Source organism: Lytechinus pictus, chromosome 4, assembly GCF_037042905.1.
Source record: "Lytechinus pictus isolate F3 Inbred chromosome 4, Lp3.0, whole genome shotgun sequence".
NCBI classification, from domain to species: Eukaryota; Metazoa; Echinodermata; class Echinoidea; order Temnopleuroida; family Toxopneustidae; genus Lytechinus; species Lytechinus pictus.
The window spans coordinates 25,920,080-26,064,258 of record NC_087248.1 but is presented as its reverse complement, the minus strand read 5'-3'; the positions used below and the strand labels follow the sequence as shown (position 1 = coordinate 26,064,258).

The following is a 144,179-nucleotide window of genomic DNA, read 5'->3' as shown; positions in this document are numbered from 1 at the left end:
TACAGGTTTGTTGAATTTCTCAAAATCCAATAGCTTGAAATTTTTAACAAATCTACATGCATGAATAGTAGTGTACCTATAAGAAATACATTTTTGTCTCGCCTGCATAGGACAGCGAGACTACAGGCGGCGCTTATCCGACGGCGGCGACGGCGGCGTCGTCAACATTGAAATCTTAACCAAGGTTAAGTTTTTGAAATGTAATCATAACTTAGAAAATACATGGCCATGTTGGGGTTATTTGAGAAATTGTCATCATAACCTTAAAAGTTCATGGATCTAGTTCATGAAACTTGAACATAAGAGCAATCAAGTATCCTTGAATATCATGTGCTAGTTTCAGGTCACATTACCAAGGTCAAAGGATATTTAGGTTCAACAAATGTTTGGGATATTTGTGGAATTACCATAACTTTAAAAGTCTATGGATTTAGTTCATGAAACTTGGACGTAAGAGCAGCAATTTATCCCTGAATACCCTGTGTGTGTTTCAGGAACATGGCCAAGATTAAAGGTCACTTAGAAGTCAACGAACTCTGGCCGTGTTGGGAGTACATGTATGTGTTGAACTTGGGAAGTTTATGGTACTTGCTCATGAAACATCGACCTAAGGGTCATCAAGTATGAATGATTATTTTGCACATGCCTTAGGTCATATGATCATGGTCAAAGGTCAATTTGGGTCAATTGACATAATCATCGTTATAATATTTGTGTTTTTTCTGTGAATAGTTATTCATTAGCTTTTTTTTCAAAGGAAGCACTGCTGCTATATCGAATTCCGTAATGTAGGCGAGACTGTCAGAGGCGTTCCACTTGTTCTGTTTGGTATACTTGTTTTAATTTGGTGATAAACAAGCCAAAACATGGGAGGATATATATATACATATATATATATATATATTGATTTATATAGCGCAGAAACTATATGCATATATTCTATTGCGCTGCAATTAAGAGGTGGTGAAATGCTTGAGAACATAATTAGAAAAGGGGGTAAAAAGATGTATGGGAATTATTTAACCAGATAGGTTTTTAGTTTAAGTTTGAACATTTCTACTGATGGACATGATCTTATTACATACGGCAAACCATTCCATAATTTTAGGGCTGCACAGGCAAAAGCACGAGATTGATATGCCTATACATAGATTACACCAGGCCTTAAATGATTGCATTTCAAGATTTCCTTCAGATAAATTGAGGATAATGCTTGGAATTGAACTGAACCCTGCCAAAATATAATATTTGATACGGAGTAGATGGAATCAAGTTTTATTAGATTCTATCGGCTAATAATTATGACAGATTGAACACCAATTTACGTTCTATGACGATTTTTTAGTTGAAAAAGCTAATCAAAAATGGCGGGTTTAGTAGTACATTTCTTAACATAAATTTATATATCGTTCTTTATCCCTGAACATGCTGAATATGCTGCTCATCTTTGTCTTAATTCAACATGTTTTATACATGCGCTTTGAATCGTTTTGATGCTGTTACCAATCCATTGATTTTGAAGTTAACAGCACAAGTCAGTGCGAATGTCCACTCTTTTAAAGACACTTAGAATTTATTTTAAGTCCCCGGTTTTTACAAAAAAAAGTTACAAGACTGCAATACAAAATAATTGTTTATCCTCATTTCGATTATTTCACTACAAATCGGATGAAACACAATGAATTGTACAAATAACACAATTTCATAATTATACATCCTCTACAAAATAACATACCTCAAAATACAGTGTTAAAGTAGGATTAAAAAATAGATATTCCAGGCATTTTATTTCGAAATTAAAGAGGGAATTATTCACCCTTGGTTGTACTGGCAAATTTACTTTTTTACCGTTGTGACGGCTGGGGCGGGTGTGGCGGCTGACGAGGGGTTCATCTTTTTTTCTTTACAACACTGTTCATCCCCGATGGAGGGCTATTTTATTATTGATCCATTTTCGTTCTCTTTGGGGTGGAACGGTGGTGTAAAAAAGGTGAATCCCTCGTAATCCGCCACACCTACCCAAGCCGCCACATCGTTTTGAAGGAAAAGGGAGAGAACCAAAATGTAGCAATAATAAATATCGGAGTGGAACAGAGATTTATCCCGTGTCATCCGTCACACCCGTCCCAGCCGCCACAGCGTTTTGAAGAAAAAGGGAGCAATTAGATATAGAACAGGCATGGATTAATGACCTAATATGTATTAACATGATTAACAATGATACAACATACATTTGACATGCTTGATCTATATTTAGATTTTTGCTGACCTCCTGAATATGATTTTCTTTTGTTTTACCATTTGATTTCATTTAGCATTCTTTTGTCTTTTCATGCAATATTTGATTGAAAGCGATTTATCTTTCCACTTATACTTAGAACTACTTAATTAGATCCATAATAATGACAATCTTTGTGTAATTTAATCTACTATGTATTGAATGATTGTTTTTCTTTTTAATTATGTACTCTTTGTAAAATATCTTTGTATGTTCTCATTTTGTAAACATGTATATTTCAGCCACCGGCTGCCAAGCATGTATATATATTGTCAATAAACCATTACTATACTATACTATACTATATTGTGATAAACAAAATACATATCTCGCTCAACAATATATGTATTCTGTATATTATACCAATCATTAATTTCAATATAGTTCCAGTGTAGTAATAAGGTGGTGCAATAAATGAAGGCTATTAGGTTTATAATTCGAACGAAACAAGCATTGTGATCCAAGGACCAGACTAAAATAATGTAAATTATTACTACTTATAATCAAACAATGATTCGTTCTCCTATCCAATTCCTTTTAATGTATTATGAAAACCGTATTATGAAAACCGTTAAGATAAAGTCATATTGGATACATGTTGTTCGATAAACCGCTTCTAATTCGTTATTATTTGAAAGCTAAAAACCTCGCAATAAACATTTTGAATATTAGTTACTCTTTTAACTTTTAGGACTGTGTGCTTTCTGCTACATACCGGTGGAACGATGCTATGTTGCGAAATGAACCTTATGTAAAAAAAAAAATTGTATTAAACTTGTATTATTATATCTGTTTTCAGTTAATAATTGGGATGACAATTTCCAAAATGAGGGGTAAAGTGTTATAGGAGACACGCAAAAGGAAATGTAAAACTCATTTCAGTTGTTGTTGATTTTTGTTTTATTACATTGATCTTTTATCATGAATACTGTCATACAACATTAGCGGCTTATTATGTTGTTGAAATTAAGTATTGATATGGTATATATGATTTCAATACTCACTGGAATGTAAGGAATGTAAAATAATTTTTAATTCATTTTGACGTAACTATTATATCAGACTGAGACACTTCGGCACGATGGGAATCTCAGTGAACGCCCGTCTGCATCACGTGATCTCGCTCAGTTCATCTGTAAGATGAATCATCTGAAGAACCTCACACTCGATGGTAGCTATCATGATGACTTCTACTCAACACTGGCATCGATGGCATCAATTGCAAAGGTAATATTTATTTGGAGATTTTTTATATGTAAAGAAAAAGTACTTAATGAAATTATAATGATCTTAAAATTGTCTCATGAGGCTATAATACCTTATATAAACTAAATTTGTAAATTCCACTTTGCAATGAATCTTTTCTTGAATTGTTATTAAAATCAATTGTAATTTAATAGTCAATAGTAAACAGGTCCAGACCATTGAAAATTCAGGAATCATTGTTTCTCTTTTCATTCTTATTTTTAGAATCTGCAAAAAATGAATTTATCAATAATAACCCCTTGAGCTATTTGTATGTAGCCCGACTAGCTCAATTATTTAACGTAGCTTCTAAATATGCTTTGTACTTGATATTTGATTCTTCAACAACCGAATAATATCCCATGAAAAAAACATTTACAATCACAAACACATTTTTTTCTCTCTTTTATTTATCAAATTGTAAAGTTTGATTCTCCACTGGCGTAAATGAGGTCCAAGTAGTGGGGGATGATAGCAATGTATTGATAAAAATATATAAATTTTAGTGACATTCCACACCAAGGGCTATGTATAACGATACATATGTACATAATACTACCATCTTTCATATAACGATGTCTTCATGGCTATAAAGTAATGATTTACAATTGATATCAATATGCGAGCAAGCGAAGCGATCGATCAAATTTTCAGTAGTTGTTAAATGATTCCCAAAAACCTTTTTCAATTAGTACGTAATTTATCACATCACGGCAATGTATGCGTGCGTTTATACTTTGTGTAGATTACATTATACCATCTATGAGTAATTCAGTTACAAGCCTATCGTGATTTTGTTCAATGGCTATATTGTAGTGAATGTGTTAGGATATAAAGATATGAATATAAAAATGCAAGCGAGCCAATTTTCAATAGTTGTAAAATGATTTCCGAAAACCTCTTCCAAGTGGTGTGTACTTTATCACAGCACGGGCTATGTAGACGCGTGTATATACTTTGTGTACTGCCCGGGGGGGGGGGGGGCACTTACATTGACGAGTGGATACCATGCGCGACCAAAAAAACACGTAAAAAGGATGTCTTTTTTCACGATAGGGCATTTTACGTACGTAACGTGATAAGGGTGTCAAAAACACAAAAATAATGAAAAAAGGGTATCTATTTCGCTAGGAAAATTACGTGTTTAGGGTCGAATTTTCGGGGATGATAAAACAAAATTAAAATGTTTTATAAAGGACGTCCTTTTTGCCCCAACACTTCGTGTTTAGAGTCCGATTTGCGCGAGGTGTAGAAGGTGGGGTCGTACTAAACCAAATAAAGTAAAGCCGACAACCGAAGGACCCTAACAATAAAACATTCCTGTACTGGTTTAGGGGTTCATTTCAGGGAACATTTGCCAAGAGTATCGTTTTGTTTCCAATACTTGTTATAAAGGGTAGGGGTTTCACGCGCCATTATTTGTTAAGGGGTGCATTTTCAGAATATGGAAATTACGTGTTTAGGGTGCTTTTCGAGACCCCATGGTCGCGCATGGTATCCACTCGTGAATGGAAGTGCCCCCCCCCCCCGGGGGTGTACTGTTACATGCCTATCATGACTTTGTTCAATGGCTATATTGTAGTGAATGTGTTAGGATATAAAGACATGAATATCAAATGCAAGCAGATTTTCAATAATTGATGCACAAAACGATGACCAAAGACCGCCTTTCAAGTGGTGTGTAATTATGGGAGAAATTCAGCGAGTGAACGTAGTAGGTGAGCCTTGGAAAGTTGCCTCAGTGGTTTAGAATGATGTGAATATTACAGAGGATGATAAAGGTAAATTATCAATAAATTAAACTACAGAAGAAAGGGGGAAACATATAAAGAGTAAATAAGTATGAAACGGTCAATATTTTGTTCAATGAAAACTCATTTGCTGACTGGTCAAAGGAGACATTAGAATGAAAAGGGGAATCATTATTATGGAATTAAGGGTGATAATGTGTGAAATGATTATTGGTCATTACAGCCACAATATAAACTTCCCAGAACGAAGAAATATCACAATGGGGCAAATTAAAAGAAGAATATTGCAGAAAGGAAAGATTTTGAATTATTTTAAAGATTGTATTGGGAGGAGATGAAACATTCAAAATTTGGAACAAATTTCGTATTTGAAATATTTATTAGATTGCTATGGAATTAAATGTAATTAAGGATGCGTTTATCCGCCACTTTTTTACCCTAGAATCATGATCTGAATCATGATTCAAATCATGATTCGGCTCCTACAAACGGGTGAAATTGTAAGGTGTGAGGTAAGTATTCTTGTCCTAACTTGCCTAGTTGTGTTTCTTTAATGGCAATGATTTGGTCAGTAACTCATTGTTAGACTTATATTATAATTTTTGAAACAACCGGGCCTGGAAAAAAGACTTTGCATTTTTGTGCTATATGAGTATATGAACGTATTACTATAGGAACGGATTCGCCAAAAATCCCTTAAAATTTATTACATTTGTGGGTAAAGTCATTGTTACATTTGTGGGCGATCAAAAATTATTACATTTGTGGGTAAAGTGCATTATTACATTTGTGGGTGAAATTATTACATTTGTGGGGAAAGTGTTATTACATTTGTGGGCGTTATTACATTTGTGGGTAAAGTGTTATTACATTTGTGGGCATTATTACATTTGTGGGTAAAGTGTTATTACATTTGTGGGCGATTATAACATTTGTGGGTGTAACAACCCCCCCCCCCCCTTCACGTCAGTTTATTCAAAGAATGTTTTGATTGGTTTATGCTCAAAGTTAGAACCATATTTAAAAGACATTTGTAGCCAATTCTCCTTTGGTATAATGACCACTTGGTCTAATAGCCAATTAGTCTAATGACCACTTGGTCTAATAGCCAATTGGTCTAATGACCACTTGGTCTTATAGCCAACTGGTCTAATGCCCAGTTCGGCTAATCCTCACTTGGTCCATTACTCAGTTTGTCTAGTGTGTAGTTGGTCTAATGTGCAGTTGGTCTAATTTACATTTCGGATAATTTCCACTTGGTCTAATTTCCAGATAATCTAACATTTATTTCGTCTACATGCCACTTGGTCTAATTTGTAAAGTTTGGTGACTTGTTTTCGAATTTCTGTAAAAAAGTGTTAAGTTTCAAGCCGCGGCTTCAAATCTTCACACACGCGCCCCTCGATATTTGAGTACAGTTAAAGTGACGTACGGCATATTTCCATCCTCAAATTTTGAAAATCTTGGGATTTTGAAAGGCCTTTGTGGAAGAAGAAAACATATTTAGGGATTAAACAAATTTTGGGAAAATTTTGTCTATTTAAGGGGACGTTTGAAGGTTTGATGAAAAACAATGAACTTTGCTATTTTCTGTAAAATAACGCTGATAAACAATCATAGAGGTGAAAAAAGTAAAATTAGTATTCATCCAAATCTATGTAAGCCTATACGATCTACTGTAGATAGTTAATGGCTTGCTTAACACAGTCAGGGTTCAGTTTTTTCAAGAAAACAAAAATCCCTGATTTTTCTCTGATGAAGTTTAAAAATTCCATGATTATTATTCAAACCCATTCCCAGTATTTCATATTTCCTAAGTTGTTGCAGTGAATTACTTGTATTATTATTTTGTTTACATATATACATGTAGGCCTATTATTATTTCTAATTATGTACCCGTAGGCCTACTTGTACTGTAGTAAAGGAAGCTACACTAAAAATGCCTGACTGACTATTGTGCTTTCAACTTTTGAGCCGATCACAATTCCCTGATTTTGCCCTCATTTAAGGCATTTTCCCCTGATTTGAGGTTATCCCCTGATTTATCCCTATCCAGGGTGACCAAATTTCACAAAATGAAATACGGGACAATTGACGAAGAAGGCTACACAGTGTTACACCAGTGAAAAATTATAAAGAATTGGAAGGGAGGGTGAACAAAAGAATGAAGCAGAGAAAGAAAAGACATGAATTGAGAAGACATAAAAAATTAAGGGGAAAATGAAGGAAAAAATAAAAAATAAAAAAATAAAAGAAAAATAGAATAAAAGGATGAAAGAGAGAATAAAAGAGAGAAAAAAGTTTCCGTAATTTTTTTAATTGAATACAGAAAGAAAGACAAAGAAAGGAATGGAAGAAGAATACATGTGTGAAATACAAAATAAAGGAGAGAAAGGGAAAAAGAAAGTAAGAAAAAGGAGGAGGAAAGAAAAAATGAAGGAAAGAAAAATGTTTCCTTCATTCTTTGAAAGAAAGAAAGAAACAAATATTCTGAAAAACAAAACAATATTCTGAAATACGGGACAAATAGGCGTCCCGGGGAGGGTTTGTCGGGACGCCGGGACAAAGAAGCAAAATACGGGACAATCCCGGGAAATACGGGACGTTTGGTCACCCTGTCCCTATCCCTTATTTCCTTGATTTCCCTGATGGGCTGGGAACCCTGCCAATTCATTTTAAGGAGGAGGCGAAGAAGTAGAACAAAAACAGAATGAGAAGATATTAAGATTAATGACTACTGTGATGTTTACTGATAAAGGTCTGCAAGCGTAGACTATACTATGTTATTACAAGTCAGAATGAGTCATGGCTGCTACCAAGATGGTCGCCGTGATGTTGTCGCAGCTAACCCAATAAATGTGTATAGTGTTATCAAACTCTATAAAAGTGGTCTGTTATTTGTCTCCAAACTTACCATTGAAATAACTAAACGAAATATTCAAAACAAAATGACACGATCTAATGGCTTTGCGACTTTTGGAATCCCAAAAACTGCATAACTATTGCTTACTTTTTTCCATCAAGTTCAGGTATTGTCCGTAATGGTGCATAACAATGATTTAAAAGAGGCGTACAAATGTTTACCAGATACGTATCCACACAACTATACTTTCGTTCCTTTCTTCATAATGTTATTCTGATGAAACCCTGCCAGTCGACCATTATAAAGCTACAAGGTCCCAAACTTATTGTTCTGTAATTTTAATGTGCATGCAATTATGTAATAATTATGAGTATGATATAGTTTTCGTCATCATCTATATTATCGATATATAGTCCTAATTATAAGAATTATAGTTGAATTGAATAATTCATTTGATGAGCAACTATCTCGTCATCGATAATCCTTCACGGTGAGGTTTTGCGCCCAGCAGCCCTACCGAAGCTCTACCCCTCCGGATCCTGGCGATATGTATTAACTGATGCATGATATTATCCATTACGTACCATATTTGTTAATTCTAGATCAAATGATAATAAATTATGTTATATTTAAATAAATGGACATTAGCCAAGTGTAAATTAGACAAACTGAAAATTTGACCAAGTGATAACTAGCCCAACTGGGCATTAGACCATTTGGTGATTAGACCAAGTGGTCATTAGGCCATTTGGCTATTAGACCAAGTGGTCATTAGACCAAATGGATATTAGACCAAGTGGTCATTAGACCAAGTGGTCATTAGACCATTTGGCTATTATGCGTATTGGATATTAGACCAAGTGGGAATTAGACGAAGTGGATATTAGCCGAACTTGCTGTAGACGAAATGAGTTTAGACTATGTGAAGTTGGACGAACTTATAAGACTTGGTGGTATTAGACCATTCGATAATTCACCGCTTGAACTTGAAAGTGATAACCGTTTTTTTTTTTTTTTTTTTTTTTTTTTTTTTTGGGGGGGGGGTTGTCAAATTTATGTTGGACGAAATGACCTTACATTTTGGGTGATGACCTTTTTTTTTTTGGGGGGGGGTTAAATTTTCCGGGGGAAATGTGCCCCCCCCCCCCCCCCTTGGAAAGTCCTGGATCCGCCTCTGGTCCCCCTTTCTTTGGGGAGAGATTTCCACCTATGGCTGGAGTTGTTCTTTCCTATTTTCATAGGCGGATCCAGGGGGCCGAGGCCTCCCCCACCCCCCACCCCTATTGGTGGAGGAAAAAAAATATTTAAAAAAGGAAAGAAAGAAAAAGAAGGGGACAGAAAGAAGGAAAACGAAGAGGAAAAAACAAGAGGAGGGAGGCAAGTAAATAAGATAAAGTCAGGGGAAGTCTTGGAAAATGATTTTTTTAAATAGTTCATATCAGTGTATTAAATGTTCGCTCGCGCTTCGTGCTCGCATTGCCTGTTCGATGAGATGCACATATTGATCATTAGGCTAATATGTAGCTTAAAATATCAAGTTTTTAAGTCAATATACAAATCATAGTTCAGCTCGGACATCGAGCTTTCATTATTTTGTATGATTTATAAATTTATTTTTTAAGTGCTCTGTAAAATGTCCGTTTCATGTTGTGAATATCCTCTGCAGCTCTTTGCACTGTGCTCTCGCATTGTTTGATTTGCCAAGTATTCCTACAGATTGTCTATGTTTATTCCATAAGATACTTTATATATTAATTCTATAACAAACTAGTTAAGGACGTTCCACAGTTAAAATGAAGTCCATGTCATTTTCACCAAATTTTGCAGCGAGTTACTTTGGTATCCATGCATTATGAAAATGCAAAAAATAATATAGGTTCATGTGCTTATTTTTTTTCTACGGGTCTTCAAAGTCGCCGTATTTGAATGATATGCAATCTTGCGCAATCAAGAGAATTATGCCTCTCTTAGACCTCACGAATTCACCAAATGAGTTTAAATCATCTTTACTCAGTGGATACCGCATCAAACGTCATCAAATTTTCAAGAAATATAACAAGGTGTATACCAAAGTAAGAGAAAGTCTTTTAATTGATAAAAATATATCTATTTGGAGTCAGCAGCGCCCTCATTTGGCAAGAATGGTGCAAAATCTCTGAAAAGCAAATCTTCAAAGTCGTGAATCTACTCAAAAATTAAAAAAGTACTTTGTAAGCTGCACTTTTTTCAAAATCCATGTCATTGTCATCAAATTCGGCTCAATTGTAGAGGAATGCACATCGAAGGTGTAGGGAAGTTAAAAATATGGGGTCCATGTGCTCGTTTTTTAACTATGAGTGTCCAAAGTGATGCGAGTTGGCATGAAAATCGCCCAAAATGCGCCCAAAACGTGCACAATTCTAATAATGCCGTCTAAAATACGAATGGTTCCGTAGTTCTGCTCCCAAACATTTAAAATCCATGTCATGTTCATCATACTCTCTACATTTTTAGAAGAATATATTTCAAAGACGTTAACATATCAAAAATGTGGGGTCCATGTGCTCGTGTTTAAACTATCAGTGTCCAAAGTGTTGCGAGTTGGCTTGAAACAATCTATAATATACGCCCAAAACGGGCAAAAGTCTAATACCGTCCAATATGTCTAAAATACGAATGGTTCCTTAGTCCTGCTCCCAAACATTCAAAATCCATGTCATTTTCATCATACTCTCTAGATTTGTAGAGGAATATATTTTGAAGAATTTAAGATATTTGAACTGTGGTGTCCATGTGCTCGTTTCAAATTATCAGTGTCCAAATTATTGCGAGTTGGCTTGAAACAGCCCAAAATGCGCCGAAAACAAGCGAAAGTCTGTTAACCGTCTAAAAATGCGAATGGTTCCGTAGTCTTGCTCCAAAACATTTAAAATCCATGTCATTTTCATCATACTTTGCACATAGATACTTTAGCACCTGAATATTCCAAATATGCAAAGATTAACATGGGTCCATGTGCTTGATTTTTTGCTATATAACTTCAAAGTTAACCCAAAATTGATGATGTTTTTTATTGCGCATAACAAAATAATTTGACATATTTAGACCTCACGAGATCACAACAATGAGTTTAAAGCCCTATTACTCAGTCAAAATCCATGAAAATTCCATCAACTTTTGCAATATGATTAGTAATTGTATCGGTAAGATGGGTAATCTATCTATATTGCTGTCAATTGTTTGCTAATTTAAGTCTAGCAACACTCTAAGTTCTTAGAAATTGCGGGAAAGATACTCAACCTCAAAAATTTCTAATTTCAATAACAAACTTGAGAAGTAAAAGAAATGCTGCACTTTGTTCAAAACCCATGTCATTTTCACCAAATTTTGCAAAGTTGTAGAGGAAGGTATACCTAAGAGGTGCAAATATTAAAAATATGGGTTCATGTGCTTGTTTTCAAACTATCAGCACTCTTATTAGAGCAAATTTGATTCTTAAAACACCCGAAAATGCGCCAAAAGCAGTAAATATGTGAGGAAAAATTCCGAACCACTTTTCCATTTATTCAAACTCGGGGTCATATTCATCATACTTTGCAGCATTACAAAGAAACTATTTTGAAATTGTAGAGGAATAAAAAAAATGGTCCATGGAATAATTCCAGTTAATCAGCTTCATAAAATAACACATCAGATATGCAGTTAGTGCATGCAGATAAGGAGAAAAATCAGCTCACATTACCTACAACTGATTGAATCACCAGTTCGTCCATTGTGACGTCAGCGCGCAGAGTGTAAAATATGCGCAGATCATGATGCGCACAAACATAACTGTGGAACGTCCTTAAAACCCCCCTTTTATGACAGTTTATCAAAAATTTCGTCTCGTGATTTGTGCTCGCATTAATCATTATAAATATATCAACGCATGAATCCAAGCCTCAATGTCAACAAATTTCACTCACTCATTAGGCTTATTACATGAATAAATATGATAATAAAATTTTCATTAATTCCTAATGACTAAATTGTCCTTTTTCAGAAAGGAATATCGACAAGTGTCATATCGCGCTTAGGAAGAGGAATAGGAAGATCATTTTCATTTGATTACAAATTTTCCTTAGGCCTAGAATGTCCAGGTTCTAGGTCAAAAAAAAAAAAAAACAGCTCGCACTTTGGACTCTCATCATTTATTAAGTGCTATCCACATCCACTTCACAATTCCCCTTCACAGTGCTTCATATCGGATCCAATATTTTCCGCTCTCACTTCGCACTCTCGTTATTGATTTTTATGATAAAAAATGAAATGTATTCAGAATGTCCAGATTCTGTCTAACTCTAAAACACACGCATACATTCAATTGAAATACCCAGCTTGATCTATATTCAGAACGTGCTAAAATTATCCAGTTTCAGATCAGAACATTAAAAAAAATCTGCTCGCGCTTTGCGCTCGCATTAATAATGTAGGAAAATACCAAATTACCAATCCTTTTTCATGATTTATAAAACATAGGGTGTCCCATTTTTAGTTCTGAAATATCTTTTTTCCGCTCGCGCTCCGCGCTCGCATCAATTATTTGGTTATTTACCTATACCGTTAATGATTACAAAAATTGCTGAGAATGTCAATTTCTTCGGTCGGAATGACAAAAATTTCCAATTCAATAGTTAAAATATGGATCGTCTTAACCCTAACTAGGCCGGGCTTTTTTTGGCTGTTCTGTTCTGTTCCTCTGAGATCTCGGCCGCCGATCGCGCGAGCGCCGCAAAAATTTGCACGTTGGTAGTGTGCGATATAATCTACAAGGCTGTATGGTAAAATTTTCCAAAATAATGAGATTTTTACTTTTTATGAATTAATTATGATAAATTATGCGTAAATCATACTTTTTGCTCTAATTCACTAAATAAAGCTTCTAGAATGCTAATTTTTGGCAAAAATATTCTTTGTAGCATTCTTAACAATGGCAATTGAAACAAACTTCGGTTTGGAAATCAATTTCTTATGTATTTTATTGTTTTATGAATTTCTTATGTATTTCTTTGTTTTTCAACCTTTTGTTTTTCTTTATTTTTTCACAAGATTTATTGCACTACTTTTTGAAGCATAATTATGCTAAAATCAATTGCTTTCAGCTATTTAAAGTAAAAATAATCATATCTTTATGAATAAGATGAGAAAACTCAATTTGCACTGACTTTGTACAAAAAATCACGTTTTGGAACAATTTTTGGTCTGACATGCACTTACAAAATATTGCGTAATTTCAGAACCGCGTAACCGGGCGTCGTAAATTTGGTCTCAAAAGATGCGCGAGACTTAAAAGTATAAACTCTGCGGGTGGCGCGGTCAGAACAATTCTCGCAGCGGAATTATCGCAGAAAAAAATGAGGGGGGGTTGATTCAACCCCACCCCCCCGGCCATTTTAGGGTTAATGGCTACCTGCAAACGTCGTAACAGGTCCCTTTTCGATCAAGCCAGAACCCATATAAAAAGTTTCTGCTCGCGCTTCGCGCTCGCAGTAATTGTCTAATTACATACGCATCTTCTTCAGGTTTACTAACATTGCCCAGAATGCTCATTTTTCAGGACAAAATGCATGAAACTCCCAAAATCCTTCCCTAAATAAGGCTTGTGAGATTATTATACTTTTATGGTGTTTCATATGAATAAAGCTTAGATAAAGCCTAGAAATTATTGTTAGGACTTGTACGTTTTGCCCCCCCCCCCCATTTTTCATGACCAAGAGAAAAAGAAAGGGATACGAAAGAAATCAAGAAATCTTGACTTTTGCAATAAAAATTTGCTCGCTCAGAACTTCATAATAATGCTGCGTAATACGCCGTGTCAAGCCCCCCTCAAGATTTTTGGCTCATTACACCACTGGGACAACCCCCTCAAGGAAACAAACAAAAATCAACTTTGAGCGTCCGATCGGGGAAAATATGGGTTTAAAAAAAAGTCCTCCCCCCTATTGTTGGAAGCTGGATCCGTCCCTGCACTTTTGTATTTCTATTCATTCTGATATTCTACTTTATTGTATGATGATTATTTTCAGTGTACATATATTAAATATTGTTACGAGTGTCATGTTCCTGAAAATGAAACGAAAAAAAAACATGGAATTTTTTTGTCGGTATCCTAAAAATGCAATGTTAAATATATACCCTTAACAATTATCTATATAATAATAATTCTTATACCATGATTACTAAAATATCAGATCTGTGTATTCTTTCGTGAACAAAATCAACGATATGTAATTACAATGCTCATAGTTACGACAAGTGATTTTAACTTTCATTTGATGTTACTATTATAGCAAATAGACACTCTTGATCTCTATGCTGATCCCAGTGAACGTCCGTCTGCATTACGTCACCTCGCTCAGTTCCTTTGTACATATTGTAAGATGAATCAGCATCATGATGACTTCCGCTCTTCATCATCATCGATGGCCTTGACTGCAAAGGTAATATCAAAAAGGAGGTACTTACATGTAGATGTAGCAGTACTTGAAATCAAATCATAGATGTATTTTCCTCTTTTTTTCTGTGCTAACACCAACTTTAAAAGGTGTGGTAATGTTGTGGTCCTATTGAAAATCATTTTTTGTATACATATATTAGGATTTGAGGTTTTTTCAATTCTTTGTTTAAATCCTGATTTTGGGTGACTGTGTAGTTGATCGTTTAAGAATATCATTATTTCACCTTTTGATAGTCAAACTACAGTTTTGGCACAGGGGCATGTCCGTCTGAAAATAGAGCAAAGATATACGTCGAAATCGACTTGAAGTGCGGTAAAGTAGAAAGTGAACATCAGAGTAGGCCTACAGATAAAATAATACAGCCAAATCATTTTTTTATTTAAAAAATAATATAAAGGCAAAAAAAGAAAGAAATTGTTGTCTTCTTTCTCGCATTTTTTTTTTTGGGGGGGCGGGGGGGGGGGGGTAAACTTTTGCCTCTCGTGCCATGCCCGCTCCCTTAAAGTATTTGGTTCATTCCTCCACTGAATTTGATTGCACTGATTTAAGTACTAGGGAGTGAAATAGAAATGTCTTTATCTTCTTCAGCCATGAATGTCTAGCCCGTTTTGCACATAATGATGATTATTATAATGATAATAATTATAATAAAAATAATAATATAGATATATTTACCCAAGGACGCCACTTCATTTTACTGTTCTTCGAATAGTTGCAATGCATAACAAATGAAAACAAAACAAGCTCCTTTCCTGACCGTTTCCCCCCAAATCGGACGTCAAATAATACTCTATTCAATTTTACAAAAATATTTATGTACACATCGTGATTGGCATGTAAATGAGGAAACTGATGAAGCAATCCCCCGGGGGGGGGGGGGGGCACTCGACCAAAAAAGTAGTGGGTATGTGCCGCGGCCGGTGTACCGGCGGATCCTGCGCCTGGCAGATACTGTTCTAGGCACCAAATCCGCCGGCGGATCGTGTTCTACTCCGGCGGATTCAGTACCAAAAAAGGCCACTCTCTTCGGAAGATATCGTTCTTGCGCTATCGCGATATCCTTCACTCACATACGTGGAGGTGCCGTGGCCGAGTGGTCTAGGCGGCCTGGCTATACATAGAAAGTCCGGGGTTCGATCGATCCCCGGCCGCGGCACCTATGCCCGTGAGCCTGGAGGCATTTAATCTGCAACGCTCTTTTATCTTGCTTTCAAATAAATGGAAATGCTATATGCATTAGTGGTAACTATATAGGTGTGCACTGTTTTAAAAAAAATACGTCTTGTAATAAAAAACATGCATTTTTAATTTATTTTATACCTATTAAATCCTTCTTATCACAATTTTAGGGATAGATTGGATACAATATGCATCAATTATGATTGATACAGAGTATTAAATAAAGGCAAACAATGGCAGGATTTTGTAATAAGTTTTCTAAAGGGAAGTGTAGATAATGATCACTGCAAATGAAATTCTTGATTTGCGAAATGCCTATGTATTATTATTATTTCCTCCACATTTTCTCGTTTATTTTTTTTCTCCCTTCCCTCCTCTTTCTATTTCTCCATTTTTGGTGCTATATCACCCACGCGTATACGCCCCAGATATATTCATAATGTGCCAGAAATGTTAGGAAACTGGAGAAGAGGCAAAAGGGGCGAAATGAGCAGGGACAGAAAGAAAGGCAAAAAATAAAGAGATGAAAAACCAGAAGGGGGTATAGTAAGAGAAACAAAAGATATAAAGGAGAAATTATATTTCACTAAAGATCCCATATTGATCTTAAAATTAGATGACTGAGAGGTAAATTAAGGAGCATACGATACGTGGCGTATCTAACTTTTGTCAGGGTGAACTTCCGGTCCCCAAGTTCAGATTCCTTAACAAAAATATTGAAGAAAAAAGAATTTAAAAAAAATACATGATAAATTAAAAATTGGCCTACAATAAACTACATAAGAAATAAATCATGTTTTGACATTCTTTTTTTTTTTTTATGTTTTCACCCAAAATTAGCATTCTACAAGCAATAATATGAGTTAACAGCAAAACATATTTTCATACACTTATTTGCATCATTTATTTGGAAATATGAAGTTTTAATTTGTTGAAATTTTTCTAAACATTTGTAGTTTCAAAAACCAATAGTGCGTATCGAAAAAAACGGGACAGATTTGAAAAGTCTATAAAATTTTTGTTTCAAATCATGACATCTATATATTGGTGTTAATAGGTGCTCTGAGGTCTTATCTTCCAAATGCCATTAAAAAAAATAGTTTTGTTCATGCTTGAGCGAACACGGAATGTTTTTGTTTGGGGTTAAAAAGGAATCTTGCGCCAAAATGTCATAACATGATAAATATGATAATCGGACTTCTTGCTATTTAGCAGACTTCCTTTTAACCTTTCAATTATCTTTGACATAATTTTAGAATTATGCTGTTAAAATTCATTTTCGAATCTGTTTATTTGCCTGAATTGTTCTGTTGTTTCTTTTCAATATGTTCTCTTTTAGCTTTCAATATTCATTCTATAAGCAAAAACAAAATTTTTAAACCGAAGCATGGGAAAGCGTGTATTTTTTTAATCCTTCCATTGTGTGCTACAAAGGTTATGGTGCTTTTGAACAGTGGCATACAGATGGGTGGGGGCTCGGGGTGTTACCCCCCCCCCCCAATAAAAAAGTGGAAAGGGAATACAAGGAAAGATAGAAAGTGAAATATGATTTATTTTCTAAATATTTTGTCAAAATCTATCACAGAATTGGATATTAAAAAAAGTGTAAATTTTTGCATGCTCGCTCACAACTATTTAAATACATTTTATCCGATCTGCCATATCTAGCTCCTTCAAAATTGTCATATTGCCATTGAAAGACATTAATCCTTTCCTGTTTGCCCTGTCAAGCACTTAATTAAACTTGGTCAAGGAATCAATGACCCCTTGAAAATAGGATTCATGTTTTTCTATTATAAAGGTACCATAACGTAATTTTTTTTCACCTAATAAAATACGATTTGAATAACTACAAGTTCTCCCAATTAACATGATTAATAACGCAAATCTTCTTCCTTGGGTTGACAAAAGTCTTCTTTTTTTACTTATGAAGGAAAATTCAAAGGTTAAAGAAGTTTTAATGAAAAAACAAAATAATTCAAGTATATAAATACATTTGTAAATAAAATTTGACAGCATAATTCGAAAATCATGGCGAAGATAATGAAAAGGTAAAAAGGAAGCCTGCTGATTAGCAAAAAGTCTGATCATCAAATTTATAATTTCTGTCATTTTGGCGCAAGCCTCTCTTTGAACCCCCAACAAAAACGTCACGTGTTCGCTCAAGCATAAACAATTTTTTTTTAATGGCATTTCAAAGATAAGATTTCAGAGCATCTATTAACATCAAAATATAGATATCATAATTTGAAACAATTTTTTATAGACTTTTCAAAACTGTCCCGTTTTTTTTTATACGCACTGTATGGGGGTGCACATTTTCGCCAAACAGTCTGGCAAACTGACACTAACATTGGTGTGAAAAAGCACAGTTAACATGTTTAAAGAGATCGATGCATACTGCGGACTGAAAATAGTATACAAATTCACAAAAACAAAATGATAAAAATTTCATCAAAATCTGATAATAATAAATAGCAAAGTTTTGGCGTATGTGCCAGGTCTATGAAATACAAGAAATATCGATACATTATTTCTCCTATTAATCCTCACCCCCATCGAGCCCTATGTCGAACACTGTATGGATCCGCCCCTGAATAAAAATTCACTAAAGGCGGACGAAAATCACCCCCCCCCCATTGCGATTGACATTGCCAGAGCCGCGCATGCGCGCGCTGCCGAGGTTGTCTGAATTACACGTATAGTCAATAGAACCAAATCCGCCGAGGAACCAAATCTGCAAACTTCAAGCCGCGCAAACCCGGCGGATATGGTTCCGATTAAAAACGATATCGGCCATTTAGAACGATATCTGCCGGCGGATACGGTATCCGCCGGTGGAACCGAATCCGCCGCTACACCGGCAAGACAAAAAACGGGGGCCTTGGAGCGGGCTTATTGTAAAAAGGAGGGTCCTCGGAACGGGCTTTGGAACGACAAATGTGTGTCATTTGAACGGGTCGCCTGCGTATTCATCCCTATGGAACGGGCATACGTGCATGCAGCTAGCCCGGCGGCACGGGCGCCGGGTGCGCTAGCGCAGAGGCGATGGTCGGACAGCGCTTTGCGGCCGCTTTTCACCAAAATTGCGGCTCATTGTAGCAGATCAATACGGCAGGAACGGCGTAACGGAAAATATGCGAAGCTTTGGAGCGGATGTCTTTCTTCTTTCTTCCCGATAAGAAGAAAATGCTATGCCTTGGAGCGGCTTTTTTTGTTCTTTTTCTCAATTAGACAAAAATGCTATGCCTTGGAACGGAAATTTCAGTGTAAAAATGGGAGGCCCCTCCAAGGCACTTACCCACTATGCATTATATACTGAGTGCCCCCCCCCCCCCCGGGAGCAATCCCTTACATTATTTGATTTTGCATGATATATATATATTTTCTCTCTCATTACAATGTTGAATAATGTTTGATTTCTTCCTGATCAAGGTAAATTTCCATTGTTGTGAACTATTTTGATTTAATGAAGTGTTACTGTACTGTGAAAATAAAATATTGCATAATTCGAACAAAATATCGAACTTTTTGTACATAGCTTTCTAATTTTACATCCAGTTTTGATTAAATTACAGATTCTACTCTAATTTTTTTTTCATTTCATTTTGTTGTGCAATTACCGATCTTCTGTTTGTATTCATAAAATGAAGTATGTTTTTGCAAGAACATGTTGGTTAATGTGAATTTATCATAGAAAATACATGGTGGGGTGCAGAAAAGTGAATACAGAGTCAACCTTGGTGTTTCTTAAAAATTATGATTAACATGATAAAAAATACAATCATAGTAAAGAAGATGGATTATTGATGAATTGCATTGTGATGTGGTTTGGGTGTTTGTTTTTTTTCTTTAGCTTGTTATATTGTTTCTCTCCTATTCTATTTTGTTAATTGTCAGCCGATGGCATATGGTAATCATTATACACCATGTTTCCACTAGCATGATCTCTTGTCATCTCTTAGGTTCGTTTCATTTATTTTGCATCTATTTTAGGATGAATGTTACACGAGCTCAAATGTGACTGATCTGAGCGTTAGTGATGAGACACTAGAAGGATTGCAGGATTGTGGATCGATGTTTCACAATGTGAAGAGGATCACCATACAGGTACGGTACACGATCAGATGTGACGTCATCCAGAGGATCCATCTACCAGCAGTGACAGAACTAACCATTCAAACAGATGAGCGTTTAAATCGCCCGGCTTCTCTTCATGATAATCACACCTCACTACCCAATGATCTCCACAAGGTCTCATCTCAGCTTGTCAAGGTCACATTCACAGATCTCGACATCGGTAACGATCAGGCCGAACACATCATTCAAGCTTTCAGATCAACACACGATCTCAAACATCTGAGGATCCTGGGGTGAGATGTCTTTCTTTTATTTCTATCATCTTTTGATTAGCGATGACCATTTATTGCTTTGATTCAGGTACACCCTTTCTAAATGTCCATTGTTCGGTTCTTTATTGTGAAAGATACACATACTGCTAAAAACATAACAAGAAACGCTTATGCAACTCGGTTGGCAATGATATATATAAAAAGGATATTTTATGTATAATGTAAAATAAATACTCATCATAGAAAAAATTATAAAATCCGTTGTCTAGTATCTCATGCTGTGTTTAAGCATGACATTAAAGATACGGCAATTATTTAGATTATTAGAGTTAATTCCTTCTTTACTATGATGTGCAAAATGCTCGACCGCACGTATTGACATAATTACACATACTTTCATTATGGATACTGCTCAAAATATTCGAACGCGAATTATCGGAATAATTTATTGTCTTGCATTTATATCGGGACCATTTTGTTTTGATGGGCCATGGACATGGATGGGAAGATGCTCTTTTGCTTAAGAATGACAGCACCTTGCTTTCGTATTTCATTTTCCTTTTTATTTTATGCAAATCTATTTGTTGTATACTTACATCTTAAAGGGGAATCCAACCCAAATAAAAATGTGTTTTTATAAGAAAAAGAAAAATCAGACAAGTTGATAGGTGAAAGTTTGAACAATATTGGACAAACAACAAGAAAGTTATGAATTTTTAAAAGTTGAAAATATTGGTAATCACTATACCCATGGAGATTTCAAATTGGCCGCATATGGGATGTCATAGTGATGTAAGGCAAGGGCTACTCTTCCATGTACTCCAATACATATTATGGCTAAAATGTCATTTTTCCCCAAAGTTTTATTTCAAATTATATTTTTCTTTCATGAGGACATAACACAATATACTACATGGATTATATTAAGATTACTGCCCCAGGGGAATGGGTACTTAGGAGAAAACCACAAATCCCTGATAATAAAGTACATGGCCTATGGGAAAGTTGTCCTTGCCCCCTGTCATAATTTACTTACTCAGTTGCCAATTTCAAATCTACATACTATTAGTGATCTCAATTTTAAAACAGCTATAACTTTCTTATTACTTGTCCGATTTCTTTCAAACTTTCGCCATTCTATTTAATTTATTTTTCTCCTTCCCAACACAACCTTTTATGGCCAAGGCTGGATTCCCCTTTAACCCCTCATACTTTTAACCTATTAAAGGACATTCAAATCTTGTCGGTCCATTATTAAACCATAGTTTTGTCCCCGCCTTTGCCGAAGTTTTACTTCGCTTTCCCTATAGAGCCCAACCACACAATATAAACCTCCCCCATAACACGCAAGGCACTCTATTCCGACGAATGTATATTTTCTTGATGTTAATATATATTATTAGATTCACAAGATGTGGGACTAATGAGAGCTTAGATCCTTCTAGTATTGATTTCGATGATGAACATAGGATAAAAGTGGAGATAGAACATGGCAAACCGGATCGGTAAGTCATAAGACCTCATTTTATCAAACATTTCCTTTTCTTTTTTTATTATGCAGATCCCCATGTGGTGATGGTGTTTTGCTTGTTCGTCTTATATGTTCAAAATAATATAAAAGTTATTTTACATTTCTACACTTTCCAAGAAAAGCTAGCTAGATCCCATTATACTTTCCAATAAATATTATGAGATATAAAACCAATTACCGCTCTGTCCTTATCATTCTAAACTCATCAAAATTCATGTTAAATATTTTGACAGAAAGTATGTTCTTCAATACTTGTAGCGGAAGGTATTTTTTGTCGATTAGTCTGGCCGAAAGACAAGCAAATCACATTCAAAAATGCATTCAGGGATGTGTGTGATCACAAATAAAAAAAACGAGATGAGAAAAATGAAGATTGTTGCCACAGTTGAATTTAAATGACTATTCAAGAGAGAGCATGACCACGTTACTACAATGATAAGAGTTTCTAATTATATAAAGTTTGCTTCGTTAGCTTACAATGCATACCTGAAAATTGAACATCATTTTAACAATTAATTAAAGTAAGATATGCGTAAAGAAATATATTCATCTAATCGCGTTGGAAACTTATTAAAGTCGAAATTAATGAGTGCCTTTTTATCATGGTACACGCCGATACACTCTCTATACTAGGTATTATTGCTAGTTCGAAAATCATCCGTCCTACAGAGTCTCCACCCAAATTGTGTGCGCGCGCGCTCTCTCTCTCTCCCTCTCTTGACTTGCCCCCCCTCCAAACTCTATACACTCTTAAAAATGTTGGGCAACATACGGTCCACACAACAATTGGTTAAAACTTTATCCAATTCTGGGTAGTTTTACACCAATACTGTGTAGTTTTCACCCAAAGCACACATTATTGGTGTAAAACTACCCAGAATTGGATAAAGTTTTAACCAATTGTTGTGTGGACCGTATGTTGCCCAACATTTTTAAGAGTGTACATGTGAATGTCTTTCTATTACTTATCAACTTCTCTTCCGGGGGGGGGGGGGGCAGTCAAATGTATTACTCTACACACGCGTAGGCAAATTATTTCAAAACACACCCTAAACGAGTTTTTCTCTGTGTGCAAAAGAACCCCCTAAACAAATTTTTCGCGAGCTTCATTAACACAGTTTGACCCCTAAACAAGCTGTCGCCAGAATGTGACCCCTATACAAGTTGTGTCTTCTTGCTAACAATGCATTTAAATATAAACAAAAATATATTCATCGGTATTACATACTCCCCCCCCCCCCTTAGTTCAGTTGAAATACCACAATCGGGAAAAATCTGAACTCTTTTCAGAAACGAGGAGGAAAAAGCCCCGGGGAAAAAGCTTGAGGAAAAACATGCCCTAAACACGTTTGGCTAGTCTTAAAAAAAATCTTTGGATAAAAAACATACCCTAACCAGTCTTTCAAAACCACCCTTATTTTTTAAATCGGTTTTTTTAATACCCTTAATGCACGCGCAGCCCGCGTCCAAAACTAAAAAAAACATCCCTTTAAACGCGTGTTTTTTTTTTTTTTTTTTTTTTTTTTTTTTGGGGGGGGGGGGTCACGCGTGTGTACACCAATATATTTGATTCCCCCGACTTCTCTTTTGCCATTTCCTCATGTTCTTATTAGTTGTTTTCCTCCATTTCACAACAATCTTATTAATATGTATGTATCTCTCTCTCCTCTCATACACCACTATACAGTGAGTACTTTCGAAGAGGAAGTTGCGGCATCAAGATCATTGAGAATCAGACGATCCTAGCATGGCAGCTAACATGAAAAACAGGGTTCTTTCGTTTCGGTTACCGTACAGTATATGGAATACTTTTAGATGTAGAGAGATGCTCCCGCTCTCGATCAGTAGTTTGCCATTGTCATGACCTACCATGACGTAATGACCGACATGCATGGGTATTAAAAAATGAGAATAGATTAATACAAATGATATCATTCTTTGGTCTCCGTATACTCTGTCTTGGGAAATTTAGGACAACGTATGTTTGGAGCCAGTATGTAGTTCTATAACATTTGCTCCCGCGACATGCTCCGAAGCAAAATCTGCACGTTACGCCAACCATGTAACATAACCTGCAGAATTGTTTAAGCCCTCATCGTTATCTTTTCGTTAGTTTGAACCAAAAACTATTATACAATCCTCTGACCATATGCCCTCTGAGATATTGAGACCGGAGTAAATGTCGCATGCAGAAGCAAATGTTGTTTACCCGTTTATTTAAGCGATCCGTCGATTTTTTTTTGTTCATAGCCATAGTTTGATAATGGGATGGGTCATGCACTGGACAAGATGCTCCACGGTGAACGGTCCTGTGCAGAGAGTACAAGCGGAAGTCCGCCCGAACGAAAAAGGACATATCAATGAGAAAAAAAAAAACAATAAGACGCTGAAAATTCGTGTAAACTGTGATATGAAAGAAAACATTTGACATTTCATTTTTTTTTTCATTTCATTTATATTGCCTTATATTACATATTACATTTTTCTTCCTACAATATTACATAATATACACGCAATGGAACCAGGGACGTGAGAGGGAGACGTCCCTGATGAAACATAGCATTTTTTCGTACAAAAATTATAGTTACGATAATCACACTAACATGTTTGAAATGGAGGAGGCTGCTAAAAAGCATAGCGTGTACAAGTTGTAGTGTGCAGCCTCCTCGTCAAAATATTGTTGTAAATAGGCCTATTTTAAACCAAAACGACAACTTGAGCATAAACCAATAAGTATAAAAATTCTGAAAAAGATTAAAACATAAAAATATGAAGATAGATAGATTTGGATACAGTGATATAACAGTCAGTGGTTATGCTAATTCTGATGGTAGTGGAATTCAAATTGGGGGAATAAATAAGTCACTATTACTTTGCATTTCATTATAAAATATGAGATGCCTTAGTATTTACTTGAAATAATACAAACATACTCAGCGCATATCTCTGTCAAATAACGTAAAATGGGGTTTTGTTCCTTCTTGAATAATTCTCATCGCCATTGGTGCTACCTGTTTTTTCTATATTGAAAATGCTTCCTAAATTAAAAATGATACAAATCTATTCATCGGGATAATAATTTTCAAAAGAAAAAAATGAGTATATGTTTAAATATCCTGCTGGGAATATAACTGTTTTGTGGGAAAAAAGCGAGATTGTAAACAATATGACTTCCCTATTTTACATCCGATTTCCATGACATTTCCAGAGTTACTTTTCTGAATCTCCCTATTTATTCAAATTAATTTTTCGCTGGGGTGGACGTGTCTTATAATTATTTTCTGACCAACTGATTTCGAAATAGTCGAAGGTAGAAAACCAACTTGGACAGGGCGACTATACCTCACCTCATAACAGTGTTGTAGTGCCTTGATGCTCGGCCTTGGCCTTAATGCGCCTTAAGGCCTACTTTTTCAAAGCATTGGCCTTGAACATTCAAGCCTTGGCCTTAAGAGGGCCCTGGCCTTGGACTTGAGGATTTTGAGCCTTAAAATTTGAAGGCATTTTTAAGGCATTTCCAAGGCATTTTGTATTTTGCACTTTCATTTGTTTTATATAAGTAAATATAAATGTTTCCCTTGTCCTGTATATTCAATGGCACTAATGGTCAATATTACCAGTCAGCAGTAGCAGTAGATGATTATCAAGAACAAAGAAAACAGCAGTGATGAAAAATAACATTATTTTTTCGTAATGTGTTGTAATCATGACAAATGATTTGACAATATTAATAATAATGATAATGATGATAGTAATATTATCATAAGATTGTAGTGATTTGATGACAGGAATAATTCTGAAAGATGTGACTGCGATTTTGATACCAATATTCGTACTTTAAAAATAGCTATCTGTAAAAAATGATAACAAGGTTGATTTATATTCCATTAGGATTTTAATTCTATTATTTTCCTTGGCCAACAATAATGTCTTTAAGTCTTAATGATATTCTGAAAAGATTTGATAAACTTGAACACAAATTTCAATTCTGTCATATCCAAATGGGCTGTCAATGGCATGATGAGCCAAGCATGGCATGTACACTGGAGAGCAAAATTTCTGCAAAAAAGGTTGAAAGCAATTGAAGCAAGCAAGCAAAAATGTTAACCCTCTTGGTATAAGAAAGGTTATTTTGTGATAGATTGTGACAAGATTTTTAGAAAATAATTCCACATTCACTGCTTTTCCTTTTTATAAGTGTATTCTTGGTGGTGTAACTTCTCTCTCTCTCTCTCTTTTTTTTTTTTTTTTTTTTTGGGGGGGGTTCTGAAAACTTCTGATATTTTTTTTTAACAGGCGAGAAAGAGGAATGGGAAGAGAGAGAGAGAAGGGGAGAAACATGTGAGGGCGTAAGAAAGATGGGGGTGACACCATTTGGGTGGTTAGGCAGAATATACTGCAAAATCAGTTAATATGTTGATTGCTAGTACATCTTTTCTATTGTATTATATTTTGGGTCTAGTGCCTCAGATCGTAAAAAAAAAATGTTTACTTCTTTTTAATCATATGGTCCGACAGTGAATTTCATTTCACCACAGTTTTAAGGAAATAAACAACGTATTTGTTTTTGTGTCGATATGGTTTAATATAAAACTATATTACTGAACATTTGAAGAAACAATTTAGATTATCCCTTCCCCCCCCCCCAACTAATGGTATGTGGTGCAACCCGTTTATTTTATGTCCTTTTGAATATAAATTCATTTTGTTAGTATTCTTTAATGCGGTATTAAAGCCTGAGGTATTTTAAGTGTAGAAGATACAAAAAAATCAATATTGAAATTTAAAATTGGTTTGAAGCAGAAAAAAAGCTTTGAAAACTGTTACGAGTCCTTAAAATGACTAATTTGCAGGTCAGCATTTCAAAATTTCAACTTGCGCTTTATGCTCTCTTGCCCCCTCCCCCCGAAAAAAAATCCCGGTAGGAAAAAATGCCCCTTTTCCAAAATAGATAATGCCTTTTTTTCAAAATGAAATATGCCCTTTTAAAAAAGAAATACCTTTAAAACCTTTTAAAGTAGTAAAACGTTAAAAAATCACAAAATTTTGGATCTCGCATCAATTATTGTTAAGCACATTACTAATCCTGTTCATGGTTACAAACATTTTTAGCATGACCAGTTTTCAGGTGGGAATATCACACATTTTCGGCACGCTTTCTGCACTTGCATCAATTATTGTTAAGTAAGGTACTCATTCTGTTCTCGTTTACAAAAAAAAATGTTTATAATGTCCAATTTTCAGGCTGGAATATCACAAATTTTTGAGCTTGCACTTTGTGCTCGCATTATTTGATTGTATGTATCATATTTATGAGTCACTAAATCCAGCCCTTAACAGCTTCCTTTTCTGGTCAGTAAATTATACAATTTTCGGCGCGCGCTTCGCGCTCGCATTAATTCTGTCGTGAGATACACATCTTTTTCACGATTACAAAAACAGCTCGGAATATTTAATTTAAACACGAAATATCCAGAGGTTTGAGCTCGTGATTCGCACTGGCAACATCTTGCAAGGATGCCCTTTTAACAGTGATTAGCGCCATAATTCACCAAAAATCTAGTTCTACAATTTTAAAATTCTTACACACACTATACTTCACGCAGATTATAATCTCATTTTGAAAATATCTGTTTGCACCAAAATGCCCATTTTGACATATAACTGGCCTTTTTAGCTTTGACCCCCTTAAACAAAAATACGTTCTGCCGCCCGTCCCAGGGAGTGGAGAAGGACATACGTTGAGAATGGACATGCCAGGATCAGATGACGGTAGTAATGATAAATATTGCAATGTAAATCGCCTAGAAAAAAAAAAAGTATTATTACTTTAATATTATGTCTAAATCTATCAGGAAATTATTTTTGTTTTACATGTACAAGGGTCAAAATTTTTGCTTGCTCGCTCGCTCCAACTTTTTATACATTTTGCCCTGTGCGCCATATCTGCCGCCTTGTTGTTGGCTCATTGTTCCATATATTGAAAGTTTGAAATACCTTGGCCTTGGCCTTGAGGTTTTCAGGCCTTGACATTGGCCTTGGAGGTTTGAGCCTTGACTACAACACTGCCTCATAGCAAATCGTGGCCTGTATTGGACCGATTGTCATTGCGATAACATTTTTTTCTGATAGTTAATTTTTATTCTCTTAACAAATGAAAGGTTTCCGTTCACAATTAATTTTGTAGGCCTGATGCGATAAGCTAATTTCGTGTCTGAACAGGCAATTTTCACTGTACTTTTACATTCTTATGATCTTGGTTATAAATAAAGCAATCAGTTTTTAAACACATATCACATATTGAGATATGTGATATGATGTTGAATGTGGTATGTACGTGTATATCGTTTGTAAATAGGATAGCTAAAATTAAAGATTTGTACAACACATAATCTAAGCAGAGAAATGCAAATTAAATATGTTTTTATTAAAGTAACACACTATTATTTCATATTACCGATTACATCATTGGTTCGATGCTTTGTCTCGTAGAATTTTATATTAGGGATTGATGGGCTAACCTAAAGTTAAAACACGATCTGGTGATTTTAATTAATCTCATAATTTCATTTGAATTTTTATAGCGTTCATTCCCATTTCCGTCGATCGCATTATATGTTTTGTTTGTACATCTTGACATAATAATTAATATTACATAAAGAAAATCACGTACAACCATGCACGCTGGTTATGAATGGAGGATGCTGCTAAATTGTGGAGCTTGAAGAGTGCATCCTCTTTTTGAAATATTTGTGTAAATAATTTAATTAACAACCACAATCAGGAAAAATAAAAGCTTTTATTGCCTAAAAATTGTATGAAATTATAAAACATAAACGACACAAACAGACAAAAGAGTTTCAGATAACCATTTCTGTCAGTACAGGGCAGCAAAATGAATGTGAAGTACATGGCAAACATTGCATACCTCAATCAGGCATGCAGGAATCGATGGGTTATCAGTCACAAATTGTTCGCTATTTAAGGACTAGTTAATTTTAACCAGAGTTTATTTGAATAAAAAGAGAAAAATCCAAAAAGCATAACACTGAAAATTTCATCAAAATCGGGTGTAAAAAAAAAGAAAGTTATGACGTTGATAAATTTCGCTTAATTTCACAAAACAGTTATATGCACATCCCGGTCGGTATGAAAATGAGGGAACTGATGACATCACCCACTCACTATTTCTTTTGTATTTTATTATATGAAATATTCTAATTTTCTCCTAATTGTCCTGTGAAACAAAGTTGTATTTCTCCCTAAAGATGTGGAATTACCATTGTTTACATTTTATGCTTTAGCCAAGTTAGTCCCTATTGTCAAATCTGTAAAATTGAAATATTGTATCATTCAAACAATAATAAACAAAATAAATGGTGAGTGAGGGAGATCATCAATTCTTCCATTTCCATATGACTAGATTGTAATATAACTGTTTTGTGAAAATAAGCGAAAACTTTATAACTTTCTCATTTTACATCTGATTTTTTATTGAATTTTCAGCATGATGTTTGTCTGATTTTTCTCTATTGATTCAAATCAACAATTTACTGAAGTGGACTTGACCTTTAAAATTGAAGTAAGAAAAGGATGAATTTCAACATCTTAAACAATCTTAACAAACCTCACAATTTTGCTGGTTGCTGTAATAGTATCTTATATCACAGTATCGGGTGTAAATTGTAAAAAAATGTTGTGCATATATTATACTCATGAGCAGTATATTGCATTAACGTAACTCTGTGTATTTTTTTTATATTGCTGTAGCTATTGTTCTTATGTTTGGAGTACGCCTACAAGGGCACGTAATACGATGTAGTATATACATGTGTATGCTTATGGCAAGACAAAAAATAGATTACGTTATCACTACAACCTTATATTGTACGTATAAAGTTTGTATATAGGATAAGATCAGACTGTTGCACTGTTGTAAATGTTACCATTCATGCATTTTGTGTTTTTTTATAATTATGTTTAATTGTTATGCCTAGAGTAGGTCCACGTGAACTCATGTACAATGTGATGTATGCGTTTATATAATTATGTATGTTTACCGCAATAAAGGGACATCATGTAATCTATGAAACAAAGTTTGTACATGTATACAGTTTCTCATAACGTTTTCTAAGAATCTGGTTACTCAATTATTATCATAATATTGATCATCGGCGAGTTACATAATCATTGAAGGTCATGCATTTGAGAAATAATATCAGATTGTTTCACTATTGTGAATTTACTAATCCTAGGCCCAGTTTCGAGGTTTAGTTTAGTTGAATACTCGAGTTCTAACCAAGAAACAAAACCCCTTACTGTTGATGCAACATGCTGCATAGAAATGCCATCAATAAATAAATGTAATTATGGTCAAATCAATACATACTGTATTTTCAGTTATACATGTATTTTCTTTCAGGGTAAAGGAAAAGACTAGAAAGAAATGAATAAAAAATTCAAATGAAATAATCAGTTGATGTTATTACCCTGCTGGGAATATAACTGTTTTGTGGAAAAAAGCGAGACTTTAAACCAATATAACTTTCCTATTTTTCATCCGATTTTGATGAAATTTCCAGCGTCGCACTTTTTCGAATCTACCTTTTTTATCCAAATTAAGTTTTCGCTGGGGTGGACGTGCTTTTTAAGTTGTTTCTGACCAACCGATTTTAAAATAGTCGAAGATAGAGAACCAACATGGACAGGGCGATTGTAACACATCCCTTCCCACATCGTGGTCTGTATTTGACCGATTGTCATTGCGATAACTGGTTTTTCCGATAGTTAATTTCTACTGATCAATACTGTGTAATCGTTCTTTAAAGAAATGAATGGATTTTCGGTCACATTTTCTTATGCCTGACACTATAAGCTAACTTCTTGTCTGAACAGGCACTTTTCATAGTACTTTTGCATTGTTATGATCTGATTAGAAATAAACAATCAGTTTTTAAACATATACCACATATGAGGTTGAATGTGGTATGTACGTGTATATCGTTTGTAAATAGGGTAGGTAAATATTGTGTACAAAACGTAATCTAAGCAGAGAAAAGCAAACTACCTAATATGTTTTCATTAGAGTAACAAAGTATAACTTTATATTGCCGATTACATCATTGGTTCGATGCCTTGGTTTTGTAGCATTTTATATGTAGAGATTGAAGGGCTGACCTTAAATTAAATAGAACACAATCCGATGACTTTATTTGATCTCATAATTTCATTTGATATTTCATATCGTTCATTCCCATTTCCCGCGATTTAATTATAATGCTTTGTTTGTACATCTTGACATAATAATCAATGCAACATACACTGCAAAAACTCTGGTGTTGATTTAACATGTTTAACACCAGCCCGGAATCTATATATGTCCACACCAGTGAAGTGTTAAACAACACCAGTATAGTTTTGGTCTAACACCAGATAGGTGTTTATACAACACCAATTAGTATTAAAACAGCATCGGTTTGATTTTAAAGTGGTGTTGTTTCATTACTTCTCTGGTGTGGACATATATACATGTAGATTCCAGGCTGGTGTAAAATCAACACCGGAGTTTTTGCAGTGTAATGACAAAACAATGAAGAGCAATCATACAAACTGGTTATGAACGGAGGATGCTGCTACAGAGCAGAGCATGGGGAGTGCGGCACTCTCTTTTTGAAATATCCTTGTAAATGTTGTAAATTATGAAAATAAACACACACAATCCGATACAAGGAAAAACCTTATTGCCTGCGAATTGCAAGGAATTAACAAGAAATAGCACAAGAGAGATCAAGATAACAATTTCTTGTTAATGCAGGACAGTATTTAAAATGAATGTAAATGCGTGTGACAAACGTGACATACTGTAAACGGGAATCCGTTATAAATCGCTTAAAAAAACGGATGACGTTCAACAATCCTTGCAACCTCACAATATTGCTGGTTGTTGTCTTAGTATCAAACGCAGAGTATTGGATGTAATTGGTAAAAAGCTGATATCTTGTATTTTTATTGCTTTTTGTGAATAATTTTACATTATCGAAGTCATTTGTTATTATGTATAGAGTACGCCTAAATGGGCACGTGTCATGTCGTAGTATGTACATTTGTATGTTGGCGGCAAGAAAAAAAATCACTATAACCTGATAACCTTACATTTTAGTTTCATAAAGTTTGTATATAAGATAAGATCAGGCTAGTGTACTGTTGTAAATTTTACCATTCACGCATTGTTTGGGGGTATTGCTTTGATGATTACGTTTGATTGTTATGCTTAAAGGAGAATGAAACCGTTAGAACAAGATAGCTTGTGTGAAAACAGAAAAAATAAAAATAAAACAGATCAACGAAAGTTTGAAAAAAAAAATCGGACCAATAATGAGAAGGTGATGAGCATTTGAATATTGCAATCACTAATGCTATGGAAGTCATCATATTGGCAATGCGACAAAGATATGTAATGTCACTTGTGAACAACTTTCCCCATTACTTTAGTATATATTTCACCTAAATTGCCTCTTTTATCACATCTATCAGTAGATCATGTGTTCTTCCTATAGGAGGGCATGTAGTACAGATTTTTAAAGAATACATCATAGACAAAGAGTTTTTATCACCATAAGAAAAAGCAAAGATATTTTTTAGGGGTATTTAATAGTCCATCAAAGGAAAAGTTGTTTACATGTGACATCACACATCCTTGTCGCATTGCCAATGGGAGGATCTCCATAGCATTAGGGATTGCAATATTCAAATGCTCATAACTTTCTAATTGTTTGTCTGATTTTTCTCAAATTTTTGTTGCTCCGTTTCTTTGATTTTTATGTTTCGACACAAGCCTACTTAATCCAAAGGTTTCATTCCCCTTGAATAGAGTTGGTCCACATGTACACGTGGTATGATGTGGTGTATGCAATCATATATGTTTATAGCCAGAAAAGGGACTGAGAAATCCCTATAACCTATCATCATGTACATTGTAATTTTCTAAAATTTGTATATAGTTTTTTCATAAATTTGTGTAAGATTCTGGCTGCTCCAAGTATTATGATATATTGACCATCCGCATGTTACATAAAGTTTTATTGAAGGTCATCCCGAAGTTCAGTTTAGTTGAATACACAGGTTCTAGCCAACAGAAACAAAAACAACTTATGTTGATGTAACGTGCTTCTTAGAAACCCAATATATAGAAATTCGGATTCTTAATATGTTTTTAAAGAAAAAACCCCAGCACAACAACAAAGTTTGACATGGTGTCATCTCTATGTATATTATTTATTAAGAGTTTAAAGGGCAAAAAAAAAAGGATGAATATTATACGTCATCATTAGATGATACAATTATTAGAGTGTGTGTGATGTGGGTTACATGCTGGTTACCAGTGCTTGTCGATGCTAACCACAATCGTGGTAGCTGTTAATAAATTGTTTGTTGAATGAAAATAATGCATGGAGTAGGATTTTAACCTACGACCCACTAATTACAGAGGAAGAATCAGAGCCACTCCTATTCTCTATTATCATCCATGTTTATTTGACTTGTTATGTAGATTGTAATGATTGATATTATATGGATTTGCGTTCCAGCTCAGAACCTCGTGGACGCATTTTGTTGTAAATACTTTGAAATGCATCGCCCTATATCACTGAGAGTGCCACAGACGGCTATTTGCCAGAACTTTTAAGTTTACTGTATCTGCTATTCGTTTGAATTGTTAATTTCTGCTGTCTATCATGAATTATTTGATTTTCTGATGTATTCTTTGTATCTTCTTCTTTTTCGGAATATAGAATAAAAATGAAAAAAATCAACATATGTCGAAAAATGTTATTCTTTATTGAGTCAATATTTATATTCTGTGTAATTAGTTCGAGGCTCGGATATACATTGCTTGTACGAGGAAAAACACCTTAAATTTGAGAAGCCGCAGGAATTAGGTTTTTTCATGTGTAATGAAGATCCTGATTAAGTGATATTGATAGAAGTTGAATTTTGTTTAGACTATTGAGTATCACAATCCTAATGATAGGAGTATTTTTTGTTGAATATGGGGGTAAATATATGAGTGAATGAAATGTATTTTCACTAGAAAATGACAACTGAATTTAAAAATCTTCTTCATAATTGAATGGCCGGTACGTTAATTTGATTTGTCTTACTATTTATACTATTACGGTGTGTATGTGAGTGTGTGTGTGTGTGTGTTTGTAAAGCAGCCAACGTGATTATGAGAGCATTCTTTGTTTTTCCATATTACATCGAATGAACAAATTTGAGTAAAAATTAGAAAAAAAAAATTATATAAAGTAAATTTCGAAATTGTAAAACTCCTCGTCCCTCCAGCACCAAATGTTTACAATTTTATTATCTATCTATTATAGTTAGAGTATAACTTAAAAAAGGGGTTTCCGGTCTCCTTCATTGCGCTACTACCCATTGTAATGATTAGGTATCAATGCAGCTGGTGTCAAAAGAGTTAGGAATTACTTCTCTTGACTGTCGCTGTCCTGTATGGAAGAAAGACAAACTGGGATGATATTCTCATATACATAGATAGTACGTTTATCACCATGTTTTGTACTGGAGAATTCTTAATACCAATAGGGTGATATTGCATGCAGCCCCCATGAGGGTATTGCGTGTGTGTTTACGTCTTTATACAAAATTATTGTCCAATCTTCCGTTGGGGCTATTTGAAAAGAAAAAGGTAAGGCATTTGTAACAGAGAAAAAAAACATTAAGGCCCATTGAGTGTTGAAACCATTACAACGTACATATGTATACAACCCACACACGCACACATCTCCACAAGCACACTTACCCTGGCGTACATGACACTGAGTTATCAAATCAATATTAATATTAAACATTACATTATACACAGTCACATTGTTATCTCTCTCTCCTTTACCTCCCATTTTCTAACTGTTTTGTCTCTTGCTTTATGTATTCCATTCCTTTATGCAGCTGGGTGGTTGGACGATCAATATACATTGAAACATACCTGTATAAATTATAGAATCTAACCCACAATTATATTAATTTGATGACGTAGAAAATGGGGTTTTCTTCACTCATCGTTTGTACATTATTACCCACTATATACTATAAGTGCTCTTGAAAGGTTTCAACAGCACATGCCACCGAGTTAGAAATTACTTGTCTTGGCATTTGCTGTCCTGTATGGGAGAAGAAAAGACACCCTGAAGGATATCATCCTTCAGGGGTATACGCAATTTCGTCTTAAAGGTTAAATATACTATAGAAACAATAACCGAATTTTAACTTGAAACTTCATGGGTAAAGGCTGCTATGTGCAATTGCGTCTTCAAGCTGAAATGTATTATAGTAACAATCACCGAATTTTCACTTGAACTTGTTAGAATATACTTAAGTAATTATGACAAAAAAACCTTATATCCCATTCAGAGAGTTCTTACATTCGCAACGTACACACATAAATAACCGCCAAAACACTTGCTGTTATCATATCAAGAGAGATTATTGTACACGTTCGTTAGACATGACTACACATTGTGCAGTCACATGATTGTCATATCTCTCTTTCTCTATCTCTCTTTCTGCTCTTCCATCTGTTTTTCTTTCTTTCCATTCATCCACACCAAACGAAATAATAAATAGTATAATATGATAATTTGAAAACACCCACTCCCTGTTTTGCAACGTCTAGTTCCCTAAAATCTTTACAGTACATTTGCCCCCAAATATACTCTCGAGTACACGCAATAACATGTCCCGGTTGATTAGGCACATATTTCAATGTCATATTATGGTGAACCTTTAGAAATCAACACTTTTTTTCTTTCTTTCTTTAGGGCGTTAAAAAGGTTTGCAATCGGGTTTAGCAACTGGCAGTGCATAAACAAAGTTTACCGAAAGGCGGGACTCTAAAAGTGTCCTAACTGTTAGGATACGTTTAAGAGGAAGGATACCAATTGACGTCGTATACACCTTAAATCTTAAATGTGCTTGAATGTGGCAGATAAGGTACAGATGAGTCAGCATGGATGGTGACGGAATACACCAGGAAATTGAAATCTTTTTCATCTTTGATATTGGACAAACCTGTTATTAAGAGGTAAGCATGCATATATTCATATCCATACATCTTTTGATACAGATATCCACACACACCAACTACTTAGCAGGGCAAACCGTTTCGTTTTAGGAAGGTTGTTTAAGTTTGCAACCTAATCAAATGCACTTAATGGCAATGGCACTTGTTTATTTTTCCTCCCCTTTTGTATTCTATCTGAATTTTTGTTTTCATTGTTCTAATTAATTTATCTAATTTCTTCCCCTTTCCCCCTTTACAAGCCATCAGTTTTCCTATTAACTCTATTATGGTTACTGAAAAAATTCACCTTGAACAAGACCATCGCAAACGTTCCAACTTACCCCAATACGGGGTAAGTTGGAACATGGTATGGGGTAAGTTGGAACACTGCATGGTCAATTAAGAATTATACTAAAACTACTTAAAACTGTAATATTACATGGTTTTAGCCTATTTGCTTTATTTTTTCAAGTTCAAAATATTTGAAGTATGGATGTGTTTAACTTTATGTTTTCTATTATACAGCCACTCACGCAAGCAGACTGTGTATAGTAGAATTCCACATATTTGGGTGCATTTTATTTTACATGCAATTCAGTGTACTATCAGCAATTTTATGTACTTCTGCATCAAATTTACAAGACAAAAAATAATTGTTTACATTTTTTTTTCATTAATTAATTATGCAAATAAGCATATGAAATTTGCCCTAAATTTGTTTTTTTATGTTTTCGCCTTTAACTCTATTTATTAAGCTAGTATAATGCTAATTTTTGGTGAGAGTATCAATTTTCACATGAATAACAAATATACACCAAAAATTGCAAAAAATATAATTCATTATGTATTTTTTGTATTTTTATTTGTATTTCTTTGTTTTTTCGAACCTTTGTTTTTTCCAATGAACTTTGTCGGGACTCTTTTGCGATCATAAATAGCATATAATAAATTTATTTGAACCAAAAAGAGTAAAAATTAATCATACATTTATGACTTTTGGTTGAAAAACACAATTTGCATTGACCTTGTACATGGAATCACGTTTTTGAGCAATTTTGGGTCCGACGTGCACGTACAAAATGTTGCGTAATTTCGAAACCGCGCACACAGGCGTCACAAATTTGGTCTCAAATGATGCGCAAGACTTGAAGGTAAAAAATCAGCAAGCAGTGTAGTAAAAAAATTCCGCGCGACGGCATAGTGACCAAATTTCTCGAGGGGGGCTCAAATTCCCCCCCCCCCCCCAGTTTGATAACCTTGGGTTAATATTGCATTAGGGGCCTACAATAGGCCTTAAATGCACACTCAGACCCATCTGATAAACAAAACAAGCATAGTATACAATACATGTTCAGAAGAGTGTGAAATACTTTATATAGTTTTATTCATAATTATGTTTGGGGTAAGTTGGAGCATGTTCCAACTAGCCCCTTCAATTGTGTTCCAACTAACCCCGGAGGCCCATTTGACGTTTATAAGCTTACAGCACAAAAAAGGGACTTCACCATGGCATATTAATAACCTCATTTTGTAGCTTGGTACCAGTGTCTATCATACCCCCTAACTGGCCAACTTGATCTATAAACTTCTCTGAAATAATAAACATTTCTGAAAGAGAAAAAAATTACTCAGAAGGTCAAAAAACAAAAATTCCTTTCAAACTTCACCAGGCTTGTTGCACATGTGTTGTCTGTAATATGGTGGATGGCTTTTGATAATGACAATAAATTGAGGGCAGTATTGCAGAAATTTATTTAAAGACGTTAAAGAAGATTACAATGTTTCAACTTACCCCGTGTTCCAACTAACCCCGGTCTCCCCTACTCTTTCAAAAATGAAAGGAGGCATATTTAAAGTTAAACTACCTGTTATTTAGAAATATAATATTTCTATCTAGAAATATTCCTAGAGTTTGGGAATATTCCAGGAATCACATATTTTTGGCATATTGGCGCTAACGAGTTGAATATTTTTGTATTCCACGAAATTAAGCCATTTGATATAATTATTATTATCAGTCCTCCCCAAAGAAAATAAATTTGATTGAGCAAGTCATGTTACTTACCATAATGGCATCATCAAACTCTTCAAATGGCTGCGAAATGACGATGAGGTTATTACTAATAATAACAATAATAACAAAAACAATAATAAGAATAATAACAATTATATATATATATATATATATATATATATATATATATATATATATATACATACATGTAATATATATCTACATGTATAAGAGGACTAGGGGTGAGATAAGGACTTACATGGGTGAAGAAGGTTGATGATATAAATGTCATGTTATTTTCTACGCCATCTTCATTTTAATTTTATAATGTAATCCGTTATATCATGGATGTTTTGTTATGCTTAATATAGATGAAACGGATCAATAAAACATGAATTACAAAAAAAGCCAACAGAACAATAAATACCCCCCCCCCCTTCTCCCCTCCTGATAGAGTAGGCTTGACTGGGGTTAGCAATAATTAGCCTTCCAAGTTTTTTTATTTTATATTTTATACATTTTTTTAGGGTATAGTCCTTTGGAATTTGCAAAGTTAAGTATGTTATTATAGATCAACAATCAATCAAATTTGAGATCAATATCGGTTTCTTGAGCAAATTTCAAGAAATACTTAATTGAATTTTTAAGGAATGAGCGAGCAGGAACTGTATTTGTAAGTGTATCATTTTAGCAGTGTGTGTTCATGGGCATAATGGGAGTCGGGATAATATATTGGTACCTTTTGCACGCAATGGGGCGAAAAAGGGTAAGACTTGGTTAAAAGGACATTCTTCTCCGTGTTCTTTTCTACATTTCAAATCATGTAACTCCAAGCTCCATCTCCCCCTCTCCCCCATCCCTCTCTCCCCATCTCTCTCTCTTTATCTCTCTCTCTTTATCTCCCTCTCTCTCTCTCTCTCTCTCTAACTCCCTGGCTGGTATTCAAAATTTAAATGCCTAGTGACCGATATTTGATGGGTGAGTTTTTTATTGAATTGTCCCTACGAAATTGACTAATTATGATGAATTATGAAAGAATCTAGTGAAAATGTGAAAGGTAAGTGAATGTTTAATTTATCAGATTGATAGCTGAGATAAATATGTGGCAATATTGACGCAGCAATACATAAGAAATAATAATAATAAATAGTAAAGCAAAAAAAAATGATTAGGGAGTAAAAAAAATGAAGTGAGGGCTCTTTTTATATAACGAAGTTCCAAACTCGAGTTGATAATTGAAAATAGATATAATCAATATTTGAAATTATGTAAAAGAAGGCAAAGTAATCCAACTTGAGAGCACAGGTCAGCACTCACAGTCCGCACCGTTATGTTATAGGGGAAACGTTGAAGACAACAAGAGGAAAGAAGTATATTATTTTTCCAATAAACAGCACAGCCATGGAGCTGGCACATTGGTGCAGGCATCGAATATGTGCTTACGAAAAAAAAAGGAAACAAACACACAAGACCTATAAGTATCTAGCAAAAGTCTAACCGTTAACACAGATATCCCCATGTACCCACAACCACACCAACACACCCACGCACACACCTGCGCTGCAACATTGGGAAAAGAATAGAGAGGAATGAATAAAACATACACAGAAGAAAGAAAGAAAGAAAAAAAAAACGAAACGAGGAAGAGAGACCTTGGGAAGGGCAGAGAGGTTAAACAGACATGAGAAGAATGGTAATGAAAGAGAGTTACAAAAAAAAAGAGCTTTGCATGTACAAGTACTAAAAATAACATTTTGCATACGCGGCAAAGCGACCTGAAACGAGTAATTGTGGTACATTCCTTGACGCTCTCGTCGAGAGCATTCAATTGGTGACTCTGGCATTGAAGTAAAACGAATGTTGAACATCGGTGATGAGAACCTTCGGCTTGGGGAAAAAAATGACAGAGGAAATAATGGCAAAGGTAGTAAAGGCAGAGGTAGGGCCTATACCCCATATAAAAAGAATGCCATCCGTTAGCCACCGGATAGTCATCCGATGGTTATCGGATAGCATTTAGACAGTTATTTGGTAGCTATCAGCAATCATCACCTACCGGATGTCTTCTTGATAGTTTCTTGTCCAGTTATCAGCAAGACATCGGCTAGCCAATTGGCACATAATAACTATTAGAAACACGTTAGCAAACTAATTTTTTTCTTAAACAGCGTCTCACTCAATAATCAGGAATACATCAGCTAGTGAATGTCTTTCCGATGGTTAATTGGTATCAGGTAGCCATCAGGTATTTTGTCAGTTACAGAATTGGCGGTAAATTCAGTTCTACAAATGGAAATGGACATGCGTCCTACAGCTAAAGATTATGGTGGTGCAATTCTTTACAATTCTCCACCTAAACTACCTTCTTTGGCATAAGTTAGGAACTCATCCTTTGTTTTAAGTACAGTAAGTGATCAGAACTGTTTTATTTCAATTACACATTGCATCATAAAATGTTAAATCAAATGTTTAAGCTAGATAATGCATGATCATTCACTGAAGCCCCATGCCTTGAGTTTTATGTAGCGGTAGTCATACCATTGGAGTGTTCAATTTGTAACTTACAGGTAATGAATGGACTTATGTATTGATATTTGGTATGCATGTGTAGCCTATAATCAGATTTCGAAGGTGCCATGGATCCAGTAAAAAAAGTGGGGAATATAGTTATTTTGCCTTTTTAACAGAATGAGGGAAAATATGACGTCATTTAAACTATACAGAAAATATTACGGTTATAGGCAATTCCATCGTTACACAGACATTACATTCAGCATTTTGTTTTCGAATTTGGGGGCTGACTGTATCATTGACGTTCTTTGAACGTTGTATTATAAAAATTGTTCAGGGCTGCCAAAACTCTTGCAATGAGCGTGAGACTCATTCGTATTTGATATCACCCGTTTGGACCCTTCCAATTTATCATTGCCATTATTCCGATAGTTATGGCTTGGCATCATTCGATAGCCACCTGATAACCACCAGTTAGCCATCTGCAATACACACTTAGCCATTAGGAAATGTACCATCATAACTATCGGATGGCATCTATCCATCCGATAGTTATCGGATGGCATAGGTATCCGATAGTTCTATCGGATGGCTAGCCGATAGCATTCCGCAGTGCACAGCTTGTTTTATATAGGTAGTAATTAGTGGTAATGGCAGTGGTTTAAATTGCAAAAATTATAATGACAGGGGTTAAAATGGCAAAGGTAAAATAGCAGAGGTACAAGTGGTCGGTCTTGAACCCCCATGCAATACATTGCCAAAAAGCACCTGCATGTACATAAATTTAATAAGAAAGCTTCTGACAAGATAATGTTGGACTAATTAAAACAGTAGCATTTTTCTTAAATCGTAGATCGTCTGCACCAAATTGATAACATTTTGGTTGGCATGGTTGGTGAGTCTTATCACCTCCCCCCCCCCCCGGAATTACATGTACGACCTTTTCATCTATTTCCTTAAACCTTCACCAATATATTTTTAAAACTATTCGTCATGCATGTCAGGGCGAATTTCCCCTTCAAAAGAGGTCAGTAGAATGGTAGGCCTACCTAAGAAACACCTATACATTTATACCCCTCCTTTTTTTACCTCTGCAATTTTTGCCTCTGCCATTGTACCTCTTTCTTTCTCACCTTTTCTTTTTCATTTGCCATTTTTACCTCTGCCATTTACCTCTATCATTTTTACCTCTGCCATTTTCATCTTTTGAATGTGAAGTTTACAACTCTGACGAGTGTGATAAGGATGCACATCACAATATGGAATAATTTTTTTAAAGGCCATGTAATATTTTCACATAATTGATGCCGCAAATATAATAAGTGATTTCAATGGTGCAGAAGAGCTACGATTAAAAAAAAAATGTTACTGTTTCAATTAGTCCTGTTAGTGATATATTGAAATAATGTTATGAAATGTACTAGAATATATTTTTTTCAATATTAAAAGCACTGGTTGATGATATGGAGCTACCCCTTGCAAATCCGCCATGCTTGACATACCATGCATACCGAGGATCAGTGGAATTGAATAAAGTTGGAAATATGTTTGAAAGGGACATGTCAGTGGCGGGTCCACTTTAGAGAAGCACATTTTTGGGGTCTTACTGGACGGTGTCATGGATAGGCGATTGGGGATCTTTTTAATTTTTTTTTTGCTTGTCAAATTTCTCCTTGAACAAATTCCCTAGATTTTGTAGTGAAAATGTTTTTTTTTTATTTAGTTTGTCAAAACTTTTCCTAACAAAATCCCCCCCCCCCCTTCTGGAAAATCATTAATCTGTCCTTTCTTGTAAAAAAACGTTGAGTAGACCTAAACAAGAAGAAAGTAAGTATTAATGAAAATGCTCACATAGTCAATATTGTCATTTGAAAATGAAAAATATAGTATTACCATTAACACCTTTGTAAACGAAACGTAACCCCCCTCCCCCCAAATGTAAAAAAAAATGTTTTTACGATGTTTTTTTTATGATGTTTTTTTTTATGATGAAAACTAAGGAAATTTTGAAAATTCAAATTAGGTTATGCAAATAAAGATGCATAAAAATCATAACTCATTACGTGATTATACATTTAGATATTAGATACATATGCCATGCAAAACAAACGAATTACATATCATTAATTTGAAGAAAAAATAAAATTTGTTGCTCAAACAATCCCGACGGTCATTGTTGTTAAGATTGAATGCGCAATTCCTGAGTTTCATTGCCCAACATTCATAATTTAAAAGTATACGAATTCGTAATACCATTCATAAAAATCTTTGCCTTAAAACGAAAACAAAAGCACGTGACAAATATTGAAATGATAACATTTGAGATAGTCTTGATTATAAATGAATTATAGTGTCTAGAGGAGATATATTCCCATTTCCTTTTTTCTTACGTTAAAATGATAATTATTCCGTGTAACCAAACAAGTTGCAGCAATGAATACCTTATGCATTCAATCAGTTGTCAATTTATGTTTTTTTTTTTGCATTCTTGGTGGTCAAATTTGATTAAACAAAATTTCAAGTAATAAATCGAGAGAATAAATCGGTATATGACAAAATGAATTCGTTATTGAACATTCGTGAAGACATACATAGAACTGTTTCACCGAAATAATGTAAGTCTTTAAAATGTCGAAAAAATAATTTGTGTAATTCCTGGTCCAATTTTGAAGTACCTATATTAGTATTGCAAGAGATATAACACAATTTCAAATACCCTTCTGTATATTTTCAGTAAACACATTCATTCAATTCATTATAATGGCACATTGATATTCGTATTTTCAACAGAAATTTTCACAAAAACGTATTTGAAGATTCACATTTTGTAGATAAAGCGTTAATGTAGTTAAAGCAGGGACGTGTCCCTGGTTAAAGAAAGTATAGAGATATTAATTGAATACAAGCAATAAATAATATTCATTAAGTATGATAATAATAATAATAAATTTATTAATACTAACATAGATATATTTACTGAGGCCGTGAGGGTATCCAGTTCAGTTCTGAAAACTGTTCTCCCAGCGGGCCCTGATATCATTATTACCTCGGCTTTAGCTGGGCTGCCTAGGCGCTCCAGCATTCAAGGAATTCCTTCCTAACGGGTACCCATTCACCTCACCTTGGCTGAGTGCAGCACAATTTTGACAAATTTCTTGGTGAACCCCACAAAGTAATGAATCTTGGTTAACAATTGATAGAGCATACAATTAATTTCCTGAGAGAAAAGCCGCTCCTTTCTATAACAATAATATTTGTGTGTGTGTGTGTGTGTGTGTGCATAACAAGGAAAAAACTACTTGGCTCATTTTTACTATTTGCTCATTGTGTAAATGCATTTTTTCTTCAATAAAGGTACACTGTACTGTCGAATGGTATGTAACTACGGATGTAATAATGTTACCATCAACGTGTACAAATTCTAGGGTATTCTTAATTTTAAACCTTTCCTTCCTCATGTAAATCTTTTCGATTCCGGATAGTTTTGTGTTGCTTTATGATGACCAGGTCATGGCTACCTTTTCAATTAAGGGTCTAAAAAAAAAACGTAAAGGTTTATCCCATTTCCTGTATGTTCTCCGTTCTTTATATTTGTTTGTTTTCTCTACAAGACAACAAGATTCTTTGCAACACTGTAAAAACACTGTTTTAAGATTTCAAACTCGTTGTCCGAGCCCGTTACTGTAAGAAATATATGTTAAACTTTTAAGATAAATTATGTAAAAAAGTTTACACAATTACACACAAAATTTAAACAACTTGGTGTTAGAATAACAGGCTTAAACAATGCGCTATTTTTTGTGTATGTAATAGTGTTTGCTGTACATTATGCAAAAATCATATGACACCTACTTTGATCTTTGTCATTTGAATGGATCATTTCAGATTTCACCTTATGAATTATTTCTGTCCATCGCACGGATGGACAATCATTATTTGTATACCATTCATCATAAAAGCCTGGGATAGCTTCAACGCAGAGAGATACATTTATATGGTAAAATTATATCATTCAGTTTCTCCAAAATACTGTACGGTGCCCAATACATCTGTCCTGTCATGCCCGTGGTTAGATTTAGAAAAAAAAATGAATAAATGCTCATCTCAGAATTTTTTTTTAACAAATAGAAAAAAAAATCAACAGCACAACACTGAAAACTCCATCAAAATTGGATGTAAAATAAAAAAAGTTATTACATTTAAATTTTCGCTAATTTTCACCCAAAAAAAAGTTTATGCACAACACAGTGGTATGCAAATGATAGAGTCGATGATTTCCTAAACTCGCTATTTTCTTTTTATTGTTTGAACTATAGAATATTTGATTGTTCACAGATTTGGCAGTAACGACATATGAATAAACCACATAATGTAAAGAAAATGGTAATTTACCTGTTCAGAGAGGAATACCTGTTTTCTTCACGCGACAATGAGGAAGACATTGAAGTGAGTGGATGATGTCATTAGACCCCTCATTTGCATTCTGACCAGGATGTACAGATAACTGGTTTGTGAATAAGGCGAATCTGTGAAATATCATAACTTTCTTATTTTACATCTGATTTTGAGGAAATGTTATGGGCTATGCTTGTCGGATGCCTTGTATTCAAGACATTTTTCTTTTTTTTTTTGTTAAGATTGACCTGTCCTTTAATATTCACCACATATTTTGGGTGATTGAATTTCAAAGCAAGTTCCATTTTTTTTTCTTAAGTGTGAAAAATGTATTGGCTCAATCCAAACACCCATTATTCAAGTATCCATGACCGTCTCCTACTATTCCTGTGAAATTTATTATATCCTTTGATTATATATATATCATGTTATTACTTACTCACAAAAGACATATCACCATATTATAGTTTCATGACTAAGAGGGTGACTCTTACAACGATTTTATCTAATGAAGACTAATGAAGACTCTGACAAGGAAATCTACATGGTTTCATAAATCACTCCGCTGTATACTATTCATTACACCCACGGGTTTGAAAGATTGATGATGACTATTTCCTTAATAATATGCACACTCCCTACTTAACATCAACATTTTTATTTTGGATCATTAATAAAATACAAATTAGAAACCAATGTATAAAGCATAGCTCTTCAATAATACCATTTCTTTTGATTAGGATGAACAACGGATATATTTTACTTTCATGTCAATTTTAGATTGATAACAAAAAAAAATCTTCGGTTTTTAACGTGGAAACGAAGTTGGAATATGAATCGTCAGCTTAAAGAACAATGCGGACGACATTTCCGCAGTATTATCATTTATCCAAGAGAATGGACCATTACCTATGCCCTGTATTCAGCATATTAGCAATGCATGTTTGATCCTTCTTTACAATTAATTTCCAGACACTTTTTTGTTGTTTATTTTGCCATTGGGGCACACGCGCTTTCCCTAACTCTTCTCAAAGTACTTCGGATGAGGCAAATTAATATTTGTTAGACAAATTAATCGATGTGATAAATGGACTGACTAAACATAAAAGTTCGAGAATGCCAATTAATTGCAAGATTTTGAAACAATTCATCTCAATTTCCAGTTAGTTCAAACAATAAAAAGAAAATAGCGAGTATAGGAAATCATCGACTCTATCATTTGCATACCACTGTGTTGTGCATAAACTTTTTTTTGGGTGAAAATTAGCGAAAATTTAAATGTAATAACTTTTTTTATTTTACATCCAATTTTGATGGAGTTTTCAGTGTTGTGCTGTTGATTTTTTTTTCTATTTGTTAAAAAAAAATTCTGAGATGAGCATTTATTCATTTTTTTTTCTAAATCTAACCACGGGCATGACAGGACAGATGTATTGGGCACCGTACAGTATTTTGGAGAAACTGAATGATATAATTTTACCATATAAATGTATCTCTCTGCGTTGAAGCTATCCCAGGCTTTTATGATGAATGGTATACAAATAATGACTGTCCATCCGTGCGATGGACAGAAATAATTCATAAGGTGAAATCTGAAATGATCCATTCAAATGACAAAGATCAAAGTAGGTGTCATATGATTTTTGCATAATGTACAGCAAACACTATTACATACACAAAAAATAGCGCATTGTTTAAGCCTGTTATTCTAACACCAAGTTGTTTAAATTTTGTGTGTAATTGTGTAAACTTTTTTACATAATTTATCTTAAAAGTTTAACATATATTTCTTACAGTAACGGGCTCGGACAACGAGTTTGAAATCTTAAAACAGTGTTTTTACAGTGTTGCAAAGAATCTTGTTGTCTTGTAGAGAAAACAAACAAATATAAAGAACGGAGAACATACAGGAAATGGGATAAACCTTTACGTTTTTTTTTTGAGACCCTTAATTGAAAAGGTAGCCATGACCTGGTCATCATAAAGCAACACAAAACTATCCGGAATCGAAAAGATTTACATGAGGAAGGAAAGGTTTAAAATTAAGAATACCCTAGAATTTGTACACGTTGATGGTAACATTATTACATCCGTAGTTACATACCATTCGACAGTACAGTGTACCTTTATTGAAGAAAAAATGCATTTACACAATGAGCAAATAGTAAAAATGAGCCAAGTAGTTTTTTCCTTGTTATGCACACACACACACACACACACACAAATATTATTGTTATAGAAAGGAGCGGCTTTTCTCTCAGGAAATTAATTGTATGCTCTATCAATTGTTAACCAAGATTCATTACTTTGTGGGGTTCACCAAGAAATTTGTCAAAATTGTGCTGCACTCAGCCAAGGTGAGGTGAATGGGTACCCGTTAGGAATGAATTCCTTGAATGCTGGAGCGCCTAGGCAGCCCAGCTAAAGCCGAGGTAATAATGATATCAGGGCCCGCTGGGAGAACAGTTTTCAGAACTGAACTGGATACCCTCACGGCCTCAGTAAATATATCTATGTTAGTATTAATAAATTTATTATTATTATTATCATACTTAATGAATATTATTTATTGCTTGTATTCAATTAATATCTCTATACTTTCTTTAACCAGGGACACGTCCCTGCTTTAACTACATTAACGCTTTATCTACAAAATGTGAATCTTCAAATACGTTTTTGTGAAAATTTCTGTTGAAAATACGAATATCAATGTGCCATTATAATGAATTGAATGAATGTGTTTACTGAAAATATACAGAAGGGTATTTGAAATTGTGTTATATCTCTTGCAATACTAATATAGGTACTTCAAAATTGGACCAGGAATTACACAAATTATTTTTTCGACTTTTAAAGACTTACATTATTTCGGTGAAACAGTTCTATGTATGTCTTCACGAATGTTCAATAACGAATTCATTTTGTCATATACCGATTTATTCTCTCGATTTATTACTTGAAATTTTGTTTAATCAAATTTGACCACCAAGAATGCAAAAAAAAAACATAAATTGACAACTGATTGAATGCATAAGGTATTCATTGCTGCAACTTGTTTGGTTACACGGAATAATTATCATTTTAACGTAAGAAAAAAGGAAATGGGAATATATCTCCTCTAGACACTAGAATTCATTTATAATCAAGACTATCTCAAATGTTATCATTTCAATATTTGTCACGTGCTTTTGTTTTCGTTTTAAGGCAAAGATTTTTATGAATGGTATTACGAATTCGTATACTTTTAAATTATGAATGTTGGGCAATGAAACTCAGGAATTGCGCATTCAATCTTAACAACAATGACCGTCGGGATTGTTTGAGCAACAAATTTTATTTTTTCTTCAAATTAATGATATGTAATTCGTTTGTTTTGCATGGCATATGTATCTAATATCTAAATGTATAATCACGTAATGAGTTATGATTTTTATGCATCTTTATTTGCATAACCTAATTTGAATTTTCAAAATTTCCTTAGTTTTCATCATAAAAAAAAACATCATAAAAAAAAACATCGTAAAAACATTTTTTTTTTACATTTGGGGGGAGGGGGGTTACGTTTCGTTTACAAAGGTGTTAATGGTAATACTATATTTTTCATTTTCAAATGACAATATTGACTATGTGAGCATTTTCATTAATACTTACTTTCTTCTTGTTTAGGTCTACTCAACGTTTTTTTACAAGAAAGGACAGATTAATGATTTTCCAGAAGGGGGGGGGGGGGATTTTGTTAGGAAAAGTTTTGACAAACTAAATAAAAAAAAAAACATTTTCACTACAAAATCTAGGGAATTTGTTCAAGGAGAAATTTGACAAGCAAAAAAAAAATTAAAAAGATCCCCAATCGCCTATCCATGACACCGTCCAGTAAGACCCCCAAAATGTGCTTCTCTAAAGTGGACCCGCCACTGACATGTCCCTTTCAAACATATTTCCAACTTTATTCAATTCCACTGATCCTCGGTATGCATGGTATGTCAAGCATGGCGGATTTGCAAGGGATAGCTCCATATCATCAACCAGTGCTTTTAATATTGAAAAAAATATATTCTAGTACATTTCATAACATTATTTCAATATATCACTAACAGGACTAATTGAAACAGTAACATTTTTTTTTAAATCGTAGCTCTTCTGCACCATTGAAATCACTTATTATATTTGCGGCATCAATTATGTGAAAATATTACATGGCCTTTAAAAAAATTATTCCATATTGTGATGTGCATCCTTATCACACTCGTCAGAGTTGTAAACTTCACATTCAAAAGATGAAAATGGCAGAGGTAAAAATGATAGAGGTAAATGGCAGAGGTAAAAATGGCAAATGAAAAAGAAAAGGTGAGAAAGAAAGAGGTACAATGGCAGAGGCAAAAATTGCAGAGGTAAAAAAAGGAGGGGTATAAATGTATAGGTGTTTCTTAGGTAGGCCTACCATTCTACTGACCTCTTTTGAAGGGGAAATTCGCCCTGACATGCATGACGAATAGTTTTAAAAATATATTGGTGAAGGTTTAAGGAAATAGATGAAAAGGTCGTACATGTAATTCCGGGGGGGGGGGGGAGGTGATAAGACTCACCAACCATGCCAACCAAAATGTTATCAATTTGGTGCAGACGATCTACGATTTAAGAAAAATGCTACTGTTTTAATTAGTCCAACATTATCTTGTCAGAAGCTTTCTTATTAAATTTATGTACATGCAGGTGCTTTTTGGCAATGTATTGCATGGGGGTTCAAGACCGACCACTTGTACCTCTGCTATTTTACCTTTGCCATTTTAACCCCTGTCATTATAATTTTTGCAATTTAAACCACTGCCATTACCACTAATTACTACCTATATAAAACAAGCTGTGCACTGCGGAATGCTATCGGCTAGCCATCCGATAGAACTATCGGATACCTATGCCATCCGATAACTATCGGATGGATAGATGCCATCCGATAGTTATGATGGTACATTTCCTAATGGCTAAGTGTGTATTGCAGATGGCTAACTGGTGGTTATCAGGTGGCTATCGAATGATGCCAAGCCATAACTATCGGAATAATGGCAATGATAAATTGGAAGGGTCCAAACGGGTGATATCAAATACGAATGAGTCTCACGCTCATTGCAAGAGTTTTGGCAGCCCTGAACAATTTTTATAATACAACGTTCAAAGAACGTCAATGATACAGTCAGCCCCCAAATTCGAAAACAAAATGCTGAATGTAATGTCTGTGTAACGATGGAATTGCCTATAACCGTAATATTTTCTGTATAGTTTAAATGACGTCATATTTTCCCTCATTCTGTTAAAAAGGCAAAATAACTATATTCCCCACTTTTTTTACTGGATCCAATGCACCTTCGAAATCTGATTATAGGCTACACATGCATACCAAATATCAATACATAAGTCCATTCATTACCTGTAAGTTACAAATTGAACACTCCAATGGTATGACTACCGCTACATAAAACTCAAGGCATGGGGCTTCAGTGAATGATCATGCATTATCTAGCTTAAACATTTGATTTAACATTTTATGATGCAATGTGTAATTGAAATAAAACAGTTCTGATCACTTACTGTACTTAAAACAAAGGATGAGTTCCTAACTTATGCCAAAGAAGGTAGTTTAGGTGGAGAATTGTAAAGAATTGCACCACCATAATCTTTAGCTGTAGGACGCATGTCCATTTCCATTTGTAGAACTGAATTTACCGCCAATTCTGTAACTGACAAAATACCTGATGGCTACCTGATACCAATTAACCATCGGGAAGACATTCACTAGCTGATGTATTCCTGATTATTGAGTGAGACGCTGTTTAAGAAAAATTAGTTTGCTAACGTGTTTCTAATAGTTATTATGTGCCAATTGGCTAGCCGATGTCTTGCTGATAACTGGACAAGAAACTATCAAGAAGACATCCGGTAGGTGATGATTGCTGATAGCTACCAAATAACTGTCTAAATGCTATCCGATAACCATCGGATGACTATCCGGTGGCTAACGGATGGCATTCTTTTTTATATGGGGTATAGGCCCTACCTCTGCCTTTACTAGTCTACCTCTGCCATTTTTTCACCAAGCCAAAGGTTCTCATCACCGCTGTTCAACATTCGTTTTACTTCAATGCCAGAGTCACCGATTGAATGCTCTCGACGAGAGCGTCAAGGAATGTACCACAATTACTCGTTTCAGGTCGCTCTTGTTTTTAACTCTCTTCCATTACCATTCTTCTCATGTCTGTTTAACCTCTCTGCCCTTCCCAAGGTCTCTCTTCCTCGTTTCGTTTTTTTTTTTTTTTCTCCTGTGTATACTTTATTCATTCCTCTCTATTATTTTCCCAATGTTGCAGCGCAGATGTGTGCGTGGGTGTGTTGGTGTGGTTGTGGGTACATGGGGATGTCTGTGTTAACGGTTAGACTTTTGCTAGATACTTGTGTGTTTGTTTCCTTTTTTTTTCGTAAGCACATATTCGATGCCTGCACCGATGTGCCAGCTCCATGGCTGTGCTGTTTATTGGGGAAAATATACTTCTTTCCACTTTTTGTCTTCACCGTTTCCCCTATAACACAACGGTGTGGATTGTGAGTGCTGACCTGTGCTCGCAAGTTGGATTACTTTGCCTTCTTTTACATAATTTCAAATATTAATTATATCTATTTTCAAGTATCAACTCGAGTTTGGAACTTCGTTATATAAAAAGAGCCCTCACTTCAATTTTTGTTTACTCCCTAATCATTTTTTTTTTGCTTTACTATTTATTATTATTATTTCTTATGTATTGCTGCATCAATATTGCCACATATTTATCTCAGCTATCAATCTGATGAATTAAACATTCACTTACCTTTCACATTTTCACTCTATTCTTTCATAATTTATCATAATTAGTCAATTTCGTCGGGACAATTCAATAAGAAAACTCACACAACAAATATCGGTCAATAGGCATTTAAATTTTGATTACCAGCCAGGGAGTTAGAGAGAGAGGGAGATAAAGAGAAAGAGATAAAGAGAGAGGGATGGGGGAGAGGGGGAGATGGAGCTTGGAGGTACATGATTTGAAATGTGTAAAAGAACACGGAAAAGAATGTCATTTTAACCAAGTCTTACCCTATTTCGCCCCATTGCGTGCAAAAGGTACCAATATATTATCTGGACTCCCATTATGCCCATGAACACACACTGCTAAAATGATGCACTTACAAATGCAGTTCCTGCTCGCTCATTCATTAAAATTCAATTAAGTATTTCTTGAAATTTGCTCAAAAAACCGATTTTGATCTAAAATTCAATTGATCATTGATCTATAATAACATACTTGACTTTGCAAATTCCAAAGGACTCTACTCTAAAAAAATAAAATAAAATAAAAAAACTAGGAAGGCTAATTATTGCCAACCCCAGTCAAGCCTACTCTATCAGGCGGGGAGAAGGAGGGGGTGGGGTTCTTATTGTTCTGTTGACCTTTTTTTGTAATTCATGTTTTATTGATCCTTTTCATCAGTATTTAGAATAACAAAACATCCATGATATAACGGATGACAATATAAGATTTAAATGACGAATACGTACAAAATAAGATGACATTTATATCATCACCCTTCTTCACCCATGTAAGTCCTTATCTCACCCCTAGTCCTCTTATACATGTATATATATATATATATATATATATATATATATATATATATATATATATATATGACATGTATATATATATATATATATATATATATATGTAAATTATTTTTATTATTTTTATTATTGTTGTTGTTATTATTGTTATTATTATTATTATTATTATCATTGTCGTCATTTGGCAGCCATGTTAAAAGTTTGATGATGTTTTGGGGGTAAGTAACATGACTTGCTCAATCAAATTTATTTCCTTCGGGGAGGAATGATAATAATTATATCAAATGGCTTTATTTCATGGAATAAAACAAATATTCAACTCGTTAGCGCCAATATGCCAAAAATCTGTGATTCCTGGAATATTCCCAAACTCTAGGAATATTTCTAGATAGAAATATATTTCTAAATAACAAGTAGTCTAACCTTAAAATTGCCTCCTGTCATTTTTGAAAGACTAAGCCCAACCCAATTTAAACTGTACTAAAAGGAAAACTGATAGTTTGTAAAGGGGGAAAAGGGAAAGAAATGAGATAAATTAATTAGAACAATGAAAAAAAAACAGTAATGATAAAAAACAAAAAAGGGGAGGAAAATAAACAAGTGCACAAGTACCATTGCAATTCAGTGCATTTGATTAGATTGCAAACTTAAATAACCTTCCTAAAACAAAACGGTTTGCCCCGCTAAGTAGTTGGTGTGTGTGGATATCTGTATCAAAAGATGTATGGATATGAATATATGAATGCTTACCGCTTAATAACAGGTTTGTCCAATATCAAAGATGAAAAAGGTCTCAATTTTTGGTGTATTCCGTCACCATCCATGCTGACTCATCTGTACCTTATCTGCCACATTCAAGCACATTTAAGATTTAAGGTGTATACGACGTCAATTGGTATCCATCCTCTTAAACGTATCCTAACAGTTAGGACACTTTTAGAGTCCCGCCTTTCGGTAAACTTTGTTTATGCACTGCCAATTGCTAAACCCGATTGCAAACCTTTTTAACGCCCGAAGGAAAGAAAGAAAAAAGGGTTAGTTTCTAAAGGTTCACCATAATATGACATTGAAAAATGTGCCTAATCAACCGGGACATGGTATTGTGTGTGCTAGATAGTATATTTGGGGCACATGTACTGTAAAGATTTTAGGGAACTAGACTTTGCAAAACAGAGAGTGGGTGTCTTCAAATTTTCATATTCTACTATTTATTATTTCGTTTGGTGTGGATGAATGGAAAGAAAGAAAAACAGATGGAAGGGCAGAGAGAGAGAGAGAAAGAGAGATATGACAATCATGTGACTGCACAATGTGTAGTCATGTCTAACGAACGTGTACAATAATCTCTCTTGATTTGATAACATCAATTGACTTGTGTGTACGTTATGATGCATGTGTTTTGGCGGTTATTTATGTGTGTACGTTGCGAAGGTATGCGCTTTCTGAATGGGATATAAGGTCTTTTGGAAATAATTACTTAATTATATTCTAACAAGTTCAAGTTAAAATTCGGTGATTGTTTCTATAATACAGTTTAGCTTGATGACGCAACTGCACAAGGTAGCATATACCATGAAGGATGGGGATGATATACTGATGTGTCTTTCCTTCTTCCATACAGGACAGCAAATGCAAAGAGAAGTCATTTCTAAATCACTTGGCATGTGCTGTTGAAACCGTTCAAGAGCACTTATACTATATAGTGGGTAATAATGTACAAACGATGAGTGAAGGAAAACCCCTTTTTCTAAGTCATCAAATAAATATCGTGGGTTGGATTGTATAATTCATGTGTTTCAATGTAAATAGATCGTCCAGCAACCCAACTGCATGAAGAAATAGAATGCAGAAAGAAAGAGGCAGACATAATTAGAAAATGGGTTGTAAAGGAGAGAGAGAGGGAGAGAGAGAGATAACAATGTGACTGTTTTTAAGTAATGTTTAATATTATTTCTGATTTGATGGCTAGGTATCGTGTACGAGATGGTCTTGTGTTTGTGGAGATGCGTGCGTGCGTGTGGGCGTTGTATATATGGTGCAACGGTTTCAGCACTCAAGTGGCCATAGTGTTTCTCTCTCTTTCTCCCTGTTACAGCGGAAGATTGGACAATAGTTTTGTATAAAGACGTAAACACACGCGCAATACCCTCATGGCGGCTGCATGCAATATCACCCTATACTGTTATTAAGAATTTTCCAGTATAAAACATGGTGATTAAACGTACGGTCCATGTATATGAAAATATCATCCCAGTTTGTCTTCCTTCCATACAGGACAGCGACAGACATGAGAAGTTATTTCAAACTTTTTTTGACACCAGCAATAATACCTTTCTAAGCATTATAATGGGTAGTAGCGGAAAGAAGCAAACCGGAAACCCCCTTTTAAAAAGTAACTCTAACTATAATTGATAGATAATAAAAGTTGTTTATTTCAAAGATCATTGCAGGCAAAGGCCGAATTGTGATCAATTTTACAAAAATGCAAGATCATTTCAACTATCCAATAAAGCTTTTACAGTCGTAAACCTTTGGTGCTGGAGGGAGGAGGAGTTTTAAAATTTCGAGATTTACTTTATATTATTATTTTTTCTAGTTTTTACCCATAGTTGTTCATCCGATGTAATATGAAAATACCAGGGATGCTCTCATAATCAGGTTGCCAGCTTTTTAAACACAAACACACACGCCCACACCTACACGCCGTAATAATATAAATAGTAAGACAAATCATTCAATTATGAAGAAGAGTTTTAAATTTAATTGTCATTTTGTAATGAAAGTAAATTTCATTTACTTATATATACCCCCTTTCAGAGTAATATTTAACAAAAAATACTCTTAATATTAGGATTGTGATACTAAACAGTCAAATCAAATTCGTGTACATGTAAACCAAGTAAGATACCGACCATAAGGGGGTAATTCTATATCCATAATCGTCAGACAAGCAAATGCAAATAGGACATTTCACTAATGATGATAAATTGACTAATAAATCCCACACTATGATAAATTATTTATAAATATGTATATATATATACATGTATATATATATATATATATATATATATACTGACGGTCAGTCGGATCGGGTCGCCCTAGCCACTAACCCGTCTATGTGGTCTAGTGGTTAAGGCACCGGCGTTCAAAGCTGGGGGCCCGGGTTCGATTCCCGGCAGAGACATTTTTTCGGCATCACCAATTTTTCCAAAGGGTAGATAGCTCTGGGGAACCTTGATTTAAGCTACGCCTACCTTTGTTCTCTTCATCCATTTCTTTAAATTTTTGAATAAAAAGAATTGCCAAAAGCTGTTGTACATGTATAACTTTACACATTTATATATATATATATATATATATATATATATAGATCAAAGCAATAGCTTTGATCCAGCTGAAGCATGGCGGCTTGTCATTGTTCGAAACCCACCTTCACCCGACAAAGGAAATTATAATTGGTAGTGTCGAAAATCTGTCTATCTGACGGTCAATCGGATCGGGGTCGACCTAGCCACTAACCCGTCTCTGTGGTCTAGTGGTTAAGGCACCGGCGTTCAAAGCTGGGGGCCCGGGTTCGATTCCCGGCAGAGACATTTTTTCGGCATCACCAATTTTTCCAAAGGGTAGATAGCTCTGGGGAACCTTGATTTAAGCTACGCCTACCATTGTTCTCTTCATCCATTTCTTTACAATATTTAAATAAAAGAGTTGCCAAAGCTGTTGTACATGTATACCTTCACACATTTGTATACTTTCTCCCATACGTGTACTGTATCAAAGCAATAGCTTTGATCCGGCTGAAGCATGGCGGCTTGTCATTGTTCGAAACCCACCTTCACACGACAAAGGAAATTATAATTGGTAGTGTCGAAAATCTGTCTATCTGACGGTCAATCGGATCGGGGTCGCCCTAGCCACTAACCCGTCTCTGTGGTCTAGTGGTTAAGGCACCGGCGTTCAAAGCTGGGGGCCCGGGTTCGATTCCCGGCAGAGACATTTTTTCGGCATTACCAATTTTTCCAAAGGGTAGATAGCTCTGGGGAACCTTGATTTAAGCTACGCCTACCATTGTTCTCTTCATCCATTTCTTTACAATATTTAAATAAAAGAGTTGCCAAAGCTGTTGTACATGTATACCTTCACACATTTGTATACTTTCTCCCATACGTGTACTGTATCAAAGCAATAGCTTTGATCCAGCTGAAGCATGGCGGCTTGTCATTGTTCGAAACCCACCTTCACCCGACAAAGGAAATTATAATTGGTAGTGTCGAAAATCTGTCTATCTGACGGTCAATCGGATCGGGGTCGACCTAGCCACTAACCCGTCTCTGTGGTCTAGTGGTTAAGGCACCGGCGTTCAAAGCTGGGGGCCCGGGTTCGATTCCCGGCAGAGACATTTTTTCGGCATCACCAATTTTTCCAAAGGGTAGATAGCTCTGGGGAACCTTGATTTAAGCTACGCCTACCATTGTTCTCTTCATCCATTTCTTTACAATATTTAAATAAAAGAGTTGCCAAAGCTGTTGTACATGTATACCTTCACACATTTGTATACTTTCTCCCATACGTGTACTGTATCAAAGCAATAGCTTTGATCCAGCTGAAGCATGGCGGCTTGTCATTGTTCGAAACCCACCTTCACCCGACAAAGGAAATTATAATTGGTAGTGTCGAAAATCTGTCTATCTGACGGTCAATCGGATCGGGGTCGCCCTAGCCACTAACCCGTCTCTGTGGTCTAGTGGTTAAGGCACCGGCGTTCAAAGCTGGGGGCCCGGGTTCGATTCCCGGCAGAGACATTTTTTCGGCATTACCAATTTTTCCAAAGGGTAGATAGCTCTGGGGAACCTTGATTTAAGCTACGCCTACCATTGTTCTCTTCATCCATTTCTTTACAATATTTAAATAAAAGAGTTGCCAAAGCTGTTGTACATGTATACCTTCACACATTAGTATACTTTCTCCCATACGTGTACTGTATCAAAGCAATAGCTTTGATCCAGCTGAAGCATGGCGGCTTGTCATTGTTCGAAACCCACCTTCACCCGACAAAGGAAATTATAATTGGTAGTGTCGAAAATCTGTCTATCTGACGGTCAATCGGATCGGGGTCGCCCTAGCCACTAACCCGTCTCTGTGGTCTAGTGGTTAAGGCACCGGCGTTCAAAGCTGGGGGCCCGGGTTCGATTCCCGGCAGAGACATTTTTTCGGCATCACCAATTTTTCCAAAGGGTAGATAGCTCTGGGGAACCTTGATTTAAGCTACGCCTACCATTGTTCTCTTCATCCATTTCTTTACAATATTTAAATAAAAGAGTTGCCAAAGCTGTTGTACATGTATACCTTCACACATTTGTATACTTTCTCCCATACGTGTACTGTATCAAAGCAATAGCTTTGATCCAGCTGAAGCATGGCGGCTTGTCATTGTTCGAAACCCACCTTCACCCGACAAAGGAAATTATAATTGGTAGTGTCGAAAATCTGTCTATCTGACGGTCAATCGGATCGGGGTCGACCTAGCCACTAACCCGTCTCTGTGGTCTAGTGGTTAAGGCACCGGCGTTCAAAGCTGGGGGCCCGGGTTCGATTCCCGGCAGAGACATTTTTTCGGCATCACCAATTTTTCCAAAGGGTAGATAGCTCTGGGGAACCTTGATTTAAGCTACGCCTACCATTGTTCTCTTCATCCATTTCTTTACAATATTTAAATAAAAGAGTTGCCAAAGCTGTTGTACATGTATACCTTCACACATTTGTATACTTTCTCCCATACGTGTACTGTATCAAAGCAATAGCTTTGATCCAGCTGAAGCATGGCGGCTTGTCATTGTTCGAAACCCACCTTCACCCGACAAAGGAAATTATAATTGGTAGTGTCGAAAATCTGTCTATCTGACGGTCAATCGGATCGGGGTCGCCCTAGCCACTAACCCGTCTCTGTGGTCTAGTGGTTAAGGCACCGGCGTTCAAAGCTGGGGGCCCGGGTTCGATTCCCGGCAGAGACATTTTTTCGGCATTACCAATTTTTCCAAAGGGTAGATAGCTCTGGGGAACCTTGATTTAAGCTACGCCTACCATTGTTCTCTTCATCCATTTCTTTACAATATTTAAATAAAAGAGTTGCCAAAGCTGTTGTACATGTATACCTTCACACATTTGTATACTTTCTCCCATACGTGTACTGTATCAAAGCAATAGCTTTGATCCAGCTGAAGCATGGCGGCTTGTCATTGTTCGAAACCCACCTTCACCCGACAAAGGAAATTATAATTGGTAGTGTCGAAAATCTGTCTATCTGACGGTCAATCGGATCGGGGTCGCCCTAGCCACTAACCCGTCTCTGTGGTCTAGTGGTTAAGGCACCGGCGTTCAAAGCTGGGGGCCGGGTTCGATTCCCGGCAGAGACATTTTTTCGGCATCACCAATTTTTCCAAAGGGTAGATAGCTCTGGGGAACCTTGATTTAAGCTACGCCTACCATTGTTCTCTTCATCCATTTCTTTACAATATTTAAATAAAAGAGTTGCCAAAGCTGTTGTACATGTATACCTTCACACATTTGTATACTTTCTCCCATACGTGTACTGTATCAAAGCAATAGCTTTGATCCAGCTGAAGCATGGCGGCTTGTCATTGTTCGAAACCCACCTTCACCCGACAAAGGAAATTATAATTGGTAGTGTCGAAAATCTGTCTATCTGACGGTCAATCGGATCGGGGTCGACCTAGCCACTAACCCGTCTCTGTGGTCTAGTGGTTAAGGCACCGGCGTTCAAAGCTGGGGGCCCGGGTTCGATTCCCGGCAGAGACATTTTTTCGGCATCACCAATTTTTCCAAAGGGTAGATAGCTCTGGGGAACCTTGATTTAAGCTACGCCTACCATTGTTCTCTTCATCCATTTCTTTACAATATTTAAATAAAAGAGTTGCCAAAGCTGTTGTACATGTATACCTTCACACATTTGTATACTTTCTCCCATACGTGTACTGTATCAAAGCAATAGCTTTGATCCAGCTGAAGCATGGCGGCTTGTCATTGTTCGAAACCCACCTTCACCCGACAAAGGAAATTATAATTGGTAGTGTCGAAAATCTGTCTATCTGACGGTCAATCGGATCGGGGTCGCCCTAGCCACTAACCCGTCTCTGTGGTCTAGTGGTTAAGGCACCGGCGTTCAAAGCTGGGGGCCCGGGTTCGATTCCCGGCAGAGACATTTTTTCGGCATTACCAATTTTTCCAAAGGGTAGATAGCTCTGGGGAACCTTGATTTAAGCTACGCCTACCATTGTTCTCTTCATCCATTTCTTTACAATATTTAAATAAAAGAGTTGCCAAAGCTGTTGTACATGTATACCCTCACACATTTGTATACTTTCTCCCATACGTGTACTGTATCAAAGCAATAGCTTTGATCCAGCTGAAGCATGGCGGCTTGTCATTGTTCGAAACCCACCTTCACCCGACAAAGGAAATTATAATTGGTAGTGTCGAAAATCTGTCTATCTGACGGTCAATCGGATCGGGGTCGCCCTAGCCACTAACCCGTCTCTGTGGTCTAGTGGTTAAGGCACCGGCGTTCAAAGCTGGGGGCCCGGGTTCGATTCCCGGCAGAGATATTTTTTCGGCATCACCAATTTTTCCAAAGGGTAGATAGCTCTGGGGAACCTTGATTTAAGCTACGCCTACCATTGTTCTCTTCATCCATTTCTTTACAATATTTAAATAAAAGAGTTGCCAAAGCTGTTGTACATGTATACCTTCACACATTTGTATACTTTCTCCCATACGTGTACTGTATCAAAGCAATAGCTTTGATCCAGCTGAAGCATGGCGGCTTGTCATTGTTCGAAACCCACCTTCACCCGACAAAGGAAATTATAATTGGTAGTGTCGAAAATCTGTCTATCTGACGGTCAATCGGATCGGGGTCGACCTAGCCACTAACCCGTCTCTGTGGTCTAGTGGTTAAGGCACCGGCGTTCAAAGCTGGGGGCCCGGGTTCGATTCCCGGCAGAGACATTTTTTTGGCATCACCAATTTTTCCAAAGGGTAGATAGCTCTGGGGAACCTTGATTTAAGCTACGCCTACCATTGTTCTCTTCATCCATTTCTTTACAATATTTAAATAAAAGAGTTGCCAAAGCTGTTGTACATGTATACCTTCACACATTTGTATACTTTCTCCCATACGTGTACTGTATCAAAGCAATAGCTTTGATCCAGCTGAAGCATGGCGGCTTGTCATTGTTCGAAACCCACCTTCACCCGACAAAGGAAATTATAATTGGTAGTGTCGAAAATCTGTCTATCTGACGGTCAATCGGATCGGGGTCGCCCTAGCCACTAACCCGTCTCTGTGGTCTAGTGGTTAAGGCACCGGCGTTCAAAGCTGGGGGCCCGGGTTCGATTCCCGGCAGAGACATTTTTTCGGCATTACCAATTTTTCCAAAGGGTAGATAGCTCTGGGGAACCTTGATTTAAGCTACGCCTACCATTGTTCTCTTCATCCATTTCTTTACAATATTTAAATAAAAGAGTTGCCAAAGCTGTTGTACATGTATACCTTCACACATTTGTATACTTTCTCCCATACGTGTACTGTATCAAAGCAATAGCTTTGATCCAGCTGAAGCATGGCGGCTTGTCATTGTTCGAAACCCACCTTCACCCGACAAAGGAAATTATAATTGGTAGTGTCGAAAATCTGTCTATCTGACGGTCAATCGGATCGGGGTCGCCCTAGCCACTAACCCGTCTCTGTGGTCTAGTGGTTAAGGCACCGGCGTTCAAAGCTGGGGGCCCGGGTTCGATTCCCGGCAGAGACATTTTTTCGGCATTACCAATTTTTCCAAAGGGTAGATAGCTCTGGGGAACCTTGATTTAAGCTACGCCTACCATTGTTCTCTTCATCCATTTCTTTACAATATTTAAATAAAAGAGTTGCCAAAGCTGTTGTACATGTATACCTTCACACATTTGTATACTTTCTCCCATACGTGTACTGTATCAAAGCAATAGCTTTGATCCAGCTGAAGCATGGCGGCTTGTCATTGTTCGAAACCCACCTTCACCCGACAAAGGAAATTATAATTGGTAGTGTCGAAAATCTGTCTATCTGACGGTCAATCGGATCGGGGTCGCCCTAGCCACTAACCCGTCTCTGTGGTCTAGTGGTTAAGGCACCGGCGTTCAAAGCTGGGGGCCGGGTTCGATTCCCGGCAGAGACATTTTTTCGGCATCACCAATTTTTCCAAAGGGTAGATAGCTCTGGGGAACCTTGATTTAAGCTACGCCTACCATTGTTCTCTTCATCCATTTCTTTACAATATTTAAATAAAAGAGTTGCCAAAGCTGTTGTACATGTATACCTTCACACATTTGTATACTTTCTCCCATACGTGTACTGTATCAAAGCAATAGCTTTGATCCAGCTGAAGCATGGCGGCTTGTCATTGTTCGAAACCCACCTTCACCCGACAAAGGAAATTATAATTGGTAGTGTCGAAAATCTGTCTATCTGACGGTCAATCGGATCGGGGTCGACCTAGCCACTAACCCGTCTCTGTGGTCTAGTGGTTAAGGCACCGGCGTTCAAAGCTGGGGGCCCGGGTTCGATTCCCGGCAGAGACATTTTTTCGGCATCACCAATTTTTCCAAAGGGTAGATAGCTCTGGGGAACCTTGATTTAAGCTACGCCTACCATTGTTCTCTTCATCCATTTCTTTACAATATTTAAATAAAAGAGTTGCCAAAGCTGTTGTACATGTATACCTTCACACATTTGTATACTTTCTCCCATACGTGTACTGTATCAAAGCAATAGCTTTGATCCAGCTGAAGCATGGCGGCTTGTCATTGTTCGAAACCCACCTTCACCCGACAAAGGAAATTATAATTGGTAGTGTCGAAAATCTGTCTATCTGACGGTCAATCGGATCGGGGTCGCCCTAGCCACTAACCCGTCTCTGTGGTCTAGTGGTTAAGGCACCGGCGTTCAAAGCTGGGGGCCCGGGTTCGATTCCCGGCAGAGACATTTTTTCGGCATTACCAATTTTTCCAAAGGGTAGATAGCTCTGGGGAACCTTGATTTAATTTACGCCTACCATTGTTCTCTTCATCCATTTCTTTACAATATTTAAATAAAAGAGTTGCCAAAGCTGTTGTACATGTATACCCTCACACATTTGTATACTTTCTCCCATACGTGTACTGTATCAAAGCAATAGCTTTGATCCAGCTGAAGCATGGCGGCTTGTCATTGTTCGAAACCCACCTTCACCCGACAAAGGAAATTATAATTGGTAGTGTCGAAAATCTGTCTATCTGACGGTCAATCGGATCGGGGTCGCCCTAGCCACTAACCCGTCTCTGTGGTCTAGTGGTTAAGGCACCGGCGTTCAAAGCTGGGGGCCCGGGTTCGATTCCCGGCAGAGATATTTTTTCGGCATCACCAATTTTTCCAAAGGGTAGATAGCTCTGGGGAACCTTGATTTAAGCTACGCCTACCATTGTTCTCTTCATCCATTTCTTTACAATATTTAAATAAAAGAGTTGCCAAAGCTGTTGTACATGTATACCTTCACACATTTGTATACTTTCTCCCATACGTGTACTGTATCAAAGCAATAGCTTTGATCCAGCTGAAGCATGGCGGCTTGTCATTGTTCGAAACCCACCTTCACCCGACAAAGGAAATTATAATTGGTAGTGTCGAAAATCTGTCTATCTGACGGTCAATCGGATCGGGGTCGACCTAGCCACTAACCCGTCTCTGTGGTCTAGTGGTTAAGGCACCGGCGTTCAAAGCTGGGGGCCCGGGTTCGATTCCCGGCAGAGACATTTTTTCGGCATCACCAATTTTTCCAAAGGGTAGATAGCTCTGGGGAACCTTGATTTAAGCTACGCCTACCATTGTTCTCTTCATCCATTTCTTTACAATATTTAAATAAAAGAGTTGCCAAAGCTGTTGTACATGTATACCTTCACACATTTGTATACTTTCTCCCATACGTGTACTGTATCAAAGCAATAGCTTTGATCCAGCTGAAGCATGGCGGCTTGTCATTGTTCGAAACCCACCTTCACCCGACAAAGGAAATTATAATTGGTAGTGTCGAAAATCTGTCTATCTGACGGTCAATCGGATCGGGGTCGCCCTAGCCACTAACCCGTCTCTGTGGTCTAGTGGTTAAGGCACCGGCGTTCAAAGCTGGGGGCCCGGGTTCGATTCCCGGCAGAGACATTTTTTCGGCATTACCAATTTTTCCAAAGGGTAGATAGCTCTGGGGAACCTTGATTTAAGCTACGCCTACCATTGTTCTCTTCATCCATTTCTTTACAATATTTAAATAAAAGAGTTGCCAAAGCTGTTGTACATGTATACCTTCACACATTTGTATACTTTCTCCCATACGTGTACTGTATCAAAGCAATAGCTTTGATCCAGCTGAAGCATGGCGGCTTGTCATTGTTCGAAACCCACCTTCACCCGACAAAGGAAATTATAATTGGTAGTGTCGAAAATCTGTCTATCTGACGGTCAATCGGATCGGGGTCGCCCTAGCCACTAACCCGTCTCTGTGGTCTAGTGGTTAAGGCACCGGCGTTCAAAGCTGGGGGCCCTGGTTCGATTCCCGGCAGAGACATTTTTTCGGCATCACCAATTTTTCCAAAGGGTAGATAGCTCTGGGGAACCTTGATTTAAGCTACGCCTACCATTGTTCTCTTCATCCATTTCTTTACAATATTTAAATAAAAGAGTTGCCAAAGCTGTTGTACATGTATACCTTCACACATTTATATATATATATATATATATATATATATATAATGAGATGAGGTGAGGCCAACTCAACAGATGACGCAGGACACCATTATTTGCTTTAGCTTTCGTCTTTTAATTGAGACTTCGTCAGAAGCGTCTGAAAAATATAAGGAGATACAACATTCAAGTTTGTTTTGCACATCAATGAATTATCACCAAGTTGAATATATTCCATAATGACAAATTAATGAATGAACAGATAAATAAATTAATGAATAATAAATAATTAATTCAATTAAAATAATAATGATATGAATTAAAAAGACATACCTGTAATTACATACTATTGTGATAGTTAAGTATGACCGTATCCTATCTCGTTCTTTAGAAAAGTGGCAAAAATTGCAAAAAGAAAACATTGTTTTCGTCATCACCCTCCAGCTTACGATATCTAATATCATGAATATTCATACTCATTGTGACATAAATTGTATGCGCATTACCAATGCGCTTTGCGCTTTCACTACCTAGCAACCAATGTTTTCTTTTTGCAATTTAAAAAAAAAATAGGTTATAGGGATTTCTCAGTCCCTTTTCTTACTGTAAACATATATGATTGCATACACCATATCATACCACGTGTACATGGGGACCTACTCTAAGCATAACAATCAAACGTAATCATTAAAGCAATGCCCCAAACAATTCATGAATGGTAAAATTTACAACAGTGCACTAGCCTGATCTTATCTCATATAAAAAACTTTATGAAACTAAAATGTAAGGTTATCAGGTTATAGTGATTTTGTTTTCTTGCCGTCAACATACAAATGTACATACTACGACATTTCACTCGCCCATGTAGGCGTACTCCAAACAAAATAACAAATGACTTCGGTAATGTAAAATTATTCACAAAAAGCAATAAAAAATACAAGATATCAGCTTTTTACCAATTACATCCAATACTGTGCGTTTGATACTAAGACAACAACCAGCAGTATTGTGAGGTTGCAATGATTGTTGAACGTCATCCGTTTTTTTTTCTACTTCAACTTTAGCGATTTTTGACTGATCACCTACATGTATCTTTTCCAGCACGCCCGTTTAAGGTATGCCACGTTTGTCACGCACATTTACATTCATTTTAAATACTGTCCTGCATTAACAAGAAATTGTTATCTTGATCTCTCTTGTGCTATTTCTTGTCAATTCCTTGCAATTCGTAGGCAATAAGGTTTTTCCTTGTATCGGATTCTGTGTGTTTATTTTCATAATTTACAACATTTACAAGGATATTTCAAAAAGAGAGTGCCGCACTCTCCATGCTCTGCTCTGTAGCAGCATCTTCCATTCATAACCAGTTTGTATGATTGCTCTTCATTGTTTTGTCATTACACTGCAAAAACTCCGGTGTTGATTTTACACCAGCCTGGAATCTATATATGTCCACACCAGAGAAGTAATGAAACAACACCACTTTAAAATCAAATCGATGCTGTTTTAATACTAATTGGTGTTGTATAAACACCTATCTGGTGTTAGACCAAAACTATACTGGTATTTTTAAACACTTCTTTGGTGTGGACATATATAGATTCCGGGCTGGTGTTAAATCAACACCAGAGTTTTTGCAGTGTATGTTGCATTGATTATTATGTGAAGATGTACAAACAAAGGTTTATAATGAAATCATGGGAAATGGGAATGAACGATATGAAATATCAAGGAAATTATGAGATCAAATAAAGTCATCGGATTGTGTTTTGTTTAACTTAAGGTCAGCCCTTCAATCTCTACATATAAAATGCTACAAAAACAAGGCATCGAACCAATGATGTAATCAGCAATATAACGTTATAATTTGTTACCCTGTTAAAAACATATTAGGTATTTCACATTTCTCTGCTTAGATTACGTGGTGTACACATCATTTAGCAACCCTATTTACAAACGATATACACGTACATACCACGTTCAACCTCATCAGTTGTACATGTATATGTTTAAAAACTGATTGCTTATTTCTAAACAAGATCATAACAATGCAAAAGTACAATGAAAAGTGCATGTTCAGACAAGAAGTTAGCTTATCGTGTCAGGCATAAAAAAAATGTTACCGAAAATCCATTCATTTCTTTAAAGAAAGATTATACAGTATTTGATCAGTAGAAATTAACTATCGGAAAAAACCAGTTATCGCAATGACAATCGGTCAAATACAGACCATGATGTGGGAAGGGATGTGTTACAATCGCCCTGTCCATGTTGGTTCTCTATCTTCGACTATTTTAAAATCGGTTGGTCAGAAACAAGTTAAAAAGGCACGTCCACCACAGCGAATGCTTAATTTGGATAAAATAAGTAGATTCAAAAAGTGCACCGCTGGAAATTTCGTCAAAATCGGATGAAAAATAGGAAAGTTATAATGGTTTATCAAGTCTCGCTTTTTCAACAAAACAGTTATATTCCCAGCAGGATAATAACATGAACTCATTATTTCATTTGAATTTTCTATTCATTTCTTTCTAGTCTTTTCCTTTACCCTGAAAGAAAATATGTATAACTGATGGAAAATACAGTATGTATAGATTTGACCTTAATTACATAAATTTATTGATGGCATTTCAATGCAGCATGTTGAATCAACAGCAATAGAATTTGTTTCTTGGTTAGAACTCGCGTATTCAAACTATAAACTTAACCTCGAAACTTGGCCTCAGAATGGTAAAATTTACAACAGTGAAACAGTCTGATATCATTTCTCAAATCCATGGCCTTCAATGATTACTTGCTGATGATCAATATTTGATAATAAGTGAACAGCCAGAATCTTAGAAAACTTTATGAGAAACTGTATACAAACTTTATGATATTACATTGTAGGGTTTCAGAGATTACATAATGTCCCTTTCTTGCGCTAAACATACAAACATATACATCACATTATACAATGAGTTCATGTGGACCTACACTATACACTCTCATCACAATCTATTCAAATTTGAATAGAATCTATTCAAATTTGAATCGAAAAACTCATCCGAGGGACACTTACCAGATTCTATTCAAAATGAATAGACAAATCTTGTCAAAAAAATTAGACCGAAATCTAGTCAAAATTTGAATCGAAAACTCATCAGTTTTTGACAAGTATACTGTTAATTATTGAATAGTTCATGGAATCAATCGACTGAATAGTTAACCTATTCATTTTGAATAGAAAAACTCTTTGTTTTGACAAGTTATAGATTCATTTAATGAATAGATTTTTGATTCATTTTGTTGAAAACTATTTACCACATACGGTGGACAAACCCAATAAAGAGTCCATTACAATGCTTGCTATGTTTTAAACTTCAAATTTTAATGCCATTAATCAACATCATCAATACAACCATAATGTAAATGTTATGAAGTTCATCAGCTCACACACAAACAAAATCTATTGGCATATAGCCAAAACATATGCAGCACATATCAAAAAGGATAATATTAATCAATGATAATATCAATAATGAAATAATAAGACATAATATATATATATATATATATACAGTGCGTATTAAAAAAATGGGACAGTTTTGAAAATTATTTAAAAATTTTGTATCAAATTATGATATCTATATTTTGATGTAAAAAGATGCTCTGAAATATTATCTCTGAAATGCCATTTAAAGAAATAATTTTTGTTCATGCTTGAGCAAACACGGGAAGTTTTTAGCGCCAAAATGGCAGAATATGAGTAGTATGATGATCAGATTTCTTGCTAATCAGCAGACTTCCTCTTAACTTTTTCATTATCTGTGCCATAACTTTCGATTATGCGGTCAAACTTTATTTACACATTTATTTATTTACTTGAGTTATTTTTTTTTTCATTTAAACTTCTTTTACCTTTGAATTTTCTTTCATAAGTAAGAAAAGAAGGCCTTTGGTCAACCCATACAAGAAGATTTGCATTATTTGCGAAAACTTGTAATTATTCAAATCATTTTATTGTGTGAAACAAATTATGTTATGGTACCCTTAAAAGACATGAATCCATTCTTCAAGGGGTTATTGATTTCTTGACCAAGTTTAATTATGCGCTTGACAGGATAACTAGGAAATGATACATATCTTTCAATGGCAATGGTGTATTGAGTAAGGAGCTAGGTATGGCAGATTGGGGAAAATGTATTAAAAATTTGTAAGCGAGCGGGGTGTGCAAGCAAAAATTTCCACCTTTTTATTAAACTATCCAATTTTGAGACAGATTCTGAAATAATATTCAGAAAATAATATCATATTTCACTTTCTTTCTTTCCTTTTATTTCCTTTCCACTTTTTTCTTGGTCATGATTTTTTTTTTTTTTTTTTTCTTTTTGGGGGGGGGGGGGGACATCCCCGAGCCCCCGCCCATCTGTATGGCACTGTTTAAAGGCACCATAACGTTTGTAGCACACAATGAAAGGATTTGAAGAAAAAAAACACGCTTTCCCATACTTCGTTTGAAAAAAAAAATGTTTTTGCTTAAAGAAGGAATATTCAAAGCTAAAAGAGAACATATCAATTTTTTTTTTTAATTCAAGCAAGTAAAGATTTGAAAATGAATTTTGACCGCATTATTAGAAAATTATGGCAGAGATAATGAAAAGGTTGAGAGGAGGTCTGCTGATTAGCAAGAAGTCCGATCATCATATTTTCATTTTATGCCATTTTTGCGCAAGCCTCCTTTTTAAAACCCAGACAAAAACATTCCGTGTTCAGTCAAGCATGAACAAAACTAATTTTTTAAATGGCATTTGAAAGATAAGATTTCAGAGCACCTATTAACACCAAAACATAGACATCACAATTTGAAACAAAGATTTTAGACTTTTCAAATGTGTCCGTTTTTTTTATACGCACTGTATAAAGAGCAGCACTCTCGTTCTGGTGATGCCAAATTCAAATGTTAAAGTAGACAATGAAAGAAAATTAAAGCTAAGGATAATTCATGTCTAAAAATACCCTAATATCTTGTAGATAGCCTAAAGAAGATTTTGGTAAATGTCATAACAGGTGCTAAAACAATTTAAATGAAATCGAAATTTTTATTAAGTACCAGAACATCGGAAGAAATACGGCAATGTTCTAATGATGCCATAGAAGGAAGTATACCAACCCAAGCAGACGATGTCTATAGCTTATGGATACACTTTCAGTGCTCTTAATTCTCTGAAAATAGGTTTACTTTATTGCAAACTTGGGTTTTTGCCTATGCCATTAGAAAGAAGAAGTTTCACAGACCGCGGAAAGTAAAATGTCCTGCTCAAAAACGTAGATGAGTTTGAAGCATCTGTCTACTCCCTGAAGGAGATCAGATCAAGGGATGGTACTTTGTTCCACGATGACAAACACTTGTTCTGGAACCAGCATCATATTGCCTAGGGCTAGGACAAATGATTGCGCATGCCTGTTTTCCTCCAGGAATTGTGGGATGTTTGTTCCAATCTGCAATAACAAAAGCACACAAAAAAGAAAGAAAAGAAAACAATAGTAAATTACAATTGTACACTGACAGAAATAAGACTTTAAAAGTTTAATGGCTAAAACATTTGCATTCAAGTTTTACTGCCAATAAGATGAAAACTCAATTAAGACGTTTAGATTTTATGAGATGATTTCTATCAATACATAATTTTAGTATTTAGGGAAACAGTGTCATTTTTTTTTAATGCATGGCATATCAGGGAAGTTACAAGCAGGTGTCATTTCTTTAGCATGAAATACACGAACTAATATAAGTCCAATAAAAAGGAATTTCTAACATGCCAAGATATCGAAAATCGACTGCCACTTTTTCCGGGCTACCTTGTACAGTATAGAAAGCAATACTCACTTCTCTTCGTTGTATGAATGAAGCACTTGCTTCCTGAACAGTTGCACAATCATATCTGCTTTTGGAAGACTTACTTCCTCTGATTTGGCCAGGTGGAAATAGGAGGGAAGAACCAAAAAGGACAGGTTACATTTCTCTGCATCTGAAATTAGATGGGGAAAAATACAAAAAATTTCATTCATCAAACCTGAATGTCTATCATGTTCATTACTATCATAATCTGATTCATAGTATGCAAGTGTAAGAATGCACACAAAAATACAAGCACAAAATATAGGGTCTTTGGAGCTACAAAGGCCTTGAAATGTAATTTTAGGGGGTCTTAAGAGCCAACAAGCACAAAATGTAGGGGTTTTGGAGCTACAAAAACTGCACAGGGAATGAGGGAAACGGTGCAGAGGCCCTTGGCTGCAGCACAAGACATTTACCTGCTCTCCGGTACTAGCAGCGTCGGCTGGGCCCATGAAATTGCCAGTTTGTCATTTTCGTAAATTCTATGCTGAAAATGTCACAAATTTTTGAGATGTAGATCACCTCAACTGATATGAAAAATATTTTTTTTACCATCAATCATATTGCAAGAGTCTTACTTTGTAGAATGTTGGACATAAACTGATAGCAAGTGAACAGCTGTTCAAAATTATTTTCTGAAAGACACTGTAGGGTTAGTACTGGAAAAAGCTGCCCATTATGTTCTAATGCAAACACAATGAGCACAAGACTCTACCATTTATAACAAGCCTTCCTACAGAATGTAACTGTGCCAAAGCCAGCTGAATGACTGATCATCTAATTTAACTAAAATGAATATAGTTATGTGCACATACATACCTGAAGCTCTTTCAGTTTTGATAAAAACTTCAGCCTTGGTCCCACTGGGCGATGACCTCTTTAGCGCTTGTGTCATTGAAAAGGAACAGTCCAACTTGGTCTACTTCTTTATCTGCAAATTAAGTGGTGGAAATACACATTTGTATAACACAATCTTTAGAAAATGACACAGTACAACTCTAATTATCAACTGTTTTGCAGAAAAGGCTTAGTAATTTCCACTTTTTTTATTTTCCAATGCAAGAGCTGTTACAACATAATAAATTAGACATATCACTGAATGTGATTAATACCCCTGCCCATCACGTCCCTTACTTACCGGTATTTTCATATGCCATAACCATGGCAACACAGTTTCTGACCCATTCGAAAACTCTGTTTTGCCTATCTTCACCCCAAGACCAATAAGTGTGCCAAATCTCATGAGCATATGGTGAAAAACTGAGGAAGTAGTTCAATCGCAAGATTTTACCTGATTTATTGAAATGATATGCGTACAGTTTCCAACACATTAAAAAAATGTGTCTTGTACATCTTCACCCAAGATCAATGTGTGTGCCAATTGTCATGCACACTGATCAAAAACTGAGGAAGTACATGTAGTTGGATGATTCGATCCACAAATGTCGCATTTTCTGTCCACGTTACGTACGTTCACCACTATGTCTATAAATGGCATAAAACCCAGTATTCAATAGAATTTAGGGCTGATGTTATTTATCTCTTCTAATCAATATCAGGCCATTCAGTTGAAAAAAGGCAAGTTTTTATTGAACATTTATATTTTGACCTTCATGTTTGTACACAGATTTCTGTCCAGCGTTACATACGTCCCCCCCCCAAAAAAAAAAAAAAGAAAATCATCTTGTCAAAAATTCTAATTGATTGCCTGTTTGAAGCAATTTTTGAGCAAAGTTATCTCTCATTGAAGTGTTCTAAAATATTGTATGGGGGGGGGGGGGGGGTATTGCACAATGGAAACATACAGTAAATTAAAATAACCTGATTCCTGAAAAGACCCCTTTTACTGTGGAAATACCACTGTACATGTATCTATGTGATATGACCTGAAGATGTGACACAATCAATAGTATTTATTACAAGCCTTAGGTCCTTGATTCTACACATGTATGGATTTTACATGCTACATAAGATGTATAGTTACCTTCAAATTTCTGACTGAATCTTTCAAGGTCACATTCTTTCATTTTTTGTGTTACAAAATCGTCCGTGATCTGCAATAGAATAAGAAAGCGTAATTAATCTAGATTTACTGTACAAAAAAAAGTTCAACAATCTAGGATTTACAGAAATTCTGAGTACAGTACAATTTCTGAGATCATGACAAAGTTAAAAAAAATGTACAGAAGGTAGGCTAATTTCTCACAGAAATTCTACATAATATTTCTGGCGTAAACCTAACCGCACCGGCCCGAACGCGTAGCGTTAGCAAATGGACGAAGTTGAAATAAGTCTTTATTCGTAAGGTCTCTAAACGCCCCCCCCACCCAAAAAAAAAGTCACTTTTCACTATTATATATATATATACCTATGTTTGTTTTTGATGTCTCACAGTACTCACACTCAAAGACACAACTAGCTAGATCTATAGGGTGTACAAATGATAAAATCGTAGAAAATAACATAACCAAATAAAATTAATAAACCCCATATCCCAGCTCATAAAAATCTAAATTATAGGTTGTTATCTAAATGCGCCAGCCCGAACGCTATGCTGTGGAGACTCGGCGCAGTGAAAGTCTTTTCTTGGGTTGAGTAATGTGCCCCCCCCCCCAACAGAGTTTTCTGAAATAGGAAAATTTGACAGCAAAATTAAGCAAGTTAAAAGATTTTGTAATTTACCAGGCACGAAAGTTTTATCTTCTATGATCCAAGAAAGTACGATATCTTCTAACTACTTGCTGTCAAATTTTCCTCAGTTTTTCAGAAAACCATGTTTGAGTGAGGCACATTAGTCATTACTCAACCCAAGACTGAAGTTAGAAACATTATATAAATTAGACCCCTAAAACATTACAATGATACCAAGAAATGTAACGTTAGTTGGAACGAAAATTCACCGTTTAGACTTAAGTTTGATTTTTTGATGAGTTTTGGGCGCTACTGCGGTTTCGCACCCGGCCTGACAGAAACCTCACACTCACAGTAGCATAGCAGCGGCTTATTTAGTCAGCTCACATGAGGTGCGAAACCGCACAAGCGCAGAGTTTTGCTTGTCGATGACCCACCATAATCAACATACACCAATTACCACAGGTGGGACTGAAGTCATGGAACTGCACGATAGGACCACTCAAACTCACTAGCTCAGAGCTAATAATTTCAGATCTATCTTAGATCTACCTCAAAATCACTTGTAAGTCAACAGAAATAAATATCAACACACTCACATTCGCCACTTGAAAGTTTAAGTCTTGTCTTGATTGATCTGAATCAGACATATTTAACAGGTAGGGTAGGCCTAACCCAGGGAGCTGGGCACAGACTGGAACCTCAAAAAAACGAAAAGTTCTCTCCTTCTACCCCTGTCTCGATCGGCCGATCGAGACTGGGTAGAAGGAGAGAATTTTTCTTTTTTTTGAGGTTCCAGTCTGTGCCCAGATGTCAGGAAACTGCCACTCGTTAGACCTTAATCCATATAATCGTGGTATAATTGTATACTTTCTGTTTTCACAATTCATTTGGAGAAATACTTAGACCATAAATCACCCTAGTCCGGTGACTATGGTCAAATACGCGGTAAGCCCCTGGGCTCCCGCCCGCTGCGCGGGCGGGAGCTCCCTGGGTTAGGGTAGGCCTAACTGTTACATCGTCTGCGCTCTGTGATCGGGTAGATCTAATTGATTTGATTTTGAGGCGTAAAATTGCAGTGAAATTGGAGGGGTATTTACGCTGCGCAAATGCTAAATTAGTTAATGATCCAATTTCTTTGAAAACTGTAAACGGATCTTATAAAACAAAGAAGATTAAATTCGATTTCTTACCAGAAAATGTTGACCTCCGCCCGGCAGCGTTATCAATCATCCAGAATTTGAGAGACGCCTGCCTATATTTTATATTTGTTCGTACGTCACCACTACTTTCCACCAATGAAACTGACGATAATTTGTGACGTCATTTGATTCCCCGATCTATTCAAAATCCTTGGAACTTTGTATGTCAGCGTGAATATAATCTCTTTAAGATGACTTGTAATCTATTCAGAATGACGAGTTTCGGATTAAGAAAATATTGAATAGCTGTTCTATTCATAAAAATGAATCGGCTGTCATGAGAGTGTAGGCATATATCAATGAAACATAACTATTAAAAAAACACAAAATGCATGAATGGTAACATTTACAAAAGTGCAACAGTCTGATCTTATCCTATATACAAACGTTATGAAAGTACAATATTAAGGTTATAGTGATTACGTAATTATGTATTTTTTGTGTCTTGCCATAGACAAACAAATGTATATACAATATCATATCACATACGCTTGTTAGGCGTACTCCAAATATAAGAACAATTACAGCAATGGAAAACAAAAAACAACAACAAAAAATACACAGAGTTACGTTCAAGCAACATAGTGCTCATTAGTATATACATGTACCACCTTTTTACAATTTACACCCGATACTGTGAGATTCGATACTATTACAGCAACCAGCAACATTGTGAGGTTTGTAAAGATTGTTTAACATGTTGAACATCATTCCTTTTTACTTCAACTTTAATAGCGAACCATTTGTGACTGATAACCCAGCGTTTCCAGCCTGTTCAAGGTATGCCATGTACTGTACTTCATATTCATTTTACTGCACTGTACTGACAGAAATGGTTATCTTGATCTTTTTTGTGTCATAGCTTTTTAATTTCATACAATTTGTAGGCAGTAAAGCTTTTCTTTTTCCTGATTGTGTTTTTAAATTATTTAGACTTTTTACACGAATATTTTAGAAAGAGGTTGCCGCGCTCTCCAAGCCCCGCCTTTAGCTGCATCCTCCATTCGTAACCAGTTGTATGATTGTACGTGATTTTCTTTTGTTGTACTGCTTATTATGGGACGACGTACAAACAAAACCGGGTAATCGTGGTAATCGCGGGAAATGAACGATAAAACTAGCACATCAATGATGTGGAGCTCATCCGGCATCTCGCAACGAAATTTAACACAATTTTAATTTCAGCCCAGTTGACACTGTAGTGAATAATATATTGGTGATTTAAATTGAGGATATATAATTGACATTGATGAAGAAATGACATAGAAGCATTTTTTGTGATCTAAGAATAAATTTTATATAAATCAAGCATAGATAATTTTCTCGTCAAAATTTCTTAACTCTGTGTAGAACCTTGGTGAACCTCATGTAGCTCTCAGATAGAACCAAAATAATCAAAATCAATCAACAAATAAATAAGTATTTTTTGTGAGTTTTGAAAATAAATGAAAAAATTAGCATATTTAATGAGTTTCGAAATTCTGTGTTGGAATTTTTTATCACCACCTCCAGATATCATATAATTTATATGATATCAGCAAACAAAATTGAAATTAATCAACATATGAAGAAGAACAGATTTTTTTGTGATTTACGAAATAATTTTTGCATAAATTAGCATAAATAATTTTCTACTCCAAATTAAAAAATTATGTGTAAAAGGTTAGGAAACCTCATGAAGCTCTACCAGATGCAAGAAAAAAAAATCAAAATCGCTCAACAAATAAAGAAGAAGAAGCATTTTAGGTGAATTTTAAAAAATATGCATAATTGATTTAGCATAAATTAGCATTAAAATTGTTCTAGTCAAAATTTCAAAATTCTGTGTAAAAGTTTGATGAACCACATGAAGCTCTACCAATGGGAAGCAAAAATTCAAAGCGGTCCACAAATAAAGAAGAAGCATTTTTGCGAACTTTGAAAAATGCGAATAAATTAGCATATTTAATGAATATCAAAATTCTGTGTAGAAGTTTTCAATCCCTACCTTTAGTGCTATCATATAAGGCAAACAGAATTAAAATCGGACTTGAAATGGCGAAGAAGAAGCAATATGGAATTTGTAGACGGACGCCAGACGACGGACGCCACGCCACGGCATAAGCTCATCCGGCCCTTGTGCCGGATGAGCTAAAAATTAAATGAAATCATGAGATGACATAAAGTCATCGGAGTAATTTTAGCCGATCAATCTCTACGTGAAATGCTACATATACAAGTCATCGAACCAATGGTGCATTTGTCAATATAAAATGATAGTTTGTTACTTTGATAAACATATACATGTATAGTATGAAGTAATTTGCATTTCTCTTCCAAAACTAGTTTTTACACAAATCATGTAGCTACCATATTTACAAAGGATATGTACATACAGCATTCATCCTCATATCACACTTTAAAATGATTACCTGTTTCTAACCAAGATCATAGCAATGGGAAAAATCGATGTAAATAAATGTTCAAACCAGAAATTAGCATATCGTATCTGGCATCAAAAATTGACTGTGAACGAAAATCCATTTTAATTTGTTAAAGAAAGATTATATCTGATCTGGAGAAAAAACGTCGAGTCCACTTCAGAAAAAATGTTGATTTGAATTAATAAAGAAAAATCTAACGACTGGGCATTACACTTAGAATTTCATAAAAAATCGGATAAAAATTGACATTCGATTTTTTTTTTACTAAAAACAGTTATATGCATAACTCAGTGATATGCAATCGAGAGAGTCAATATTGTCCATCACGCACTTTTTTATTGTTTGAATCATACAATATTTCAATGTTTACTTAATTGACAATAATGTACATCTTGCTTGAACCACATGAAGCTTAACAATGTTAATTCCACAATATTAAAAGGCGGAATACAACTCGATTTCACATGACAAGAGGGAGAAAACTGGAATATTTATTATAATACAATGCAAAAGAAATAGTTAGTGAGTGATGTCATCAGTCCCCTTAGTTGGGTACCGACCAGGATGTGAATATAACTGTTTTGTGAAATTAAAAGAACTTCAAAATGTCATAACTTTCTGACTTTACATCCGATTTTGATGATATTTTCAGTGTATGTTTGTTGGATTTTTTTTATTTATAATAAACTTGTCTTGGGTGGACTTTTCTCTCACATATCTGGAAAAACAGTAGCAGCAAATACAATATTCGGCCAATTACAGGCCTCGAGGGTAAGGGCGGTCTTCCAGTCGCCGTGCCCATGTTGGTTTTTTATCCTCGACTATTTTTTTTTAATCGGTTGAGGAGAAAAGAACTTGAAAGGCACGTCCACCTAAACGAAAAATGAATTTGAATAAATAAGAAGATACGAACAATCGTAACACTGGAGATTTCAAGAAATCGGTTGTAAAATAGGGATGTTATATTGGTTTAAATATATTGGTTTTTTCCACAAAACAGTTATACTCCAAGCAGGATAGTAACATAAACTCACTATATATTTTGAGTGTTATTATCACAATGAATGGATTTGTATCATATTTTAATTGAGGAAGCATTTCCAATATACAACAATAGGTTGCACCAATGGCGATGAAACTTATTCAAGGAACAAAACCCTGTTTTACGCTATTTGACAGTGGTATGAGCATGTTTGTATTATTATGTGGAACACTAAGGCATTTATACTTTAAGAAATACACAAGAAATAGTGAGTAGGTGATTTCATTACTTTCCCCATTTCAATTCCACTACCATGAGAATTAGCATAACCATTTTTACGTAGATGTAATCAAATCTATCTTTATCATTTTCTTTTTAACTGGTTTTGTAGTAATGATAATGATGTACAACATTTATAGAGCGCTTTATACAAAAGTTTCAAAGCGCTAAGAAAGACAGGAAAAATACAAGATATCTCAGAAAAAAGAACAACAAAGGAATTGAAAGTGAAAACACCATTACGAAAAATTAATTGTACGTACAAATAAATAGATAATCGGCGAATATACAGCTTAAATATAACAGGGTCGATAATCATGTATGTAAATTTAAATGATCCTAATAAATAAGCTTACAATCCGACTTAAACCAATCTGAACACAATATGATAATGCAAATTAACTGAGGGGGATAATTTCATACAGAACACAATAGAAGCGAACAATAGGCAAGTGAAACTTAATTAAAACAGGTGGGTTTAAATTAGGGACTAAACAGATATAACGATGATGCCTCACGTACATTAATGGGGAGATTATTCCTGAGCTTCGGGCCAATAAGTGAGAAGGATGCTCAAGTTGTCGTTTTGTGTGTTTTTTTTGTTTTGGTATATACTATATACAAGAACTTTTTTACGAGGAGGCTGCACCCTACAAGCTATTCTTTTTAGCAGCCTCCTCCATTTCAAACCTGCTCGTATTATTATCGTAACTAAAATTTTTGTACGAAAAATATGCTGTTTTATTGCTTGTATATTATGTAATATTTTACGAAGAAAAATAAAATATGTTGGAAATAAAAAATGAATGAAATAAAACAAAAACTTTGAAATGTCAAATGTTTTCTTTCATATCACAGTTTACACGAATTTTCAGCGTCTTATATTGTTTGGTTTTTTTTCTCATTGATATGCCCTTTTTCGTTGGGGCGGACTTTAGCTCATACTCTCTGCACAGGACCGTTCACCGTAGAGCATCTTGTCCAGTGCATGACCTATCCCATTATCAAACTATGGCTATGAACAAAAAAAAATCGACGGATCGCTTAAATAAACGGGTAAACAACATTTGCTCCTGCATGCGACATTTACTCCGGTCTCAATATCTCAGAGGGCATAGGGTCAGAGGATTGTATAATAGTTTTTGGTTCAAACTAACGAAAAGATAACGATGAGGGCTTAAACAATTCTGCAGGTTATGTTACATGGTTGGCGTAACATGCAGATTTTGCATCGGAGCATGTCGACGGAGCAAATGTTTTAGAACTACATGTACTGGCTCCAAACATGATTGTCCTAAATTTCCCAAGACAGAGTCTACGGAGACCAAAGAATGATATCATTTTTGTTAATCTATTTTCATTTTTTAATGCCCATGCATGTTGGTCATTACGTCATGGTATGTCATGACGTCATGGTAGGTCATTACGTCATGGTAGGTCATGACAATGGCAAACTAACTGATCGAGAGCGGGAGCATCTCTCTACCTCTAAAACTATTCCAGATACTGTCCGGTAACCGAAGCAAAAGAACCCTGTTTTTCATGTTGGCTGCCACTATTAGGATCGTCTGATTCTTCATGATCTTGATGCCACAACTTCATCTTATAAAGAACTTACTGTATGAGAGAAAAGGGAGATACATACATATTAATAAGATTGTTGCGAAATGGAGGAAAAAACTAATAAGAACATGAGAAAATGGCGAAATAGAAGCCCGGGGGGGGGTGGCATTCAAATATATCGCTGTACACACGTGTGACCAAAAAAGGGGGTTTAAAGGTTTTTGCACACAGAGAAAAACTCGTTTAGGATGTGTTTTGAAATAATTTGCCTACGCGTGTGTAGAGTAATACATTTGACTGCCCCCCCCCCCGGAAGAGAAGTTGATAAGTAATAGAAAGACATTCACATGTATAGAGTTTGGAGGGGGGGGGGGGGCAAGTCAAGAGAGGGAGAGAGAGAGCGCGCGCGCACACAATTTGGGTGGAGACTCTGTAGGACGGACGATTTTCGAACTAGCAATAATACCTAGTATAGAGAGTATATAAATCAGCGTGTACCATGATGAAAGGCACTCATTAATTTCGACTTTTAATAAGATTCCAACGCGATTAGATGAATATATTTCTTTACGCATATCTTACTTTAATTAATTGTTAAAATGATGTTCAATTTTCAGGTATGCATTGTACGCTAACGAAGTAAACGTTATATAATTAGAAACTCTTATCATTGTAGTAACGTGGTTATGCTCTCTCTTGAATAGTCATTTAAATTCAACTTTGGCAACAATCTTCATTTTTCTCATCTGTTTTTTTTTTTTTTTGTGATCAGCCCCTAAATTCATTTTTGAAATGTGATTTGCTTGCCCTTTGGCCAGACTAATCGAAAAAAAATACCTTCCGCTACAAATATTTGAGAACATACTTTCTGTCAAAATATTTTACATGAATTATGATGAGATTAGAATGATAAGGACAGAGCGGTGATTGGTTTTATATTTCATAATATTTATTGGAAAATATCATAGGCTCTACCCAGCTTTCCTTGGAAAGTGTAGAAATGCAAAATAATTCTTTTATATCATACTTTTTAACATGAGAGACGAATAAGCGATTGCACAATAAAAAAAATCACGCACCTAGATAATAATTACACTGGACATGCTGGAAGGGGAGGGGGTTCTGGTGACTTGAATTGCAAAATTAGAAAGAAAAGGAAATGTTTGATAAAACGAGGTCTTATGACTTACCCCACTGGTTTGCCATGTATTATCTCCACTGTTATCTTATGTTCATCATCGGAATCAATAATAGAACGATCTAATATCTCATCAGTCCCACATCTTATGAACCTAATAGTATTAACGTGGAGAGAACACGCATTCGTCGGAATAAATTATTTTGTGTGATATGGGGCAATGGTGAAATTTTGTGTTTGTACTCTCGGGAAAGCAAAGTAAAAACATCGGTAAAAGGCGGGGACAAAACTATGGTTAAATAATGGATCTACAAGATTTGAAATCCCTTATAGATTAACAGTATGAATGGTTAAAATGTAAGTATACACAAAATAGATTTGCATAAAATAAAAAAAGAAAATGAATTACAAAAGCAAGGTGTTGTCATTATTAAGCAGAAGAGCATCTACCAATCCATGTCTATGGCCCATCAAATCAAAATGGCCCCGAGATATAAGCAAGACAATCATTTATTCCGGTAATTCACATTCGAACATTCTGAGTAGTATCTAAATGAAAGTATGTGTCATTACGTCAATACGTGCGGTCGAGTATTTTATACATCATAGTAAAGGGGGAATTAACTCTAATCTAAATAATTGCCATATCATACTAGACAACGGATTTGATCTTTTTTCTATGAGTATTTATTTAACGTCATACATAAAATATCATTTCTAGTATATAGCGCTGTCCAACACCGAGTTGAATAATGTCTTGCTACATAGCAGTATGTGTATTCTCCATGATATAGAACCGAACATTGATTTTTTTAAAAGAGTGTACCTGAATCAAATCAATGATAGATCAGAAGATGATATAAATAAAAGAAAGATATCTCACCCCAGGATCCTCAGATTTTTGAGATCGTGTGTTGATCTGAAAGCTTGAATGATGCGTTCGGTCTGATTGTTACCGATGTTGAGATCTCTGAATGTGACCTTGACAAGATGAGATGAGACCTGGAGAAGAGTATTGGGTAGTGAAGTGGGATCACCGTAGAGAGAAGCCGGCCAACGAGCATACTCATGTGTTTGAATGGTGAGCTCTGTCACTGCTGGTAGATGGATCCTCTGGATGACGTCACATCTGATCGTGCGCCGTACCTCTATGGTGAACCTCTTCACACTGTCAAACATCGAACCACAATCCTGCCATCCTTCTAATGTCCTGTTAAAAACTGTCAGATCCTTCACAGTCGAACTCGTGTTGCATTCATCCTACAATAGATGCAAAATAAATGAAATGAACCTAAGAGATGACAAGAGATCATGCTAGTGGAAACATGATGTATAATGATTACCATATGCCATCGGCTGACAATTAACAAAATAGAATAGGAGAGAGAGAAACAATATAACAAGCTAAAGAAAAAAAAAACACCCAAACCATATCACAAGAAAAATGCAATTCATCAATAATCCATTTTCTTTACTATGATTGTATTTTTATCATGTTAATCATAATTTTTAGGAAACACCAAGGTTGATTCTGTATTCACTTTCTTGTACCCTACCATATTATTTTTTTATGATAAATTTACATAAACCAACATGTTCTTGCAAACACATATTTCATTTCATGAATACAAACAGAAGATCGGTAATTGCACAACAAAATGAAATGAAACAAAATTTAGAGTAGAATCTGTAATTTAGTCAAAACTGGATGTAAAATTAGAAAGTTATGCACTAAACATTTATATGCATGGCATAGCAATAGGCAAACGAGATAGTCTGTCCATAATGTATTTTTGTTTGCATTATGCAATATTTCATTTTTACAGTACAGTGACCCTTCATTAAATCAAAGTAGTTCACAACAATGGAAATTTACCTTGATCAGGAAACAATCAAACATTATTCAACATCGTAATGAGAGAGAGAGAGAGAAAAAAAATCAAAATACAATAATGTAAGGGATGGCTTCATCAGATTCCTCATTTACATGCCAATCACGATGTGTAGGTCCTACATAAACATTTTGTGAAATTGAACAACGTCGTATTTGGCGTCCGATTGGGGGGGGGCGATTCAGGAAAGAAGCTCGCTTTTTTTTTTCTTAATTCAATGTAACTCTTCGAAGAGCAGTAAAATAAAGTGGCTTCCCTTGGTAAATAAATATATATAATCATCATCATAGTTATTATTATTATTTATGTGCAATACGGGCTAGACATGAATGGCTGAAGAAGATAATTCATTTCTATTCCACTCCCTAGTACATATATCAGTGCAATCAAATTCAGTGGAACGAACCAAATATTCTAAGGGAGCGGACATGGCATGAGAGTCAACATTTCAACCCCCCCCAAAAAAAAAAAATGTGAGAAGGAAGACAGTGAACATATTTCTTTGCCTTTTAAATAAAAAAAAAATGATTTGGCTGTATTATTTTAATCTGTATGCCTACTCTGATGTTCACTTTCTACTATACCGGACTCTTCAAGACGAACTTCATGTATAGCCTTGCTCTGTTTGAGCCGCACATGTCCCTGTGTCAAAACTGTTGTTTGACTATAAAAGGTGAAATCACGATATTCGTAAACTACCAACTAAACAGTCACTCCAAATCAGAATTTAAACAAGAAATTGAAAAAACCGTCAAATCCGAATATTTAGGTATACGAAAAATGATTAACAAATAGGACCCTTACGTTATCACACCGTTTAAAGTTTGTGTTGTTAGCGCTGAAATGAAAAAAAAACTATGACTTGATTTCAAGTACTGCTACATCTACATGTAAGTACCTCCTTCTAGATATTACCTTTGCAGTCAAGGCCATCGATGGTGATGAAGAGTAGAAGTCATCATGACGCTGATTCATCTTACAACATGTACAAAGGAACTGAGCGAGGTGACGTAATGCAGGCGGACGTTCACTGGGATCAGCATAGAGATCAAGAGTGTCTGTTTGCTATAATAGTAATATCAAATGAAAGTTAAAATCACTTGTCGTAACTATGAGCATTGTAATTACATATCGTTGATTTTATTCACAAAATAATACACAGATCAGATATTTTAGTAATGGTATAAGAATTATTATTATTTAGATAATTGTTAAGGGTATATATTTAACATTGCATTTGTAGGTTACCATGTTTTTTTTTTTTTCGTTTCATTTTCAGGAACATGACACTCGTAACAATATTTAATATACGTACACTGAAAATAATCATCATACAATAAAGTAGAATATCAGAATGAATAGAAATACACAAATACAGGGACGGATCCAGCTTCCACCAATGGGGGGAGACCTCTTTAACCCAGACATGTATTTTCCCCGATCGGCTGCTCAAAGTTGATTTTTGTTTGTTTCTTTGAGGGGGTTGTCTCAGTGGCGTAATGAGCCAAAAATCTTGAGGGGGGCTTGATACGGCGTATTACGCAGCATTATTATGAAGTTGAGAGCGAGCGAAGCGAGCAAGCACATTTTTATTTAAAAAATCAAGATTTCTTGATTTCTTTCTTATCCCTTTCTTTGTCTCTTGGTCATGAAAAATGTGGGGGGGCAAAACGCACAAGTCCTAGCAATCATTTCTAAGCTTTATCTAAGCTTTATTCATATGAAACAACATAAAAGTATAATAATCTCACAAGCCTTATTTAGATAGTGCAAGTGCGAGCTAAACATTTGGGGAGTTTCATGCACTTTGTCCTGAAAAATGAACACTCTGGGTAATGTTAGTAAACCTGAAGAAGATGCGTATGTAACTAGATAATTACTACTTTTTATATTGGTTCTGGCTTGATCGAAAAGGGACCTGTTAGGACGTTTGCAGGTAGCCATTAACCCTAAAATCAACCCCCTCCCCTCAACATTATCTGCGATCATTCCGCTGCACGAGTTTATACTTTTAAGTCTCGCGCATCTTTTGAGACCACATTTACGACGCCCGGGTACGCGGTTTCGAAATTACGCAACATTTTGTAAATGCATGTCAGACCAAAAATTATTCCAAAATGTGATTTTATGTACAAAGTCAGTGCAAATTGAGTTTTCTCATCTTATTCATAAAGGTATGATTATTTTTACTTTAAATAGCTGAAAGCAATTGATTTTAAGCATAATTATGCTTCAAAAAAGTTGTGCAATAAATCTGGTAAAAAAAAGAAAAACAAAAGGTTGAAAAACAAAGAAATACATAAGAAATTCATAACACAATAAAATACATGAGAAATTGATTTCCAAACCGAAGTTTATTTTAATTGCCATTGTTAAGAATGCTACAAAGAATATTTTTACCAAAAATTAGAATTCTAGAAATTTTATTTAGTGAATTAGAGCAAAAGGTATGATTTATGCATAAATTATCATAATTAAGTCATATAAAAAAAAAATCTCATTATTTTGGAAAATTTTACCATACAGCCTTGTAGATTATATCGCACACTACCAACGTGCAAATTTTTGCGGCGCTCGCGCGATCGGCGGCCGAGATCTCAGAGGAACAGAACAGAACAGCCAAAAAAGCCCGGCCTAGTTAGGGTTAAGACGATCCATATTTTAACTATTGAATAATGCAAGCGCGAAGCGCGAGTTGGAAATTTTTGTCATTCCGACCGAAAAAAAATTGACATTCTCAGCACTTTTTGTAATCATTAACGGTATAGGTAAATAACCAAACAATTGATGCGAGCACGGAGCGCGAGCGGAAAAAAAGATATTTCAGACCTAAAAATGGGACACCCTATGTTTTATAAATCATGAAAAAGGATTGGTAATTTGGTATTTTCCTACAATATTAATGCGAGTGCAAAGCGCGAGCAGATTTTTTGTTCATGTTCTGATCTGAAACTGGATAATATTAGCACGTTCTGAATATAGATCAAGCTGGGTATTTCAATTAAATGTGTGCGTGTGTTTTAGAGTTAGACAGAATCTGGACATTCTGAATACATTTCATTTTTTATCATGAAAATCAATAACGAGAGTGCGAAGAGAGAGCGGAAAATATTGGATCCGGTATGAAGCACTGTGAAGGGGAATTGTGAAGTGGATGTGGATAGCACTTAATAAATGATGAGAGTCCAAAGCGCGAGCTGATATTTTTTTTTACCTCGAACCTGGACATTCTAGGCCTAAGGACAATTTGTAATCAAATGAAAATGATCTTCCTATTTCTCGTCCTAAGCGCGATATGACACTTGTCGATATTCCTTTCTGAAAAAGGACAATTCAGTCAATAGGAATTAATAAAAATTTTATTATCATATTTATTCATGTAATAAGCCTAATGAGTGAGTGAAATTCGTTGACATTGAGGCTTGGATTCATGCGTTGATATATTTGTAATAATTAATGCGAGCACAAATCACGAGACGAAATTTTTGATAAACTGTCATAAAAGGGGGGTTTTAACCAGTTTGTTATAGAATTAATATATAAAGAATCTTATGGAATAAACATAGACAATCTATAGGAATACTTGGCAAATCAAACAATGCGAGCGCACAGTGCAAAGAGCTGCAAAGGATATTCACAACATGAAACGGAAATTTTACAGAGAACTTAAAAAATAAATGTATAAATCATACAAAATAATGAAAGCTCGATGTCCGAGCTGAACTATGATTTGTATATTGACTTCAAAACTTGATATTTTAAGCTACACATGATCTTATCATCATCGAACAGGCAATGCGAGCGCGAGCGAACATTTAATACACTGACATGAACTATTAAAAAAAATTATTTTCCAAGACTTCCCCTGACTTTATCTTATTTACTCGCCTCCCTCCTCTTATTTCTTCCTCTTCGTTTTCCTCCTTTCTCTCCCCTTCGTTGTCTTTTTTTCTTTCTTTCCCTTTTTTGTATTTTTTTTCTCCACCAATAGGGGGGGGGGGGGGGGCCTCGGCCCCCTGGATACGCCTATGCTAATATGAAAGAACAACTCCAGCCGTAGGTGGAAATCTCTCCCCAAAAGTAGGGGGACCAGGGGCGGATCCAAGACTTTCCAAGGGGGGCACATTTCCCCGGGAAATTTAACCCCCCCCCCAAAAAAAAAAAGGGTCATCACCCAAAATGTAAGGTAATTTCGTCCAAAATAAACTTGACAACCAAAAAAAGGGTTATTACTTTCAAGTTCAAGCGGTGAATTATCGGATGGTCTAATACCACTAAGTTTTCTTATCAGTTCGTCCAACTTCACATAGTCTAAACTCATTTCGTCTACAGCAAGTTCGGCTTATATCCACTTCGTCTAATTCCCACTTGGTCTAATATCCAATACGTCTAATAGCCAAATGGTATAATGACCACTTGGTCTAATATCCATTTGGTCTAATGACCACTTGCTATAATAGCCAAATGGTCTAATGACCACTTGGTCTAATCGCCAATTGGTCTAATGCCCAGTTGGGCTAGTTGTCACTTGGTCTAATTTTCATTTGGTCTAATTCACACTTGGTCTAATGTCCTTTTATTTTAATATAACATAATTTACTATCATTTGATCTAGAATTAACAAATATGGTACGTAATGGATAATATCATGCATCAGTTAATACATATCGCCAGGATCCGGAGGGGTAGAGCTTCGGTAGGGCTGCTGGGCGCAAAACCTCACCGTGAAGGATTATCGATGACGAGATAGTTGCTCATCAAATGAATTATTCTAATCAACTATAATTCTTATAATTAGGACTATATATCGATAACATAGATGATGAAAACTATATAATACTCATAATCATTACATAATTGCATGCACATTACAGAACAATAAGTTTGGGACCTTGTAGCTTTATAATGGTCGAATGGCAGGGTTTCATCAGAATAACATTATGAAGAAAGGAACGAAGTATAATTGTGTGGATTCGTATCTGGTAAACATTTTTATGCCTCTTTTAAATGATTGTTATGCACCATTACGGACAATACCTAAACTTGATGGGAAAAAGTAAGCAATATTTATGCAGTTTTGGGGATTCCAAAAGTCGCAAACCATTAGATCATGTCTCTTTGTTTTGAATACTTTGTTTTGTTATTTCAATGGCAAGTTTAGAGACAAATAACAGACCACTTTTATAGAATTTGATAACACTATACACGTTTATTGGGTTAGCTGCGACAACATCACGGCGACCATCTTGGTAGCAGCCATGACTCATTCTGACTTGTAATAACATGTATAGTCTACGCTTGCAGACCTCTATCAGTTAACACCACAGTAGTTTTTAATCTTAATATCTTCTCATTCTGTTTTTGTTCTACTTCTTCGCCTCCTCCTTAAAATTAATTGGCAGGGTACCCAGCCCATCAGGGAAATCAAGGAAATAAGGGATAGGGACAGGGTGGCCAGACGTTCCGTATTTCCCGGGATTGTCCCGTATTTTGAGACTTTGTCCCGGCGTCCCGACAAACCCTTCCCGGGACGCCTATTTGTCCCGTATTTCAGAATATTGTTTTGTTTTTCAGAATATTTGTTTGTTTCTTTATTTCAAAGGATGAAGGAAACATTTTTCTTTCCTTCATTCTTTCTTTCCTCCTCCTTTTTCTTACTTTCTTTTTCTCTTTCTCTCCTTTATTTTGTCTTTCACACATGTTTTCTTCTTCTATTCCTTTCTTTTTCTTTCTTTCTTTCTTTCTTTCTGTATCAATTCAAAGAATGACAAAAACTTTTTCCTCTCTTTTATTCTTTCTTTCATCCTTTTATTCTAACTTTCATTTTTTTTTTCCCTTCATTTTCCCCTTATTTTTTTTTTCTTCTCAATTCATGTCTTTTCTTTCGTCTTGACTTCCTCTCCTTCATTCTTTCGTTCACCCTCCCTTCCAATTCTTTATAATTTTTCACCGGTGTAACACTGTGTAGCCTTCTTTGTCAATTGTCCCGTATTTCATTTTGTGAAATCTGGTCACCATGGATAGGGATAAATCAGGGAATAACCTCAAATCAGGGGGAAATGCCTTAAATGAGGGCAAAATCAGGGAATCGTGATCGACTCAAAAGTTGAAAGCACAATAGTCAGTCAGTGTACCCTCTTTTACTACAGTACAAGTAGGCCTACATGTACATAATTAGAAATAATAATAGGCCTACATGTATAATAAACAAAATAATGATACAAGTAATTCACTGCAACAACTTAGAAAACATGAGATACTGGGAATGGGTTTAGATAATAATCATGGAATTTTTAAACTTCATCAGAGAAAAATCAGGGATTTTTGTTTTCTTGAAAAACTGAACCCTGACTGGCTTAAGCAAGCCATTAACTATATACAGTAGATCGTATAGGCCTACATAGATGTGGATGGATACAAATCTTACTTTTTTTCACCTCTATGATCGTTTATCAGCGTTATTTTACAGGAAATAGCAAATTTCATTGTTTTTCACCAAACCTTCAAACGTGCCCTTAAATAAACAAAATATCCCCCAAATTTGTTTAATCCCCAAATATTTTTTTCTTCGACAAAGGCTTTTGAAAATCCCAAAATTTTCAAAATTTGAGGATGGAAATATGCCGTACGTCACTCTAACTGTACTCAAATATCGAGGGGCGCGTGTGTGAAGATTTGAAGCCGGCGCGCGGCTTGAAACTTAACACTTTTTAACAGAAATTCGAAAACAAGTCACCAAACTTTACAAATTAGACCAAGTGGCATGTAGACGAAATGAATGTTCGATTATCTGGAAATTAGACCAAGTGGAAATTAGCCGAAGTGGAAATTAGACCAAGTGGAAATTAGCCGAAATGGAAATTAGACCAACTGCACATTAGACCAACTACACACAGCTAGACCAACTGAGTAATGGACCAAGTGAGGATTAGCCGAACTGGGTATTAGACCAGTTGGCTATTAGACCAAGTGGTCATTAGACCAACTGGTTATAAGACCAAGTGGTCATTAGACTAATTGGCTATTAGACCAAGTGGTAATTAGACCAAAAGAGCATTGGACGAAGTGGGTTTAGCCCGAATGTTGTTAGCCCATCTGATGATTAGACCAAGCGATATTAGACTAACCGTCAGTAAAGCGGTCAAGCGGGGGGGGGGGGGCGCACTTTGGAACAGAAACGATATTTTTAACATCAAATAATGAATGGTGAATAATACTGCGGTGATATTTTTTTTTATTTGCCCCTTTTAAATGATTTTGCATTCTCAAAATGCAAAAATTCATCGCGCGCCGGGGAGCTCCCGCGATCAATCTAATCTTACAAGATTTTGGTCATGGCAAATCCGTGAGCACATTAAAAATGTTTTAACCCTGCATCATAAGGGTATGGTTATGATACATTCATTTATGAACTTTATGCTAGTTGCTACAAATGTCTTTTAAATATGGTTCTAACTTTGAGCATACACCAATCAAAATTTTTTTTGAATACACTGACGTGAAGGGAGGGGGGGGGGTGTTACACCCACAAATGTAATAATGCCCACAAATGTAATAACGCCCACAAATGTAATAACACTTTACCCACAAATGTAATAATGCACTTTACCCACAAATGTAATAATTTTTGATCGCCCACAAATGTAACAATGACTTTACCCACAAATGTAATAAATTTGAAGGGATTTTTGTCGAATCCGTTCCTATAGTAATACGTTCATATACTCATATAGCACAAAACTGCAGTCTTTTTTTCCAGGCCCGGTTGTTTCAAAAATTATAATATAAGTCCAAAGTCTTTCCCCTTTTCATTCTCATGTCACCTTTGACCAGTGAGCAAATGATTATTTTTTTCATTGCACAAAATATTGACCGTTTCATACTTATTTTTGCTCTTTATATGTTTCCCCTTTCTTCTGTAGTTTAATTTATTGATAATTTACCTTTATCATCCTCTGTAATATTCACATCATTTTAAACCACTGAAGCAACTTTCCAAGGCTCACCTACTACGTTCACTCGCTGCATTTCTTCCATAATTACATAACCCTTGAAAGACGGTTTTTGGTCATCATTCTGTGCACCAATTATTGAACATTTGCTCGCTTGCATTTTGATATTCATATCTTCATTTCCTAACACATTCACTACAATATAGCCATTGAACAAAGTCATGATAGGCATGTAAACAGTACACATAGTATATACACGCGTATACATAGCCCGTGCTGTGATAAATTACACACCACTTGTACGAGGTTTTCGGAAATCATTTTACAACTATTTAAAATTGGCTCGCTTGCATTTGTATATTCATATCTTTATATCCTAACACATTCACTACAATATAGCCATTGAACAAAGTCACGATAGGCACGTATAAACTGAATTGCTCAAAGATGGTATAATGTAATCTACACAAAGTATAAACGCACGTATACATTGCCGTGATGTGATAAATTACGTACTACTTGAAAAAGGTTTTTGGGAATCATTTTACAACTACTGAAAATTTGATCGATCGCTTCGCTTGCTCGCATATTGATATCAATTGTAAATCATTACTTTATAGCCATGAAGACATCGTTATATGAAAGATGGTAGTATTATGTACATATGTATCGTTATACATAGCCCTTGGTGTGGAATGTCACTAAAATTTATATATTTTTATCAATATATTGCTATCATCCCCCACTACTTGGACCTCATTTACGCCAGTGAAGAATCAAACTTAATATAATTTGATAAATAAAACAGAAAAAAAATATAATTGTAATTATTTTTCGTGGGATATAATTCGGTTGTTGAAGATTCAAATATCAAGCACAATTAAGAAGCTACGTTAATTGATTGAGCGAATTGGGCTACATACAAGTAGTTCATGGAGCATTATTGATAAATTAATTTTTCGCAGATTCTAAAAAACAAAAATGAAAAGAGAAACAATTATGGAATGATTCCTGAATTTTCTTTAGTCAGGACCTGTTGATTAATGACTATTTAATGACAATTCAAGTGATTTTAATAACAATTTAAGAAAAGATTCATTGCAAAGTGAAATTGGCAATTTTAGTTTATATAAGGCATCGCAGCATCAAGAGACAATTTGAAGAGCATTATGGTTTCACTAAGTACTGTCCCTTTACATATAAAAATTTCCTAATAACTATTACCTTTGCAGTTGATGCCATCGATGATGATGTTGAGTAGAAGTCATCATGATACTGACCGTCGAGTGTGAGGTTCTTCAGATAATTCATCTTACAGATGAACTGAGCGAGATCACGTGATGCAGACGGACCTTCACTGAGATTCTCACTGTGATGAAGAGTCTCAATCTGATGTAACAGTTACGTGAAAATATATTCAAAATTACTTTACATTCTTTGCAATCCAGTGTGTATTGAAATCACATTTACCATATCAATAATTGATTTCAACAACACAATAAGACACTAATGTTGTATGGCAGTATTCATGATAAGAGATTAATGAAATAAAAAATCAACAACAACTGAAATGTGTTTTACATTTCCTTTTGCGTGTCTCAGCATAGCATCGTTCCACCGGTATGTAGCAGAAAGCACACAGTCCCAAGAGTTAAAAGAGTAACTATAATATTCAAAATGTTTATTGCGAGGTTTTTAGCTTTCAAACAATGACGAATTACAAGCGGTTTATCGTACAAAATGTAACCAATATGTCTTTATTTTAACGGTTTTCATAATACATTAAAATGAATTGAAATAGGAGAACGAATCAATGTTGGATTATAAGTAGTAATAATTTACATTATTTTAGTCTGGTCCTTGGATCACAATGCTTGTTTCATCCGAATAATAAACCTAATAGCCTTCATATCTTGCACCACTTTATTACCACACTGCAACTATGTTTAAATTAATGATTGGTTTAACATACAGAATACATATACTGTTGAGCGAGATATGTATTTTGTTTATCACAATATGTCAAATGCATGTGGTATCATTGTTAATCATGTTAATACATATTAATAAGATCATGTTCAGTAATCCATGTCCGATCTTCATCAAATTGCTCCCTTTTCCTTCAAAACGCTGTGGCGGCTGGGGCGGATGTGGCAGATAATGAGGGATTCATCTTTTTTTACACTACCGTTCCACCCCAAAGAGAACGAAAATGGATCAATAATAAAATAGCCCTCCATCGGGGATGAACAGTGTTGTAAAGAAAAAAGATGAACCCCTCGTCAGCCGCCAATCCCGCCCCAGCCGCCACAGCGAGAAAAAGGTAAATTTGCCAGTACAACCAAGGGTGAACAATTCCCTCTATAATTTCGAAATAAAAGGCCTGGAATATTTATTATTTATCCTAATTTAACGCTGTATTTTGAAGTATGTGATATTTTTAGAGGATGTATAATAATGATATTGTGTTATTTATACAATTCATTGTGTTTCATCCGATTTGTGGTGAAATAATCAAAATAAGGATAAACAATTATTTTGTCTAGCAGTCTTGTAAACCTTTTTTTGTAAAAACTGGGGACTTAAAATAAATTCTAAGTGCCTTTAAAAGAGTGGACATTCTCAATGACTTGTGCTGTTAACTTCAAAATCAATGGATTGGTAACAGCATCAAAACGATTCAAAGCGCATGTATAAAACTTGTTGAATTTAGACAAAGATGAGCAGCATATTCAGGGATAAAGAGGCGCGATAGCTCAGTCGGTAGAGCGGGGGATTCGTATTCCGGTGACCCGGATTCGATTCCCACTTGGTGCGCTAGTGCCCTTTGGTAAGGCATCAATCCTCAGTACCAGGTCCTTCGGAGAGGACCTTAAGCCGTCGGTCCCCTGGTTGCTTAGCAATTTCTTAGCAATCAGGTAAAAAATCACCACCAATACCAATACCAATAAAGAACGATATATAAATTTTTGTTAAGAGTTAAACTACTAAACCCGCCATTTTTATTAGCATTTTCAACTAAGAAATCGTCATAGAACGTAAATTGGTGTTCAATCTGTCATAATTATTAACCGATATAATCTAGTAAAACTTGATTCCATCTACCCCGTATCGCATATTGACATTTATATATTTATATCCCTTCACATTCACTACAATATAGCCATCGAACATGATAGGCATGTAACTGAAAGATGGTTATATATAATGTACACAAAGTATATACACACGTATACATTGCCCGTGATGTGATAAATTACACACCACTTTAAAACGATTTTGGGGAATCATTTTACAACTACTGAAAATTTGATTGATCGCTTCGCTCACTCGCATATTGATATTAATTGTAAATCATTTATTCATAGACATGAAAACATCGTTACATGAAAGATGGTAGTATTATGTTCATATACATCTTTATACATAGCCATTGGTGTAGGGTGTTTCTAAAATTTTGATTTTTGGATCAATATATTGCTATCAATCCTTCCACTACTTTGACCTCATTTGCGCCAGTGGAGAATCAAACTTTACAATTTGATAGATAAAAGAGAGAACAAAATGTGTTTGTGATTGTAAATGTTTTTTTCATGGGATATTATTCGGTTGTTGAAGAATCAAATATCAAGTACAAAGCATATTTAGAAGCTACGTTACATGATTGAGCTAGTCGGGCTACTTACAAATAGTTCAAGGGGGTATTATTGATAAATTCATTTTTCGCAGATTCTAAAAATAAACATGAAAAGAGAAACAATGATTCCTGAATTTTCAATGGTCAGGACCTGTTGACTATTGACTATTTAATGACAATTGATTTTAATAACAATTCAAGAAAAGATCCATTGCAAAGTGGAATTTACAAATTTAGTTTATATAAGGTATTATAGCCTCATGAGACAATTTGAAGATCATTATAATTTCATTAAGTACTTTTTCTTTACATATAAAAATCTCCAAATAAATATTACCTTTGCAATTGATGCCATCGATGACAATGTTGAGTAGAAGTCATCATGAATATCACCACGGAGTGTGAGGTTCTTCAGATTATTCATCTTACAGATGAACTGAGCGAGATCACGTGATGCAGACGGACTTTCAGTGATATCCTCATCGAGAACAAGAGTCTCAATCTGATAAAATAGTAACATGAAAATTAATTCAAAATTATTTTACATTTCTTACACTCCAGTGTGTATTGAAATCATATTTATCATATCAATAATTGATTTCAACAACACAATAAGACACTAATGTTGTATGGCAGTATTCATGATAAGAGATCAATGAAATAAAAAATCAACAACAACTGAAATGTGTTTTACATTTCCTTTTGCGTGTCTCAGCATAGCATCGTTCCACCGGTATGTAGCAGAAAGCACACAGTCCCAAGAGTTAAAAGAGTAACTAATATTCAAAATGTTTATTGCGAGGTTTTTAACTTTCAAACAATAACGAATTACAAGCGGTTTATCGTACAAAATGTAACCAATATGACTTTATCTTAACGGTTTTCATAATACATTAAAAGGAAGTGAAATAGGAGAACGAATCAATGTTGGATTATAAGTAGTAATAATTTACATTATTTTAGTCTGGTCCTTGGATCACAATGCTTGTTTCATCCGAATAATAAACCTAATAGCCTTCATATCTTGCACCACTTTATTACCACACTGCAACTATATGTTTAAATTAATGATTGGTATAATATACAGAATACATATATTGTTGAGCGAGATATGTATTTTGTTTATCACAATATGTCAAATGCATGTTGTATCATTGTTAGTCATGTTAATACACATTAGGTCATGCTCATTAATCCATGTCTATTCTTTATCTAATTGCTCCCTTTTCTTCAAAACGCTGTGGCGGCTAGGACGGGTGTGGCGGATGACACGGGATAAATCTCTGTTCCACTCCGATAGAGGGCTCTTTTATTATTGCTACATTTTGGTTCTCTCCCTTTTCCTTCAAAACGATGTGGCGGCTTGGGTGGGTGTGGCGGATTACGAGGGATTCATTTTTTTTACACCACCGTTCCACCCCAAAGAGAACGAAAATGGATCAATAATAAAATAGCCCTCCATCGGGGATGAACAGTGTTGTAAAGAAAAAAAGATGAACCCCTCGTCAGCCTCCACACCCGCCCCAGCCGCCACAACGGGAAAAAAGTAAATTTGCCAGTACAACTTAGGGTGAATAATTCCCTATTTAATTTCGAAATAAAATGCCTGGAATATCTATTTTTTAATCCTACTTTAACACTGTATTTTGAGGTAAGTGATTTTTTAGAGGATGTATAATTATGATATTGTGTTATTTGTACAATTCATTGTGTTTCATCCGATTTGTAGTGAAATAATCGAAATGAGGATAAACAATTATTTTGTCTAGCAGTCTTGTAAACCTTTTTTGTAAAAAATGGGGACTTAAAATAAATTCTAAGTGCCTTTAAAAGAGTGGACATTCTCAATGACTTGTGCTGTTAACTTCAAAATCAATGGATTGGTAACAGCATCAAAACGATTCAAAGCGCATGTATAAAACATGTTGAATTTAGACAAAGATGAGCAGCATATTCAGGGATAAGGAGGCGCGATAGCTCGTCGGTAGAGCAGGGGATTCGTATTCCGGTGACCCGGGTTCGATTCCCACTTGGAGCGCTAGTGCCCTTTGGTAAGGCATCAATCCTCAGTACCAGGTCCTTCGGAGAGGACCTTAAGCCGTCGGTCCCCTGGTTGCTTAGCAATTTCTTAGCAATCAGGTAAAAAATCACCACCAATATAATACCAATACCAATAAAGAACAATATATAAATTTATGTTAAGAGTTATACTACTAAACCCGCCATTTTGATTAGCATTTTCAACTAAAAAATCGTCATAAAACGTAAATTGGTGTTCAATCTGTCATAATTATTAACCAATAGAATCTAGTAAAACTTGATTCCATCTACCCCGTATCGCATATTGACATTCATATATTTATATCCCTTCACATTCACTACAATATAGCCATCAAACATGATAGGCATGTAACTGAAAGATGGTAATACATAATGTACACAAAGTATATACACACGTATACATTGCCCGTGATGTGATAAATTACACACCACTTTAAAACGATTTTTGGGAATCATTTTACAACTACTGAAAATTTGATTGATCGCTTCGCTCACTCGCATATTGATATCAATTGTAAATCATTACTTTATAGCCATGAAAACATCGTTACATGAAAGATGGTAGTATTATGTTCATATACATCCTTATACATAGCCCTTGGTGTAGGGTGTTTCTAAAATTTTGATTTTTGGATCAATATATTGCTATCAACCCCTCCACTACTTTGACCTCATTTACGCCAGTGGAGAATCAAACTTTACAATTTGATAAATAAAAGAGAGAGAAAAAAAATGTGTTTGTGATTAAAAATGGGATATTTTCATGGGATATTATTCGGTTGTTGAAGATTCAAATATCAAGTACAAAGCATATTTAGAAGCTACGTTAAATGATTGAGCTAGTCGGGCTACATACAAATAGTTCAAGGGGGTATTATTGATAAAGTCATTTTTCGCAGATTCTAAAAATAAAAATGAAAAGAGAAACAATGATTCCTGAATTTTCAATGGTCAGGACCTGTTGATTAATGACTATTTTATGACAATTGATTTTAATAACAATTCAAGAAAAGATTAATTGCAAAGTGAAATCGACAATTTTAGTTTATATAAGGCATAATGGCCTCATGAGACAATTTGAAGACCATTATGGTTTCATTACGTACTCTTACTTCACATATAAAACATCCTAATAACTAATTACCTTTGCAGTTGATGCCATCGACAATGATGTTGAGTAGAAGTCAGCGTGATACTGACCGGAGAGTGTGAGGTTCTTCAGATGATTCATCTTACAGATGAACTGAGCGAGATCACGTGATGCAGACGGACGTTCACTGAGATCCTCACTGAGATGAAGAATCTCAATCTGATATAATAGTAACGTGAAAATGAATCGAAAATTACTGTATATTCCTTACACTCCAGTGTGTAGTAAAATCATATTTACCATATCAATCAGTAATTTCAACAACACAATAAGACACTAATGTTGCATGACGTTATTCGTGGTAAAAATAAATGATGCAATATATTTAAAAAAAATCAACCACAGTTGAAATATGTTCTCCATTCCGGTTTGCGTGTCTCCTATAATACCATACCCCTCTTTTAAGAAATTATCATCCCGATTATTATGTGAAAATATAAATATAAATAAAAACTTGTTAAAAGCTGTTACACAAGGTTTATTTCGCAGTGCAGCATCATGCAACCGCTATGAACGACCAAAATGCTTACAGTCCCGAGAGTTAAAAGAGTAACTAATATTCAATATGATTTTGATATGTTTTTAGCTTTTGATAAATATATTTTTATCAAAATTTAAACAATTGCAACCGGTTTATCGTATATAATATAACCAATCATGTGGAATTCTCTTCCACAGAGTTTGAAAACCCAGACTTCGCTGAAACACCTTCAAGGGAAACCTGAAAACATACTTGTTTAAGACTGCTTTTGATATACATTGACTTATTGTTCAGGCATGTATTATAACTAGGTAAATAGTTTTTGTTGTCCTGCTCTGAAGCGCCTTGAGCATCTAATCAAGAAAGAAAATGCGCTATACAAATATCATGTATTATTACTATTATTATTATTATTATTAATATGATTTTAGGTCTTAACCGTTAGATAAAATGCTCATAATACATCGAAATTAATTGAAATTAGAAAGTAAAATATTGTTCGATTTGGTAGTAATTATTCATATTTAGTCTAGTCCTGTGATCACAATGCTTGTTTAATCCGAATTTAAAGCCTAATAACCTTCATTTTGTTTACACCGCTATAATGCCACGATGCAAATATATTGAAATTCTATTTGTCTGAATACAGGTACATTTATTGTTGAGCAAGTTGGGTATATCTTCATCATAATATGTCAATTGCATGGTGTATAGTGGTTGAGCATGTTTATGAAGTTTCCTGGGTCTTGCTTACTATTGCGTATTACATGACAGTTGATTTTAATAACAATTCAAGAAGAGATTCATTGCAAAGTGGAATTGCCAATTTTAGTTTATATAAGGCATCGTAGCCTCATGAGACAATTAGAAGACCATTATGGTTTCATTAAGTACTCTCCCTTTATATAAAAACCTCCTAATAAATAGTACCTTCGCAGTTGATGCCATCGACAATGATGTTGAGTAGAAGTCATCATGATACTGACCGGAGAGTGTGAGCTTCTCCAGATGATTCATCTTACAGATGAACTGAGCGAGATCACGTGATGCAGACGGACGTTCACTGAGATCCTCACTGAGATGAAGAATCTCAATCTGATTAAATAGTAACGTGAAAATGAAATCAAAATTTCTTTACATTCCTTGCACTCGAGTGTGTATTGAAATCATATTTACCCTATTAATAATTAACCCCATCAACACATAGACACACTAACGTTGTATGACAGTATGTATGGTAAAAGAAATCGATGCAATAAAAAAAAAATGGAGATATGTTCTACATTCCCTTATTCGTGTCTTCTATAATACCATACCCCTCATTTGGGAATTTATCATCCCGATTATTCACTGAAAATAGAAATAGAAATAAAACTTGTTACAAGCTGTTACACAAGGTTCATTTTGCAGTGCAGCCCCATGAAACCGCTATGTACAGATGTTCCAAAAAAGCTAGCAAACCCGAGAGTTAAAAAGAGTAACTAAATAATATTCAAAATGATTTTCGATGTTTCTATGATAGATGTATTCATTAAACTTCAAACAAAACGAAATTCCAAGCGGTTTATTGTATAAAATGTAATCAATATGATTTTATGTTTTAACCTTTGAATAAAATATTCCTAATACATTATAATGAATTGAAATTAGAAAGTGAAGCACTGTTCGATTTTGTTGTGATAATACCTTTTAGTCTGGTCCTTTGATCACAATGCTTGTTTAATCCGAAAAATAAACCCAATAGCGTTTATTTCTTACACCACTTCAATGCCACAATCAAATATATTGATATTAGTTATTTGTCTGGAATACAGATACATTAATTGTTGAGCGATTTGTGTAATTCATTATCACAATAATGCATGTTGTACAGTGGTTTATCAATTTTCTTCGGTCCTGTTGACTATTAAATGAAAATTGATTTTAATAACAATTCAAGAAGAGATTCATTGCAAAGTGGAATTGCCCATTTTAGTTTATATAAGGCATCGTAGCCTCATGAGAAAATTAGAAGACCATTATGGCTCAATTAAGTACCCTCCCTTTATATAAAAACCTCCTAATAAATAGTACCTTCGCAGTTGATGCCATCGACAATGATGTTGAGTAGAAGTCATCATGATACTGACCGGAGAGTGTGAGGTTCTTCAGATGATTCATCTTACAGATGAACTGAGCGAGATCACGTGATGCAGACGGACGTTGACTGAGATTCTCAATGAGATCAAGAATCTCAATCTGATATAATAGTAACGTGAAAATAAAATAAAAATTTATTTACATTCCTTGCACTCGAGTGTGTATTGGAATCATATTAACCCTATTAATAATTAATCCCATCAACACATGGACACACTAACGTTGTATGACAGTATTTATGGTAAAAGAAATCGATGCAATAAAAAAAAAAAAATGGAGATATGTTCTCAATTCCCTTTTTTTGTGTCTCCTATAATACCATACCCCTCATTTGGGAAGTTATCATCCCGATTATTCACTGAAAATAGAAATAGAAATAAAACTTGTTACAAGCTGAGATTATCTCTGTGATGAAGAGTCTCAATCTGATGTAACAGTAACGTGAAAATATATTCAAAATTACTTTACATTCTTTGCAATCCAGTGTGTATTGAAATCATATTTACCATATCAATAATTGATTTCAACAACACAATAAGACACTAATTGTGTATGGCAGTATTCATGATAAAAGATCAATGAAATAAAAAAATCAACAACAACTGAAATGTGTTCTACATTTCCTTTTGCGTGTCTCAGCATAGCATCGTTCCACCGGTATGTAGCAGAAAGCACACAGTCCCAAGAGTTAAAAGAGTAACTAATATTCAAAATGTTTATTGCGAGGTTTTTAGCTTTCAAACAATAACGAATTACAAGCGGTTTATCGTACAAAATGTAACCAATATGACTTTATCTTAACGGTTTTCATAACACATTAAAAGGAAGTGAAATAGGAGAACGAATCAATGTTGGATTATAAGTAGTAATTATTTACATTATTTTAGTCTGGTCCTTGGATCACAATGCTTGTTTCATCCGAATAATAAACCTAATAGGCTTCATATCTTGCACCACTTTATTACCACACTGCAACTATGTTTAAATTAATGATTGGTTTAACATACATAATACATATACTGTTGAGCGAGATATGTATTTTGTTTATCACAATATGTCAAATGCATGTTGTATCATTGTTAATCATGTTGATACATATTAATAAGATCATGCTCAGTAATCCATGTCCGTTCTTCATCAAATTGCTCCCTTTTCCTTCAAAACGCTGTGGCGGCTGGGCGGATGTGGCGGATAACGAGGGATTCATCTTTTTTTACACCACCGTTCCACCCCAAAGAGAACGAAAATGGATCAATAATAAAATAGCCCTCCATCGGGGATGAACAGTGTTGTAAAGAAAAAAAGATGAACTCCTCGTCAGCCGCCAATCCCGCCCCAACCGCCACAGCGAGAAAAAGGTAAATTTGCCAGTACAACCAAGGGTGAACAATTCCCTCTATAATTTCGAAATAAAAGGCCTGGAATACTTATTATTTATCCTACTTTAACGCTGTGTTTTGAAGTATGTGATATTTTTAGATGATGTATAATAATGATATTGTGTTATTTGTACAATTCATTGTGTTTCATCCGATTTGTGGTGAAATAATCGAAATAAGGATAAACAATTATTTTGTCTAGCAGTCTTGTAAACCTTTTTTTGTAAAAACTGGGGACTTAAAATAAATTCTAAGTGCCTTTAAAAGAGTGGACATTCTCAATGACTTGTGCTTTTAACTTCAAAATCAATGGATTGGTAACAGTATCAAAACGATTCAAAACGCATGTATAAAAATGTTGAATTTAGACAAACATGAGCAGCATATTCAGCATGTTCAGGGATAAAGAACGATATATAAATTTATGTTAAGAAATGTACTACTAAACCCGCCATTTTTGATTAGCTTTTTCAACTAAAAAATCGTCATAGAACGTAAATTGGTGTTCAATCTGTCATAATTATTAGCCGATAGAATCTAATAAAACTTGATTCCATCTACTCCGTATCAAATATTATATTTTGGCAGGGTTCAGTTCAATTCCAAGCATTATCCTCAATTTATCTGAAGGAAATCTTGAAATGCAATCATTTAAGGCCTGGTGTAATCTATGTATAGGCATATCAATCTCGTGCTTTTGCCTATGCAGCCCAAAAATTATGGAATGGTTTGCCGTATGTAATAAGATCCTGTCCATCAGTAGAAACGTTCAAACTTAAACTAAAAACCTATCTGGTTAAATAATTCCCATACATCTTTTTACCCCCTTTTCTAATTATGTTCTCAAGCATTTCACCACCTCTTAATTGCAGCGCAATAGAATATATGCATATAGTTTCTGCGCTATATAAATCAATATATATATATATATATATATATTCTCCCATGTTTCGGCTTGTTTATCACCAAATTAAAACAGGTAGACCAAACAGAACAAGTGGAACGCCTCTGACAGTCTCGCCTACATTACGGAATTCGATATAGCAGCAGTGCTTCCTTTGAAAAAAAGCTAATGAATAACTATTCACAGAAAAAACACAAATATTATAACGATGATTATGTCCATTGACCCAAATTGACCTTTGACCATGATCATATGACCTAAGGCATGTGCAAAATAATCATTCATACTTGATGACCCTTAGGTCGATGTTTCATGAGCAAGTACCATAAACTTCCCAAGTTCAACACATACATGTACTCCCAACACGGCCAGAGTTCATTGACTTCTAAATGACCTTTAATCTTGGCCATGTTCCTGAAACACACACAGGGTATTCAGGGATAAATTGCTGCTCTTATGTCCAAGTTTCATGAACTAAATCCATAGACTTTTAAAGTTATGATAATTCCACAAATATCCCAAACATTTGTTGAACCTGAATATCCTTTGACCTTGGTAATGTGACCTGAAACTAGCACATGATATTCAAGGATCATTGCTCTTATGTTCAAGTTTCATGAACTAGATCCATGAACTTTTAAGGTTATGATGACAATTTCTCAAATAACCCCAACATGGCCATGTATTTTCTAAGTTATGATTACATTTCAAAAACTTAACCTTGGTTAAGATTTCAATGTTGACGACGCCGCCGTCGCCGCCGTCGGATAAGCGCCGCCTGTAGTCTCGCTGTCCTATGCAGGCGAGACAAAAATGTATTTATTATAGGTACACTACTATTCATGCATGTAGATTTGTTAAAAATTTCAAGCTATTGGATTTTGAGAAATTCAACAAACCTGTATTGCTTTCTTATGTTTCTTTTCTTTTCTGCTTTATTTTTTGTGCGTTGTTTTATGTATTTTTTATCAAAATGTAACGTACTCATACTCAGACTTAATTATGAAATATGTTACTCTGACATTTCTGTATAATCATGAAATGGTTATACCAAACAAGTGGAATGTCTCTGGCGGTCTCCCCTGCATCACGCGATTAAATATAGCAGCAGTGCAGACTTTGAAAACTACTATAACTCGCACAAGATGTTCAGTGATACTTGGTTACTCTTATTTCCACGTTTTATGAACTAGACCAATACACTTACAGAGATATGATGGTAATTCAACAAATACCACCAACGTGGCCAAAGTTCATTGACCTTACATGACCTTTGACCTTGATCATGTGACCTGAAACCTGCACAGGATGCTCAGTGATACTTGATAACTCTTATGTCCAGGTTTCACGAGTCAGATCCATAAACTTTCAAAGTTATGATGGTAATTCAACAAATACCCCCATTATGGCCAAAGTTCATTGACCTTTGATCTTGGTCATGTGACCTTAAATGCGCACTGGATGTTCAGTGATACTTGATTACTCTAATGTCCAAGTTTTATGAACTAGGCCAACATACTTTCTAAGTTATGATGGTAATTCAACAAATACCCCCAATTTGGCGAAATTTCTTTGACCCTAAATGACCTTTGACCTTGATCATGTGACGTGAAACGCATGCAGGACTCTAAGTAATACTTGATTAATCTTATGTCTAAGTTTCATGAACTAGGTTCATATATTTTCTAAGTTATGATGACATTTCAAAAACTTAACCTTAGGTTAAGATTTTGATGTTGATTCCCCCAACATGGTCTAAGTTCATTGACCCTAAATGACCTTTGACCTTGGTAATGTGACATGAAACACAGGCAGGATGTTCAGTAATACTTGATTAATATTAAGGCCAAGTTTCATGAACTAGGTCTATATACTTTCTAAGTTATGCTGTCATTTCAAAAACTTAACCTCAGGTTAAGATTTGGTGTTGACGCCGCCGCCGCCGCCGTCGCGGCCGTCGGAAAAGTGGCACCTATAATCTCACTCTGCTATGCAGGTGAGACAAAAATAGTGTAAAAATAATAATGTGATTTATTTTCAGTTTATTCTAATTTTAGAATAAAATAATTATTTACACAATAAAATTACCGTTTTTATACAAAACTATGTAAATTATTGATACAGAGCTGTTTAATATATTTAGTACAGATTAAAGAAGTGTTTAAAATCATAAATAAACGAAGTTGTAACATATTAAATCATCAATCAAGCATGATTGTTTAACATGTAAAAAACTTATAAGCAGCAATGCATTAAATCTTAAAGAACATATTTATCTTCCACATTAACATGTTTATCTGTGTTTGTTTTTATCATTGCATCATTCCTTGTGGCTGCACTGATGGGGGAAATTGCGGATGATGCTAGGAATGACAACGTTGAATAGAACTCTTCATGAAGTGAGGGATTGGTGATTTTGCAAATTGACGTCTTTCCATCACTTGGTTTTTCTAACCTTGTAATTTTTTTGACTTCATAGAAATGCATTGTGCTGAAATAAATTGTACAGCATTTTTTGCACGAGAGGGCTGTTTATGATAAATTTGTTATGCTAAGTGTCAATATTCTAAAATGTTAAGTTGATTGACCTTTACCAGCTCACCGGGGTCAAAGGTCAAAACTTATAACGCACACCAATTATCTCTAGAATATAAAGATGCCATACAAATCAATATTAAATCATTTTTTTCCAACAAAACCATGTCTATCGTGAAACAATGATGCAAAAAGAACAATATTTTGATATTTGGCAAGTTTGAAGCCCGGGTTTGGAGTTGGTTGACTAAAGCCCCAGTCACATATAGACACGGATCATCACGGATCAACACGGCAATGCCGGCATGATCCGGGGAGGTCCGGGATCGTTTTGCCCCGGATTGAGCGTTGATGACTGTAAACACGGCATCTACACGGCATATTCACACGGATCTACACGGACCATGCCGGCAGAGCACGTCGTCAACACGGACCAACACGTCAGCAACACGGACCTACACGTCAGCAACACGGACCAACACGTCAGCTACACGGACAGACACGTCAGCAACACGGACCAACACGTCAGCTACAAGGACCAACACGGACCAACACGTCAGCAACACGGACCAACACGTCAGCAACACGGACCAACACGTCAGCTACAAGGACCATCACGGACCAACACGTCAGCAACACGGACCAACACGTCAGCTACACGGACCAACACGTCAGCTCAAGGACCAACACTGCAGCTATATTGACCAGCATGGCAAATGAAAATCTGCTCATAATAATGAGCTGATATTTATTTATGTATTTATTTTTCTCATCCTTGTCGCAACATTATATTATGCTGTTTTTAAAAAAAGATATCAAAACTTAAAACTTCCTTAACCAGTAAAAACGCATTTTTTTTTACAACACAGTTTACTTTTTTAACAGTAGTTGTTAAGTACTTTAAATCTTGAACGACAAATTTAATTTCGATTTGATTTGATATCACTTTATTTAAATCACAATAAAGGAAAGAAATTTACAAAGTCAATAGAAAACATAATAAAAATTAAGATAGGCCCAGGTCATGACGCATAACTGTCGATGCAGGGCAATAGTATAACACTTAGTGTACAATTTTGATGTAACAGGTACATAACATTTATTTTAAGAAAATGAAATGTGAAATAATAATAAGCCAAAGTTGGGGTAAATATAAAAAAAGAGAGAAAAAAAATTATACATACATGCACTAAGTTTACAAATATTAGGTTGGGGCCAATCTCCAAAGCGTAAGAAAATATCCTGAATCGTTTAATCATCCATTTAATCATAAATAAATTAAGCATGTTTGTGTCAACTGTTTAACAACTCCTGAAAATTTCATAAAGTAAATAGCGTTGTAAAGATTTGATGGGGAAAAAAGAACACGGACTGCCAAGGATACTCCAGGCAGCCACACGGACCTACACGGCAGCTACACGGACCTACACGGACCTACACGGCAGCCACACGGACCTACACGGCAGCTGCACGGACAGTCAGAAACATCCGACGTCATCCGTGGACTGCCGGGTTGGCATAGCCATCCGGGATGGTCCGTGCAGCTGCCGTGTAGGTCCGTGTGGCTGCCGTGTAGGTCCGTGTAGCTGCCGTGTAGGTCCGTGTGGCTGCCTGGAGTATCCTTGGCAGTCCGTGTTCTTTTTTCCCATCAAATCTTTACAACGCTATTTACTTTATGAACTTTCCAGTAGTTGTTAAACAGTTGACACAAACATGCTTAATTTATTTTTGATTAAATGGATGATTAAATAATTCAGGATACTTTCTTACGCTTTGGAGATTGGCCCCAACCTAATATTTGTAAACTTAGTGCATGTATGAATAATTCTTTTTCTCCTTTTTTTCTAATATTTACCCCAACTTTGTCTGTTATTATTACTTCACATTTAATTTTTTTATATGTTATATGTATATGTTATGTACCTGTTACATCGAAATTGCACATTAAGTTTTATACTACTGCCCTGCATCGACAGTTATGCGTCATGACCTGGGCCTATCTTAATTTTTATTATGTTTTCTATTGACTTTGTAAATTTCTTTCCTTTGTTCTGATTTCAATAAAGTGATATCAAATCAAATCAACATTAAATTTGTCGTTCAAGATTTAAAGTAGGCCTACTGAAGAAGTAGTGTTAAAACAGTAAACTGTGTTGTATTAAAATAACAGCGTTTTTACTGATTAAAGAAGTTTTGATATCTTTTTTAAAAACAACATAATATAATGTTGCGACAAGGATGAGAAAAAAAATATCAGCTCATTATTATGAGCAGATTTTCATTTGCTGTGCTGGTCAATATAGCTGCCGTGTTGGTCCTTGAGCTGACGTGTTGGTCCGTGTAGCTGACGTGTTGGTCCGTGTAGCTGACGTGTTGGTCCGTGTTGCTGACGTGTAGGTCCGTGTTGCTGACGTGTTGGTCCGTGTTGGTCCTTGTAGCTGACGTGTTGGTCCGTATTGCTGACGTGTTGGTCCGTGTAGCTGACGTGTTGGTCCGTGTTGCTGACGTGTAGGTCCGTGTTGCTGACGTGTTGGTCCGTGTTGACGACGTGCTCTGCCGGCATGGTCCGTGTAGATCCGTGTGAAGATGCCGTGTAGATGCCGTGTTTACAGTCATGAACGCTCAATCCGGGGCAAAACGATCCCGGACCTCCCCGGATCATGCCGGCATTGCCGTGTTGATCCGTGAGGATCCGTGCCTATATGTGACTGGGGCTTTTAGAGCAATACGTGTGATATCAAGGCGCCCAATCCGTAATAATAGTAAGATAATGAAGAAGCCAAACTACGTCATCAAACAAGGGCTTGAATAATCACTACGCTCTATTCTCCCTTCTTCACAATGGAGGCAAGCTGGACGACATTCCTTTTTTTTTACATCAATAGCCACGTCTTAACATTACGATATAAACAGAATGATAAACTGGACTAATATTTTATCATTTTGTATAGTGTATGCATGATGATGGCTGATCAACCATGTATTAACTGAAAATGTATATGTTTCAAATTGCACAATTAACAGATGTCAATATGGAAGGCAAAATTATATCATGAATATCAGGATAACATGATAATTCCTTGTGGTTGTACTGATTAGGGGAAATTGTTATTTACTTTTCGTTTAAAAAACAAAATGAGAAGGTGAAAAGGATACCTTTGCGGATGATGCTAAGGATGATAACGTTGAATAGAACTCTTCATGAAGTAAGGGACGGGTGAGTCCTACTTTATCACCGAGATGAAGTTCCCTGAGATTAGGCATCTTACAAATGAACTGAGCGAGATCACGTGATGCAGACAGACGTTGACTGAGATCAATGCACTTGATATCAAGACGCTCAATCTGGAATAATAGTAACATAATGCAGAACCAAAAATAAGCCATCAAACAAGGACTCGAATGAGCCATTATAAATACACATATACCAGGATTCGAATAAGCATACTGGTCTTTTCATCACTTGGATTTTCTAAAATTGTGATTTTTTTGGACTTCATTGAAATGCAATATGCTGAAATAAATTGTACTGCATTTTTTTTTGCACGAGAGGGATGTTTATGATAAATTAGTTTTGATAAGTGTCAATATTTCAAAATGTTATTGTAATCGTTAAAATTGTTGACCTTTGCCAGCTCTCCAGGGTCAAAGGTCAAAACTTAGAATGCACACCAATTATCTCTAGAATATAAAGATGCCATACAAATCAATATTAAATAACTATTTTGCAACAAAACCATGTCTATCGTGAAACAATGATGCAAAAAGAACAATAATTTGATATTTGGCAAGTTTGGAGTTGGTTGACTAGAGCAATACGTGTGATATCTAGACGCCCAATCCGTAATAATAGTAAGATAATAAAGAAGCCAAACTACTTCATCAAACAAGGGCTTAAATAAACGCTACACTCTATTCTACCTTCAGTGCAATGGAGGCAAGCTTGATGACATTTTTTTTTTTACATCAATACCCATGTGTTAACATTACGTAATAAACAGAATGAAAAACTGGACTAATATTTGTCATTTTGTATAGTGTATGCATGATGATGGCTAATCAACCTTGTATTAACTAAAAATGTATATGTTTCAAATTGCACAATGAACATATGTCAATATGGAAGGCAAAATTATATCATGAATATCAGGATAACATGATAATTCCTTGTGGTTGTACTGATTAGGGGAAATTGTTATTTACTTTTCGTTTAAAAAAACAAAATGAGAAGGTGAAAAAGATACCTTTACGGTTGATGCTAAGGAAGATAACGTTGAATAGAACTCTTCATGAAGTGGGGGACGGGTGGTTCCATATATACCACCGAGATGAAGTTCCCTGAGATTAGGCATCTTACAAATGAACTGAGCGAGATCACGTGATGCAGACAGACGTTGACTGAGATCAACACATATGATATTAAGACGCTCAATCTGGAATAATAGTGACATAATGAAGAAACTAAAATACGTCATCAAACAAGGGATTGAATGAGCCATTATAACTATACATGTACCCGGATTTTGATAAGTATACTGGGAATTATTTGTTTGAGGTTGGAGTGCCATTACTATATTTACCAACTAGCAATTTTGCCATTAAAACCAATGGTGGATAATCCCCTTTATTTTTTTCGAAAAAAAGAGGCCTGGTATATTTATTGTATTATTTTTTGTATATCCTACTTTTAATAAATTCGATAGATCTTGGTAATTTTGTGCTTGTACTCGTGAACTTAAGGTCATTGTACTACTACGATTAATCATGAAAAATTATCACGGTGGCAGCCGTCTTTTGCAAATTAGACGTCTTTTCATCACTTGGTTTTTCTAAATTTTTAATTTTTTGGACGTCATGAAAATGCATTATGCTGAAATAAATTGTTCTGCAATAAATGTTAAGTTGATTGACCTTTACCAGCTCTCCGGGGTCAAAGATCAAAACTTATAATGCACACCAATTATCTCTAGAATATAAAGATGCCATACAAATCAATTAAATGACTATGTTTGCAACAAAACCATGTCTATCGTGAAACAATGATGCAAAAAGAACAATATTTTGATATTTGGCAAGTTTGGAGTTAGTTGACTAAAAACGTCTGATATCAAGACGCTTAATCTGGAATAATAGTAAGATGATGAAGCCAAACTACGTCATCAAACAAGGGCTTGAATAACCACTACACTCTATTCTACCTTCAGCGGAATGGAGGCGAGCTGAACGCCTTCCTTTTTTTACATCAATAACCATGTCTAAACATCACGTAATAAACAAAATGAAAAACTGGACTAACATTTGCCATTTTGTATAGCCTATGGATGTTAATGGCTGTATATTCAAACTTGTATTAATATAAAGGACAAGTCCACCCCAACAAAAAGTTGATCTGAATAAAAAGAGAAAAATCCAACACGCACAACACTGAAAATTTCATCAAAATCGGATGTAAAATAAGAAAGTTATGACATTTTAGAGTTTCGCTTAATTTCCACAAAACAGTTATATGCACATCCTGGTCCGTATGAAAATGAGGAGACTGATGATGTCATCCACTCACTATTTCTTTTGTATTTTATTATAAGAAATATGAAATATTTCAATTTTCTCCTCATTGCCAAGTGAAACAACGATTATTTCCTCCCTGTACATGTGGAATTAGCAGTATTTAATACTATATGCTTCAGTCAAGTTGGTCCTTAATGTCAAATCTGCAAAAAATGAAATATTGTATAATTCAAACAATATAAAACAAAATAAATAGTGAGTGAGGGACATCATCGTCTATTTAATTTGTACATGTATGTCACTGAGTTGTGCATATCACTGTTTCGTGAAAAATAGTAAAACTTTAAAATTTCATAACTTTTTTATTTTACATCCGATTTTGATGAAAATTTCAGTGTTATGCTAGTTTGATTTTTTTCTATTTATTCAGATCAACATTTTTTCTGAGGTGGACTTGACCTTTAAGTAATGTATATGCTTCAAATTGCGCAATAAGCAGATGTCAATATGGAAAGCAAAATTAAATCATGAACATCAGGATAATATGATCATTCCTTTTGGTTGTACTGATGGTGGAAATTGTAATTTAATTAATTAATTTATTTATTTAATAAATAAATGAAATGAAAATAAAAAGAAATATATTTGGTTACATGATGCCCTTTAAACCAATTAGCATACAGTATTTAATTTATGTAGGATGTAATGCACACTATTCTATCTTTAGTGGAATGGAGAAAACTTGAAAACTTGTTTGTATGTGAACATAGCCAATGCTATAACCATATGCAAAGAGCTATATACATGTAGCTCCATGCTATAACCATTTCAACTTGTCAATTAAGTAAATGTTTCAAAAACACAATGAACAGATGTCACTATAGAAGGTACAATTAAACCGAAACAAGTTCGGAAGATGCTGATCATCGCTGTAGGAGTTGATCTGTGGATAAAACAAACTATTATTGCGACGTTTCAACTACACCTGTTTTAGTCTTAATCATGCAGGCAATGGGGACAGTCGCCGTTTGGTTGTTATACAGTGTACTGTTCTACTATATATTATTAGTGGGATGGTAATACAGACCCCCCCCCCCGGAAATGGGATATAGTATCATCCTCCAGGATCGACGCATTTATTTATTTGTTTAAAAAGAGAGAAGCCCATTCAACAATATGTTGGTCTGCCATGGGGCCCTGTGACAATGTACATAGCATAACATAACATTTATAACAATTCATTTACATAGTAGCATCATAAGATAGGCATAAATAAATTAGTAAGAACATGTGAAGGAAACTCACAACTAAAGTTGCAAGTAAAAAGCAGTCATTTAACAATACAAGTACAATGATTTAAAATAAAAACAGATTACGTTAAATTATTAAGACGTGGATTGTTACAATTACAATTAGCCAAAATCTGTAAAATCAAGAAAGTAAGCTGAAGTTGTGGGTCGAACAAAATATCAAAATAGATGGTCGAATGTTAATTATGAAGGTGATTTCAGGACAACTCATGGGTCAAAAGTAGCTAATGCTGAATGCTTCATCAAATGATATTTAAATGATGCAAGACTAATTTGATATGTTATTTCAGTTGGTAGGTTGGTATGTATATAGGGAAGGGCCGTCATAGCATAAATGCGTTTTTACGGTATTCTGTGCGACATTTAAGGAGTACTAGGCATAATTATGCATGTAATTATGAAACAATGAAGAAATATGTTTGAAAGTTTTCATTGTTCTTCCTTAAAACCATAGCAAAATAAAGTTCACTGTCAAACCATATTGACACAAAACAAGCAAACGTTGTATATGACTTGCCGATCTTAGACCCTACACTCAATGTACGTACATATAGAAGAGATGTACTGTCTGCAATCTATTAATTATTAACGGATTCTTAAAATTATATTCTGCTAGCCAACTGTGATTCTTCGTCCCTGTTTCACCACCGTGTGTGTATCTCTCTCCTTCTCCGTCACTCTCTTTCTTTTATCACGTATTAAATTAGGACAATTTAAAGAGTAAGCTTTGCGACCATGCCCGCCCCCAAGACTTCAATCACCAAAATAATGAAAAAAAAAGACAAAAAAGGTAAATGAGTGAATGTACCATTTTCTACATTGTTTTCTCAACCAATTCCAAAGTTAGCTAAGATGGTAATTTTTTTTTTGCTTGCTCTCTTCGATCCCTTAAGACTTTTTTTTTTCAATACACAATGTTTTACCCCCTCAAGTTAGGGGGTTCATCATGCCATCGGCACGAGGCTTTTGAATTTGAAAAAAATGAGATAAAATGTGATTAAGTTGATTATTGTTTATAATATCATTCAGAATAAAACATTCTTGCTGCAAATAAAAAGGGAAAAGTAAACTACTGTAACCTGCATTTGTAGTAATTATCTGCAGTATTATCCTAACAGTAAAACAACAGTAAATACATTATATTGGATGGCTCAGTTTTTTTATACTAGCCTATGGGATATTCGGAGGATATCAGTCCTTTGTCCAATACACTCTCGTATAACAATCCATATCATCAGTAATTATTAATATTGATTACAATAATTATTGTCAAAATCATGATCAGTTATCATTATAACTGTTTTCATATTGTTCAAAATCATTATCATTATTATTACTACTAGTATTATCATCTTTAATAAGTGTCATAAGTTGACCTTTCATTATTATGATCTTACTAATCAATTAAAATGGTGACAATTATGATCATGAAATAAAGTGGATGACACTACCACTATTTATTTTGGCCATTATTGTCATTGAACATGAACAACAATTTATAACAATTTATATATATCTAAGTTTATTACAGAAAAGGCCATTAAAAGTATAACAACAAAAAGTCTTGAAATTCCAAGCTTCAAAATCCTTAAAGGAAAATGAAACCTTTGGAACAAGATAGCTTGTGTTAAAACAGAAAAATCAAAGAAACAGATCAACGAAAGTTTGAAAAAAATGGACAAATAATGAGAAAGTTATGAGCATTTGAATATTGCGATCACTAATGCTATGGAGATCCTCAAATTGGCAATGCGATAGAGATGTGTGATGTCACTGGTGAACAACTCTCCCTATTACTTAAGTATATATTTCACTCAACATTGCCTTGTTTATAACATCTATCAGTAGATCATGTGTTCTTTCTATAGGAGGGCATGTAAGACAGATTTTTAAAGAATACATCATGGGTAAAGATTTGGTATTACCACAAGAAAAAGCAGAAAGAGACATTTTGAGGGTATCTTATAGTCAATCAAAGGAAAATTTATTCAGAATGTGACATCACACATTCTTGTTGCACTGCCAATTGGAGGATCTCCGTAGCATTAGTGATTGCAATATCCAAATGCTCATAACTTTCTCATTATTTGTCCGATTTTGCTCAAACTTTCTTTGTTCTTATTCTTTGATATTTCTGTTTCGACATAAGCCTACTTATTCCAAAGGTTTCATTCCCATTTAAGGTCAAGGCCAAGGCTTGAAAGTCTTAGGCCAATCCTTTGAAAAAGGATGCCTCAAGGCCAAGGCCGATTATCAACGCACTACAACACTGACTGAAATAAATTGATTTTTTTTTTGTCAAATGATATTCCTGTTTATTAATAACCAGTGATGCTAATTGTCAATATTCTGAAATGTTAGTTCATTGAGCTCTGCCAGCTCTTGATGGTCAATGGTTAAGACTTATGATACACGAAATATGTCTAGAATATCAGGGTACCTTGAAAGTCAATACCAAATATACCTTTTTTGTACTAGAACCATATTTATTAATATGAACAAATGATGTAAAACTTCAATTGTATGATATTTCATGGTCATGAACATTCAGGTCATTTACTTTTAAAGGTTAACATAGGTCAAATCTGAAAATTTACATCTCAATTTTAAAATGGATATTATGACAAGATATAGCAATAGTGAAAGGTTAATGCTTAAATCATGTTTTTTAAAGTGCTAGGATCAGATCAGCGTTTGTACTACTACGATTAATCATAAAAGATTCTCAAAATGGCAGCCATTTTCATTTTTTGGGGGGCAGATTAGACTTTTTTCTACCACTTGGATTTTATAGACTGGTACTTTTGGGGACTTCGTGGAAATGCATTGTGCTGAAATTAATTGTACTGCAATATTCTAAAAGATTTTTGACCTTTGCCAGCTCTCAAGGGTCAAAGGTCAAAAATTATAATACACACCAATTATCTCTAGAATATAAAGATGCCATAACAATCAATATTAAATAGCTATTTTTCAACAAAACCATGTTTACCATGTAATAATGCTGCAAAGGCACCAATATTTTGATATTTGGATTTGGGTGACTGAGATCAATAAGTGTGATATCAAGACGCTCAATCTGGAACAATAGTAGTAACAGATGATGAAAAAACCAAAATACGTCATCCACCACTACACTCTATTCTACCTTCAGCGGAATAGAGTCGAGCTGGAAGACATCCCCCTTCTTATTTTACATCGATAGTACACTCATGAATGTTAATGAGTGCAATGGACAGAATATTTCATGAGGTGAAAGATGAAATGATCAATTAAACAAGGCGTAGCCGAGTTGAATTGATCATTCATTTCACCTTTCACCGAATGAAGTATTCTGTCCATTGCACGAATGATAATAACGTTCATTATTTGGTTTATATGACACCTACAAATATATATTTATTCATATGAAATTTACGATTTTCGATGCAACATTATGCTCGGTCTGTTGATTGTCGCGTACATACAACATGCGCGCGCGCAATGGACGAAATCGTATGGATCCAAAATTGCTCGATTGATGACGTCATTGTAAAATGGGCTGAATGATTGATATCAAACAGCCAATCAAATGACAAGGATCTATCAAGGTGTCATATAACCATGGCTTAAAATTATGTTGCATACAGAATGAAAGACTGGTCATTTCGTATAATGTAAGCATGCTGCATAGCTGCATAATCAACCTTGTATTAAGTAGAAATGTATATGTTTCAAATTGCACATTAAACAGATGTGAATATGGACAGATGGAAAGTAAAATTAAATCAGGATTATCAGAATAATATGATCATCCCTTGTGGCTGTACTAATTGGGGCAAATTGTTATTTAATTTTCGTTAAAAAAAACGAAAATGAGAAGGTGAAAATATACCTTTGCGGATGATGCTAAGGATGATAACGTTGAATAGAACTCTTCATGAAGTGAGGGATTTGTGTCTCTATATTCGCCACCGAGACAAAGTTTCCTGAGATGAGGCATCTTACAAATGAACTGAGCGAGATCACGTGATGAGGACAGACGTTGACTGAGATCGATGTACTTTATCTCAAGACACTCAATCTGGAATAATAGTACATGAGGAAGAAACCAAAATACGTCATCAAACAAGGCCTCAATGAGCAATACAAATACACCAGGCTTTGAATGAAAATAGTGGGAATTATTTGTCCGACTTGCTATTTTTAGCAAAAAACAATTTTGCAAGTAAAAGCAAGGGTGAATAATCGCCTCTATTCTTTTGAAACAAAGGCCTGGTATATTTTCTTATATTCTACTTTTTAATAAGTTAGAACGACAGATCTTTGTAAACTAGTTCTTGTACTCGTAATTCTTCCATTTTAATCTGTAACTGAAGCCACGCAATCAGTGGATCATTGATTAGTACCTGCGCCGTCCTTTCACGGGACTTGCCTAATAGAGACACCTCGCTGACTGGTGTGTCGGAGCATGGTCGGAGAGATTGCGCGATCTGTGACGTCATCGACGGAATAGTGCACCATTCCATCATTGACGTCACAGAATAGTATATATCCTTCAGTGGCCATTTTATTTTCAACATCATTGTAAAATAGCGAGACTATATTTGGTCACATAATGCTATTTAGACCAATCAGCATACTGGATTTAATTTGAAGGATACCTATAGTACACACTATTCTACATTTGCAGCGGAATGCAGGGAATTGGAAGACCTGTTCTTATGTGAAGATAGCCATTGTTATAAGCATTTCAACTTGTCAATTAAGTATACGCTTGAGAAAACACAATGAACAGATGCCAATATGGAAGGTAAAATTAAATCAAGATTAGTTCGGAAGATGTTGATCATCGTGGTAGTAAAGAAATCGCTGTAGGAGTTGATCTGTTGTCTCACGATAAGGCCTGCACTTAGTCTTGAGGAAAGTCGCCGCTTGGTTGTGGTAATGTTACTGTAGATTATTAGTGGCCCCGGGGGGGGGGGGGCAGTCAAATGTATTGCTATACACATGCGTGACCAAATTATTTCTACACACCCCTTTACGAGTTATTCTGTGTGCAAAAAAACAACCTAAAGAAGGTTTTCGCGGGCTTCACTTACACATTTTGGGCCCTAAACAAGTTGCCGCCAGTATATGACTCCAAAACAAGTTTTGTACAATCGGGAAGAACCCGATCACTTTTCAGAAAAGAGGAGGAAAAGGCCCCGGGAAAATAGCTTCGGGGAAAAAACATACCGTAAATACGGTTGACCCCGCGATTAGCCATTGACCAGTCTTTCAAATCTACCCTTTTTCTTGAAAATCGGTGTTTTTGTTACCCTTAACGAGTGCACGCGCGGCCCGCCAACAAAAACTATAAAACACACCGTCAAACGCGTTGTGTGTGTGTGTGTGTGTGTGTGTGTCACGCCTGTGTACATCAATATATCTGACTACCACCCCCCCCCCTGGATTAGGGGGATAATACAGCCCCCCACACCGGGTAATAGAATATATCCTATTCCTCCAGGATCGACACATACAGTTATGTATATGATTATGTTCTTTCTTAAAACCATACTACAATAAAGTTTACTGTCAAACCATATTGGCACAAACAAGCATTCTTTGATGAGTACCCGAGCGTTTTGAAAGCAGATAAATTTGGTAAATGTTGCTCATATTGTAGCTTATTTAAAGAGTTACTAAAATGAGTTAGTTCTGCTTATTAATGATTTTTAGCTTTCGGAAAGACTAGACTAGTAACGTTTTGAGTATCATTGAAAACGAGGTACCGTTATTATTATAAGATTAATGTTTCTATTTTCAATTTCATTTATGTAAAATGTATATGTTGTCTATGCATTACACCCTACCAATGAAACAAGTATATTGTTATTGTTATGTACTATGGACATGAGTTGAATATGAAACTTTTTTTTACTAATAAAGATGAAACACATACATGCGCTCTAGCTTTCGTGGACTTTCTTCCTACCGAGTACCATTCACCTGGGTTAAGTGTAGCAGAGTGTGGATAAATTTCTTGCTGACGGAAAACACGCCATGGCTAGGATTCGAACCCATGACCCGTTGTTTGAAAGACGAGAGTCCGAACCACTAGACCACGACGCACCCACATGCAATACCCACATGCTAAAACAATAAGCGGCATTGAAATCGGACTAATTGAAGTTCACCAATCCTTTGTTCTTATGAGCCAAACCAAAGAAATATGCAAATGAGGTAATTAGCATGCATGTGCCCCATCATCACTTGGCACAGGTAAAATTGAATCCGACACTACACATATACTAAGCGACATCGAAATCGGAGCTTGCTTTCTTGGTCAGGTTCCTTTTTTTAAGGGGGTTGTTGAAATGACGGGAAACAGCCCTACATAACCTCCATACGTCCAACCGAACGCTACATCACCATAAATGAACCGATACTACAGTGTGTATAAAAAACGGGACAGATTTGAAAAGTCTATAAAATATTTGTTTCAAATTTTAATGTCTATATTTTGGTGTTAATAGGTGATCTAAGGTCTTATCTTTCAAATGCTATTTAAAAAATGGTTTCGTTCATGCTTGAGCGAACACGGAATGTTTTTGTCTGGGTTTAGAAAGGAGGCTTGCGCCAAAATGGCATAAAATTATAAATATGATGATCGGACTTCTTGCTAATTAGCACCTCCTCTTAACCTTTTCATTATCTTTCCCATAACCTTCAAATCACGCGGTAGAATTCATTTTCAGATTTATTTGTTTGCTTGAATTGTTCTGTTGTTGTTTCTTTTTAAATTGCTCTCTGTTAGCTTTGAATATTCCATCTTCAAGCTAAAACAATTTTGTTTCAACCGGAGTATGGGAGAGCGTGGATTTTTTTTCAAATCCTTTCATTGTGTGCTACAAAGGTTACGGTGCCTTTTGAACAGTGCCACACAGATGATGGGCGGGGGCTTGGGATGCTCCCCCCTCCCCCTCAATTAAAAAAATCATGACCAAGAAAAAAAGTGGATAGGAAATAAAAGGAAAGATAGAAAGTAAACTATGATATTATTTTCTAAATATTATGTCAAAATCTATCACAAAATTTGACATTGTATTAAAAAGTTGGAATATTTGCATGCGCACTTCACTTGCTCACAATTTTTTAATACATTTTACCTTAGCTGCCATATCTAGCTCCTTCAAAATTGGCTCAATACACCATTGTCATTGAAAGATATGAATCCCTTTTTGTGTTTCCTGTCAAGCAATAAAACTTGGTCAAGGAATCAATGACCCCTTGAAAAATAGATTCACATCTTTTTAATAAAGGTACATAACGTATTTTTTTCACATAATAAAAGGATTTGAATCATCAAAAATTGTCCCAATTAATGATGCAAATCTTCGTGCTTGGGTTGACAAAAAAATATTCTTTTCTCAGTTACTTATGAAGGAAAATTAAAACGTAAGAGAAGTTCAAATAAAAAAAAACCCAAAATAATTCAAGTAAATAAATATAGTTGTAAATAAAATTTGACAGTATTATTCGAAAATTGTGGCACAGATAATGAAAAGATCAAGAGAGAGTCTCCTGACTAGCAAGAAGTCTGATCACCATATTACTCATATTCTGCAATTCTGGCGCAAGCTTCTTTTTGAACCCCCAACAAAAACGTCCCGTGTTCACTAAAGCATGAATTATTTTTTATTGCTTTTCAAAGATAAGACCTTAGAGCACCTATTTACACCAACATATTGACATCATAATTTGAAACAAAAATTTTATACACTTTTTAAATCTGTCCCGTTTTGTTTTTGATACGCACTATATAAGAACAATTTTGGCCAAGATGAAAAAGAAAGGAAATTCAAACAGAATGATATAATTTCTGAAAATCATCGCTAAAATAAGTATTTCATAATCCCATTTTATTTCTAATCGCTCACGGATATTAAAATAAAATATGCCACTGATTACAAGTAAATATTGTGTTTAAAGCAGCAACATTTTTAGCAAATTAACCTTTGGAAGAACAGATTTACCATGTTTACTCTTATAAAGTGCTCTTATTTCCTGGAGATAGATGTAGAGGGTATTACAAAACATTCCCGATAACCGGACATGATAATTATGTATGATTATTTTTACCACGATTATAAACATTATGATAATCTTTTGAAATTAACTGTAATCTACATGTACCAACACGTCATTTGTTAGGTGAAACGATCCCCCCCCCCCATTAAAAAACAATCATAACAATAATTTTGAATAAATAAGTATACAAATGAACAAATAATAATAATTTTAATACTTACTTTCGAATGAGTGGCGTTATGAGCAAGCACCGCGGATAAATTATCATGCATATCCTCTCCTTGGCCCGAGGAGATAGCGATCCATGCTGATCTCAGAGTGTTTGAGGAGCACCTGAAGTCAGCCAGGTCCTCTGAAGCAGTCTTTTCACATGCCTTTTAATGACAAGGTTTTCCAAGTATGCAAAACATTTATGAGAAAAGATAACACCATAGTATGTGAGGGGATAATCAAAGATCGATTTTACTCGATAGTTCAATTCATTATTTACGTGTATCTTGTTACATTATGGTGTAGAGTATTTGTCCAAAAGATGGTACATGAACATTGGGCTTTGCCTTGATCCTAATAGAGATGAAACATTCCGGGTTGATCATCTGGTGCATGTAGGTACTGAATATGGAAATATTGGAAATTTGACACAGACCACCTGGCACTTATGACATTCAGAACACAATTAAGCAACGGATTGTGCCTGTCACAGTTTCTGGAGCATGGGACTTCTCTACACGGAAGCCAATTTAGCATTTTTAAGCAATGCCTCAAATATTGAAGATTCGGGGAATGGCGGAGATATCTTTGAAACTACCAAATTGCGTAATTTTGTATGGTACTGTCACCCAGAGGGTCCGATCAACTCGATTCCTAGGGCTAGTCATAGATGAGTAACTATTTTGGAAACCGCACGAATGACAATGTCTGCAAAATCATTGCTCGCAATACTGGCATCCTTGGTAAATTAAAACATTTGCTACCACTTTTATGCTATTCTTCTATTCTAAATTAATTCTTCTTTACTTTAATTACGGACTTATAACTTGGGGGTAATGTAGCAAGTTTTCTAATTAATATACTATTTGTATTGTCCACCCCGCCCCCCAAAAAAAACAAAAAAAAGACATTCGTATAACAAATAATGCAGATTTCCGGGCACATACACGTACTCTGTTCTTAAAAATAAAATTCTGAAAATTAGAGAATTGTATACTCTTTCAACTTGGACGGTTTATGTTCAAGCTTAAGACTTAACAATTGCCTTTGCCTCTAACTGACATGTTTTTTAACGTAGTCACTTCACTCGCCAAGCAAGCTCTTTTCATTTACCACTGAATAGGACACAATTTGCTCAAAAGATATTTGTTTGTATGGATCCTAAACTATGAATTTTTTTACAAATCATATTAAACAAAGCATTTCAATTTACATTTTAAAAAATAAAATAATTTATCCTGAATGATTACTCGATTATTTGATTAGCTAATTATACATTACTGCGCTAATTAGGAAGCCTTTACTTAATTGCGTAAAATATGATTTTTATTGGTTGTTTCACATCAATGATTTGTATTAAAATGTACCATTGCTTAACTGTATGTATTTTTTTTTTTATAAAAACAACCATTCAACAATGCAAGCTTTGCATTTCAGTTGGTCCTAATATTTTGGTGTATATTTCACATGTGATTATATGTTTGTAGCCCCTCTTATGGTGCTACATAATTGGAGAAATAGGTTAAAAGAGATTAGTCTCTATTAATTTTGTATTGTAGTATTTGTATCCATATTTATAAACATATAGATAGAGAACATGCAGAGAGTGAGTGAGGAGAGAGTGAGATGATTTGGATGACCTTTTGTACATACTGGGAGGGAGAGAGCGAAAGAGAGAGCCAATGGTCAGTTCTGGCTAGCGTGAGTAAGGGTCAGGTGGTCCTTATTCTCAGAAAATAATGACATGAATGACGTAGTAGTATTTCAGGAAAACTTGATGGACTCTTCCATCTTTGCTACCCTAAAGGGGTAAGCAGTTCTTGTTTACTAGTTTTTGTTTGTTAAAAGAGATGACCAAGGATCAAAAAGTATTACTAGCTATAAATATACACACCCCTTCCCAAAAATAATAGTATTGTCAAAAATACCTATATATAGAGCTTCTGGAGGCATCCTCTTCACAACTTTTGAGATGGAGAGAGAGCATCTTCCTCCAGACATCACTTTTCAATAATTTCCGTATTTTCCTGATTCTCAGGTAAGGTCCGAAGTCATCCTTCCATATTTCAGTTTATAAGATTATTTAATAACTGATCTTATAGATTTATTTTTGAATATTAAGTTACTTTTCCAAAACTGTCTTTTACACATTTGGCTTATTTATCAATATTCGATTGAATAGTATTTTAAAGTTTAGTTTTATATATCTGATGATAGATACTATTCTATAATCTACATCTTATTGAATGTTTGATTTTTCTTATAATTGTTATTAACCATCTATGATTATTGTTCATGGTGAAGCACTTGTTATTCATGATTGTCTAGCAGCGCGAGCATGGTGCGAGTTTTATAGTTGAGCCTTTTGAACTTTGCGAAATACAAATTTTAAGCAAGTCGCGAATCCAAAACAACTGAACGGTATTATTCTGGTCAAGCAGATAGGCTGAGTTCCCTATCTTGCCGCGTTAATACCGTGCGGACTCCACTGTATCTGATTAAAGACTCTCTTGAATAACATTGTGCTAAACCATTCTATTTCATTAATGATTTGATGTATTATTGTTAAATGATTTACTAATCCTAGTTGATATAAGAATATTTGAGATGAAGTTTCATAATTGATATTTAATATAAGAAATAATTAATCATGCTTTGATTAAACTGTATACACAACTTTTGAGATGGAGAGAGAGCATCTTCCTCCAGACATCACTTTTCAATAATTTCCGTATTTTCCTGATTCTCAGGTCACTGGTCGTCTGACCATGAACGGCATCACTATTTTATTTCTTTCTGCACTGAGACCCTCAATGCCAGTATGTTAGTCTTAATGTATCAGTAGTTGTTTGACAACTGTTTTAAAGTTATGTCCAGTGAAGTAAATTCTAAGTATCATTTGAACTATATGTTCATACCTGTTCTGATAATTATGTAACTAGGAGTTACACCATTTTTTTTATAACTGTAAATATCATGTATATAATGATTATTTGTTAGATTAGAATTAAAGGAACATATATCCTTTATATAATGAGTATGTTAGTTTATTTTATCAAGTATTTACATTAGTTAATAGCATAGTGTGAATGTTGTTGATTGATGGTGTCTGATTCTGTGATGTGTGATTATTACATAGTAAAATAATTACAACCTAATAGTGTTTTATCTAAGTTCTATCTCTATAGATGGACAGGGTGGGAATTCTATGTATAAAAATCCTTCCGCTGCGCTGTTGTTTATTGTAAAGTAAAAGATCCTCCCCCATCCAAAACGGTCCCGTGTTACATGTTCATATGTCAATTATGAATATGAAAAATTGAAAGTGGAAAATGAAAACAATTGACATAAATTTAATGGATAATGGTCAATCCCACGTAATGGCATTTAGCCACTCTGGTATGCATAAACAGATAGCCTGACCCTGTAAAGATAGGGTGAGACACCACAACCATATTTTTAATCCAAATGAAGAAGAATGGACGAAAAATTTGATGTACATATGATATGTGGTGTTTTATGTGCAATTGATGTTGCATTGGGTAACATCATGTACATCAGCTTAAAGGCAATCATGACAGATAATCTAATGCTAAACCTTAGAAGCTCACTTCTAACTTCTTATGACACTAGTTTATATACATATACATACATTTTTTTAAAACAAGTTCACAACTAGTTACCATTAATGCATATAGCATTTCCATTTATTTGAAAGCAAGATAAAAGAGCATTGAAGTAGATGAAATGCCTTGCTCAAGGGCATAGCTGCCGCGGCCGGGGATCGAACCCCGGACTTTTTCATGTATAGCCAGGCGCCTTAGACCACTCGGCCACGGCACCTCCACTACATACACACACACACACACACACACACACACACACATATATATATATATATATATATATATATATATATATATATATATATAAATATATATATATATATATATATATATATATATATATATATACATGTATATACATGTATATATATATATATATATCACACAATATTTAAATTAAAGAGTTGCCAAAGCTGTAGTACATGTATAACTTTACACATGTGTATACTTTCTCCCATACGTGTACTGTATCAAAGCAATAGCTTTGATCCAGCTGAGGCATGGCGGCTTGTCATTGTTCAAAACCCACCTTCACCCGACAAAGGAAATTATAATTGGTATGGTGTCGAAAATCTGTCTATCTGACGGTCAATCGGATCGGGGTCGCCCTAGCCACTAACCCGTCTCTGTGGTCTAGTGGTTAAGGCACCGGCGTTCAAAGCTGGGGGCCCGGGTTCGATTCCCGGCAGAGACATTTTTTCGGCATCATCAATTTTTCCAAAAAGGGTAGATAGCTCTGGGGAACCTTGATTTAAGCTACGCCTACCATTGTTCTCTTCATCCATTTCTTTCACACAATATATATATATATATATATATATATATATATACATGTATATATATATCCAGTGAACCATACTTCGATTCAGACCTACTTTTTTAGTTAAAAAAAGGTTAAGAAACGTGAATTTTGTTTCTTTTAACTATACAAAATATGGTTTAAAAGTAATAATTTTGGAAAAGCAATTTGCCTTACCCCCAATCACATAAATAGACAGCAAAAGCAGAGAAAAGGGCAATCAAATAAAGCGGTTGTGGCCAAAAATGTTATTGTTTATTTTTCTTGGGGGTTGCGGCTATTTTTAATTTAGGCCCGGCACACTTTTTTCTCGAACGCGAGATAAATTTTTTTTATAATATTGTCATTTTATGTTAAAATGCATTAAAAAGAATTTAAAAAAGGGTTGGCGTATCGAAATGAAAAAAATAGGATGTTTGACCTAGGTCTAGCCTTCTCTTAATATTTTTTCACTATTTCATCTGCATTTTTAAAACAATTTTTTCGTTAGAGTGAATTTCCCCTTTAAGATTTGGATGTTGCTGTTCTTGTATGAATTGCTTTAGAAAATTTACTTACCACTTTGCGATGATTCATGATGAAGATATGTCCCGCTTCTGTGTGCGCCGGCATCTCTTCCCCGATCACAAGTGTCTTGCTGGATGAAGTCAATAGATGATCTGCCACATCTTTAGCCACTGTTTGGTCTTGACTCTCATATGCTACATCAACAATGAAGTCATCATCGTTACGCCCATGCGCTGATGCTGTGAGACGAGTTATGATATCCAATCCGACCTCCTTCTGTTGGGCCGAGGTGAAGTACAGAATCTCACGGAATTCCCTTGCTTTTTCGATTATATCCTTCATCAACCTGTCGTACTCGCTTCTGTTTGAGTTGTGAAGAGATGTGAGATACATTCCTGCTAGATACTCCTGAAACAGCTTATGAGGGAACTGGACAGATGAGACTGAAGAATGAGAATGGTGTCTTCTCTCTCTCCGTGAAAGGGTTTGCGTTTGTTTAGTGAGTACTCCGACTTGGCAACCTGTATCCACAGAACCCGGCCAGGTCTGGAATTCCTCTTCAGTGAACACTAGCCTCCTCTGCTTGAGCCCATGCAAGGCAAGGCAACCAATATTGGATAGATGACATAGGATTACCTTTCGTTCTCGATCCACTTCTCCACCATTATCACTTGCAGACATATGGAGCTTTGAAAGATAATGATCTACTAAGAAGCGGACCATCTCATCAAACAGTTGGGAAAATGTTTGCAGTTTGGACATTGCAACACGGCGTTCACCATCAAATTCTTTCCACATGATGCACAGCATTACTGTGTATATTGGAAATGGGGCCATGTTCTCTCTGATCACACCGTTGTTTGATATGAATCGATTCAAATCTTCAGCCGAAGTTGTGTCTGTATGGAAGAACTTAGTGATGTAGGCAGACAGATTTTTAGCAGAAAAACCTTCGACTGCAATGAAAGCATAGAGCTTTCTAAGCTCACTAATCTCCCGTATCTCATCTGATTTCCATCCTCTTGATGTAATTAGCACTCTCCCTGACTTGAACAGCCGATTTAAGATGATCAAGGCGATCTGGTGAGGGTTGTTTAGATCCCCAGCTAACTCGTCTAGGCCGTCCAGAACAAGAAAGACGTCTTTCTGGTGGGAGAAGATATGTTTGTTCAGTTGCATGGCTGTAATCTCAATGTCGTCTGGGAGGTAAGACTTTATTATCTCTCCAATAGTCCTATCATTAACGTCACGAAGAAGGACGAGAAGTACCAATTTGAATTCCTGGTACATGTAACTTGCTCCATGAATCCAGTCCCAAACGATCTTTGCACAAAGAGTTGTCTTCCCCACACCTCCTTCACCTTCAACCAGCAACCGTTTAGGAAGAACTTCGTTGACTTTAGTCTTGAGCAAGTCAGCGTAGAGTAGCGGTGCCTTACTTGTTGTCCTCTTGTTTTCTTCCATCAACATTAGGTTGGTGAAGATCTCATCAAACTTGAATAAAACGGCGCTGTTCAGTGGATCTGCTGGAATCTGACAGTGGTGAATTAAAGAATATTCTTTGACCGCTTTGATGACATTTTGGAATTCCTCTTCTGTCATTGAGGGTATGTGATCACCAACCTGACCTGTGATGAGATAGAAAATAGCATGTCTCTAGTCCAAAGTAATGCAATTCAACTGAATATGAATGTCCTTTCTTTATTGCGTTACATGCAAAGGTAAAGGCATACCCTGCCTTTAGCTGATTTTCCGTGTTTTCTGTTGTCTTAATGTTTTCTTGCTGCTTCCTTTAGCATTTTTGGAAATACTTGATGTAAATTTCAAAATTATTTGAAGTTTTGAGTTTATTATTAATATTTGAGTTTTCCACTTCATTATGACTAACAAGAAACACCTTCAGTCTCTTGTAATCATTATTTTTGTTATTATATTTCATATTAATGAACATTTTGCTATTTTCATTTTCCTTATATTAATTGTTATTTTATAAATATTATACAAAGAATGCATGCAGCCGTGTGCGTTAGTGGAAATGCAGAGCACGCGAGGTATCTTTAGATAGGTGCCGCACTGTGCACTAGCCGCTTGCGGCGAGTGCCCAGTGTGCTCCATCTGAAGAAACCGAGCTTTCTCTGCATTTACTTTTACGCACGACAGAGCAAGTGCATTATTTGTTTTATAAAATAGCAACACAGAAACAATTTTTAAAAAACTTACAGTACAATTTTGTTGGACTTCTACCGCACTGGTTTGCTTGAGCGTGCAAGGTCAATTTCCTGTGCGCACCTTTTGCACTGCCGTGCAGTGCACAAAAAAGTTGGATGTCATGTGACGCGTATTGACCAATCGCGATGCTTGAAATAATACACCTATTTTATAAATATTATGATTACGTATCATCGACCTCATGATTTTCATCATCATTGCTCAAACTCTCATTGTTATATTATTTTTCATTTATATAACATTATCATTATCATATTTTCTCTACATAGTAGCAGGATAGGTGCTGTTTATCACCTTTCAGTACACTATCGGCAAGCTGTACCAGTTTGATGTCTTTTAACTTGTTGGATAGTTTCTCCCTCGCTTCATCATCTCGCACTCTCTTTAGCCATTCGCAAAGCATCTTATACGTAGCTCCCATGATGTTGCTAGTGTTATCTCTCTCAAACCGACTTAGTTGAGCCTCAGTGAATCCTAGAGCTAGCCCCACCTTTCTGAAGTCTGATGGATCCATACCGTCGGCAAGGAGATGTAACTAATGCTCAGTTAGAATCCTATAAGGGTATATTGTATAGAGAGTGAATCAGCATTTTAATCCAACATTACTTTTTTGTCTATTTGCAGACTATGTTTTGGGAAACGATTCGCATTGTGAATATCCATTAATAAGTATTTTATACGGATGCAATAAATTTTTATCCATCAATAATAACAAAAATTATTATATATGATGCAAAAGCTGGATTGTTGCAGCTTGAGACAGAACAAGTCATCAAAAGTAGTATTTGCGAAATTAAGCGACGCACTCGATTTCCGTCAAATGCCATTGGACTGTACAAGAATAAATCATCCAATACTGAAATTATGAATAAATTTGTTGCACTGCCATATTAAAGGACAAGTCCACCCCAACAAAAAGATGATTTGATTAGAAAGAGAAAAATCAAACAAGAAAAACACTGAAAATTTCATCAAAATCAGATCTGAAATAAGAAAGTTATGACATTTTAAAGTTTTGCTAAATTTCACAAACAGTTATATGCACATCCTGGTCAGTATGCAAATGAGGGGACCGATGACATCACCCACTCACTATTTCTTTTGTATTTTATTGTATGAATTATGAAATATTTGAATTTTCTCCTCATTGTCTTGTGAGTAAAGTTTCATTCTTCCCTTAACATGTGGAAATTGATTGCTTTTGCATTTTGTGGTTCAAACAAGATGGTCATAATATTGTCATATCCGTAAAAAATGAAATTTTGTATAATTCAAACAATAAAAAAAAAAAAATAGTGAGTGAGTGACATCATCAACTCTCTCATTTGCATATCACTGAGGTGATTATAGAACTGATTTGGGAAAAATAAGCGACACTTTAAAATGCCATAACTTTCTTATTTTACATCCGATTTTGATGATGTTTTCAGCATTATGCTAGTTTGATTTTTCTCGTTTTATTCTAATCAACATTTTTCTGGGGTGGACTTGACCTTTAAGCATGTTAAGGAACTGAATTCAATTTGCTTACTTGGTATTTGGACCCGGGTTAGACTCCACGTCACCAGACCTTAGTAGGAGCACGTTGGTCATATGAGAAGAGTAAGTCATTTTGATTACATCACCGTAAGATAGAGGCGATCTGTCATGTCTACTGACTGGAGAAATTGGTGTTTCATGATACTCTGCGACCTTTTGATTAGGGAGTAACATAGAGGGAGAGACAACAGTAAAACACAATTTACTTTGCAAATTGTTCTTTTTAGTTCTATGAAATTCACATCTTTCCGACTCCTTTTTTTCTGCGGATGTTAAACCCAACGTAAATATTACTAAACATTACATGACGGTTTATTTGAGTTAAAAGTGGTTGTGCCAAAATGACCAGTAATAATATCTTGAATTATTTTTAGAATACAATGTCCAGATTAAAGAAATTGTTATACATGTATATTATCATGGTTATTAAGTATGTTTAACTCATACTATCAGAAGTTTCTATAATACTCGTCAGACACGCTCTTTCTTTACTTGTTGCTTGATATATCTCGGTAGGTAAATATTAAAAAAATACAGCTAGCTTTCAGATGTCTTTGATTTTTTTTTCGTATTATCCTGATAACATTGTGTTCCTACTTATTCGAAGTGAGACAAAAATAGTTCTGTTAAAAAATGAATTTTAGATATCACACCTACCTTGGTACAAGATGGTACGTTTTCAGCGTTGCCTAGTAGATTCATCATAGAACTAGGCGGATATTCGTCATATGTTCCTGATGGTAAAGGGTTTGATGTCTCCTTCTCGTCATGTTTGCTGTCATCCTGATCACCAGTGATGGCTGTAGCTACATGTAACTGTGGGGTTGAATCCGATAAGCAGTCTGGTTGGTCTGGTTTACTAATTTCACGTGATGCGTGAGGAATGGTTATATATCTCATGTCCAACTCGTCTTCGTCACAAGGGTTGGTAGGTTTAGCGTCAGAAGGATCCGGTACAGGATTGGATTCTTTGTCTGTGGAACATTTTCAAAGCGTACGGTCATCAGCGCACAGAGATTCATAATAATAATAATAATAATAATAATAATAATACTAATAATGATAATAATAATAATAATAATGATAATATAATAATAATACAATCTAAAAAGGAAGAGCTAATTTAGCTCTTAAAGAGCGTGTTTAGTGACTGCACTTCGGAGTGCTGATTTTTCTCGTTCTGAATTTTGAACTAGACAAATCAGCGCTCCGAAGTGCCGTCACTATACACGCTCGTAAAGAGCTAAATTAACCCTTCGTTTTTTGTGTGTACAATAATAATAATAATAACACTTATAATAATACCAACATTCTTATATCACTTATATAGCACATATCACTGTCAACTGTGTCAATTTGCTATTTTAGAAAAAAAAAACAGATAAAGCAAAGGAAATTTTCTGGACATCGTGGCACTATTAAAAACTCAATATTTTTTTCTCCAAATGGATTTCATCTTGGGTGTAGAAGAGTTTGTGACATAATTATGATAAGGTGGTATTCTAAAGTGAAGGGGCAGCATGGGCAAAGAATCGCTCACCATAACGTGATCTAAGCAATATGACAATTCAAACGATATTTTTAAGCTGATCTAAGATTGTGAGCAGGTACATACTTCACTAAACAATTAAAGGGATGCTCCGGGCTGAGGATATTTCTTAATAACTAAATAGGGTAAAATTCACAGAGCAAATTGCTCATTACAAATAACACATTAATTGAATTCAAAGTTTAGCAATATTTTATAAAAACAGTTAAATGCACGACCTCATGGATATTCATTAGGCACGTTGATGATGTCACATCCCCATTTTCCTTTTTCTTATGTCATTACATTAAATCATAATTGTTTCATTTTCTTCATATGTGTGTTTATGATGTGTCTTCAATATGATGAAATAAGCTGCAACAATAAATACCTAATACATGCACTTAAAGATAAATTCCAGTTCTGGTAACGATCTCAAAATGACTTATTACATAATCTAATATAATGACCACCCAAGTGTCTGTTTGTATGAATAAAAATACGTGCCAAAGGATTCTGGAAGAAATTGTGTAATTGCTGAGAATTAAGCAAAATAAGCGCCGATTCGGTCACTTCCGTCGGATCTTTATTCCTGCAATAATAATACACTGTCCCACGTGTGCCTATCTGTGATCTTCAGTGTGAACATTTTTCAACGTAGATTTCAAGATCTCACAAAGTTCAGTGTATGTAACTGTACCAGATCTAGATCCTCGATGATATACTGACAATCTCATGAAATCAGTGTTTACTGCAACTACTGGCATTTCTCTTTAATCAGCTGTCAATCCAAGTGTTTTAATTCTTGGTAAAAAAGTATTAAAAAAATCATACAATAAAATACAAAAGAACAAGTGGGGATAAAACATCATCAATTTGCTCATTGAATATTCATGAAGACATGCCGAGAACTGTTTCACCGGAATAATACAAATATCTAAAATGCCATAACTTTGTTATTCCTTGTTCAATTTTGTTCAGATTTTCAGTGTTTTCTTTGTCCGACTTTTGCAGCCCGGAGCATCCCTTTAATAAGATATTTTGGAGCCATTGCATGGAGACACTGATAAGTTAAACACAGTACTTTAAACATCACACGCGACTGGACCAGGAGCCAATTAAGACAGGTGTGATGTGGGAATATTGTTTTACGGTTAACTAGTCGTACTGCAGAATTTTGAATTACTTGTAACCTGTTTACTTGGGAATCGGGTATCCTGTAGAGTAAACTATTACAGTAACCTAGATGACATAGTACAAGAGACTGGACAAGCTGGCCAAACCGTAACGATCTTACATATAGTATATAATCCATGTTGGGCTTGTTGAGTGACATTACCTGGGCTTTTGATATCACACGATGATCCATTGACGGCGGCACAACCAGGAATAGCCGAAGTCGAGAGTGTCTGACCATACATATCGACTTTTGTACTGTCGATGTTAGTTGGAGATTCGGTTTGGGAGGTTTTCAGGTCTACAACGTCTGAAGACGGGGGTTGTTGAGAAGACTTGTTGACATTTTGGCTATTTTCATCTTTTGAAGAACCATTGCAAGATGGGTTATTGCTATTGGCATTGTCATTTTCGTTTGATTGTTCAGTTTCTTTCTTCGGGTCATGACGATACCTCCCGAGATACGTGCCGATCCTGACACGCCAGACACTAAGAGAGACGGGCATGGTGACATCAGGAGACTGCATGGCATAATAAAACATACACGTACCATTGATAAATAGTGGACACATTGATGTAGTGATGTATTAAAAGAATCAGTTTAAAATTCAAAATATATTATCCTTTAAATAAACACATACAATGGCATAGTGGCCAGTATTCTGAACTCATAGTCTTAAGATGGGGTTCGATTATAGGGAACCACAAGTAACGCAGGTCTCCATAACCACATGATTAATGTTATCATCGCATTTTGCATGTTTTGGCACTCAAACAGTCAGAAAATCGTGTTATTATAAATGAAAAAAAAAATCTTCACCATACAATGTAAAAAATGAAGTGCTAAAAAAAATATTTAGCACTTACAGTGCCTGTATAGTGACTGCACTACGAGTGCTGATGTTCTAGTTCAAATTTAAACTAGAAAATCAGCACTTGTAGTGCAGTCACTATACAAGCACTACAAGCACTACAAACTAGCACTTCATTTTTACGCTGTATAGAATACAGGAAAAATCTCATTAAAATCAAATGAGGCGCATTGGGTAAAGGATTTGTTTGTGCTTAGCTTCGCATAGTTTTTAACCCCAGATCACGTTGTATTTTTTAAACTGGATTTCAGAAATTGAACCATTGTGTAGATTTGTTTGATAATTTTAGGTTTATTACATAAATGATTCCAATTCAATTAATTGTACCAGTGTTGAAAAGGAACATTGATAATATAAGGGATAAACGAAGAATAAGACTACCCAATTGCTCAAGCTAACGACAAAACATTATTGAACATGAGCATTTTCATAAAGCAATACGTCATACGCACAACCTTTAAATGAGTAATATGTGAAAAAACTATTTCTGTGTTTCAATGGCTTTTAGCTCAGAAAATAATTATTTGTTCATGGGGTGCATCTATTGTTGCGTGCCCAAATACAACAGATAATCGTCTGCTCTGACGACCATGAGTATTTCAATAACATCGACCACCCTTTCACACGGTACAAACATTGTAGTTTGAACGATGATTCCAGTGAAAAATAATTTTAATTACTAATTTTTAGCACTTGTGAATCCACACTAGAATCACGAACGTTAATCACAATCACGAAGTCAAACTCTACTCAGGAGGTAAATTCCAGTGAAGTTTCACTCAAACTCCGGTACAAATACGTTTGGACCTCCAAACCATCCTTTGACAGGGGTGGAGCTTACGTGACCTTCCAAGCACTTCCGTAAACAATACAACTGGCATGCAATCATCGTAGTTTCTTTTTGCAATGCAGTGCTTTGGGTTTTTTCGGGAGTCTTGCGAAACTTTTGAGACCAAATTCGCGACATACGGGCAGCTCCAAGAAGCTTCCAAGCAGTCCAATAATGGTGCCAAAGAAAGTCTTGCATTCTTTAGCATTTTTAATATTTATTAGAGTTTGCAATAAGTAATTTGTTTCTCTGTTCTATGACATGTATGGTTCCCTTTTAACAAACCAATGACTATTGCTCCAACTCGATTGGAACGAGAACGAAAACAAACACATCATTTTGACAAAACACAAAATTGGGGAAAACCAGTAGTATAAAACAAAAACAAAGAGGAAGTGACTGGCGAAAAACAAATGACTTGTTGGTATTATACTCCATAAAGTTCATCTTTCATTCAGTTATGATGGTAAAAGCTTTTTCATCTTACTTAATTTGAAAAAGAAAAACATTTTAGCCTGGCGAATCAGTGCAATGAGAATGAAGTTTAATTGCAGCGAGGTGATTTGGAGTATGGCTGTTGACTATATAGGCAATATATTACTTATGTAAGTAGTAGTAGTAGTAGTAGTAGTAGTAGTAGTAGTAGTAGTAGTAGTAGTAGTAGTAGTAGTAGTGGTTTAAGCAGTAGTCGCAGTCGTAGAAATGATAATGATAATAACAACAATACTATAAATAATGATACAAATATATGACACAATTGTTATGAATCAGTAAATTCACCACATTTAGGCATGGGTTGGTCGATATTAGTTGCGCCTTTGTTCAATCCTTGAACTCGTCACTTACTTTGTATTTCTCGCAGTGGCGTACCTGGGATTTTTCACAGGGGGGGGGGGGCAAAACCGTCTGTCAAAAAATTTGACAAGCAAAAAAAAAAAAAAAAAAAAGGTCTTCAATCACAAATGAAGGATTTCGTACCAGAAAAAAATTTGACAAGCAAAAAAAAAATTAAAAAAAAAAAAAAAAAAATTAAAAAAGGTCTTCAAGCTCGTCAGGGGGGGGGGGGGGCAGGGATACATCCTTTGCATGGGTTGTGGCTCGTCAGGGGGGGCAGACTGCCCCCTCTGCCCCCCCCCCCCCCGTAGGTACGCGCAGTTTTCGTGACAGTTCTTTTTGTTACCATTATCTTCTCCAACTTATATAAACAAACATTTAATCAGGAAATATATTACAATATTGAAATTGAAATAAATTCTTTCAAAATTTAGGAAGAAATTAGCATCCTCGACTATATCATTTATAGTTACGTCATGTATTGCATCGATGGATTTATCTGACTATAATCATTTGCCTCATACACAAACAAGTAACACAAGTAAAGTAAGGGATGACCTTCCAACGTATCCCAATGGCAAACGAAACAACAAAGAGTGTCTGGAAATTAATTGTAAAACATAATCATTCATATAAAATATGCTGATAACAGCGTAATGACAGCGGTCTAATCTTTTTGAAAAATCAATCATGCAGGGGAAATAATGTCCGTATTGTTCTTGGAGTTGACGATTCATATTTTAGCTTCGTTTCCACGTTCAACACTGATGACTTCTTTTTGGCAACTTATTGTTGATTTAGGTTGTCAAGTCACGTTTGGTACTTTACGAGAAAATTTGTGCATTTTTTTTCTGGGAAAAAGAAGGCAACCTACATGTACACTTGTCACGCGACCTTTTCTTAATTCCATTTCATTTGCTCCGACGAAAACTCCGCATGTTATGGCAAACAAAAAAACTAACATAAAAACCTAAATAAACCCTAGTCATTCATTGTTATTATATCATTCTAAACCAAAAGCTAATGTCGCATTACCGGAGAGGTGTACACACTGTGCAATCTTCAAAAAACTTCCAAGCAGTCCGACAAAATTGTGCCTAAGCACTCTTGCATCCTTTCTATCACTCACCTTTCTAAACTTTGTTTACAGTATTTAGAAGAAGAATTGCCCTTTGAAGAATTACCTGATTTTCAATTTTTCTCTTTTGGAAGACTTTCTAGGAAGCTTTTTTACAGAGAGCTTTCCCTTGTCAAATCAGGCTGTTGATTTGGAGCGGCTGGCAAAATATGACATGCGAGCATCGTTTGCAATAAAAAGATGCAGTTCTTTCGGCACACATTTTCTCTTTCCTTCATAATGTTCATACTATTAAGCTGTATTTGGTTGTCTGCAAAATAGTGCATTTTAGCATTTGCGATATTTATTAGGGTTTGCAACATTCAAATCGTGCAGATAAGTTATTTTTTGTTCTCTGTTCTATGGCGTGTATGCTTCCCTTTAACAAATCCATGACTATTAATTTGCTCCAATTCGATTTGAACGAGAATGAAAACAATTACACAATTTCGACAGAAAACAACATTGGGGAAAACCAGTATCATCAGACACAAAGAAAGAGGAAGTTACCCGCGAAAAAAAAAAAACCCTAAGGCCCGTATCCTGAAGTGAGGTTTAACTTAGACCCCGGTCTAGTGTGCTAAAATTATGGGAAGCCAAACGTGTCAAAATTATAATTAATTGTATGTTTCTTATGTTTACTGTGCCCTTTCCTGATTAATCGTAGTGAATTAAATCATTTATTTATACTTCCTACACAATTATGAATGATTTGAGAGCCAAATGGGCTGAAATATTATATATCTTCTGTTAGTGATTTATGTACGAATTGGCTGTCCATACTTACACCATAACTTTAAACCTACGTTTAACATAAACCCGACTTCAGAATACGGGCCCATGAATTGTTGGTATTATACTCCATAACGATCCTCTTTCTAGTGATGGTGAAATCTTTTAACAATACTAAAATTTAAAATAACACATATTAGCCTGATCAGTGCAATGAGAATGATGTTTGATTGCATGTGTGCTGCATGAACGCGAAATGATATTGAGCGTGATTGTTGACTAGGCACTCCATCTATGCATTAACTAATAGTAGCCATGGTAGTGGGAGTAGTAGTCTATGATAGTAGCAGTCTGATAATATTAACAAAAATATTATGATACTAGCAATAATATTAATAATAAAAATACCACCATTATCATCAAAAGTGACATGACAAAATTGTTGTGAATTCATCAGTAAATTCATTACATTTATGCATGGGTCGATAGATATTTAGTTTTGCATTTGTTCAATTCTCGGCCACGTCGTCAAAGCTGTATTTCTCATAATTTTGGGGTATTCGTGACTATTCCTATTTTTGTAAACATTATCTTCCCCAACTTGCATTAGCAACCATATAATCATGAATTCTATAACCAACTGGAAATTGAGATGTATTGTTTCAATATTTTTTAAATTAATTGGTATTCTCGAACTTTCATTTTTAGTCAGTTCATTTGTCACATCGATTAATTTGTCTAACAAATATTAATTTGCCTTATCCAAAGTACTTTGAGAAGAGTTAGGGATAGCGTGTGTGCCCCATAGGCAAAATAAACAACAAAAAACTGCTTGGAAATTAATTGTAAAGAAGGATCAAACATGCATGGCTAATATGCTGAATACAGTGCATATGTAATGGTCCATTCTCTTGGATAAATGATAATACTGCGGAAATGTCGCCCGCACTGTTTCATTAAACTGACGATTCATATTCCAACTTCGTTTCCACGTTAAAAACCGATATTTTTTATTTATTTTGTTATCGATCTAAAATTGACATGAAAGTAAAATATATCCGTTGTTTATCCTAATCAAAAGAAATTGTATTATTGAAGAGCTATACTTTATACATTGGTTTCTAATTTGTATTTTATTAATGATCCAAAATAAAAATGTTACTGTTAAGTAGGGAGTGTGCATATTATTAAGTAAATAGTCATCATCAATCTTTCAAACCCGTGGGTGTAATGAATAGTATGCAGCAGGGTGATTTATGAAACCAAGTGGTTTCGAACCGCTTCGATCACAAGAATCCCCGTTAAATTACGAGAACATTTTTAGGCTAAATAATAAGCATTCACATCGCCCCGAAACATACCCTTCGGGATAAATTCCTAAAGTTAGGAGCATGCGCAGTAAGGTCTAATAAGCAGGCAAGGCGCGAGATTCAAAACCACTAGCCAAGCACCCAGTGCCCGCGCCCGATGACACGCTGGGCTAAAAGTTCCCGTAAATTGCTTTCACATGGCCAAAATACCCGCGACCTTGGAAAAATCCCCACCAAAAATTTCTCGTAATTTCGCCAAGTGCCTACTATTTAGCAGGTATTTTCTTTCGGGGAAATTACGCGTAGTTTGCTTTCACATTACCAAAATACCTGGTATTTTCTGATCGGGGTAAATTTCCCGATCAGAGAACTTCGGGGCGGTCTGAAACCACCGAGAGTCTTCTTAGATAAAATGATCAAAACATCAAAATTAGCAGAAACGGCAATTGGTAGATTTTTTGTCGTTTCATGAAACTGTAATATGGTGATATGTCTTTTGTGAGTAAGTAATAACATGATATATATAGAATCAAAGGATATAATACATTTCACAGGAATAATAGGAGACGGTTATGGACACTTGAATAATGGGTGTTTGGATTGAGCCAATAAATTTTTCAAACTTACGAAAAAAAATGGGACTTGTTTTGAAATTCACTCACCCAAAATATGTGGTGAATTTTAAAGGACAGGTCAATCTTAAAAAAAAACGCTCTTGAATAAAAGGAAAACATCAAATAAGCATAACCCATAACATTTCCTCAAAATCAGATGTAAAATAAGAAAGTTACGATATCTCACAGATTCGCCTTATTTCACAAAACAGTTTGTACAATTTGTACATCCTGGTCAGAATGCAGATGAGGGGTCTAATGACTTCATCCACTCACTTCAATATCTTCCTCATTGTCGCGTGAAGAAAACATGTATTGCTCTGTGAACAGGTAATTACCATTTTCTTTACATTATGTGGTTTATTCATATGTCGTTACTGCCAAATCTGTGAACAATCAAATAATCTATAGTTCAAACAATAAAAAGAAAAAAGCGAGTTTAGTAAATCATCGACTCTATCATTTGCATACCATTGTGTTGTGCATAAAACCTTTGGTGAAAATTAGCGAAAATTTAAATGTCAGAACTGTTTTATTTTACATCCGATTTTAATGGAGTTTTTAGTGTTGTGCTTCTTGATTTTTTTTTTATTTATTAAAACAAAAAATCTGAGATGAGCCTTTATTTTTTTTTCTAAATCTAACCACGGGCATGACAGGACAGATAATGGGCACCGTACAGTATTTTGGAGAAACTGAATGATAGACTTTTAAACAGTGCAATGTACCTTCATTGAATAAAAAAACATTTACACAATGAGCAAAAAGTAAAAATGAGCCAAGCATTTTTTTTCCTTGTTACGCACACACACACACACACACACAAATATTATTATTATAGAAAGGAAAGGCTTTACTCTCAGGATATTAATTTTATGCTCAATTGTTAACCAAGATTCATTACTTTGTTTGTGGGGTTTAGCAAGAAATTTGTCCACATTGTGCTGCACTCAGCCCAGGTGAGGTGAATGGGTACCCGTTAGGAAGGAATTCCTTGAATGCTTGAGCGCCTAGGCAGCCCAGCTAAAGCCGAGGTAATAATGATATCAGGGCCCGCTGGGAGAACAGTTTTCAGAACGGGACTGGATACCCTCACGGCCTCAGTAAATATACCTATGTTAGTATTAATAAATTTATTATTATTATCATACTTAATGAATACTATTTATTGCTTGTATTCAATTAATATCTCTATACTTCCTTTAACCAGGGACGCGTCCCTGCTTTAACTACATTAACGCTTTATCTACACAATGTGAATCTTCAAATAGGTTTTTGTGAAAATTATGTTGAAAATACGAAGGTCAATGTACCCTTATAATGAATTGAATGAATGTGTTTACTGAAAATATACAGAAGGGTATTTGAAATTTTGTTATATCTCTTGCAATACTAAAATAGGTACTTCAAAATTGGACCAGGAATGACACAAATTATTTTTCGACATTTTAAAGACTTACATTATTTCGGTGAAACAGTTCTATGTATGTCTTCATGAAAGTTCAATGACGAATTCATTTTGTCATATACCGATTTATTCTCTCGTTTTATCATTTGAAATTGTGTTTAATCAAATTTGACCACCAAGAATTCAACAAAATTAATAAAATGAATAAACTGACAACTGATTCAATGCATAAGGTATTCATTGCTGCAAATTGTTTAGTTACACGGAATAATTATCATTTTAACGTAAGAAAAAAAGGAAATGGGAATATATCTCCTCTAAACACTAGAATTCATTTATAATAAAGACTCAAATTTTATCATATCAATATTTGTCACGTGCTTTTGTTTCCGTTTTAAGGCAAATAGTTTTATGAATGGTATTATGAATTTGTATATGTACTTTTAAATTGTGAATGTTGGGCAATAAAGCTCAGGAACTGCGCATTCAATCTTAACAACAATGACCATCGGGATTGTTTGAGCAACCAATTTCATTTTTTCTTCAAATTAATGATATGTAATTGGTTTGTTTTGCATGGCATATGTATCTAATATCTAAATGTATATTCATGTAATGAGTTATGATTTTTATGCATTGCGGCTGAATTATTATTTGCTTAACCTAAATATGAATTTTCAAAATTTCCTTAGTTTTCATCATAAAAACATTTTTTATATATACATTTGTGGGGGGGGGGGGGGGTTACGTTTACAAAGGTGTTAAGGGTAATACTATATTTTTCCTTTTCACACGACAATACTGACTATGTGAGTATTTTCATTAGCACTTACTTTTTTTTTGGGGGGTCTGTTCTTTTCATCATAAAAAAAACATTTTTTCAAATACATTTTTTTGGGGGGGAGGTTACGTTTCGTTTACAAAGGTGCTAAGGGTAATACTTTATTTTTCCTTTTCACACGACAATACTGACTATGTGAGCATTTTCATTAATACTTACTTTCTTCTTTTTTGGTCTGCTCAACGTTTTTTTACAAGAAAGGACATATTAATGATTTTCTAGAAGGGGGGGGGATTTGTAAGGAAAAGTTTTGACAAACTAAATAAAATAAATTAAAAAAAATTAAAAAAAATCACTACAAAATCTAGGGAATTTGTTCAAGGAGAAATTTGACAAGCAAAAAAAAAAAATGAAAAAGATCCCCAATCGCCTATCCATGACACCGTCCAGTAAGACCCCAAAAATGTGCTTCTCCAAAGTGGATCCGCCACTGACATGTCCCTTTCAAACATATTTACAACTTTATTCAATTCCACTGATCCTCGGTATGCATGGTATGTCAAGCATGGCGGATTTGCAAGGGGTGGCTCCATATCATCAACCAGTGCTTTTAATCAGGAAAAAAATATATTCTAGTACATTTCATAACATTATTTCAATGGCAAAAAGAAGCTGCTGAAAACTGCTTATCTAATAAAAGAGAGCCAATGGAGTAAATTATAAAGTCAAAAAGGGGCCTAAGCTTTCGATCCTAGCAGAATCTTCGTCGGAGGCAAAATGACAAACATATAAAGTGGAACAACCATAATATAGACCACAAACAAGCTACAGCAACACTAGAAACAAGGAGACAAAAGGGGCATTAGTGAGTAGAGAATACCAATCAGGTTAGTGAAGGGGGTGAAAGAAAAGGAGTAGGCAGACACAAAGGGAAGTTAGTGTAAGTAAGGCCAAGAGGGATTAAGATAATGAGGCAGGCAACATCAAACAGGATCTGGAACAAAACAGTGATAGAGGGAGGAATAACTAGAGAATTAGTGAGAGGTGGGTCAAACAGGTTACAAAGAAAGGCTTAATAAACTGGTGCATAAGAGTGGGGGGGGGGAAAGAAGAAAAAGAATGGGGAACAACTGATAATGTGCAAAAGACATATAAGTATATATGATAAAGCATTAAACAAACTAAGAGAAGAAGGTAAGTGTAAATATGTATCTATAAGTGATATGTATATAAATATATCCAAAAAGGAAATGTATATGAAAAAATATATAAATATATACACATATGGTGTAACTGATATGGTAATCCGCTAGGTGTGACGGGAAAAAACATAAGACTATATAGCAGGAAAGAAAAAAAACCTGTATATGTGAAAAAGAGGAAGCAAATTGCCTAAAAAGGTAAAAGCAAATATAGAAGAGAGGGGGTGTATTATGAAGAAACCATAGTATACATGTAAATAAGCAAATGTGGTAAATCTAAAAGAGGTGAGTGGAGAAAAAACAAATATATATATATATATATATAATAATTATTATATCGCCTGAATAAGGAAGGAAAAATTGGAGCTGAGCTTGTATGAGATATGGGAGGAAAGTAGAGTAAGAAACTATAATGTAACTATTCAAAAGAGCTGAGGGGAAAAATTATATGTATATATAAATTGAAAGTGGATAGGAAAGAAAAATCAGTCGTTCCCCTCTTGGATGTTCAGGCCATGAGGTTGGGTGGTGCGAAGTCGTCTCATCCAGAGCTTCTCCCTGCTAGTACGGACTGAGTCAGGACGGGTACCTAAAGATTCGATGCCCTGTAGCATCATGTCAGTGATGGAGTGGTTGGGGAGGTTAAAATGGCGGCCAACTGGAGTGTCCAGCTTTGCTGTGTTGACGGTGGATCTGTGCCCGTAGAATCGTTTCTTGAGTGTGGTCTTGGTTTCCCCTATGTATTGTACCCTACAAACTCTGCAAGTGATGAGATATACAACATTAGTGGTAGTGCATGTGATGTTGCCCTTGATTTGGTGAGACAGGCTGGTAGAGTTGCTGGTGAAAGTATCGCCCTCGTGAAGGTGTATTTCACATATGATGCACCTGTTGCTGGTGCATTTGAAGGTGCCATGCTGTATGGGAGAAGAATGGTTAGTGAGGGAGGGCACTTCAGCACGAACAATGAGGTCCCTGAGATTCGGTGGGCGTCGGTATGCTAGAAGGGGAGTATCGGGAACGGCCTGTTGGAGACGATCAGAAGTGTGTAAAATGTGGTGGTTATCAAACAGGATTTTGCGGAGAGGGGGTAGATTGGGATGGAAGGTGGTCACAAGCGGTATTCTGTCGGTGGTCTCCTTGTCACTTTTTGGTTTGAGAACTTCACATCTGGGGAGAGAACGAACTTTGTTAATTGCCAGTTGGACTGCCCTGGCCCCGTGGCCCCTAGCACAGAGATGTTTCTGCAGATTCCTGGCATGGAAGGAAAAATCAGGGTCCTCGGAGCAGATACGGCGAAGTCTGAGGGCTTGACTGTAAGCGATGCCGGTTTTGCAGTGACGGGGGTGGCAGCTGGATGAGTGGAGGTACTGGTGGGTATCTGTGGGTATCTGTGGGTTTAGAGTATAGGGTAGTGGTGATACCATTAGACTTTTTCTGGACTGTAACATCAAGGAAGTGGGTTTCCTGTTGGGAGAAATCAGAAGTGAATTGGATGGTCCTGTGGAAGGAATTGATGTGGTCAATGAATGTATGGAGGCTGTCTTCATCCCTGGTCCAGATGAAGAAAATGTCGTCTATGTAACGCCACCAAATCCATGGGCGACAGGGGGCTGAATCTAACATCTGTTGTTCCAGCTTCGTCATGAAGAGACAGGCGAATGAAGGAGCCATCCGGGTGCCCATTGCTGTACCGAATATCTGTAGGTAGTGCTTGCCCATGAATGTGAAGTTGTTTTTTGTTAGTACATGAGACATCAGAGATTTGATATCGGATATGGGGGGACTGGAATGGCCACTGGCGGCCAAGGCTTCACATGATGCTTGAATACCTTCGTCGTGGGGAATGCTGGTGTACAGTGAAGAAACATCGAAAGTGCCGATGATCGCAGTCTCGGGTATCTGGTCCTTGATGTCATTTAGTTTCCTGAGAAAGTCTGGAGTGTCGTGGATGTAAGAGGGTGCACGTGAGACAAGGGGCTTAATGTGGTAATCAACAAAAAGGGAGATGTTCTCTGTTGAGGAACCATTTCCTGAGAGGATGGGTCGACCGGGGTTGCCAGGTTTGTGGATCTTCGGGAGGAGATAGAAGCGGGCAGGTTTAGCATTGGTAGGGGAGAGAAATTTGTGGGCCTTCTCAGAGAGATACTCGCGCTCTTTCATGTCATTCAGTGTCGATTGGATCTGTAGGGAGAAATTACAAGTAGGGTCAGAATCGAGGAGTGCATAGTGAGATCGATTATTGAGATGTTTCATGGCTTCATCGATGTACTGCTGGCGGTCCATATTTCAATATATCACTAACAGGAAAAGTAGGTCTGTACATGAAATGCAATTGCCGAAAAATCAACATATTTAAATGAGTTGTTGTTTAACATTTTGAAATAAATGTACTAAATTCAAATTATGATTACTTATTTGACTCAATAGCTGCCACGCAATGCAACATTTGATTTTGAATTCCCCTTTTTCAAATTGCATGCTCTTTGTAAAAATTCAAGTGATTCACTTGAAGAATGTTTTGCAGAGATAATGAACCCACATGCGGAAAAATGCTATGCTTGTGAATTAATAAAAGTGCATTCTTTTGATCGGATTGATAATTGGATTGATTGATAATTATATTGCGCGGAAAATATATTCAAGTGACAAATGATGAAATACAATGACAAATTACCTAAGCCATCATGACTATCGCGAAATTGCATGATAACATTGAATTGATTTTTTTTTTCAATCTGAGATTGAGCGGGAAACCATATATTATTACTATATTTAACAACATAATATTGCCTCATCTGATTCGTAGAAGAACTTGATGAGGACATACTTTTGATAGTCATTTAAAACAATTAGACAAACTAAAAAAAAATGTAATTAGATGATTAACTTGTTCTTCCTTTCTGGAACACACCGAACCACCATTTCACAAACTCAGGATGTTACCATTGAAATCATTTATCATATTTGCGGCATCAATTATGTGAAAATATTACATGGCCTTTTAAAAACTTACTTATTCCATATTATGATGTGCATTCTTATCACACTCGTCAGAGTTGTAAACTTCACATTCCAAAGGTGAAAAATGACACAGGTAAAAATGATAGAGGTAAATGGGAGAGGTAAAAATGGCAAATGAAAAAGAAAACGTGAGAAATAAAGAGGTACAATGTCAGAGGCAAAAATTGCAGAGGTAAAAAAAGAAGGAGGGGTATAAATGTACAGGTGTTTCTTAGGTAGGCCTACCATTGTACTGACCTCTTTTGAAGGGGAAATTCGCCCTGACATGCATGACGAATAGTTTAAAAAATATATTGGTGAAGGTTTAAGGAAATAGATGAGAAGGCCGTACATGTAATTCTGGGGGGGGGGGGGGGTGATAAGACTCACCAACCATGCCAACCAAAATGTTATCAATTTGGTGCAGACGATCTACGATTTAAGAAAAATGCTACTGTTTTTAATTAGTCCAACATTATCTTGTCAGAAGCTTTCTTATTTAATTTATGTACACGCAGGTGCTTTTTGGCAATATATTGCACGGGGGTTCAAGACCGACCACATGTACCTCTACTATTTTACCTCTGCCATTTTAACATCTGTCATTATTACCTCTGCAATTTAAACCCCTGCCATTACCACTGATTACTACCTATACAGTATAAAAAAAA

The 144,179-nt window shown here is 35.4% G+C and overlaps 2 protein-coding genes and 1 long non-coding RNA gene across 4 annotated transcripts; 1 reads left to right on the top strand and 2 right to left on the bottom strand.

The window, feature by feature from the left end:
• Positions 1-14,449: 14,449 nt before the first annotated feature.
• LOC135153905 (uncharacterized) lies at positions 14,450-26,215 on the top strand. The gene is made up of 4 exons (XM_064098730.1): positions 14,450-14,595; positions 19,789-20,165; positions 21,548-21,649; positions 23,363-26,215. Exons 1-4 carry the CDS (start codon positions 14,536-14,538, stop codon positions 23,436-23,438), a joined length of 615 nt encoding a protein of 204 aa, XP_063954800.1. The 5' UTR covers positions 14,450-14,535; the 3' UTR covers positions 23,439-26,215.
• Positions 26,216-68,468: 42,253 nt separating this feature from the next.
• On the bottom strand, positions 68,469-73,888 carry LOC135153994 (uncharacterized). The gene is made up of 5 exons (XR_010293456.1): positions 73,796-73,888; positions 71,956-72,025; positions 70,791-70,902; positions 69,960-70,101; positions 68,469-69,571 (listed from the first exon to the last, which is right to left on the bottom strand). It is a non-coding gene; the product is annotated as an uncharacterized LOC135153994 (long non-coding RNA).
• Positions 73,889-78,057: 4,169 nt separating this feature from the next.
• LOC129259246 (uncharacterized) lies at positions 78,058-127,114 on the bottom strand. 2 transcript variants are annotated; one of them, XM_064098729.1, is made up of 13 exons: positions 126,858-127,114; positions 124,386-125,962; positions 119,414-119,566; positions 115,012-115,200; positions 108,564-108,752; positions 107,476-107,664; positions 99,436-99,600; positions 98,293-98,457; positions 96,876-97,040; positions 94,008-94,172; positions 91,252-91,422; positions 81,073-81,449; positions 80,238-80,343 (listed from the first exon to the last, which is right to left on the bottom strand). In XM_064098729.1, exons 1-13 carry the CDS (start codon positions 127,075-127,077, stop codon positions 80,238-80,240), a joined length of 3,831 nt encoding a protein of 1,276 aa, XP_063954799.1. In that variant the 5' UTR covers positions 127,078-127,114. The 2 variants fall into 2 exon arrangements, with proteins under 2 accessions (XP_063954798.1, XP_063954799.1); XM_064098728.1 differs by lacking the exons at positions 91,252-91,422; positions 94,008-94,172; positions 96,876-97,040; positions 99,436-99,600 and adding exons at positions 78,058-79,105; positions 82,997-83,146 and having other exon boundaries at positions 80,242-80,343.
• Between the last annotated feature and the right edge of the window lie 17,065 nt (positions 127,115-144,179).

Bases quoted from the DNA above. Each gene is read 5' to 3' on its own strand.
- LOC135153905 (XM_064098730.1), top strand. From the start codon at position 14,536: ATGAATCAGCATCATGATGACTTCCGCTCTTCATCATCATCGATGGCC. The intron at 14,596-19,788 runs GTAATATCAAAA...CATCTATTTTAG, and splicing joins CGATGGCCTTGACTGCAAAG to GATGAATGTTACACGAGCTC. The intron at 21,650-23,362 runs GTAAGTCATAAG...ACCACTATACAG, and splicing joins GAACATGGCAAACCGGATCG to TGAGTACTTTCGAAGAGGAA.
- LOC129259246 (XM_064098729.1), bottom strand. From the start codon at position 127,077: ATGGATCCATCAGACTTCAGAAAGGTGGGGCTAGCTCTAGGATTCACT. The intron at 108,753-115,011 runs GTATATTTTCAC...CTATTATTCCAG, and splicing joins CCTTAGCATCATCCGCAAAG to ATTGAGCGTCTTAATATCAT. The intron at 80,344-81,072 runs GTGAGATATCTT...TAATACTATTAG, and splicing joins AAAAATCTGAGGATCCTGGG to GTTCATAAGATGTGGGACTG.